General features: G+C 35.2%; 1 long non-coding RNA gene across 1 annotated transcript; it reads right to left on the bottom strand.

Annotated features, from left to right (window-relative positions):
- Nucleotides 1-61,219: 61,219 nt before the first annotated feature.
- LOC131495099 (uncharacterized) lies at nucleotides 61,220-124,623 on the bottom strand. Its single transcript, XR_009253761.1, has 3 exons — nucleotides 124,539-124,623; nucleotides 120,808-120,997; nucleotides 61,220-65,989 (listed from the first exon to the last, which is right to left on the bottom strand). It is a non-coding gene; the product is annotated as an uncharacterized LOC131495099 (long non-coding RNA).
- Nucleotides 124,624-144,179: the final 19,556 nt, after the last annotated feature.

The raw sequence follows: 144,179 nt of genomic DNA, 5'->3' as shown, positions 1-144,179 counted from the left end.
TTATAACTTGTTTATGATAATACATTGAGGCTTGGGGGAAATTTTTGAATCAATCTAGTTCTTAAACTACCGCTCACACTATTAAGCTTCATGTTATATCCATCAATATGTATCGGGTTTTGCTTCTTCTGTACGATTATGCTCTGAAATCCTGTGATTATATTGTCACAGATAAGTGCTACGATTTAAGATTTAAATCATCCTGCCTCTCATATATAGGTTTTAATAATAAATTTTAATAATAAAATAAAACATTTTAATAGTAAAATAAAACAGCAAAGGAGGCCTTCCAACCACCAGTGATGCATTTCTTCCTCGCCCGTGTCCTCCACCCATGCTCTTCTGGCTTAACGCCGAATTCACTGGTGGCTTTTCGGCTTTGAATACTATTTCATCTGACTTTTCTTGCTTTATATGGCATGTAAGTGTTGGGCTTCCTGAGAACTGCATCTAGACCAGTAGCATATCTGCAGTTAAAGTCCTCCTAACCTTCCCTCCTCTTCCTTCAGACTCTCGCTCATGGTCTCTCTGCTCCAGTCAGGACAAAGGATTTTTCTTTAAATATAAATGGAGTTACGTTAGTGTTCTGCTTATCCTTTTCACGGATTTCTGTTGCAGAAACAGTAAAATTCAAAACTCATTGCAAGTCTCTTCATTAAGTGTTCCTGATAATTGCCTGCATTTCTTCTCTTCAGTACACTGCAGTGCAGTGATGTTTTTTTCTCAATTCCTCAAAAATGCTAAATTTGCATCTTAAAAAAAAAAGTTTCTTTGAGAGAGAGAAGAGAGAGTGAGCCTGAGCAGTAGGGGAGGGTCAGAGAGAGAGAGAGAAAGAGAATCCCAAGCCGGCTCCTCACCAGCAGAACCTGAGGGCAGGGAGCAAGGGGGTCTGCCTGAGGCTCATTAGTACAGAGCCCAAGAGGGAGGGGGAGAGGGGGATCTCAACTTGAGGCTCCATCTCACAACCTTGAGATCAGGTGAGATCAAGTGAGATCAAGGAATCACGAGTCCAGCGCTCTTAACTGAGCCACCCGGAGGCCCCTTAAATGCATCTTAAAGCATTCTTTCCACAACTCTTCAGGTGACTGGCTCTCTTTCCCTTTCTTGGTTCTCAATGTATATGCAATTGAGTCAACGATGTTTTTCCTGATAATCTATTCAAAATGTCCCCAAATATTATTCTCAGTATTAATCTTTATTATGCCTCCTTCAAAACTATACTGGAATAGGGCGCCTGGGTGGCTCAGTGGGTTAAGCATCCGACTTCCGCTCAGGTCATGATCTCACGGTTTGTGGGTTCGAGCTCTCATCAGGCTCTGTGCTGACAGCTTAGAGCCTGGAGCTTGCTTCAGATTCTGTGTCTGCCTCTTTCTCTGCATCTCCCCTGCTCACGCTGTGTGTATCTCTCTCTCTCTCAAAAATAAATAAACATTTTTAAAAAAAGCATACTAGAATATGTTCTAATTTTCTAGATTGGCCTATTTGGTTGTATATATATTTTTTCTTCTCCACTAGAGCATAAGCTTCATGAAGCCTTGGTTCTTTTGAGTAATTCCACACAAAATCACCAATATGAACACCGCACTGGATGAATGTTCACTGGATTATGATTCAGCACAATGGTATTTTTGCAAATTTTTTTTTTTCTAAATTTTGGTACTAACACAGGAGCTCCACCAGATCTTAGATATCAAATGGACTTGTTCCCTCATACTCTCATGTCTTTGCTTAATCAGTAGCTTCTCACTGAGACAGCCCCCTCTCAGCATTCCAAATCCGTGGCTCCGTTCTATTATCCTCCAAAGCATGTTTCCTATTCTAATGTAGAATATGTTTAAATTAATTAATTTTGTGTAAAACCCATGAATCACTTTATGACTTTGTTTTATTCTTGTTGCTGTTGCTATCTGTTTTTCTACTGAGATACCTTAGGGCTTGATACATTTTGGTGGAATATATGATTGATGTTCCAGGTTGAGTGTAGAGAAGGGTTTCTTGGGAAACAAACATTGTCTTAAACATCCCATTGGCTTGGGCATTCACAATGTTCACAGGAATAAAGTTCTTGGGAAGTGTGTCAGTAATAAAATATTGTAACTTTTTTAAGACTTAGTCTTATCTTTTATTAATATCTAGTAGTACCAATGACCTACAGATCATAATTTGGTGAAAGAAAAAGCTTTGAACATAGAGTCTTAATACTGGTTGTGGCTTTAGGGGTCCCCTGGTCCAACACTCTTTACAAGTGGGGAAGCTGAAACCAGGGATCCATTAGTGTGACTTATCCACAGACACAGAAATCATTAGTGGCAGAACCATGATTAGATCCCAGGTCTCAATGCCCAAGAAGATGCTCCTGGGAGATCATTCTAAGCTGTTACTTATAGCTAACATTGTTCATCATTAAAAACAAATGTTTGTGGATGCAAAGCACTCTTACCACTGCATATATACTCAGCGCCTAGAACATAACAGAAGTTCAATAAATATTATTGTATTAACAAATGCCCAAATACCTTTTTAATCACCATGATGTGTTCTGTTAGGTTAGAAAAAGTGACATGAAGTTCAAGAGTTGGGAGTGAATGGAGCAATAAGTTACTGTAAAATACAAACGTTGTCTGAAATGTCTCTAACGGTTCTGTGTTGTTGAGTCATCTCGGAAGGAGACCCACACTACGAAACCATCTGTACCCTGGGCATCACATGATCTACTCTGTGATAACAATTACATTGGAGAAAACTCTCACTGGTCTAGTTTAAGAATTTTGTTTAAAACAACTAATATTTGTGGTTTAAATAAGTGAAGAGATAAAAACACACTGAAGATCACATTGGCGTGTTCTTACGGCTGTAGCTCAGTCTGTGTTAGGATTATTAGGGTAACGTTTGGAAATAAGATAAACTCTTCCTCAGTGTAAAAGAATTTGTATCATAAGAGAAGTCTGACACATGCTGGTGGGCATCCACCTCTAAAAATCTGTTTTAGCACAGTTTAAAGTGCTCAAAAACATGTTCTTGCTTTTTTTATTGCCTTGAGAAAATATACTGGTGATTATTAATAGAGGAAAAGAAATTTAGACACTTTTGGGAATACGGAAAAAAGGAACTCTAGTCATTTCCATAAATATTGGCATCTGTTTAAATTCACAGCAAAAATAACCAACCAAAGTGTATACTAAGATAAAAATAGTTCACCTGGCACTTTTTTTTTTTTTCAACGTTTTTTATTTATTTTTGGGACAGAGAGAGACAGAGCATGAACGGGGGAGGGGCAGAGAGAGAGGGAGACACAGAATCGGAAACAGGCTCCAGGTTCCGAGCCATCAGCCCAGAGCCCGATGCGGGGCTCGAACTCACGGACTGCGAGATCGTGACGGACCGCGAGATCGTGACCTGGCTGAAGTCAGACGCTTAACCGACTGCGCCACCCAGGCGCCCCAACCTGGCACTGTTTTGAAAAGAGTCAGACACCATGAAAACAATTCTTTTTTTTTTTTAACCTGGAACATTCCTGCACAGCCACTCCTTCAACAAATAAATATTAAGCCTTTTCCACATACAATGTACTATGTTTGGTAGAAGCTCAACTAAGGCTAAGGTAATTTTCCAAGGCATGTAACTGTCCTATATATTTGGAATATTTTCTGCCTCAGAATAAAGCCCATGAGTCAATAAGAAAATTATACCCTGTGGGCATTTACCATTTAAGATTGTGTCTCACTTTGTGAAATGTCCCTTTGACACATACCAAAGTAGATATTTCAAATCTAGAATCTACAAGATGTACATCTGCTCTCACCCTACAATCCCTCTCATCCTCCTGGAGACACTTACATTGACTGGAGCCACTTACATTTTTGTCTTTTTCTCCTGTTCAACTCTGACTTGCATTCCCCTTCAACCTCTTGTTTTTTTCTTTAGGTCAAGGTGACAGCCATTCACTTAATCCTCCATTACCAGGCCACACAGATCAATTTCCAGCTCCATGCTAGCCTTCTATCTCCTCAGGTAGCTCATTAGTTTCCTGGCATTTTGCCTCATGATATAATTCCTTTATTCTCTCTTAAGAACACTCCCCCAAAACTTCTGTGGTTCTAGCTTCATATCTCCTGAATTCATTTTCTTCTTGGTACATGACAAGAAACAGTCATTTGTTCCTCAGACTCACTTGATGTTGTACATGAAGTAATTATTCTCTCACAGTTATATGATAGGTAACTGATGTAAAGTGGGTCAAAGTCAAGCCCTTGGAAAGATGTAGAATGAAAAGAACAAGACGTTGACTCACTTCAGAATCCAGAAGATGGTCCTGCTTGTTTAAAATTTTTTTTTAACGTTTTATTTATTTTTGAGACAGAGAGAGACAGAGCATGAACAGGGGAGGGTCAGAGAGAGGGAGACACAGAATCTGAAGCAGGCTCCGGGCTCTGAGCTGTCAGCACAGAGCCTGACGCGGGGCTCGAACTCACAGACCGCGAGATCATGACCTGAGCCGAAGTCGGCTGCTTAACCGACTGAGCCACCCAGGCGCCCCATGGTCCTGCTTGTTTAGAATATGCCTGTTGTCCACGCAGACTCAGCCATGGTCATTGGGGGTACTGGAAACACCCTCTACCTGTTGCAGTGACTCCATTCGTGTTCCAATAAAAACCATTGTTTATACTTGCAGCAGTGATCTTCCTAGGAAACAATTAAAATTATGTCATCTTTTTACTATGTGTCAATGGCCCTTTCTTCTTCTGTTCATTATTTTTGGAATCATTTTAAATTTGTATAATAATATACAAACCCATGTTACTTGCAGTTCACATCCTCAACCTCTCCTGATTGACTAAACAAAGGATGCTCTTTTAAAAATTAGAATTTTATGTTCCCTCCACCCCAAACACCTCTTGCTGCCAACCCGTGCATTCAAAACTACACATATACGCTGGCAATCCTAATTCTTTCTGATTGGCTCACACCTACTCCCAATTCAGGTTACAATTCAGCCATCCCTGCCAGCATCCTGTTGAGTTTTCTTACCCTGTAAGCATGGTTTGCTTCTCTTTGTCATAAGCAGCCATTCTCATCAACTATAAGCTCTTGGAAGCTGATGAAAATAATACCTTATAAAAAACATATTGTGCCTACAGTGTCTATTCCAATACCTGACACATAGTAGGCAGTCAAAAAATCACTGAAGGATAATGAAAGGTGGCCCATCTATCTTTGACTAGGTGACCCTGTTTAAATGCATATGCGAGCTTCGGGGCAACGTTCCGTTCAATCCTAGGACCTGTGAGAACCTGTATGTTGTCTTCTCCAGGACTTCGAGGTAATCCGGCTTGGTTTGAAGTTTGGCCCTTAACTGGAGGTGGCTCATTGGAGGAAGGGAAGATGGCGGCGTAGGAGGACGCTGGGCTCACCGCGCGTCCTGCTGATCACTTAGATTCCACCTACACCTGCCTAAAGAACCCAGAAAACCGCCAGAGGATTAGCAGAACGGAGTCTCCGGAGCTAAGCGCAGACCCACGGAAGAGGGTAGGAAGGGCGGTGAGGCGGTGCGCGCTCCACGGACTGGCGGGAGGGAGCCGGGGCGGAGGGGCGGCTCGCCGGCCAAGCGGAGCCCCTGAGTCGGGCTGGCAAAAGCGGAGGGGCCGGACGGACTGTGTTCTGACAGCAAGCGCGACTTAGCGTCTGGGAGGTCAGAAGTTAACAGCTCTGCTCAGAAAGCGGGAAGGCTGGAGGACAAAGGGAGGGAGAGCTGCTGAGCCCCCGGACGGCAGAGCTCAGTTTGGTGGGAAACAAAGGCGCTCGCCAGCGCCATCTCCCCCGCCCATCCCCCAGCCAAAATCCCAAAGAGAACCAGTTCCTGCCAGGGAACTTGCTCGCTCCGCGCAAACACCCAACTCTGTGCTTCTGCGGAGCCAAACCTCCGGCAGCGGATCTGACTCCCTCCCGCTGCCACAGGGCCCCTCCTGAAGTGGATCACCTAAGGAGAAGCGAGCTAAGCCTGCCCCTCCCGCCCCCGTGCACCTTGCCTACCCACCCCAGCTAATACGCCAGCTCCCCAGCACCACAAGCCTGGCAGTGTGCAAGTAGACCAGACGGGCCACACCACCCCACAGTGAATCCCGCCCCTAGGAGAGGGGAAGAGAAGGCACACACCAGTCTGACTGTGGCCCCAGCGGTGGGCTGGGGGCAGACATCAGGTCGGACTGCAGCCCCGCCCACCAACTCCAGTTATACACCACAGCACGGGGGAAGTGCCCTGCAGGTCCTCACCGCTCCAGGGACTATCCAAAATGACCAAACGGAAGAATTCCCCTCAGAAGAATCTCCAGGAAATAACAACAGCTAATGAACTGATCAAAAAGGATTTAAATAATATAACAGAAAGTGAATTTAGAATAATAGTCATAAAATTAATCGCTGGGCTTGAAAACAGTATACAGGACAGCAGAGAATCTCTTGCTACAGAGATCAAGGGACTAAGGAACAGTCACGAGGAGCTGAAAAACGCTTTAAACGAAATGCAAAACAAAATGGAAACCACGACGGCTCGGATTGAAGAGGCAGAGGAGAGAATAGGTGAACTAGAAGATAAAGTTATGGAGAAAGAGGAAGCTGAAAGAAAGAGAGATAAAAAAATCCAGGAGTATGAGGGGAAAATTAGAGAACTAAGTGATACACTAAAAAGAAATAATATACGCATAATTGGTATCCCAGAGGAGGAAGAGAGAGGGAAAGGTGCTGAAGGGGTACTTGAAGAAATTATAGCTGAGAACTTCCCTGAACTGGGGAAGGAAAAAGGCATTGAAATCCAAGAGGCACAGAGAACTCCCTTCAGACGTAACTTGAATCGATCTTCTGCACGACATATCATAGTGAAACTGGCAAAATACAAGGATAAAGAGAAAATTCTGAAAGCAGCAAGGGATAAACGTGCCCTCACATATAAAGGGAGACCTATAAGACTCGTGACTGATCTCTCCTTTGAAACTTGGCAGGCCAGAAAGGCTTGGCACGATATCTTCAGTGTGCTAAACAGAAAAAATATGCAGCCGAGAATCCTTTATCCAGCAAGTCTGTCATTTAGAATAGAAGGAGAGATAAAGGTCTTCCCAAACAAACAAAAACTGAAGGAATTTGTCACCACGAAACCAGCCCTACAAGAGATCCTAAGGGGGATCCTGTGAGACAAAGTACCAGAGACATCACTACAAGCATAAAACATACAGACATCACAATGACTCTAAACCCGTATCTTTCTATAATAACACTGAATGTAAATGGATTAAATGTGCCAACCAAAAGACATAGGGTATCAGAATGGATAAAAAAACAAGACCCATCTATTTGCTGTCTATAAGAGACTCATTTGAGATCTGAGGACACCTTTAGATTGAGAGTGAGGGGATGGAGAACTATTTATCATGCTACTGGAAGCCAAAAGAAAGCTGGAGTAGCCATACTTATATCAGACAAACTAGACTTTAAATTAAAGGCTGTAACAAGAGATGAAGAAGGGCATTAGATAATAATTACAGGGTCTATCCATCAGGAAGAGCTAACAATTATAAATGTCTATGCGCCAAATACCGGAGCCCCCAGATATATAAAACAGTTACTCATAAACATAAGCAACCTTATTGATAAGAATGTGGTCATTGCAGGGGACTTTAACACCCCACTTACAGAAATGGATAGATCATCTAGACACACAGTCAATAAAGAAACAAGGGCCCTGAATGATACATTGGATCAGATGGACTTGACAGATATATTTAGAACTCTGCATCCCAAAGCAACAGAATATACTTTCTTCTCGAGTGCACATGGAACATTCTCCAAGATAGATCATATACTGGGTCACAAAACAGCCCTTCATAAGTTTACAAGAATTGAAATTATACCATGCATACTTTCAGACCACAATGCTATGAAGCTTGAAATCAACCACAGGAAAAAGTCTGGAAAACCTCCAAAAGCATGGAGGTTAAAGAACACCCTACTAACGAATGAGTGGGTCAACCAGGCAATTAGAGAAGAAATTAAAAAATATATGGAAACAAACGAAAATGAAAATACAACCATCCAAATGCTTTGGGACGCAGCGAAGGCAGTCCTGAGAGGAAAATACATTGCAATCCAGGCCTATCTCAAGAAACAAGAAAAATCCCAAATACAAAATCTAACAGCACACCTAAAGGAAATAGAAGCAGAACAGCAAAGGCAGCCTAAACCCAGCAGAAGAAGAGAAATCATAAAGATCAGAGCAGAAATAAACAATATAGAATCTAAAAAAACTGTAGAGCAGATCAATGAAACCAAGAGTTGGTTTTTTGAAAAAATAAACAAAATTGACAAACCTCTAGCCAGGCTTCTCAAAAAGAAAAGGGAGATGACCCAAATAGATAAAATCATGAATGAAAATGGAATGATTACAACCAATCCCTCAGAGATACAAACAATTATCAGGGAATACTATGAAAAATTATATGCCAACAAATTGGACAACCTGGAAGAAATGGACAAATTCCTAAACACCCACACTCTTCCAAAACTCAATCAGGAGGAAATAGAAAGCTTGAACAGACCCATAACCAGCGAAGAAATTGAATCGGTTATCAAAAATCTCCCAACAAATAAGAGTCCAGGACCAGATGGCTTCCCAGGGGAGTTCTACCAGACGTTTAAAGCAGAGATAATACCTATCCTTCTCAAGCTATTCCAAGAAATAGAAAGGGAAGGAAAACTTCCAGACTCATTCTATGAAGCCAGTATTACTTTGATTCCTAAACCAGACAGAGACCCAGTAAAAAAAGAGAACTACAGGCCAATATCCCTGATGAATATGGATGCAAAAATTCTCAATAAGATACTAGCAAATCGAATTCAACAGCATATAAAAAGAATTATTCACCATGATCAAGTGGGATTCATTCCTGGGATGCAGGGCTGGTTCAACATTCGCAAATCGATCAACGTGATACATCACATTAACAAAAAAAAAGAGAAGAACCATATGATCCTGTCAATCGATGCAGAAAAGGCCTTTGACAAAATCCAGCACCCTTTGTTAATAAAAACCCTTGAGAAAGTCGGGATAGAAGGAACATACTTAAAGATCATAAAAGCCATTTATGAAAAGCCCACAGCTAACATCATCCTCAATGGGGAAAAACTGAGAGCTTTTTCCCTGAGATCAGGAACACGACAGGGATGCCCACTCTCACCACTGTTGTTTAATATAGTGCTGGAAGTTCTAGCATCAGCAATCAGACAACAAAAGGAAATCAAAGGCATCCAAATTGGCAAAGATGAAGTCAAGCTTTCGCTTTTTGCAGATGACATGATATTATACATGGAAAATCCGATAGACTCCACCAAAAGTCTGCTAGAACTGATACATGAATTCAGCAAAGTTGCAGGATACAAAATCAATGTACAGAAATCCGTTGCATTCTTATACACTAACAATGAAGCAACAGAAAGACAAATAAAGAAACTGATCCCATTCACAATTGCACCAAGAAGCATAAAATACCTAGGAATAAATCTAACCAAAGATGTAAAAGATCTGTATGCTGAAAACTATAGAAAGCTTATGCAGGTAATTGAAGAAGATATAAAGAAATGGAAAGACATTCCCTGCTCATGGATTGGAAGAATAAATATTGTCAAAATGTCAATACTACCCAAAGCTATCTACACATTCAATGCAATCCCAATCAAAATTGCACCAGCATTCTTCTTGAAACTAGAACAAGCAATCCTAAAATTCATATGGAACCACAAAAGGCCCCGAATAGCCAAAGTAATTTTGAAGAAGAAGACCAAAGCAGGAGGCATCACAATCCCAGACTTTAGCCTCTACTACAAAGCTGTCATCATCAAGACAGCATGGTATTGGCATAAAAACAGACACATAGACCAATGGAATCGAATAGAAACCCCAGAACTAGACCCACAAACGTATGGCCAACTCATTTTTGACAAAGCAGGAAAGAACATCCAATGGAAAAAAGACAGTCTCTTTAACAAATGGTGCTGGGAGAACTGGACAGCAACATGCAGAAGGTTGAAACTAGACCACTTTCTCACACCATTCACAAAAATAAACTCAAAATGGATAAAGGACCTGAATGTGAGACAGGAAACCATCAAAACCTTAGAGGAGAAAGCAGGAAAAGACCTCTCTGACCTCAGCCGTAGCAATCTCTTACTCGGCACATCCCCAAAGGCAAGGGAATTAAAAGCAAAAGTGAATTACTGGGACCTTATGAAGATAAAAAGCTTCTGCACAGCAAAGGAAACAACCAACAAAACTAAAAGGCAACCAATGGAATGGGAAAAGATATTTGCAAATGACACATCGGACAAAGGGCTAGTATCCAAAATCTATAAAGAGCTCATCAAACTCCACACCCGAAAAACAAATAACCCAGTGAAGAAATGGGCAGAAAACATGAATAGACACTTCTCTAAAGAAGACATCCGGATGGCCAACAGGCACATGAAAAGATGTTCAACGTCGCTCCTCATCAGGGAAATACAAATCAAAACCACACTCAGATACCACCTCACGCCAGTCAGAGTGGCCAAAATGAAGAAATCAGGAGACCATAGATGCTGGAAAGGATGTGGAGAGACGGGAACCCTCTTGCACTGTTGGTGGGAATGCAAATTGGTGCAGCCGCTCTGGAAAGCAGTGTGGAGGTTCCTCAGAAAATTAAAAATAGACCTACCCTATGACCCAGCAATAGCACTGCTAGGAATTTATCCAAGGGATACAGGAGTACTGATGCATAGGGGCACTCGTACCCCAATGTTTATAGCAGCACTCTCAACAATAGCCAAATTATGGAAAGAGCCTAAATGTCCATCAACTGATGAATGGATAAAGAAATTGTGGTTTATATACACAATGGAATACTACGTGGCAATGAGAAAAAATGAAATATGGCCTTTTGTAGCAACGTGGATGGAACTGGAGAGTGTGATGCTAAGTGAAATAAGCCATACAGAGAAAGACAGATACCATATGGTTTCACTCTTATGTGGATCCTGAGAAACGTAACAGAAACCCATGGGGGAGGGGAAGGGAAAAAAAAAAAAAAAAAAGAGGTTAGAGTGGGAGAGAGCCAGAGCATAAGAGACTGTTAAAAACTGAGAACAAACTGAGGGTTGATGGGGGGTGGGAGGGAGGGCAGGGTGGGTGATGGGTATTGAGGAGGGCACCTTTTGGGATGAGCACTGGGTGTTGTATGGAAACCAATTTGACAGTAAATTTCATATATTAAAAAATAAAAAAAAAATAAAATTAAATTAAATTAAATTAAAAAAAATAAAAAAATAAAAAAATAAATGCATATGCACACTCACTGATACTTTTCTTAAGAGATTTAAGTATATACTTAGTCTTCTTTTTAACATTTTTTTAATTTTTGAGAGAAAGAGAGACAGAGACAGAGCACGAGTGGGAGAGTGTAGAGAGAGAGAGAGAGAGAGAGAGACAGAATCCGAAGCAGGCTCCAGGCTCTAGGCTCTAGGCTGTCAGCACAGAGCCTGATGTGGGACTCGAACTCACAAACCGCAAGATCATGACCTGAGCCGAAGTCGGACACTTCACAGACTGAGCCACCCAGGAGCCTCTCAATCTGATGCTCTTATTATTAATTCTCCTCTGAATGGAATCTCATCAAGTATCAGAAGATCAACTTGAAAGTGACCCTCAATTTTAATCTCTTTAACTTTCTAGGTTGAATCAGAAGGAATTGCCTATTTTGCAGGTCAAATGCAGTTGAATATCAGCAACCGTTTATACTTCATGCTTACAAATGAGAAAACCGAGACCTAAAGAACTTAAGTGACTTGTCCAAAAATCATATCTTGGGGTATAAGCCTGGAGTCAAGATCAGAAACCAGATTTTCCATATAGATTACCTTCTATGTACATTCATGTTACTTGCCTTACTCCCAAAGGTCAGTAAGGTGGGGGTCCAGGCAGGCAGCTACTTACTCCACCCACTCAAAACACTTGTCAAGTTCATGTTGTAGAGATGAAAAACAGACTTCTTAACCTTTTTGTACTGCAGAAGATACAGTTAAAGTACCTACGTGTCCCTTAGTCCCAGTGGGCAAGGCAGTGATGAGCTGTTACTTCCCAGTACCTCCTTCCCTCAAATATCATCCACAAGAGGTAAATTTCAAACATGGTGACTCTGACAGTCACCTTTGTATCTCCCACAGTATAGTGTTTCACAAAGGTTTGTTGAATTGAATATAATGGAATTGAGTGAAATGTGAAACCCCCAGTTCCTATGGATTTTTGTCAAACACATGCTCCCTGGTTGTATTTCTCTGTTCTCAAGGTCTCAAGTTTCTACCCTCACTGTTCTTGCATGTTATTTCACTGATGCCACACATTTAGTGCTAAAACTGTGTTTGGTTCATAAGGTCACAGCTTAAAATTAAATTTGTTTTAAGTTGGAAGTTACCTATTTTGTAAGGCTTCTTTCTTTCTGTAATAAAAAAAACATTAAACTAAATATGTATGTTAAGCAAATTAATTTTATTCCTGCCTAGACATTTGGAAATCTTATTCTCTGATTATAAGAAGGGTCATTAAATATCTATTGGCTTGCCTCATTCAAATCAATTGCTTCCAGTGAATTCAAATAAAGGAAGTCACTGAAATAAACCATCAACTCGAATATGTAAGACTAAAGTGCTATTTATTAGCTAATAACCTGGATTCCCCAAATCAATTTCTGTAATATGGTAAGAAGTAATCATTTTTGGTAAATTAATTAATATTGAATTGTTTCATAATGTCCTTGCTGAAAAACTCAGTGTTAGGCATTTTCCCCCTTTGTTTCTAAATGTTTCTCCTAACAGGTTTGTTTTGTACCTGGAAGGTGCTCCTGTGTCAAAATATAAAATATTTGCACCAAATCTTTCAAAATCTGTCAAATAAAATTCATCAAAAGATCAATATATTTAAGGATTGGTTTTAACTTTTTATTGCAATTGAAAGTGTGTGTTATACATACTAATGTCTATTATAACTGTGCACCTGAAATGTTAACCTATCCAATATGTTCTGTGTACTAGATAATTAGGACATTTCCCCCAAAGCAATGATATTAACTAAGGCTGACAGTAAGGGACTAATGAGATAGGAGAAATGAAAACGTAGCGAAAATTGTAGGAGAAAATCTTTTAATGTAAAGGTCAGCAATAGAAATATAGCGCATAGCTACTTGACCTAACCCAAAACAGGTCATAGGAATTACAAAACTCTTTCTAATTATATGCAATACTGATTGAAAGCAAATATGAATATAATCACCAACTGAAATCCTATGTGTTAAGTAACCAGTTGCAAGCATTCAAGTCTGCAAATTGAAAACTGCAAACATCTGTGTGGTTCCCCCGAGTTTTCTTTCCTTCAACACTTTCAGTAAATTTAATGACACAAGAGAAACCTTGTGGCAGTCACAAAACTACACAGCTTAAAGATGAACTTTGGATATTTTATGTGCCTTTCAGGATACGTCAAACATCTCACATGCACGCACACACACACACACACACACACACACACAAACAAATCCTCGGTCAATGCATCCATCAATCAGTAACAGTTCTCAGTTTGATGGCGGTATTTTTATTTATTCAACTTTTCTCTTTCTTTTCTTTTCTTTTCTTTTTTTTCCAGCCAGGGTCAAATGCTGTCCTTCTGATCTGCTACAATCAGGTGCTCTCTGTAGAGCTCTCTCTTTGTTCTTCAGGAGGGGATGCATTCACTACCCTGATGTGTGCCTTTTGATGATCTGAAAAATGTGGGTGTTCCTCAAGGGCTACTGATCTAGATGCCTTCGTTGCTAGAAATAGATCAAGGGAGGCTTTCTCCAAAAATCCAGAGTCATATCACAAAGAAAACCAAGAAGATTAAAAGTTTTGCTATCAAATTATACTCTCACCACTAAGCAAAACCTTTGTCTCCTTTTATTTTTGGGTAAAATTACCAGCGAAAGTAGCTATATTAACATGCTATACTCAAGAACCCATTCTTCTGAAAAATGAATAAGTGGCACAATTCTTTAAACAAAATAATAAAGCTATGCCTACCAGAATCAAGGACACATTTCAGAATTAACGTCTATCTTGCTAGGAGGTATTGTGACATTTGAGTCTGTTGAGGCATCGGGAATTTAGAAGAGAAAGCGAAAATACTTATCTGTTTGGATTGTGGTTGCATCAACTTACAAAAGGATAAAGAACTGAATTGACAAGTGATCATGAGGGAATTGTGCAAATATGCATCTTAAGGCTAAACACTGCAAATTTATGATAAATGCACTTTGGCCAAAAAATGGTGTATATAGAAAACAGTTTTATAAATGTAATAACTTGACACCCTTATTTATTGTGATAACGATGATGATGGCAAAACCCAAAATAATCCAATGCACCAACACCATAAATTAATGGCACTTTTGAAAAAAGGCGATTGGAAGTTTAACGTAGTAACTTAATTTTTACAAAATGTCTTCACCAATAGTCTAGCCTAAAGCAGAATGCATTCCACCAGAAAGCAGAAGTGAATGGCTTTTTGATTCTTAGAACCCATTCTCACATTCTCTGATATCCAGTTACTTATTTTTGCCATATGCACAACCAAGATAAAATTACTCAACATTCTACCTAGGGGTCAAAAGCCACCCCCTACCCTTATTCTTCTGAGATGGAGACAGATATTCAACTCTTATTTTGACATTGGATTATCAGTAAAATGAAGAGAATCAAATTTGTACAATAAAAAACAAAACCAGAGGATTGGGGAAAGGCTAACATTTAAAAAAATACTTGGTGACATTTGGACACAAGTCCAAAAGTAAACGCAAGTTATGATTATTAATAACAAAAAAAGCACACTGTATGGAGTTTGAAGAATTGGGAATTATTTGGTGGATCACGGATCAAGTCACCTGCCAGATGTAAAAGCTGTTGCAAATTAACTGAAGGGGAGAAAGGAATTGAAGAGGAGACAGGAACATCACAAAGAGCTTTTAGTCACAGCTTAATATTTATAGTTCTTTTAGGCAGGGTGAGATTAGTCAAACTTGTCTAAATTGGATTCAAAGTGATACCATGTGGCCTGGATTCTGGATCCACAAAGCCTTGACACAGTTTTACTGAAATAATTGTCTTTAAAGTAAGCAACATATTGCCTTTTTATGTGCTGTTGAAATTTATACAAGGTGAAGGTAATCTTTGAAAGGGGACAGATAAAGGTGAAATTAAAGACCAACCCTAAAAATCAATTAACTGATCAAATCACATATCCTTTTTTAATGTTTCATACTAATAATGATCTATTACTGACAAAGAAACCCACAGAAGCAAAGACTTTGAATTGAAAGTTTCATAAGCAAGTGTAGGGGTCTTTGATAATAATGCCTAAATTCCCTTATCCTTTGCAATTACTTCTGCTGAAAATTTGTTCTGTTTTCATTGTTTTTAACACTCAATTTAAGGACACATTCTTACGAAAACCCAACAATAGAACTGAAAACAGTGAAAATAACTTGAAGAGTATGTATTATTTATTTCAAAAGTACTTTTAAAAGTCTATCTCATTGAATGTATATATTGAATGTGGGTATATACATAGTATATTACCAGCACTTACAGCCACCAAATTTGGATGAGAACAGTTTTAGAAAATATAGTATTAAAATACTACTCTCTATACTACTCTCACAAAATTCCAATTTATGGCTCTTTTATAGTTTGGATCAGGCTATGTTACTCTAAGGAAACATTTTTTTTTAAGTTTATTTATTTATTTTGAGAGAAAGAGCAAGTGCAAGAGAGAGAAAGAGAGAGGATCCCAAGCAGACTCTGCACTGTCAGTGTGGAGCCCTATGTGAGGCTTGAACTCACAAACTGAGCTGAAATCAAGAGTCAGACGCTTAAATGACCGAGCCACCCAGGTTCCCCTAAGCCAACTTGGTAAACAAAAAGTAGCCACAGTAGCAAATAAAAGATGTTTAAACAAAAAGTACAGCAAACATCATGCATGTGATATGAAAGATTACAAGTTCTTAAGCAAATGAGTACACATGAATTGATTTCAAACTGAGGTGGTTTGATATCCTTGAAAATCAGATTAACTTCATGGAGGGTTATTAGGACATTTGGATGTTTCACCTGTGTGCATTGAATGTCCTTTTTAGTATCGGAACTGGATGATATCTGTTGTATTGAATATTTCATACCCACAAAAGGAAAAAATACAAACCGACATTCAGCAGGAAGTAGGCTTTATGTTAACTAGTCACTAAATGACTCTTGATCAGAATGGAGCTTTGCTAAGAGGCTCTCAAGAGAGAGGTCATTGCTTTCTCTCTAAGAGGGCCGGGCTGCATAGCTATTCTACAGTCTATTTTAGGAGAACTCTAAAGAAAGCCAAGCTATGAATATAATAAATGTCCAGTGTAGCTGGCCAGTTCACTGAGGTGTCAAATCGTAAAACTTTAAAGCCAGTTAAGATACTTCCAAGGTATATCTTGTGAAGGAATTATTTTTCCTTAAGAGTATTAGCATTCTATATTACAAGGATATTATGTTAATGAGTCACAATCAGTCATGGGACTGGATGCTATGGAGTTATGAAAAAGTGTATTAAATTTCATCATAGTGTTCAACACAAAAGCCTGAATGGAAATGTATTTCATTAGAATCCAACTTACTATGTAAAATACAAAATAGCGACCAAAACATTATGTATGATATGAAATGTGATTGGTTGGTTTTTATTTTCTCTTTCTCCTCCTTCTTCCTCTTCCCTATGTTGTCACCTTCCTTTAAAATCTGTTGTCTTTTGTGTAAATTTATTTTAGAACCCGACCACTTTGCCCCAAAATTAACTTCCTTTTCTTAGGGTATTCTGAATGATTCATTGGAAAGTTTCTGTTACACTATGAAATATTTATTTTCCTCTCTATTCTTTGCAAATACTGTTTCTCCCAGAAAATGTTTCCTTTTTGTTTACCCCAGTGGTTCTCAAAGGGGGTTGATTATCAGAGTTCATTGGTGACCTTACAAACTGCCTTTTTGTGAGCCCCAGACTTTACTTCATTATTTCATTGCTGTGGGGTGAGTCTTAGGGAATCTTTTATTAAGTTCGCTAATTGATTCTAATATTCAGCTAGAGTTACAAACCACTGAGCAATCAAATCCTACACACTTTTGGAGATCCAGAACAATAACACCTCCAAGTTATTTTGCCTTCCATGATTACATCCCCTGGCCTGGGGGAATCCTGCCTTTTTTCCCAAAGAATAGCGCATATGCACCATCCTACTTATATTCTTTTTAATAATCATTACTTTAGACTTTTGTTATTTGTAGGCATATTGTGTTGTCTTATTTTTCCTGCTTTCTTGTAAAGTTCTTGTGGTCAGAGATTAGTTTTTATACATCTTTGGTTGGTGTTATGCCTTGTATGTTTAAATGTAAATAAAGTTTTGTTATGTTAGTGTAATTAACCAATGCATTATCCACAAATAAATATTTCCTAGGTCCCATAAAAGTAAATATACTTGTTCTATTATCTCCAAAAGTAATTTGTCATGAATTATTGATCAAATAAGGAGTGTACTCCTAAATACATATGTAAAACAAATATTTAGAAATGTGTGAGTATAACATGAAATATGCATTAACAGTAATAAAAGATTTTTTTTAAAAATCTCCAAAGCGATGTATCTTTTCATTTTATGAAAGAAACAAAATAAAAAGTCTGTACCAGATTCATATTTTTACAGGTGTATATACTAATTTTGTTTTTCTTTGAATTCTCTATTCCTTGAATAGTACTTGGGACAAAGCAAACACTCAAGAACATTTTATAGATTTAAAGAATTAGAGAATGAATCTATTTTTATAAGTCTTAGAAAACAAGTATATTAAAGATACTGAATCATGAATTCAGACTAGAGGCAAATTGAATTTTCTATCGTAAGAATTAGGGAATGGTAAGATAAAACACAACCATATAGATTATGACAACTTCTTCCCTGAATAGCAGTACCAGCAACCTGTGGAATTATGTGTGTAGAGTGGTTTAGTTGTATTCTTTTCAGTTAGACTACTTGACCATTGGACTATATTTTCTTTTCAAGATCATAAATTTCAACAGACTAGCCATGATTTATGGAACAAAATTCTTGGAAAAGTAAAATAAAAATTCAACTTCAAACTATAATGTGCCACATACTTTGTTAAAGTGGCTTTCTTTGCTGGGGTGAAATAAATTTCATACCATGCTTATGTTGAGTTGTTGCTATGGTAACTATGGATGTCTTGTAAAATTGTAAACAATTGTGTAAAATGGTTAAATAGAGCACATGTTTAAGCTGAACTAGCTCAGTTCAATGTATACACACTTCATTTTTAATATTATCTTTACAAAGAAATATTTATTCATTTCAGATGGATGTTCGGAACCTTCTTCCAGAAGATTGTGGCTATTTGTGTGTGGGTACATGGTGTGTAATTGGGGGAAAGTGACTTTTCTTTCCATTTTCCAAAACATAAAATGAGGTGATTATAATACAGACAACTAGAATCCACGGTTCATCCATATAATTATTATGAGTAGTCTATGAAAACATGCCAAAAGCTTCTCTAAGAATTAGGCCCTCAGGTATAAAGATTAGCATGGTTAAATTGACTGCTGGCGATTTGAACAATCTCTAAAGGCTCTGCATAAAATCCATTGATAATGAAAATTTTCATTAAAAAAAATGTGCTGCCATGGGCAATCCATGCTAACCAATTTATAGTCTCTATTTTTATAAGAGTTTGGAATAAAATGCTTTTAAATCAGCCAAACAAAACTCCCTGAATTTGTTATAGATTAATACATGATGACTTTGCTACTAAAAAAAAAGGCAGAAATTATAGGATGTCAGAGGGCATACATCCACTACATGCTTGTAGCTCTGTTTACAATTTGAATTGGGGAGTGATGTTTTTGTGGTGTCGTATGTGCTAAATCCTGAATGAGATAGTGAAATGTGGGACTAAGGTTCTTGCTAAGAACATTTAGTCCCAAGGCAAATTTAATTTTAAAAAAGCCCTTGTAAGATTGATGTTAATTGTTCATAGAACATTATAGTCATCTTAGATAGTCACGTGTTCAAAATAACATACAGAAATAGTAACTACATATAGAGTCACTCATTCATCTAACAAGCATCGTTTCTGATCAGAAATATATAAGCATTGTCACATTGGGGGTCCCTTTGGAACCTGGAAAGTTCTGTTCACCAAGAAATGTCCTAAATTTGGTGATACAATTTTGTTTGAAAATTTACCTTTCACTTATCTTTTTTGTTGTTTTTTATTTTCCCATTTTCTGTGCACATTTTTCCATTTATCTTATTTGACAGAATGTATACACTAATTGAGAGTAATGGATAAAAATCAAAAGTTAAGGATGTACATGAAACAAAAGTCTAGACAGCAGATTTTTCTAAGGAGAGTGAGAAAAACGAGATTTCAAGAAACTATGTATTGTGCTGTTTCTTCAGGGAAAGGCGCTCTCCTGAATGTGACCATATGCTTTAAATATCTACGATATTTGCTCATTGCTATCATATGAAACAGGCCATTTTATTATTCTCAGAAAATATTTTCTTTGTTTCAGCTATCATTCAAATACCAGAACAGAACAAAATTTACAGAAATGAGTAAGTAAACTTAACATAAAACTGCTCTTGTAAAGTTATAACTGTATCATTTAGCTGCTTAAAATCTCAAAGAACGCCTTCAAAACTTTTCCAAATCAGAAACCAAGGGTTTGCAATTACCTTAAGCAGTATAATAATGTAAGAAATGGAGAAAGATGATATCTCTCTCTATATATACATTATTTTAACAAAACATTTAATATTACATTACATAAAATTTTACCTGTGGTATTAATTTTAAAAGTAGCTGTCAATATGAATGTGTTCAACACACAAAAAAAACTTCTTATAGACAATAATTTTTCTTCTGCTCGGGAGTTACCTGCCATTTAAGAAACAGAAAAATATAAAAATTAATTTCTGTCATATGACTTTATGCGAGTTAGCCATGTACTAAATGTAACCTCAAGGAAATTAAGAGAAAATAAAAAAGCATCAAGAAAGTATGACACCAAATATGAGGACATCCAGCTGTAGATCCCTTGTTTTCCCATAGCCTCTTTTACATACAAGATATCCTCTGCCTGCTAGAACTAGAAGGAGCATACACCCAGCAAATCAAAAGGAAATTAGTAACATACAGACTATCAGTGTTTCTCAATTCTATTGTTATAATAGGCTGGATATATTTAACCAATAACAACTGAGCTAAAATCATGCACCAGGTCTCGTTCTAGACACTGGAGATGAAGCCATATGTAAGACACACTATCCTTTCTGCTTGTGGAGCTTAGAGTCTAGAAAAGCAAGAACTAAAGGTAAACTCTAAATCGATGGGTTAATCGCCAGATACTGGATAGGTTGTGTGACATTACATTTCAAAAGGAAACTACGAACTATTCACTCAATAGCGTATGTACTAACACCGCATAATTCCTCAATCATTTCTTTACTTTACATTGAAACTCAGGCAAATTTGGCATCAATTGTCCACAATAAAATAAACATAGAGGAAGGATATGGGACTTTGAAAATGACAATAACAACAGGTATATTAAGTTTTGGTTCAACAAGCATGTTTATGTGTGTGTATTAGACATTGGACTAAGAACTAGCCTTGAAGACTATTTTACATAGTTTTTTTTTCTCTCAAGGACTATAGGCAATGGGTAAATTGATAATTTAAAATAATATGATGAGGTGCACCTGGATGGCTCAGTCGGTTAAGTGTCCGACTCTTGATTCTGGTTCAGGTCATGATCTCATGAGTTCATGAAATGAAGCCCTAGTAGGACTCCAAACTGATAGTGTGGGGCTTCCTTAGGATTTTCTCTCTTCCTCTGTCTCTACTCCTCCACTCCCTCTCTCTCAAAATAAATGACCATTAAAAAGTAGTAACAAAAAATAAAATAATATGATGAGTGTTAAGAAAGACAAGGAGTGATGGATTATAGAGTAGGGGAAATAGGCCCAATATAAGGATGAGGGGAAGGTTTCTGGAAGCAAAGGTACCTTTTACTGAGTGGAAACTAAGCCAAAGTTACTGAACAAGAATTCTATATATTGGAGGCAATATAAATTAAGGCGCAGAATAATAGTACCTGTGAAGAGGTCAAGAGCTTTGTGTTGTGAGGTCATTAAACATAGTGCAGGAAAATGAGGCAGATTTAAGTTATAGGTGAGTCATAGATTTTTGTATCCTATGGAGTTTGGTATTTATTGTAAGACTGATGGGAAATCATTGGAATGCTTTAATAACTACAATGTCATAGTCATATTTGCATTTTGGAAAGAACTAGCTAGATAGTGAGCTCAAGAGCCCGGGCAAAAGATGGTAAAATGTTGACATCAGGTGTGGGATTGCAGAAGAGAAGGAGAATACACTGGCTATATTTAGGAGGTAAAGTCAAAAGGAATTAGAGATGAATTACATCTGGGTCTAAGGCAAGAGAAAATTGAAGATTTCTAAAATTGTGCCTTGGGTAATTAAGGTGGGATTGCCCTAACAGTAGTAGGCTTGAGGAGTTGAAAGTAATGAATTTTGATTTAAGCTTGTTATATTTTTGATGCTTGTAGGATACCAGGAAGAATATTGTCCCCCTATCTAGTATGACCTTACTTATTTTCTGCTTCATTTCTTCAAACTAAACCTTGAGATTGGTCTGAATGTTTCCTGCACTACAGGAAAGTGTCCTGAGAGCATGGTCAGCCATTTAGTCTCTGTTGAGTAGGGAAGGACATGAGGCCAGGATCAAAGATGGATACCGTAAAGGGTGCATAGATACTTGTAATTTAGTTTTTAGTTACTCACTTCACTGAGATATATATTTATATTTATAGATTAATAATTTATATTTATAGATAAATAAATTATAGATTATTATCATTTTCAGAAACTTTACTGTAATCATTTAACTATGTTCAGTGCTATTGTCAGAACTAAATTACTCAAAATATGTAAATTTCAAAGATCACCCTTCTTACCCATTGAACTAAAATGATATGAATCATTCCTACACATTCAAAATTTCAAACGTCTAAAATGCATTTATTTCCATGTTGGTGAATTCCGCCCTTATTAATAGATAATTATTTGGTTAAAATGTTATTGAATTAAATTGAATTATAACAGCCCAGTTGTGTGCAAATTTTAAAAAGTAAAGTATATATGAGATTAAAATTTTGAAAATTATATTCCTTAAAAAATAGTCTTCCTAGTTAAAATTTTCAAATTTAAAAAAAAATTTTAAATATAGTTTCCTGATCTTCACAAAAAGAGAAATATGTCAAGGAAATAACTTTTTGAAGTCAGCAGTTCTTTCCGTTTCACTGATCTCTTTCAAAGGACTGTGTTTATAATTTTTCAAGGTCTTTAGCTCTTGCAGTTATAGAATGCACACAAAATGATGATTACCCCAACATGATGTAGAAAGCTAGCATATTTGCCCTGATGGTAAATTTCATGACAATTTTTTTCTAGGTTTGAGAAGCTATTTGAACAAAATGATATGCTAAGAATTGGTTAATAAATAGATCCAATAAAATTTAACATTGGAAAGCATTTTAAAAAATAAAATTTTTGTAAAAAAGAAAACCTGGGGTCAAGGGTGAAAGCCAAATAAATACTGACAATCAGAAACTGTAAATTTATAAAATTGTAAACCCAAACTCAGATTCATTACACAATGCAACCAATAAGACAGTAATGCTTTGTAAAAGTAGGAAATGAACTACAAGTGCCTGCCCTGAAAATTCTCAAGTGGAAGAAATGACCTGAGGCTGATTACTGTCACTGCTATGGCTCTGGTTGAATGAGCTCTAATTTGACCCTCAAGTGACAATTTCACCAAAGAACAACAATGAAGAATATATGAAGACAGCCATTTCAACACAATGCTTTCAGAGGTGGGCTGACCTAATGTCAATGTCAAAAGTGGGAAGAAATTGAATGCATTTTCTAAGGAGTGAAAATCCAGAAACATTTAGGATCTAGCTTATGGGTAGCCAGCCAAGAATCTTCCAAAGAGAAAGCGCGTGTAAACTCAATGGACTGTCGTACTCAAAGTAAACATAGTGGGCCCATGCTATTACCTAACATTATACAAATACAAAAATTGAGGAAACATGAGGTTTTGATTTATGTTAGATCATATAAATTTGTGTAGTGTGCACAGTCTTATGTATTATTACTTCTGGGTTCCATAATTATAGCTACACAATGCTGAAACCAAAGTCACTAATAAAATGATCTAAATTTAGCCCGAGCACATTTACTCCTGTCTCCAAATTTGCCCTTCTCTCCTGGGTTATATCCTCTCCTTTCTCTTCAGTAAGTCCAAGATGTCCTAGTCTTCATCCATATATAGCACATATCTAATTTATTTGTGATTTCTTTTCCTTTTTCTGAATTTTTATTTTATTTACTTGCATGGCAGTAATATAATTTTTTCTGTATTTAGATTTTATAGGTGGTTGGAGTTGAGACATGTTTTGGGGTGATGGAAGCTCTATGATTTTGTGGTGATTTCATTTAACAATGATATTGAATTAATATAAGCATATTCTGGACTACAACCATTTTAAACACTATTGCCATTTAATTTTAATCACTATATGTATTTGAGACCTAACTTTAAGTTTATGCATATTAAAAATGTTATAATAAAAGTAATTTGTGTCAATAGAGGAATATCTGAAAGGTTTTTTTCATCTCTTTAAGAAAAAGAGAAAGACTAGGGGCGTCTGGATGGCTCAGTCAGTTAAGCATCTGACTTTGGCTCTGGGGATGAGCTCATGGTTTGTCAGCCCTACGTTGGGCTCTGCACTGATAACTTAGAGCCTGCTTTGGCTCTCTCTTTGCCCCTCCCCCAATCATGCACACACAGGATTTCTGTCTCTCTCTCTCAAAAATAAATAAATAAACATTAAGAAAAAAAGAACCACTAGAAATGGAAACCTACTAAATTTTTATCAAATATTGATTTAATATCCAGTTTTTTGCTAAATTGGTAACTTAAAAAAAGTCTTTTCCTTATAAATGAGTTAGAAAATACTTAAAACACATCGCTGCATTACTTAAAATATTTAGTAGTTGGTGCTTATACAAAGTTCCTCAATGAATTCTTCTTGAGTGATTGATTTCATATACCTAAAAGGAAATTATACCTACCTTCAAAACTTTATCACCCTAAAGTTAGATTTTATAGATACCCTTTATGAAGTGTCATGACTAAAAATATTGCATGTGTCCATTTCTCCAGTGTATCTAAAAAGGGAACAAAAAGAATCAGAATGCGTAATCCTTGTAGTGAATGTGGTTGGTGCTCCATCCTTTAGTTGGAGAGCACCTATTCCCCAGTTGCTGTGAGTTTTGGGTAATAAAAGCTTAAAACTTCTTCTTTCTCTGAAAATTGCCCTCACCCAACTGGGAATTTCTTCTACATGGAGGCTATGCTCCCCTTACTTCAATAACTAACTATCAGCAGGATACAAAAGACTGAGTCACTCCATCAAGAGAGAAACTAACTCTCTGGTATAGTTGTGTTCCAGAAATTCCATGGGCTCAGGCTCCAGTTAATCTCCAACTGAGACAATGTCTTTCTTTAGCACATTCCCTGCCTTATCTTATTTCTCTCACTCTTCTTCTGAGAGCACTCCCTTGATAAAACACTTGTATAAGAATCCCAGTGTTAGCCTCTGTTTCTGGAGAACCTAATCTAATAAAATCAATGAGAAAAACAGTCATTGAATTTCAGAAGAAATATGAAATAATTGATACCTTACTGACAAACATGCTTCAAACTGAGTCTTAAAAGTGCTTTAAAAAAGAATATATATTTCCCTTAATAGGAAAAATGAAACCATTAATTCTTCATTATTTGAAAGTAACTAATGCTTAAATATCTGTGCCTTCTTATCCAAACACAATTATGGATCTCCAGTACCTTAATAATAATGTGTTAAACTACCTATTGTGTTTGTAAATCCTACAATACAGAAGGAGACTTTTTAAAAACCCACAATCCCTGATTAGGAGAGGAAACTGTATTTCATTGTGTATTCATTATTTACTTATGCAAAACAAATTATCAAGAAATTTAGCAACTTAAAATAACACATATTTCTTTCTTTTAATATTTATTTATTTTTAAGAGAGAGAGAGAGAGGGTGAGCAGAGGAAGGGCAGAGAGAGAGGGAGACACAGAATCCGAAGCAGGCTCCAGGCTCTGATCTGTCAGCCCAGAACCTGACGCAGGGCTCGGACCCATGAACTGTGAGATCATGACCTGAGCCAAAGTCAGAAGCCTAACCAACTGAGTCACCCAGGGGCCCCAAAACAACACATATTTCTTGCCTTACAATTATCTGGGTATGATTTTGCAAGGTGCTCTGAGAGTCTCTCACAAGATGGCAGTCAAGGCGTCAGACAGGAGTCTCATCTGAAGATTTGACTGGTGAAGGATTTAATTCCAAGCTCAGTGGTTGTTGGCAGAATTCAGTTCCCCACTGGTTATTGGCTAGAGGCATCCTTCGGTTCCTTGCCAGTTAGGCCTTTCCAAATTATGGCTTGCTTCATCAAAGTGTACAAGCCACAAAAGCAATAGAGGGAATCTGCTAGCAATATTAAAGTTACAATCCTTTGTAAGCTAATCACAGAACTGACATTTCATCAACTTACTATGTTTTATTGTTCACTAAGATCAGTCCATCATTGAGGGGAACAGGAAGTACAAGGGCATGAGTAGCAGGAGGTGAGGTTTATTGGAAACTATCTTAGAGCTTTGCCAACCACAATGGGAATAGATTTTTTTTCCTACTAGTCAGATCTCTAAGCAATCATTTTTTTCTATTTTTTTTAATGTTTGTTTACTTAATTTTGAGAGAGAGGGAGAGAGAGAGAGAGAGAGCAGGGGAGAGGCAGAGAGAGAATCCCAAGCAGGCTCTACGCCATCAATGCACAGCCAACATGGGACTCAAACTCACAAACTGTGAGATCATGACCTAAGCCAAAATCAAGAGTTAGATGCTTAACCAACTGAACCACCAAGGTGCCGCTAAACTATCACTTTTTGAAATCTCCACTTCACTTTCACTAAAATAAGGAAAACACCACCCAACTACCGACTTAAAACAAATGTGTTACAAGAAAGTTGGATATTTGTGGTCTGGCAAAACTTTGTTGGTAAAGTGGTTTCTTACTTCCTTAACAAAAATAGAGAAGGGATATCAAAGAAGAGGAAAAAAGCTATACCAGTGCCTGAATTTTGTTATTATTACTTTTTAAAAATCTGGATACAATGTAGGATGTTAGTGGAGTTACAGACTGATGCAAAAGGATGAAAAATGAAGCCAAAATAATTTTTTTTCAGAAGTTTTAATCAAATCATGACACTGGTTTTCCTTACCTTAGTAGCATGTGACAGCCTTGAAAATTAAACTCATCCGCTTCTCATGCTCTGCACAGACCCTGAGTGATTTGGCTCCTGACTCACTCTAAACTCATTGTTTGACTCACCCCCACTGCACACCTGCCTCCCCTATCCTGGGTCCAATTCACAGGAGCTATCCTTAAGTACCCATGTCCTGCAAATCTTTGCCACTTTGTATGTATTTGCTTTCCCTTTGTCTGAAGTTGTTTCCTTCATATTTCACATAGTAGATCCATCCCAAGTTGCTCTATATTTTCATTGATAACAAATCATGGTCACCTGCTTCTCTGAGAATTGCTGTCAGCCGAATAGCGGACCTCAAACAGGAGGCTTTTCTCCCTGACTTGCCCTCCTTCTCCCAGACTTGTACCAATGATATACTGACAGTAGGGTACAAAAGGCTTAATTATCTCTCCTTCAAAGACACATGTATAAGTACACATTCATTCCTTCATAGTAGATATCATTACTTTATTCATTAATTTTCTTACTTGTCTCTATTCTTTCCATTTGCCTGAAAGCTTTCCAAAGAAGATAGGAACCATTTATTTCTTAATAACTGTTAGAACTCCTGTGACTGGTGAAGTGTCTAGTTCATCGTAAACTCTCAGTAAATATTAAGAATGACAAATTAATTACTTAATTGATCAAGACTGAAGTGATTTCTTTTGACCTTGTCTAAATTCGAACCATAGCATGTCTTGTCTGTCTTGGCTCCCTTATGTCTAGAGTAAGAATATATCCTATTTCCCAAGTTTATACTGGTCCTCTATATAATTATTAATGGATCCCCCTTTCATTCTCAAAAGTATACTGATTTGAATGACAGATTAAACAGTCATCCAATTTATGTGTCCGGAAATCTCTCTTTCCTAGTCATTTATGTTTTTATTACTATATATTATGTGTGTGTGTGAGTGTGTGTGTGTGTGAATTTGTAACCATATTTGGGAAAGTAGAATTTCGCCATTTATAAAGTATAAAACCTTGAACAATCCGCTTAAATTTCTTTAAGTTTATTTTACTACCTTAAAAAAGTATTAATCATGTCATTAATCATTGTTACAATATGTAAATGAGATAAAGAACAGAATCTATTAGTAGGTATTTAAATGATAGTTCTCCACCCTTAAGATCACCATGCAAGCCAAGCCACCATTAGTTTATCAATATTATTTGATTTCCCCCATCTATTTCATTAGGACATGTATCTAAGTGGAGCTTGGGAAAAAATGCTCATAGGCTGTATGCTTCCAAAATTTAGTTTTCTCTATACCAGCTACCTACTTTGATGAGCAAACATTAAAGTGAATATAAATAGGATTTTCAAGAGTCAATAAAATACAATACAATTGTACATTTAAATTAGGATGGAATTATTTCTTTCGATGTATATTTCAAACTAAATTACATGTATTAATACAAATAATTAAAAAGTAAGGATTATCACCTTTACTTTTGATTTTTCTCCTTTCTTGAGGAACAAAAAGAAGGTATGTATGTCCGTATCATCTGAAAATGAATTTTTTAACTTTTTGTTACCCATACGTAATACTTTGGGTACATGCATTTAAAAGTACCAAGAATGATATTTGCTTATCCCAGTTAGTCATCAAAGCAATGGAAATCTTAAAATATCATGACAAGAAAGTTAGAAAACCAAGTAAGCCTAACTACAGATTAAAAAGTATTCAGGTTAGAAAGCGAGAACGCTTCTTTTTGAGGCCCAACTACCCAAATACCTGAAAGTTTTTGATTGAGGTTGCTAGAGCCTCAGTGGATGTCAGGTGAAGGGTGTCCTTCCCAGCATTCCCTCTCCCCAAAATTGGCAAGCAAATAAACAAAAATGCTTTAAGTCTTTAGTTGTATACACAGAGGTATAAGAGAAGTGAGGCAAATGCCAAGATAACTCATGTCTAGAAAATATTTTTGAAAGTATTTTATTACTGAAACCTTGGGTTCTGCCACCTTAAATACGGGCCATTTTACTAAAAATTGTTAAAAAGATCACGGGGAGAAAAAAGTCAACGGGTCAGAATGTGGACTTCTGGTGGCCTTGAAAGCTACAATGAAGCCTTTTCTTACTTCTACAATTACAAATACTAGGAAGGCTAGAAAATGAGGAACTAATTGACTAGGTAGAATGATAGAGAGGAAGATTATCTTGTATCTATCAGAAGTCCTAAAACATCTGGAATTGTTCAATTTATTTCACATGGGCAATAAAATGGAAAGGCTGGTGGATAGTAATTTAGTGGCCTCCCACTTCATTGTGTACTCTTCGTATTTTTGCAATCCATTTGATACATATTTTTATTTTTGAATGCTAAATGGTGTACATTATATAAATGAAACGAGCCACTTGGTGACTATGGAGACATTGTTTCTACAACCTGCCAAAAATTAGCTGAACAACTGCCATGAGTGATGATGGGGAACTAAGTCCTTGCATATGCTGAAAAAAATATAAAGAATAAATTCCATGTGTATTGCCTGTCCTTCAATTCACAGCTGGTTAAGCCATTAAAAGTACTACATTTTTTCCAATTTGCTTCACACTGAATGGAATTTATGATTCTATTTGCAAAATTAACATTCATTTTCCTCTATTATTCAGACACTGATGATCTCGTTTTCAATTTCCAAGACTATGACATCAACTCTTCTCCCTCTAGTCCTCTATTTTACACCAGCCTGTTCAATATTTGTTATTAAGTCAAACAGGGCTGAGGAAGTGGAGAAATGGTAATAAATAATTGTGTGACACAACAGGGTTGCAGTAGGCAAGTAATAATTGGATGGATGGACATACAGTTGATGATGATAGATAGATAGACACACATAGACACAGAGAGAGAATGAGAAAAAGAGAAAGAAAAAAAATTGATTCCCCCACATAGTTTCTATATTTTAAACATCAATCAAATCTTGAAGGGCCAGTGATGCTTTCTTCCTGGTTTCTCTCATATGTTGGCTTTATGGACAATTAAGTTTTATTTACTAGTTGTTTTCCTTTTATATTCATAAAAATGTTTTAATTCCTATTTAATGACTAATTTTACCCAATTTACCCTAAGTTTTTCTGACACAATCAGGGTTCAAGTCCATTTAATGGTTCCTCATTTAATAGCTGTAGAACCTCAGACTGAGTGTCAGTGTCTCCGGCTAACAAATAAAATTATGGTTACTCTTACTGACCTCCCAACGTGATGTAAGAATTGATAGTAATGTGAAATACTATCAATAGTGTTGTGATAGTGAATGCGAAAATTCTTGTCCAGTACGATGGATGTGTACTTAAAATTAAAAGAATTATGAAAATGAAGGAGCACCTGGGTGGCTTAGTCTGACTTCAGCTCAAGTCACAATCTCGTGGTTAATGAGTCTGAGCCCCATGTGGGGCTCTGGGCCAAGGGCTCACAGCCTGAAGCCTGCTTTAGATTCTCTCTCTCTCTCTCTCTCTCTCTCCCTCTCTCTATATCCCTCCCCCACTCAAGCTCTGTTTCTCTATCTCTCAAAACAAAATAATAAAATAAAATAAACGTTACAAATTTTTTTAAAAAGAATTACGAAAACTCAAACCATAGAGAAGATATTATGAAGTAGGTCATCTCAGTCAACTCAGTGAGCCATTTACACAGTTAAGCAAAGAATCAAATAATAATTTGGTTTGATTTCCTTTGTCAAACATAATTTTTCACGTGTATTAAAAGAAGGTGAGAATAAATTAAACCAAGTATACCTTAATGATTATGTGCTTGAAATGATCACTTTCCTACAAGTTTTGATAGAAAAATATTCTTCAAAGCATTCATATTAGAATCATAGTTTTGTTTCAACCCTAGGGATTATAAAGAAATGTGACTAGTTTTGTTTAATTAAAGACTGTGATCACAAGTACAAAACTCAAATATGGTATATAGAAGATTAATGTATAATATGCATAAATACAGCTGTTTTTACAAAGAATTCTTATGAATTTATGAACCACACAACTGGGTAAATGCAAGTTTTCATTCATTTAATCAAGCACTAGATTTTAAAATGTATTTTCCTAAAAAGATAAACCTTAAATGAATCATATATGATTCAGTTTGTATCCTTGAATATGAAGCCCTTAAATTTGAACATACCATAATAGGATTCTGAATATGAAACAAGGGGGAATTAACTCTGATCTTAATTTAATTTGATAACAAACCAAGGTTTAGAATATTACCCACACATGAAAGAAAATAAGCAGGCATTTGGGAAATAGGGGGAAAATGGACAACCTTAATATTTTGAGGCACAAAACATTTGCATATTTTTCAGAAGTGTTTTGAGAATAACAGACATTTGCACATGTTTTTTATATTAAAAACAATTTCAATTGCCAATAAGAATGCTTGTAATTCCCATACCCTCAAAGGTAATGTAAAGTTTCTTGGAAGAAACAGAAATAATCATTCTGTGTTTTTAATAATTACAAAAGCCCGAGGATGCAGCTTACTTTTCTCAAAATTTTACCAAACGTACCTTTGCCAAGATAAGTTTGCAAACGTTACTAAAACTAAAGAATTTGAAGCATTATAAAGCTGTGTATTTCTGCTAGCTCTTAGGAAAAGTAGAAGAGTTTTGTTATGCTAGCTACTTACATTATAAATATATTAAATAGAAACAATAGAAAGGATGCACAGAAACAAATGTGCTATGAAAGTCAAATATGCCATATCAATTTAGAAATCTACTCTTCAATTAAGAAGAATTCTTCCTTATACAGGGTTCAGTGATAAAGAAGGGGAAATACTATTTACATCAAATGTTTTCCTACAGTATGCTTGATGAATTAACTAATGCTGTTTCTCTCCTTTTAATCTTTTTAAATTATTCCATAATATTTTTCATACCATAACAAAATAAGGATTCCATGGGACAGATAGCATACTCTTTTGTTTCAAGATAATAGCCCAAAAGGGATGTGTGGCATCATGAAAGTCTTGATATTGATAAGTACTCTAACAGATGATCTGGCCTACACAACTGCTTGTCAGTATTCTCCATTACAAGAATGTCAAAAAGTTCTATAAACTCTCTAGTATATTGCTAAGGAATATATGTCCTAATAGATTCAGAACTCCTCAAAGAACATGCACAGAATCAACTCTGATTCCACATCTAGTTTGTCAGTGTAGTAGCCAGGGTTCAGAATGACCTAATTTCTGAGGTTTTTGTGACTCAGCAGACATATTGCAATAATATGGGCTGGTGCAATTTGGTGTAGCTGAATTAAAACAAATATTTCCACTTAATAAGTGCATATTGTTTGGCTTAAAATGTTGCAGAAGTTGTCTCTGTGCCAGAACTCAGCCAAAGGAAAAAAATTCAAGGAGCACATGACCTAAAATTGAATCTAGGGAATGTATGTATATTGTGACATATCAAGGTATATTTGTGTCTCCATATTTTAAAAGAAAGAAATGAAAAAGAGAGAAAAAGAGAGAGAAAGAGAGTGGAGAAGAGAAAAAGAAGAGAAGAGGAAAGGGAAAGAAAAGAAAGGAAAAAGGCTTGTGAAAGGATAAACAACAATTTTTGTTTATTGCTTTTGGAGTTGAGTTCATGCCCCCGGGATGAACACAATGCTTCTGGGTGACAAAGTTCAGGAAGTGCAAAAAGAGGTGTACATGGAATAGAGTGTGTCTTGAAAGTTTGGCTCAGTGTCGCAGCTGGCTCAGTCAAACAGGGTTCTCTCCATTTGACAAGGTTTTCACTCCCAGTTGGTTGAGTCGGCAATGCAATTCTTTTTACCCCAGACTGACTAATGCTTTCCCTAAAATGCTCCACAATAGAGCAAATATGAGAAGCTTAATAATAGGTATGGTTTTATCCAGACAATGCCGTTAATGATCGTCTTGATCACTGAGAACTCTGGAAATGCTGACAGAAAACACAATGAATACTGAAGTAACTTAGGAGTACAACTATCATATAAATAATGATGTTTTGTCTTTATTGCGTTAGTAGTAGTATTGTAGTTATCAATTAACAATAAGTACTAAGAAATATGAAATAAAGAACTACTTGAACATTAATAACATAAGTCAACCAATACAAAGACAGTGGTCTGTGTATCTTGGTTCACCAGTCTACTAGGAATCCTTAGTCCTTAGATTTATCATAAGGGTGGTACAGACTACAAAATATAGGCCAGACTCATGTACTATTTGGCCAACAAAATCAAGTCTCACAGGCATTGGAGGTTTAGAAATAATTTCTCAGGAAAATGGCTCATTCTTGTGAGGGAAGTAACCACTTCCAATTTATTGAACACTTACTTTGGAATTTTGCTAAAAATAATTTCATTTAATATTCCAGTGACCCTACAAAAAATGTATCATCAATTCTATTGTAACAATAGAGAAATTGAGGTTTTGAGACATTGACTAAATCGTCTGTGTTCGTAGAGCTTCAGAACTAACATTCAAACCAAGAATTTGGTGATTCCAAACCATGTGGTTCGTGAACTAAATACATGTAGTTATTAAATTAAATTAAATTAAATTAAATTAATTATCCAAATTAAATCTCAAGGACACTGGGATACTCAGTAGTGCCTTATCAGCCATAGGTGGTGAGAGAGGGTGCCAGGTTACTCTTGAGGAAGGAAATTTGAGTGAGGAAAGAGTTAAAGAGACAGAATGCAGAAGAGTTTATTTAGCAAGATGCCTTTGCAGCTTCTCTAAAATTTGGCTTTCTTGCATTTTGAAATCAATAATCAGAACAACAAAAGCAGTCTTCTTTTTTTTCTCCCAGTCTGCACACATTTGAAAAGACAGTAAAAGTGAATGTTCCTTATCCTCACAACTGTATAAAGATCTGTTTTCTAATGGCAGTAAGAATGGATTCAACTTGCTAATTCAGAAAAGTACCTATTCTGCTCTAAATTAAATTATATATAATATACATAGATATGGTCGTTTTAAAACTAATATATTACAATACATGAAAGAACATTATCTGTTTTGATAGACAACTATTTGAATCTGAATTAATATGCGATACTGAAATTCTAAGCACTTGTTTTTTTAGTTGCTATCCAAAAGTTTTGCATCATTTATCACCGAAATTCTTTCAACTACCTCAAAATCAAATAAATAAAAATGAACAAATATTCTAATTTATATATTTTAAAATTTATATTTTCTAAAAATGAATTTGAATTTTCAAAAAAGTGAATTTATTAACTCACTGCAATACTTTATATGTCAAAACTTATGACAAATGAAATGAAAAACAGTATGGTAATTATTGTTTTTCAATGTTTCTTTGAAATATCTTCTTCTAAACAAAATAAATGGAAAGATTTGAACTTTGTATAATCCAACATCTTCTTATTTTACAGGAGAAGCAGAAAAGCAGAGCAGCAAATGACTTGCTTAAGGTCACAGAACAGGATAAAGATTAGAACTCTAAATCTGGTTCAGTGTGGGATAGTTCACAAAAATGCCCATACATTTTTCCCCCTCCCATCATGAGGCCTACTTTTTCATCCCTTATATCTTTACTAGCCTTCTGAGTTGCTTTGGCCAATGTTACATTATCAAGTATGATGCAAACAGATGCTTGGCAAGTATTTCTGCTTTGGGGCTTGCTGTTTTATTGCTCTTGGAGCCACAAGAATGCTGGAATAACTTGTATAATAATAAGAGACATGCGTCCCGGTTGTCTTTATCTCCCTGGCCAACTACCTATCAAACACCTCACATATTAGTGAACATATTCTATGTCATCCAAACACGAGTCAGTTTTCCATCTACTCCCAGCTAATTACACACTCAAGTCACCTGGAAAATAATAAATACCTAACAGACCAACAGAAGCATGAGTTAAATGTTGTTTTAAGTCATACAGGTTACACAGCAAAAGCTAACTGACACAAACATATATTTAAAAATTAAGGTCTCACAAAGCATCTCTACAGAGTAACCCAAAGGACAGATCTTCCATGTACATTGTATTAATGAAATTAAAGGCAAATGGGAATCTGCTGCTTAAAAATTATTGGAGCTACTTTAAATCTTTTGGAAAGAGGTCTCATATAGCTCTGCTAAGGCAAATAACTCTCACAAAATCTGATAAAAGGCTATCCTTTATTAAGTGAATATATGCTTCAAGAATGAAAAAAGTTGCAAAAATAAGGTGACTCAAAAGTAAAGGAAAATTGACTAAGAAGGCAGATTGGTAACTGGAAGCTGACACAATTATATCTAATAGAAGAGGAAAAAAATAATAGGATAACAAAATAGTTAACAACAGCAACAACAAAAACAAAAATAATCAAACTTCCGAGGCATTCGAAGAAGCTTAAAGAGTTCGCATATTGAAATAAAAATTGTATCAGTCAGTCATGTACATTTTTAGAAGCAAAAAAACAGCCTTACTTAGCCTACTTAATTCTGCCTTGGGTAAATATTTAAACTATCTTTGAATCGTTGGCATTTAACTAGTAAAACTGAAGAGTCAATGTAACCAAGCAGTCACAATAAAATAAATTGCATGAATAAACAAAATGCACCTACAATTGATAGTTTCATGAGCGCTAGTAGAAAACTGTGAGGTACTCTGAGGACATATGTTTTGAGGCCAGAAATTTAACCAGTGTTTAGACATAGGGCTTCTAATCAGTTGAAGTTTAAATGCCTTGGAATGCTAGGATAGTTTGGTTAAATAGTAGCTAACGGATCATATGCTCACAGTCTGAGAGACAAGGCATAATTACATTCTCGACTTTCACCACTTTGGGAATTAGAAATGGTGAAAGTAATGTTAAAATACATTATTTTCAGTAATGCATATTTAAATTTAAAATTTTAATTTTAAAATTTAAGTAGGTTGACACTAACATTAGAATGAACCCTGGCGGGTAATTACAGTTTTCATTATATAAGGTACCGTAATAAAGCACAGCTAAAAAATAGTATCTGCTTTCTATGTGCTTGATAAGAAGGGCAAACATGACACATTTCAAACTCTATAGGTTAAAGAGATCAATGGTTCTATTATTGGTAAGGGTAATGGTTCAAGAAATAAAACATTTACCAAATTTGAAGCAATACATGTAAAAACTCTTGGGAAATACAAAATGCTACATGGTGAAGGGGCACCTGAGTAGCTCAGTCGATTAAGCAACCGACTTCGGCTCAGGTCATGATCTCACGGCTCATGAGTTCAAGCCCTGCATCAGTCTATGCTGAAAGCTCAGTGCCTGGACCCCGCTTTGGATTCTGTGTCTCCCTCTCTCTCTGCCCCTCCCCAGCTCATGCTCTGTCTCTCTCTCCTTCAAAAATAAATAAACATAAACAAATTTTAAATCATTTCCAACAGCAGTGGGAATGGGCATGTGTGCATGTGTGAACACTTGCCATGTATATGTAGGGTATGTATGTTAAAATTATATTGTGTATACTTTAAATAACTTTTTAGTGCTCTGATCACTTGAAACACAGGTTATTCTTTAAGCTAAAATATACAGACATTTCAGAAAGAAAAAGAGGAAAAGAGACAAAGGAAAAAGTAAAGGGGAGAAAAGGAGGGAGGGAGGAAGAGAGAAGAGGAAGAAGAGAAGAGAAAAAGAAGAGGAGAGGAGAGGAGAGGAGAGAAAGAAAAGAAAGAAAGAAAGAAAGAAAGAAAGAAAGAAAGAAAGAAAGAAAGAAAGAAAGAGGAAGGAAGGTAGAGAGAAAGAAAGAGAGGGAAAGAGGAAGGAAGGAAGGAAGGAAGGAAGGAAGGAAGGAAAGAAAGAAAAAAAGAAAAGAAAAAAAACCCCAAAACCAGGGAGTTCTAGATAAGAAGTACAAGATAAGCTGAGAAATAATTATAAATGTTTAATTGTTTTGGTCCATAGGAAATGAAATCAGCTTTTATGAAGAACCCAATTGCGCTCACTTTTGTGCTTTGATCCACTGATTAACATTTGCAACCATTAACTCACTTTCCTGATGGAGACGACTGTCAGATCGTGCTGCTTCCAGAGCCGGGCTCAGAGTTTCCAGCTGTGGATGCAGACAGATCAAAGCATATGATGGACTCTCTACAACACAGTCTATCTGGAATACTAATAATAGTCTGTACTACTTGTAAAGAATCAAGTCATTTTTCTCCACTCCTTCAAATAATCAGGGTTTCCTTGTACATGCTATTAATTGATTCAATATGCGGAAGGAATGTCTGAACTTTTCCCACGCCTTACACTTACTCGTTTTTTATTATATACATTAGTCTACCTCCAGAGGTTGTTTTAATTCAAGTCAGGTTTTTTTTTTTTCATAAAGATGGAATGGGTACTTGTTATGTTTAGCTTTATATGCTATGGGTTTTCATATGTTTTATAATTGTGTGTATATGTGTCATCGCCTACTCTGTTCAATTTTGCTGCTTCTTAACTAGCTTACAGTAGAATTTCATTATCTACTTTGATAAATATTGAGATTTTTACTATGGGTCCCTTATAAAGACTGTTTGGTTCTATAAGACCCTTCTTAAGATTTTGAACTCAGTAGTTCAAAGCCCTCACCAATGGCTGATAATGATTTGCAGGCTGTCACTCTATGGGAGACTGAGGGGTTTTGTTTGTTTGGTTTTCTTTTCTTTGTTTGTTTGTTTGTTTGTTTGTTTGTTTGTTTTAGATGTGACAGTAGCTGTTTGATTTATTTTGTTCCTAATTCACCTTTTATATCTTTATAGTTTCTTCTCTTTTGGGGTCATTCTGGAGATTTTTCACCTAAGAAATAACTTCTGTTGTGTGGCTCTTTTAGGGTTTTGGAGTGTGTAAGATGTGCCAACAATTGTGGTGTATTCCTCATATCTTTAGAAGATAAAAAAGCTTAATGGGGATAACTCTTGTAATTTCTAGTCGAATTATTAAACTTATTAAACATATGCACAAAAGCTGTGTGATTGAGGATGAAAAGGCATAAGATAAAAAGATCTTTCAAAACAGAATCTCTTCCCTCACATAGCTTACAATCCATTTTTCTAAGAGGGTACGAAGGATTATTGAGAATTCCCTGTGTGATCATCGTTTGTATATGCACAGAGTGGGTATAATAGTGCTTTTTACACTTTCTATAAGCCATTCAATGAAGGGGAAGATTCTGCCTTGGGTGTTATGAGCAACTGAGGTGTAGAGGCCTGATGAATTTATATGCCATGAAAAATGCAGTAAGACAATCTTATTTTCTTATCTAAAAAAAGGCTTTAGTCTTCCCACTACAGATTTCGCATTGCTAGCTTTAATGTTCCTAGCTGACTGAAAGAGTTTAACTTATCTAGTTGATTGGTATTTCATGTATGACATAAATGTGTGGAGTTTTTTTCTTTTGTAACAAGTATGATTAAAAACAACAACAACGATGTAGGATTGACTCAACAATTTTCCCTGAACTAATGTCAATTCGTGGAAAACTTACTTTGTATCAAAATGCAGTAATACTATAAGTGTTTTAGAGTAAAGTAGTCAGACGATGTAATTCAAATTATTTTCTTTCATCACGCAACTCTTTCCAGGAGGATGCCTTACAAATTGCTGCTTGTACAACTCAATGGCAAGAAGGAAAACTTAATGGTCAGGAGAAAAACGGGGACCCAGTTTGTATGCTTCTCTGTTGGGCAACACAAGAACGAAGAGGAACAAAATTCAATGTTCCTCACTTTGTGGCTAGGGTGTGTGCTCCATAATTAAGCTTGCCCAAAGAAGTACAGAGGAAGAGAATTTCTAAAGCCCATGTTTTCTCAAACTATTCCAAAATTAAAAAAAAAAAATTCTATGTCAACGCTGGTCTAGCACATTTTTACTAGTTAAAAATCTAGAATGTTAAGGAAATGAACATACACATGCTAAATAAACATTTACCCTTTAATTTATAAGTAATGCCTGACAATGTATGATTGTTCTGAAGCTGACTGTATGGGAAATATATGAGAGTAATATTGGTATGTCCTCAGTGTTATCTTTCCATCTGCAGCCATTTAAGAACAATACACATATTCATATTTTTCAAATAGTGGTATAGACTTTAAAAACACTGCTGCTTTTTATAAAGAATACCATTTTTTTTCAGAGTTGAAAAATATCCTCCACCTAAAGTAGCATACTTTTTAATCATAATTCAATACATAACACCATTGATATTTTTTAAATGGGCAATGTGATAAATCTTTGATTATTATACACAAAAGCCTAGTATAGTATTAGCGTGGATAATACATAATGGAAGAGATAATAAAAATCTAATCAAAGTCAAATCAAAATTAATATTATAATACTCTCCTGAGACTCATCTGTTATATATGTTAATATTATGTAATAGGTAATAAAATGGGAGCAGGAACAATTTACATTTTGAAACATCGTGAATTATTAAATCAGACAGAATTTATGCTTATTTTGTCTCATAATAATGTAAAAATATTTAAAGACACTTAAATCTGTCAGGGGACAAATTTTCTGGTGAAAGCGGAGAGCATAAATAAAAATTCTGCACAAAATGTCATCTTCTCTAGCCAGATGTTGTCATAAACGGAGGAATTTGTAAAGTATCATATTCTAAGATGTAGTAACAGAAAAGATCACCAGAAAAACTTGAAATTTCAAGCCTTTTGAAACTAAACACTTCATATTTGTATTGTGTATTTTCTGAAGTAATTATCTCTGGTGATGTATTTAAGGAAGATCATGACAACGGGATAGTTGACAGTAAGGATATAGGTAGATCTGTAGACGTCTGGAGACTATCATACCCTTAATAGTCCTACTTATTGGACATGTAACATGCGTCTGTCACACTTCTGTATTTTACGATGTCTTAAGCCATTTAATTCTCACCTACAAGATAGAACCTAATTTCACTCCACGTTTTATAGCTGAGAAAAGATTACAAAGCTATTGCCAACAGTAGAGTTGGCATTCATTCGAATGCAGGCAGTCTGGATCCTGAGTGTCTGCTCTGAACTATGAAGTTCCAGTGAGTAGAATTAACAGCATTATTATCAATCTACAGGGAGATTTCTGGGGCTCGCATTTTTTGTCCGCTCCTTTATATACGTGGAAGAATGACTCATCAGGTTTGTGGATGATACACTGTTGACTAAACTGAGCTAATAAAATGTTCTTGAGTTGAACATTTGAGATGACCTTAAAACAAATTATAATAGACACAGTTACAAAGCTCTAACCGTGAGAGTCATCGAACTCTTTTTTAGAACGTTGTAGGGCAGAAGTCTGGAGCTTTTGTCCACTCACAAAGATCAGCAATTCTACAGCTATCCACACTCAAAACAGCCCTGGAGTTTCTTTAAGAAACTCCAGCAAAAGGGCCACCTGGGTGGCTCAGTCGTTGAAGGGTCTGACTTCGGCTCAGATCACGATCTCGTGGTTCGTGGGTTCAAGCCCTGCATTGAGCTCTGTGTTGACAGCTCCAAGCCTGAAACCTGCTTCGAATTCTGTGTGTCTCTCAATCGCTGCCTCTCCCCTGCTCACACTCTCTCTCTATGTATCAAAAATAAATAAGCATTAGGAAAAAGAAAGAGACTCCAGCAACACAGTGAAACAAGGACATAAGGGAATAACCACACGGAAAGAGAAGAAAGGCAGCTTTGTTTTGCCTGCACCATCCCAAGCCCTATCATCCAAGCCACCTTGTTCAGTGCTGAATGGGAACTTCCCAGTTAAGGAGCTCCCTTCACCAAGAAAGGAAGAACGGGGTGAGCAACCAGCTTCCTCAGCCTTTCGGGCCACTACACAAAGGTCCAGCGTCAATTTTCTTCCACTCAGACTAGCAAGGCCAAGACATATAAAGACCCTGATAAGAACAAGAAAGAAAAGCAGGGACACCGATAGCTGACATGCAGCAGAAGCAATCACAGATCACGGCGACCTGCTCAATAGACAAATCCACTGAAGCCACTGAAGAAAGAACCATAGAGTGTAACTAACCTTCGGATTTCACCAGCTTTCGCCTCATAGGTATTTATTCATGGGCACTGACACCAGACACCCGAGTTCTCCCTTCTTCTTTCTTTCCCTCTGTCCCCACCTGCCCCTGCTGGAGCCCGGGAACTACACTGAAGCCAGTCCGGGCCTCTGCAGCTGCGTGAGTACAAGACACAAGCCTAGACAGCCACGGCTGCCCCTCACCACCTTGTGTGCACTTGGGGCTAGTCCTTCTATTGCTGCGTTTACACACCACTGGCCTGATGCCGGACACTGACCTCCACCATGCGTGTATGCCTAGAGGAAAACTGAGCATCCACGGGAGAGCACATCCGACAGCCAGGGCCCCACAGACGTTATAGGCACAGATGGGGCTCAGTCTTTTTTCACTAGCTCGCATCGCCGTGCTCATCGGCAGCTCGCACCTTCAGCCGTGCCCCTGCAACCCCCTGCACAGCTCTCCTCATTGGCTTCTACTGTCGTTCATGCGTGGCAAAACCCAGCAGCACACCATGACAGCCAGGACCTCCATGGCCAGCAGTGTGTGCAAAGCTGGCCCCGGTACTCGCTGCCCACCCTGACCGCCTCCGCTCCTTGTGTGTCCACAAGCAGCTGCTACCACCACATAGGTACCTGCAGCTGGACCCCCCAGCCAAGTGTGTGCACACAACCAGCAACTGCCTGGTCTGTAGCCACTTGACCTGGGAACTTCTGAGGACCCCAAGAGCCCTTGTGGTCACTGTGGACCTTCTGCAGTGCTCGTCAAGGACCACACAGTTGTCCTTACTGTGGACCCGGCTACCTAACCTGAAGAGAAATCATGACCCCCAAGGCATAAATGAAGTAAGTCAGACAAAGACAAGTACTAGATGATATCACTTTTGGGTAGCATCTTAAAATAAAAATCTGAAATCTGAAATGGGGCGCCTGGGTGGCGTGGCTGGTTAAGCGTCCAATTCTTGGTTTTGGCTCAGGTCATGATTGCACAGTTCGTGGGTTCAAGCCTTGCACCACGCTCTGCCCTGGCAGCACAGAGTCTGCTTGGACTGTTCTCTCTCCCTCTGTCCGCACCTCCCCTGCTTGCTTGCTCTCTCTCTCAAAACCAACAAACAAACTGAAATCATAGCAATAGAGTAGCATAGTGATTACCAGAGGCTGGAGGAAAGGAAATGTAGAGACCTTAGCCAAATGGTGTAAATTTCCAGTTATAAGATGGATAATGTCGGGAGACATTTTTGTTGTCATAGCTCGGGTGGTACTCCTGGCATCTGTTGGGTAAGGCCAGGGATGCCACCAAATATCCTATAGTACACCCTCCCTGTACTCCACATCCAGTAACAAAAAAATATGTGGTCCAATGTCAATAGTGCTAGGTTGAGAAACACTAATGTAATATGTAAGAATAATCACACACCTCCATTTAATCTTATTCTTCAGGTAAGCAAATTAGATATTCAGCTCTCAACAGTTTTCTGGATTTATTCAAATTTGACTCCTTAAAAGTAATAACTGTCCTAAGTAAAATTTTGCAAACATTATTTCCTTCAGAACCTTTACCACTTGGATTCTGATGAAATTAGGAATAAAGTATGCACCAAAGTCATTTTACAAGCAAAATTTAGAAGATTATTGTATTTTCTAGAGTACACCATAAAGCCACAGTCTCTAGCATATATTTTCTAAAATTATCACTAGAGAGAATTAAGGACAGAAAGAAAAAATCAAGTAGATAGAACGAAGGCTTTTGAGTTTTAAAACCTCTTTCATTTAGAGGCGTCTGGGTGGCAAAGTTGGTTAAGCATTTGACTATCGGTTTGAGCTCAGGTCATGATCTCACAGTTCATGAGTTCGAGCCTTGCATCTGCTCTGCGCTGCAGATGGACCCTACTTAAGATCTCTCCTTCCCTCAGTCTCTGCCCTTCCCCAGCTTGATCTCTCTCTGTATCTCCCCCTGCCCCTCTCAAAAAAGAAATAAACATTGAAAACAATTAAAAACTCATTCAGCAAATTTTATGAGAATACTTTCTAGCTCCATTTATATTTTAAAGTGGGTTGGATAGGGGTGCCTGGGTGGTTCAGTTGGTTTAGCGTCCCATTCTTGACTTCAGCTCAGGTCATGATCATGAGTTCGAGCCCTGCATTGGGCTTTGCACTGATAGTGCGGATCCTGCTTGGGATTCTCTCTTTCTGACCCTCCCCCACTTATTCTCTCTCTCTCTCTCAAAATAAATAAATAAACTTAAAAAAATGTGGGCTGGATAAATGAGAAAAATAGTTAAGGAAATGAAGTGGTATTTTTTGAAAATGTTTGTACATTAAAAATATAAATATTCTGGATTAAGAAAACTGTAGAGTTGCTTCAGTTTGATCCCAATGGCAGCATTGGTGTGGGGGGCAAATTGTGAAATGAAAAGAAAGTTTGGAGATGGCTTCAAGATGGAGAAGGCCATTTATGTTTTCGAAAAACTGGCAAAATAAGCGTTGCCTCCATTGCCATGCTGCGAACCGTCCACACCAGCTCTGTGTACGTGTGCTGCTTAGAACCGAGGTTTCTTCGTGTGCTCTCTCTCACTTCTCCTCCACTAGCAATGCCTCGCCTCCACTAGTCTCTCGGTTGTTCAGCTCTCCACGTTGCAATACGAGTTATCTCCTTACAAAGCAGACCTCATCATGGGTGCCTCTTTTCCAAAGTCCCCTTTCCTTCTTTTATGTTTGCTCGTAAGGTAATTAGCCGAAGTCTCATCTGGCTTTCAAAGATTCAAGCTTTTCCCACTCAAATTTCAATCACTAATTTCCCACAAACTTCCCGGCCTTCTTTCGTTCATTTTCTCTCTTACCATACAATTCTGTGTGTATTTTCCATGTGTTTAAATGCCACGGCAATTCTTTGGCCTTTGCCTGGCTACCTACTTACCTATTGTTCTTGGGAATGGTCTCTCTCAAGCATTTGCAGAGAACTCTGTACAATCTATATACTCTCGACAGAGAGAGAGAGCCTTGAATCCCAGAAGGCTACCTAATGTGGGGAAAACCTAAGTTAGAGATGTGTCACACTTGCCACAACTACAACGGTACCATGGAGACACTAAATCACCACATTCATAATTATTTGATAAAATCTGTACCTCTAACAAGTCTGTTGGCCTTGTAAGTCCAACAGAACAGGGATGGTTTTATTGTCTTGTGTTTAGTGTGAACCCAAAATACATATTCATATTGTTTAGGTTGCAAATGATTAAAAACAGAACTGTCTGAAGCACAAAGCAAACGTACGGAAGGGCTGGTTGTGCAAGCAGCATGTAATCGTAGCTTCTACATGAATCAGCAGAGCCTCCAGCCATGTGGTTGTGCTAAGCTTTCTTGGTGGCAAGGAGAGACCAGCTTCTGCAGCGCTGGGTCACAGCGAGATCTCTGTGGAGGCAGCAGCAGCAGCTCTGGCTGTCCCAACTATTCGTGTTCCAGATGTTGTAGGAAGAAGGAGGAGTCTTGGTACATTTCACCGGCTCCATCACATGCTGTGTCCCTGCCTGAGCTGTCACTGAGGTCTGAAGAAGGAAATGCACTGAATGATGTAGGCCTGGATGAAGCGGAGCTGGGAGGGAAGGGTGAGGAATCAGCTTTCCCTAATAAAGGTGGGATGAGTGGGCAAAAGGTGGTCACCAGAGCCCAAACCATGATCTTGTTATCATAGGAGAGAATGTGAAGATCGGGTAGCAAAAACCGTAAGTATCCTCATCACCTGGTGCCTTACACAGAGCATAGAACTGTCATACAGCTTTGCTGTATGCTCCTAGCCATCACTGAGGGTAGGAAAGGCTTTATGTTTCAGGGTATGTTAGGTCCTACCAGAACTCAGCAACTATCTCTGCAATAAAGGAATAAATGGTGTGTAATAGAAAACTGTGCACTTAAAATGTCATTGAGGGGTGGCTGGGTGGCTCAGTTGGTTCAGCATCCAACTTCAGCTCAGGTCATGATCTCGCGGTTCATGGGTTCGAGCCCCGCATCCAGCTCTGTGCTGACAGCTTAGACCCTGAAGCCTGCTTCAGATTCTATGTCTCTCCCTCTCTCTCTTTCCTCCCCCATTTGCGCTCTAGCTCTCTCACTCTCTCAAAAATAAATATTTAAAAAATAAATAAAATAAAATGCCATTGAAACTTGATTCATTCAATAATAGAAGTTGAATATATAACTAAATGTGCAATGAAAACACAGAAGGCTTAACTTTAAAAAAGTTTTCATATACACAGATTGTATAAAAATATTGTTCTTTAAAGTTTCAAAAAGAATGAACAAATATTTGGCTTTTAAACTTTATGTATAGAAAATAACATTGTACAATTTCCAGAGAATACTAGGTGATATGTAAAAGGAGAGAGCATACCTGTGATGCAGTAATCCCACTTTGGTTAAATATCCAAAAATAATAATTCCAAATGAAAAAGTGATCAAACTTTGGAAAAAAGATAATAAAAACAAGGGAAAAAAAAGTGTCAGTGCTCTTAGCTTAGAAAATTAGGAGATAAATTATTGAAATGAAATTTTGCTTTTAAATAATGCATAAATTAGTGAAGATTCTCATGTGAAATAAAACTATGTCACAAATACAAACAAATGTATGCAGTCAATTTAATTACATTTTCATAAGAATTCTGCTTGAAATAATTAAAATTAAAAGGGGATTTGTGTGTTGGTAAATGTATGAAGGTTTGTAACAAAAGTGATCCTTTTTTTATTTTCCTTTTTCGATTTTTATTAATATTTCTGATAAGGCCAATGAAGTGTCTATCATAAAGTATATGATATAGAATATGGTTTAAAGTGATGTGGTGGCCAAAAGCATAAGAGACTCTTAAAAAACTGAGAACAAACTGAGGGTTGATGGGGGGTGGAAGGGAGGGGAGGGTGGGTGATGCGTATTGAGGAGGGCACCTTTTGGGATGAGCATTGGGGGTTGTATGGAAACCAATTTGACAATAAATTTCATATATTGAAAAAAAAAATAAAGTGATGTGGTGGCCAAACGCATTAAAGCTACGATACCAACAAGCTTCTGTTGCATCATCTCTTGTAGATCCTCATACATTTGCATAATAATGAAATTGTGTCCATAATACGTTTCCCCTATTTATCATATAATATGGTGATAATAGGCTTTTCATCTTTACTGAGATATAATTGAAAAAATTATGTATGTGTAAGACGTACAACACGATGTTTTGATATATACACACATTGTGAAATGATTACCACAATGATGTTAATAAACAAATGTATCATTTCATATAGTTACTATTTTGTGTATGTGATAAGAACACTTAAGAGCCACTCGGCAAATTTCAAGTGTACAATACAGTATTATTAACTAGGTCACCTTGCTGGACATTATATTTCCATAATTGATGCATCCTGCATATCTGACACTTTGTATCCTTTGACAAATATGTGCCTTCTCCCTCACCACCTAACCCCTACCAAGCAGCATCCTATTGCAGTTCTATCATTAGATTTTTTTGGATTCCATATACGTGACGTAGTTTTCATCTTTCTGTGTCTAACATTTTACTTAGCGTAAGATCCTCCAGATTCATCCATGTTGTTGCAAATGACCGAATTTTCTTCTTCTTTTTAATTTTTTTAAAATGTTAATTCATTATTTGAGAGAGAGAGAGAGAGAGAGAGAGACAGACAGACAGACAAAGACAGATCTTGAGTGGGGGAGGGGCAGAGAGAGAAGGAGACACAGAATCCAAAGCAGCCTCCAGGCTCTGAGCTGTCATCACTGAGTCGGATGTGGGGCTCAAACCTCAGGAAACACAAGATCACGACCTGAGCCCGAAGTCAGATTCTTAGCCGACTGAGACACCTAGGCACTCCTAATTTTCTTCTTTTTTAAGGCTGAAAAATTGTTATTACTATTCTTCTTTTTAGACTTAAACCAGTAAAAACAAAAACAGTCTTATTAGAGAAAATATATGAAATACACAATTATATTTATTTTGATAGTATGTCAGGAATATCAATAGATAAACCTGTATCATGGCCCAGACTCTGTACTTAGGACATTATACAACTAATTGCAAGGCAGTTACTGTGATAAGGACTTTTATATGTCAACTTGACTGGACCGAGGTGTGCCCAGATAGCTGGTAAAGAGACTCTGAGTGTGTCTGTGAGTGTGTTTCTAGAAAAGATTAACATTTGAATTGGTAGACTGAGTAAAGATCACCCTCACCAACGTGGGTAGACATCACCTAATCCTTTGAGGGTCTGATTAGAACAAAAATTCTGAGGAGGGTGAATCTGCCCTCCGTTTAAGCTCGGACCTTCATCTTCACATTGGCGCTCCCGGTTCTTCTGCAGACTTGGACCAGGACTCACCCCATTGGCTCCCCGGATTCTCAGGCCTTCTGGTGGGATTGGAACTACACCACTGGCTTTCTTGATCCTCCGCCTTGCAGATGACAGATCATGATACTTCTCAATCTCCTGTTGGTTCTGATTCTCTGATGAAATCTGATACACTTAAGTGAAAAGAGAATTAGAATTCGATATAGAATTAGAGGTTGCAGTTCTAATTCTACAAAATAAATTACTATTATAAGTGATGTGCTACTTTTATGGATTCCTATGGAATATAGTAATCACAGTTGTCTTGTATTTGAAATATTAATAAACATATTTTAGAAATTCATGTAGAAACATTGAATGCTGGTCCAAGAACTTTTTATAATAATTTTTATAATACGTTACCTTATTGAAATAGAAATTATAGAGATCCCATTCTTATGTGAATTGCTTTCAGATCTGTAGAGAAGAAACAACACCAATAATGGAGCAAAAATAGGTGTGGCTGGGTGGCTTAGTTGCTTGAGCTTTGGACTCTTGATTTTGGCTCAGGTCATGATCCCAGGATCATGGCAGAGAGCTGTGTTGGGCTCCATGCTGAGTGAAGCCTGCTTGAGATGCTCTCTCCCTCTGCCCCTCTCCCTTATGTGTGCCAAATAAATAAGTAACAAATTTTAATGGAGCAAAAATGTTCTTGTAAATTTGGATATAGGTTTCAGCACTATGATTTCTATAATTACTACTTCAATACCCGAATAAACTTAAATCTAAAAGAAGATAAATTTATATTTATTTGTCTGCGTATTTACACATACATATGTGTTTATCTATATATTAATATATATATATATATTATATATATATATATAATATATATATATATATATTTCCACACATTCTTACATGGGCATACTATCCAGCCTTAGTAATTAATCTATATCTCTAAAGCTAAGCTAGTTCATTATTATACTTTATCTTGCAACTAATAGTATGAACTGGATTGACTGATCCATTTCCTTTAATTTTAGATTTATGTGTGTGTCACTGAGCAAAATTATCTGGAATCTACTACTTACCACACGTTTGAACATTAATATAATTTCTTAATTTATATTACTTGGTATGAAAATACTATTTGTTTGATAGCTAGGATTTGATAGAACAGAGAAGTGTATCACAGATCTGATATCTCTCACATACACATGTTTCTAATGTATAGAGAACCTCCAAGTAAACTACTACAAGATTGAATGGAATATAAAGTGTTTTAAAAATACACAATTTAAAAATTGGAGTATGAGGCCACATACATAGCTGCTAACTTCGTTTTTATAGTTTCTGACTTTAAAATCTGAAGACCTACAGATGTTTCCCAAGGTGGCTAGAAAAAGAAAACTAATCTTCATTTAAAATATTACTTTTACTGGGGAGCCTGGTTGGCTCAGTCGGGTGAGTGTCCAACTTCAGCTCAGGTCATGATCTCACAGTTTGTGGGTTCGAGCCCAGCACTGACAGCTCAGAGCCTGGAGTCTGCTTCAGATTCTGTCTGTCTGTGTGTGTCTCTCTCTCTTTCAAATACATAAATAAATAAATAAGTAAACAGACAAACATTAAAAAAAATTTAAATATTACTTTTAATCACACAGCTTAGAATTTTTCTCCTTCCTATCAGCTTAAAGGAGATGATAACTACAAGAAAGAATATATACAATGTATGTAGGAAGTTTCTTTGAGAAAATAAATTAAAAGACATTTTATTTAACTTTAAAATAGCATTAGAAAACAAAACTGTAATCAAACAAAGGTAGTAGAAAAGATTGTCCTCAAAAAATAAAATAAGATAAAAACAGGGAAGGAGGCAAACCATAAGAGACTCTTAAATACAGAGAACAAGCAGAGGATTGATGGAGGGGATGTGGGTGGGGGATGGGATAAATGGGCGGAGAGCATTGGGATGTTAGGATGAGCCTTGGGACTTATCTATAAGTGATGAATCACTAAATTCTACCCCTGGAACCAATACTACACTATATGATAACTAACTTGAATCTAAATTAAAAAAACAGAATTCAATTCAATTAAAATTAAAACGTGCATTTTTTTTCTCAAAAAGAAAAAAAAGAAAAAAAGAATGCCCTCAGAGTACATCACTAAATGCTGATTTGATAAAATGAGGACATCAAAGCCACTCAAATAGAAATATGGTAAATTGCAAAACCACATCAACTAGGTAAAATGAATGGATAGCAATAGTTAACTTTAGTAGCTAAAAAAAAAAAAAAGAAAAGAAAGAAAAAGAAATTACACATTCAGTGCCTGGGAGATAGCGTTTTGCAACTTCTTGAGTTGATAATATTGCTTTTATGATACCATGATACCCACTTGTATTGAATCCATATATATAAAATTCTTAAATCTATCAATCAAATTTAAAAGTCTGGCCAAAAATCCCACAGGCTCAATGTTAAATTTCCCCACATTTGTCAAACCCGCTTATATTGAATTTCCACTTACACCAACCTATTAGTTTCCCCAGCAATGTTGTGTTTTTATAGGGCTTTAAACCACTTCCTGGTGCCACAGAGAGGAGGCACAACAGCAGAGTAGGTTCTAGCGATGGGCTTTCCTACCAATATTGAATTACTTTGCTTTATCAACATTTCTGTCTGATCTCTGGAAATTAGATATATAGTAAGCTTGTTTCACTTTCCACAGAGTTAGAGCAAAGTTGGTTGAAATTGGGAAGATACCAAAGCTTGATGAAATATTTAACTGCTGCTACCTGTCGTACCCTAATTTTGAAGATTGTTATTTAAGAAAAAAAAATCCTGCAAATACTTCAGGATAAATGTCCTACTTGAGAAAAAAAAAAAACAAAACAGTGAATCAATTTATTTTCCTTTTCGATTGTAAAATGTGGTTTGTTTTTAATATACGGAACATAAATTGCAGAGAGTGTATCTTGGGATTATATTTGGCACTAGAGTCCATAGAGTGGCTGTAAAAGACAGGATCTTGTAAAAAGTGTGGATATTGATATCACAGTATTTTTGTTGTTGTCCAACCATTCTAGGAAGGTATACTTAAATTTATTTTTATTACAGAGAAAGAAGGAAAGTTCTTGCCTTTATATTTTGCCTGATTGGAAGGACACCTTTTTAAAAATTTTCCTAAGTGATACCATCAGTTTTCACATTCAGGATGGACATTTGCAATTAGAGTGGGTTTATTAGATATCAATTTGAATTTTTCTTGATTTTCATAAAAAATACCATTGAAAATCTGTTTAAGGATAAGTCACATTGAAAAACAATACATTATATAAAGAATTACCTATTTCCGTTAAGTGAATCAGCTAGGAGTTGAACAATCTAGTTCATTGTGAAATAGTCATATTCCAGATGGTGAATGTTTGATGAAAGATAAAGAGTAAAACAATTCGAAGGTGAAAAAAGTTCCTGTTTTTAGCCAACGAGGTGCTAGTGTTCTGTAATAAAGAGGCTTCTGAATTGTTTACATAGTAAAATGGAAATTTGTAATGTGCATTAGAAATATAAAAGTTTCAGAAATATTCTATAATTATCAAAATTAATGGTTCCACTGAACATAGTTCAATATTAATGTGTTACGGAGAGAGAAGGTTTCTGGAGATCACTTTGTCCAACTCCCTAAAACCTAATTAATTGAGATTGGTCTGAGAAAGGATTAGCTAGAGTTATAAAAAGTAAAAGGATATCTATATATCATTGTATGCCAAGAAACCAATGATTCAGAATTTTATGATTTGAAGTCGGCCTCTATCTCTTGGGTAAGGTTCTTAATAGTAATCTACAAAAGTTGTCTTTGTGTTGTTATTTTTAATGTACATAATGAAGATAAAAATTGCCTATGTCATATAATTGTTCTGAAGAATAATGATTTATATAAATGATGTAGAATATTGCTTGCTTGTAAATAGTAAGAAACATACATGTATTTGTATTTAATATGTAATAAATGTATATAATATATATTTAATTTACATGCATTTAATATTTATATTTATTTAATCATTAATATATATTTAAATTCAATATGTATATTTAAGAACATATATATATATATATATATATATACATACATATGTATATATTCTCACTTATGTATTTTATTCCACAGATTACTCATCTGAGTATTTACTAAATGAGTATTTATTACTATTATATAATTACTATCCAGAGTTCTGAGGTTATGAAAGGGAGCAAAAATCTGGTTATTATAAAAGCATTTTGACTGACATACCTCTTATAAGACCGATCATTCAAAATTTGCTGCCTGTTTAAAATTATTTCCTCCATCATTTTATTTAAGTCTCCATAATTGCTGCACAGTGTCTCAAGAAACTAGGAGTACACTACAAATTCTTTGTAAATATAAATTTTAAATCTTGAAAAGGTTGTAAGATTTCTTGCATTGAGTGAAAGTGATATGGTAAGAAATGTTCAAATTATTATCGAAATTATTCACAAATGAAGATCTGACTTATTTCCGCTGGTTAACATAAAAGTAGCATGTTGGACCAAAGCAGATGACAATAGATGGTTATCAAAGGACCACAAAGGAAATTGATGACATGGATGAAACACTTTACTGTTCTTTAATGACTTTATTTATGACTATATTCAAAGTCATGCTCAAATCAAAGACAAAATGAGAGAGTTCATATAGCAACTACCAGATAATTTACTTAGAAAATATATATCCCTTTATTAATACTTTATTCATTCTTTATTCTAAGCACTGAAAACTTAAATTTTTTAAAATACAATGTCAAATAATCTTATTTTCATAATTTTCCTCTTGTTTTTCAAGATAGGTTCCCAGTAAACCTTTATTTTTCATTATTTATTAGCAAACTTTGTTACCCATGAGGGACTTTTCAAATTTTCTGATGCAAATTGTGCTCTGGTAGTAAAGATATTCAAAAAAATTTAACTCAGATTAGAAAATGATGACTAGCCTGATGGCAAATCTCACGAATGGATAAATAATGACAGCTTCTTATGGTCATTGTTTAAATGACTGCTTCTAAATTCACTGATTCATAATCATATAAAAAACATCTTTTAAGTGCCAATTACTGTCTAATGCCACTAAGTGCAGTAATGGGATAATAAGAATAAATAAAGTACAGTGCTGCAAAATTGTGAAACTTGTGAAATTTTACAACATGTAGGGGAGATTGACATGCAAATTTTACTTTGATTCAAGCCTTCAGAAGAAATGTACAAATTATCACATGGGCAATAAAGAAGAATAACGTTTTTCTTTTTCTTTTATTTTTTTTTAATGTTTATCTGTTTTTGAGAGAGACTGAGTATGAGTGTGGGAGGGGCAGAGACAGAAAGGGAGACAGAATCTGAAACAGGCTCCAGGCTCTGAGCTGTCAGCACAGAGCCCTATGTGGGGCTGGAACTCACAAACCATGAGATCATGAGGTCATGACCTGAACCAAAGCCAAATGCTTAACCAACTGAGCTACCCAGGTGCTCCAACTTAAGTCATTTGACTTATAATATAAGTCAAAGAGCCAACCTCACTGTTACCCCATGGTTAAGTCTACATATAACTTATTCCATTAATTTATTCATTCAACAAACACTTTGGGCATCTTTTAAGTACAGGAGACACACAGATGAAAATACATTACAATATAGTATAAGTTCAAGAACACAGAAAAGTAATTAAGTCTGCTTGAGACAGTAGAAAGAGACTTCAGAAGGACAGATAAGTGACAATTGAAAAGCCTCTGAAGGAACAGGTGATTTTTCATACTAGAAGTAAGGGTCTGAAGAATACGAAAAAGTGCCCGGGGCAAATGGGGAGCAACTTGTGCAAATAATGGATGTGAAAGATCAAGTATTTAGGAAAGTTTTAACGCACTTTTTGTTTTTAATGGCATTATTTCCAAGAAAGAGCTACCTAAGCAAAATTGATAACTTCCTGGTTCCTGCCCAAATTATAAATTCCAAATTAAAGAAGATGTACCAGAGATTTGATATAAACACAGTGACCTATTTCTCGTGAAATGTACATTTTAAAAAATAACATGAAATGGATATTATTTTTCACTTTGTAATTGAGGTATAACTTGCATAAACCATAATGGTCTTAAATATTCAGCTCCATGATTTTTCTTATTTATATAATCATTCAGGTAACCACCATTCAGATCATGTGCACAAAATTTTCAGCAGATCTGTCTCTTAAACTCTCTCTCCCATTCACTAACACTTACCCAGTGTTATCATGAGTCTGATGTCTCTAATCATAAATTAGTTTTGTCTGTTTATGAAGTTCATTTAAATAAAATCACACAGCATGTATTCTGTTGTGTCTGGCTTCTTTCAGTCAAAATTATATACTTAGATTCATCTACATTGTTTCCCATATCAGTATTTTTTAAAAGTCTGTGTGGTATTCCATTTTGTGAATATACCAAAATCTATTTATCCTATTTCATGTCAATGCACATTTAAGTTTTTTCCAGTTTGGGGTTATGAGGAATAAACTGCTGTGAAAAACTTTCTAGTGGATGTCAGCAGACATTTCTGTTGGGCATATACTCCAAAACGATATCCTTAGTCATGTTTAGCTCAAGGAGACATTAAATATCATTATCTTGGAAATTAAAATTTGCTTTTACATTTTGATACTCTAGAATATTACAGACAAACAAATAATGTTGATGGTAACTCTGTCAGTTTGCTAACAGGGCCATGACAAACTACCACAGACTGGAGTGGCTTAAACAACAGAAATTTATTTCCTCACAATTCTGGAGATTGGAGTGCAAGACTCAAGGTATTGGGAGATTTGGTTTCTTTCTGAGACCTCTCTTTGTGGCTTGCAGATGGCTGACTGCTCATCGTGTCCTCACATAGCCTTTTACCTGTGTACGTGTATGCTGATGTCCCCCTGTGGGTCCTAATCTACTCTCACTATAAGGACGCCAGTCAGATTGAATTAGGACTCATCCTAAAGGCCTCTTTGCAACTTGATTACCTTTTTAAATGCTCTATTTACAACTACAGTTACCTTCTGAGGTTCTTGGGGGTTAAGGCTTCAACCTATGAATTTTGGAGAAGGAATACAATTTGGCCCATAATAGTTGCTCAGTCTGATTTGCTGATTTTCAGACATTTATTTGTAATCTCTAAAAAATCTCTTGACTCCTAGAAGAACAATTCCATGAGTATTAATCCATAAACCTAAATGCATGTGATACTTTTCTAAGTACTTTTAGAGAATAACTTAATTGAAGTATTTGGTAAAGCATTGAACTCCTTATGTACCAATAAGGAAATTAGAATTTCCTCAGAGATCTACATCTATATGGAAGAACTGTTTCCAATTGGAAAGAATTTTTATTTGAAGTCATATGATTATATATTCCACTGTATAAAAGTATAATCATTGTTTTATTTCCTACAAAATATAATTAAAAATAATGTTTTTTGATTTCACACTAGGTTAGAAAGGAAAAAATATAATAGTTTAGATTTAGATAAATGAACCTCATATATGGTGTATATACATCATATTTGCCTTACTTCTTTTTTTAATGTTTATTTCTGAGAGAGAAAGAGAGAGAGAGAGAGAGAGTGAGCAGGGTAGGGGCAGAGAAAGAGGAAGACACAGAATCCGAAGCAAGCTCCAGTCTCTGAGCTGTCAGCACAGAGCCCGACCCAGGGCTCGAACTCACGAACCGTGATATCATCACCTGAGCTGAAGTTGGATGCTCAACTAACGGAGCCACCCAGGTGCCCGATTGCCTTACTTCTTTTAACACTCAGCTGATAGAGGCTATTATTATGTCTATTTTACAGATACAAGAGTTGAAGACCATATTGGCCAAGTTTTCCAAGTTCCAGTGGTAACCTCTTTGCGTGTAAGCCAAGGAATCTTTTTATAATATCTGTTTTAATTCAAATACATATTTCCATAAGATAATGCCTCTGGTCTCTAGCCAGAAGGCTGTATACTCATCATTTGCTCACTGTTACTATTCTCTCAAACCGAAAATATATATTCACTTATGCCAGAGACAGTACTGCATGGTGAAGATAGAGAATAAGATACAAAGCGTCCCTTTCTTTGTATAGCTTAAAATCTAGCAGTGAGTTACATAATTTTAGAGACCCAATACATATAGCCAGTAAAACTATATTGCAACAAAGTAACTATATTATCTTCTTATAATTGAATTTAAATTATATTCTGGCTTCTAGTTTATTACTGGAAATATTTTCTCTGGGGATTCATCTAAATTCTTGAGATGGCTTGATGGGTCCATCCAGACTTGGTGGTCAACGTAATCGATGTGATGGTGGTGGTGAGGCATTCATGCCTGCCATTTCCCGGAACATCCTCACTACTTTCCTCCCCAGTTCCATTCTTTGTGTATTTCTGCTATATTCTGCTCCTACCCACTTTTGCTGCAACAGTTCTCTAAGGAGTATCTATGCTGCTCTGAGTCATAAGAAACCTGTCTTCAGCAATCTAAGGCTGCAGGGACATCTGAAGTTGTTTCAGGGTTGAATACCTAGAAATATCAGTAGGGCTGCTTCCATGCTCCTACAATATGATGTGCAGTGAGATACTTTAGGATTTGGTCAATTTCCTGACTTTATCTAGAGACCTCGCCAGTTCCCTGAGCTCCTAAATTTTCTAAGCTCTTAAATTTCCCAAACTTATGTGCTCTTCCAATTGCCTGCTCTCCCTACCTAGCCTCGCTCTGGGACCCAACAAGATCTGAGCTCTCTTGTTACTGCTCTGATTCTCTCCTTCCTTTCTCTAGTCTGGATGAACTTTACATAGTCATGGGCAATTGCATGGGACGTAGTGACGCTTGCTCTAACTCATTATATCCTTTCCAGGTGGGAAACTGTCTTTGTTAATATGTTAAAATATCACCCCGTAATAAAACTAACCATGGAACTTTAAGAAATGTGTCTTGTACAGCACAGCTGACCTGGATGAGAGGTTTCGGAGAGTTTCCAAGAAGATTCAGAGAAATTGAATTTAGGACATAGCTCTAAAAGATAAATAGGAATTAACTGGGTGGAAGTCTTGCCTGTGTGTGAGGTTGTTCTAAAAGCCAAGAGGTGATTGGTGACTTTGAGAAGGCAAAGTATGACTGGAGGGCAAAAGGCAGTGGGAAATTGTTTGTTTACGGAAGGCAAGGGCCATATTATGTAGGACACTAACGGGTATATTATGGATATTTGGTCTTGTCCTTGACGGTATTGAAAAGTGTTAATGGTTTTAATTAGGGAAAGGAGTAACCAGATGGGATTTTCTAAATGATTCTTAAAGAAGAATGAATTACAGGGGGTCCAAGGCAGGTGCTGAGAAGCCAGAGAGCATTTATAAAAACTAGCTCCTTTCTAACAACAGCAGTAATAATAATGCTGTGGATAGATGAGATCTGAGTATTTGCAGCTGCCAAACATTTTTTATGTACTTCATGTATTTATGTACCTGTATGTATCGTCCCACTGATTCTTCACAAAATGATGAGCCTCTTTTTAAAGGTGAGGAAAATAAAAGAGCATTTAAATAATTCAAACTCAAATCTGCAGCCCGAGATCAGAGGCATAGCAAACACACTTTTTTTGTGTCAGGTAAAAAAAAATGCATTGCAAAAATATCTTTATTTTCTCACACTCTAATTAATAGCAGACGTGCAGGAGAGCTATAAATAATTAAAAAGAGAAGTATAGAGAACATAATTTTTCTTCATGTAACTAATACCACATCTAGAATGTAAACCTAATTAGACCTAATGGAAGGTTAACTTGTAACTTGGCAAGTTTTACCTTTTGCTAACTTATATACTTGAAAACATCACAATTTTATATCCAGATTAGTAATATGGAATATTTTCTCATTACTATTTCACTTAAATTACTAAATTTTAGGACTCTGCATATTTACTTATTAATTCCATTAATTTCTTATGTTTTGAGTATCCTACTGTATACAATATTAAAAAATAATTGTATTTCACATGTTATGTTGCACATTAATCTCTCTGAAAATGAATCATTTACTTAGAACAAAATCACTTTATAGCACTATATTATTCATTATTTCCAGCCTCATTCAGTACAGGTTAAAGGTGTAGCTTTCTTCCAAGTTCAAATAAATAGAATACAGGAGGAAGTCTAACATTTTGTGAGTAAAATGATTCTTCACCATAAATGCCTCATATCATAAAATATTTAAAAGTACCAGAATATACCATTTTACCACTTTAACTACAATCCATAAACACAGGATGTGGAATCTCAGAGGTGTTCTTGTTTAATATCAACAATTGAAAAGTGAACCACAACATCTGTTGTTTGTGAATTTTCTCCCCATGATGTCTATTTCAGTTTCAAATCCAGTTGTGTGGGAGCTGAAAATTTCCCTTTAAGATGTAGCCTGTTTCCTCCCTTTTCATTTTGGGCTGGGTGATGCTATGAATTTGTATTTGGCTATAAGAAACTAGTGGAAGGATGCTAACATCTTCACTGAGAGAAGTTAAAGATAGAGTTTAGTAAAACCCTATCCTAAGAGCCAAGAGTTTTACAATTGATTTAATAGTTCTATGAGCAATCCAACTCTATAGCATAGTAACTCAATTTCTGGAAATGTTCCTAATTCAATTTTTACACACACACGCACACCCTATCAGATTTTTTTTTGTCTTTAAAAATATATAAAAAAGAACATAAAATAGCATACACACAACTAAGGAATGGAAACATTCTGACATTGTTGCATCAGATCATTTTATATTTTGTGATAAATAAATCAGTACAAATAGTATTGTAATCCTCCGTGTTTCCCCTCTATTCTTATGCCCAGGTAACAATAATTATAATTAAGTTTGAGGCTAATCATATTTTCATAGTTTATTTCATATACATATCATAAATATCTACATATATGTATAATATTTTTAATTGAGACAAAATTATTTCAAAACTATACAAAATTCTCTGCACTTTGCTTTGTTGACTTAATGTTATATCTGAGACCAATCAAAATATGATATATAGACTTCTGTTTTATACATTTTGACAGCTGCATAATATTCTACTGCTCGAATATGCTACCAGGCATTATTCCATTTCTCTTCCAATAGATGTTGAGTTACGATGTTTCAATAAAGCGCTTTCCAGATGTCTTTTTGCATCTATATGATAAATAACATTTATAACATGTCCTTATGACATACCCAGAAGTATACATTTTAAGTCATAACCTATACACATTTTCAAAAACAATACATAACAGTAAATTGTTCCCCAGAGTAATTGTGGCAATTCTGCCAGGTTTCCTTTTCTTTATTTGTCAATATCTTGCTATTTTTTCTTGATATTGCATTGCCCAGTTTTGTCAATTGAGCTTTCTTTACATATATGAATCTGAAAATATCCAAAAAGGAGGTAATGGAGAGTGCGTTTAATTTTGTAGTAAACAATTATATATTCATCTCTGTCTACACTCACTCACTGGGTATACTCATCCAGTTGAACCATTTTAATAGAATCAATATGCTATGTGACCCCCAAATTTATACCTCAACTCTAGGTTTCCACATTAATTCCAGATTTGTAAAAACAGGTGCTACCAGAACACTCAACGTGAATGTCTAGTCTCCATTTCAATCTTGTCCAAGTCAGTTTCAGACATTTTCTCCCCAAACTCACTTATATTTTTTAATGTTTATTTATTTTTGAGAGAGAGACAGACAGAGCATGAACTGGGGAGGGGCAGAGAGAGAGGGAGACACAGCATCTGAAGCAGGCTTCCGGCTCTGAGCTGTCAGCACAGAGCCTGGCATCATGACGTGAGCTGAAGCGGGACACTTAACCCATGGAGCCACCCAGGCGCCCCTTCCCCAAACCCACTTCTTTAACCATCTTCTCCATTACAGTCCATGAGAACTCCAAACTTCTAAACTTATCTCCTGACATCCCTGAATCTTTTATATTCCACATGAAATTAATCATCACGCCTTGTCAGCTCTACTTTCAAAATACCGTGGATATCATATTCAGCCACTTTTTAATATCTCCACCATTAACACTGTTCTCCTCCACTGTTGAAGAAACCATCATCTCTTCCCTGACGGTTGCAGTGGAGTCCTAACTTGTCTTGCTGCCTCCGTCCTTGCCTGGTTAGTGTCCATTCTCAGAATAATAGTGGTCTGCCAAAACAGAATTCACATTTGGTCATTCATCTTGTCAAAATCCTCTCGGTCATCCTGATTAAAATCCAAAGTCTTTTGGTGGTGTTCATGGTCTTACTTGATCTGGTCTCTGTTTCCTCTTAGACCTCTTCTGCTACAAATTCCTCCACCTTTGTTCATGCGGCTACAGCTACGGTACTCTCTTCACCAGAAGAATCCCATGCATGTGCCTTAGGCTGGAACACTCAACTGAGCTCCTTACTCAAAAACCACTTCAGAGATGCTTTTTAGCCCCTATATCTAAAATTTCAACAACCTCCCACACAACCAAAATATTGTATTCCCCTTCTCTGCACTATTTTCTTTTTCTCCTTAACACTTATCAATAGCTAGCATGCAATATATCTTACTGGCTTCTCAGCCCTTAGCACAATGCCTGCCACATGATAGGCACACTCAATAAATACTCCTTTATTTCATGTAACATATGTTCCAGTGAATGTTACTGTCTTACTATAAGTTATAAACTTACCAAATTGCACTTAAAATATATAAATGAAGAATAATGTACCTATTAAAAATGTTGACTTACTTTGGAAATGAGTTTCTGTAGTGATTTCCTTACAATCTCTCTCCAGCATGATTTTTTAACACAATTGCCATTTACTTTACTAAGTGTCAGATGTTTTGTTACTTTTTTATCATCTTGTATTGTTACTAAAAGAAGATGGACGCATTCTCCTATTTGGATAGAGTGAAATGTTTTGTGTACTAAAGTAAATATTTAACTATGTAACTATTCATGTCTTTTTACAATGCTATTAGACAGTATCCAGCTATATCAAGTGTGTCTGCGATAGATTAGGCAAAGGATATCTTTCATGATGTAAACAAGACATATTAGTATAGTTCCTTTGCATTCTGAAAAAGAATGCTTATTCACATACATCTTCCTTCATATTTACATGATGCAAATTTGGCCAAACAGTACTTTTCCCTTGCTAAAAACGTTACTTGAATGTTTTGAAGTAGTATTGGATGCATCAAGTAAATTCAGAACACATTACCAAGAAATAGATGCAAGTTGAATTTATTTGGAAATGAAATCACTTAAAATACCTGCTGTGAGACAGTCATTAGAGCATAGTAAGCTGTAGTCTTTGGTTCAGTTTTGCGCACAGTACCCAACTCATTATAAATGTACCGATATTTTCTTTAAGTCAATAGCACTTACTCGTCCCCATCATCCCTTGCCTTTAAAAAGAAGTGAACCGCAAACTTTTGATTATGATCTTGTAGCCATAGAAAACTTGGAAAATATAATCACAATTTAAAATTAACTCTTTGTCTTTAGGTTTAAAAAAATGCTTTGAATTGCATACCTTCTCTTAACCACAGGTGATATTTCATAAGTTTAAAGTACACTTTCAAAAAAAGGGTACTTTCAAATAATTTTCCATGCCTTCATTCAGCAGGTAACCCAAACCTTCATAATCCCCAAATGCTGCACTTCAAAGTTATGCTCAGGAAAAAAATATTGAAAAGAACAGCCTCTCTTTCCAGTTGATTTAAAACATCACTAGCTTATTTTCAGTACACATATGGAGTTACTTTTAAAAAGAAATCTTGGAATATTGCCAGGCTACATACAGGAAAGGCTTTTCTCCAGAGAGAGCTAAAATTCATTATCTGAGCTTTGGGACACCCATGTTCCTTCAAAATTTGGACACATCTTTGTTCCTCCATGATTAGTGATAGAAGTTTGACTTAAAACAAGAGACTGCTTACTCAGTGTGTAACTAGACTCTAAAGAATCCAAAAGATTATGTTATTTTGAATTGAAACTGATTTATAATTATACACTTAAATAAAATATTATTTACACGGTAACAGTTTTAAAATAAACTACAGAATATTTTTTAACTAAAATTATTGACAAAAATATAATACCAATTATGTGCTTGTCAGTAACATGAAGTTAAATTTTGGACCCTTTATCTTATTTCTCGCCTCAGTAAATGGCTGGTTTCTCTCATTTAAATGCATGTGAAGAGTAGGAGAAAAATCACTAAATCCAAGGAAGCTAAGGGCAATATAATTATTTCATAGTGTTGTTTGTGACCAATTCATGGTAATAAATATTTCAAACAATTCCATCTATTTTTGATGCATAAAGTAAATTTATAAAAGTGGAACATAGTGTTACAAATTAAAAAGAAAAAAGTAAAATCAACACTTTAATTTCAGTAACAATCTGAAACATTCCATTGTAAAACATTATACAGTGATAATTATTCTCTCGCTCCCTTATGTATGGTTCCAATGCATGCAACACATTTTAGTCCTTTTTTATTTTTTATTTTAGGTGAAAGAGTAAAATCGAAATCCTCATAATGGATGATGAAGAGCCTCTAAATACAAAACAAAATAATATATACTAATATTAAGCCAATTAGGTAGACACAGGGCATGATTTCTATAAGGTTTACAGTACCTTAGATGTGCAGGGCATCCATAAAATTGAACAGGTGCTAAGCAGAGCATTAGCTTTAAAATATCAATCCTACACATAAGAAAGAATAAGTGTATTTTGTTGTATGCAGAATAAGGAAGCAAATGGTTTTGTTTATCCCCATATTTATTTAGTCAGAAAGACAGGTGTAGAATTCCAGAAACTGCTTAAATGAAGGAAGAGACAATTTTGGCAAGTTGGGAGTGTATTTTACGTGACACGTGAGCATTACATATCATAGGTGTTTTTAACCATTTTAATTTTGCTCACAAAGAAGGCCTGGCACTTTCTGTATCTGCATAATTTGATAACATCGGGTATTATGAACTTAATGAAGAATTATTTCAAATGAAACCAAAGCACACGTTCTATTGAAAAGAGTCATGGTGGAGCTGGAATAGGATTACTTCTGTAAAATGAATTAGAACACTATGAACTGCGATGTATCAGTGATAAGTCTCGCTTATTTCAGTCCTACCGCTATTGGAGAAATGGATCAGAGTCACTTGAGCATCACAAATCCTAGGCCATATTTTTATTTCCAGCCTTACCCTTTGTGCTGCTTCCAAGTATGCGGCTCCAGTTGATTTCAAAGGCAGTAGATGAGAGATAAAGAGGAGTAAGGATTGTTCTACCTCAGCAATTCATGATCCCTCTAAGGCCACTGATTTGGAAAGAACAGGGAGACCCTGGCATCTCAGCAGAATAGAACCAGCTACTCTTCTGTATGCTCCTCCCATGAGGCAACCCAAGCATTTATCCAGTTTACCATAGCAAATGATTCTCTACGTCCAGAAAATTACAGCTCTCTTCCTCTCTTCACTCCAAGGAGCCATAAAACCTAAATTAAACATAACTGTCCAAAGAGTTATTTTCGGCTACGTGAACATTTCAACAAGGGAAATAAATGGAGCTATGTGATTTGAATAATTTTAAAATATTAAATAGAACGATATTTTGTAACAATTTACCATCACTTATTAATTTTTACATTGTGACTTAAATGTTTTACGGGTCTAGGGTAAAGCTATATAGTATATTGCTAAAACATGTGTGTTTCTGATTCTAAAATGGTTAAAGCTTTCTAAGTAATATTTCTTTCATGTTCTTTATACAGAAATCCCCCTTTTCCCTTTGAAGATATTCTTCATTTCCATTTAAACAGAGTATGTGTGTATATACATTTAAAGGACTCATCTAGCTCCAATAGTCTAACGATATGTTTTACTGTCCAAAATATTTTTATAGTTGTGGTGAGACTTTCCTAAATGAATACTTACAGTTTTTAAAAACAAATTAATTAAGGTGTCACTTTCTTCAAAAGCAGTGACTAAAGGCTATTGAAAGGAGTCAACTAGAATAGGACACTTCAGATATATGTACAAAAATAACTAACATTTATTGAAAACTTAGCATGTTCAGTCACTATACTGTTATTATATGCATCATCCACTTAATTGTTGCAAACCTGTGAGGTCAGCATTATTTTCCCTATTTTACAGATACTGAATGAAAGGATTACAGAAGGTAAATAAATTACTCCAGATTATAGATGGGGCAAAACTGGAGCTTGGACTCAGATCTGAATTGAGAATTCTGCTTTTGACTGCTTTATCATTTCTCTGTTCTGGTGGTATCATATTTTGAACTGGAAAAATTTTAAGGTATGATTTATAGGTAGAGAGGATGTGTTTTAGGACTGTAGTTGTTCAACAAATGTTCATTTCATTGGATTTATAAAATATATTTTATTCTGAAATTATTAAGTCTCTTTTGTGTGTCAGCCCTGTGTTGAGTGCAAACAAAGACAACTAGCATGTGATCGTGGTCCTAGCAGAGTGAACCCTCTAAAGCAGAAGTCAGCAAACTTTTTCTGTAAAGGTCCAGATGGTAAATATTTTAAGCTTTTGGGGTCATACAGCCACTCAAAAGTAATTGACTCTGTCATTTTTAGCATGAAATTTGCCACAGAAAATCTATAAGTAAATGAGCATGGCTATGCTCTAATAAATCTTTATTAAGGAGTCTGAAATTTGAATTTCATATCATTTTCAGGTGTCAATAAATATTCTTTTTCTCATCTTTTTCAACAATTTAAAAATGTGAGAATCTATCTTTGCTTCCAAGTCACACAGATATTGGACTGGATTTGACCGGTGAACCAAGGTTGACCAATTACTGTTGCTGCTTTGTGGATATAAAAGCCACTAGCCACATGTTATTGAGTACTTAATTAAGGCTATTGAGTACTTAAATTTAGCTAGAACAAATCGAGATGTGCTGTAAATGTAAAATACACACCAGATTTTAAAGACCATATTAAAATTTTTAAAGGTCCCATTTATAATTTTATATTGATTATATTTTGAAATAAGATTTAAAATTAATAAAAAATGTCATTAAAATTAGGTTCACCTCCTCCTTTTTTTGCCTTTTATTAACATAAGTCCTAGAAAATTTAAGATTACACATGTACATCATATTTTATTTCTACAATGATGCTTCAGAGGTAGCATTATTTGAAGGTCAACAGATACTTACTATATATTTGTGACAATGTAATGATTTATTAGGTTTTGAACTGGGATAAAAAGGTCATTAGAGCAAAATGTTTAAGATTTGATCAAGTGTTGAAAGTAGAATAAATATTTTCTGTATAGAAAAAGAACCGAGGCCTTTAAGACACAGATATGTTTGTTCTCAGTGTGTGTGTCTGTGGAACTGAAAGTCCTTTTTGCTAGAAAATAGCATGTAATAGGAAAAGTGGTGAAAGATGATGCTCTACCAATTAACCAGGATCAGGTTACAAACAGCTTTTTTTCCATGCTGAGGATCTTAAATTTTATCTGAAAAAGGAAGTCAATCACAAGCAATAGGTAGGGGTGGACACTGGAAGATCTTCAGGAAATGTGGTAGGTCCGATGGTTGGAGTGAAATAGAGATAAGTCTCGTGTTTGTAGCTTAGGCCACTGGGTGAACTGCAATGTCACCTGAAGACAAATAAAATGCAGCACTAGAAAATTACATCTCCTTTGTAGGCTATTTACTTGCATACTTGTCCTGTGGTGGGTGGTGCATGGGTAAGCTGAGACAGTGGGGAAAAGTTCAAGTTGAGACCACAGAAAGTTAGCAACCGGATAGTTACCGTTTTTCTGATCTATCGACATTTCAGCTTAAAAGTCAAGGGGGGTCATAGACTGACAGATATGGAAAACCGCAAAATAACTTACAAATTGGGGGTCAACCACTTCACAGATACTTGAATGCCTTGACAAGCATGCATGCCAAATAGGCATCCTTATTAAGACTGAACATTTTCAGTAACAGGAAGTCTATCACCTCTTTGAAAGAAAGGCATTTATGACTATTAGAAAGTCATTCTTTGGGATTAAAATTAAAATCATGAACCATTTAGTCTCCTTTCACAAGTAATACCACCACCACGTTTAATTTCAAGAATCCCAATTAGCCATTGTATTTTCCAGTGATTGTTCTATCGTGTGAATGAGGTAATTCTTTGATTATTAGATGCCTCCAAGGACACAATTCCTTATTGGAACAGTGATCAAAAAGCATAAAGTTATGTAAGTAAATTTTTCATTATAGAAAGCAAGTCAGAGTGCTCATGTTTTCAAACGCCAATGGCGCATCTCTGCCGGAGACACTCTGCAAGCGTCTCCAGCCAACACATTTTTTTCTTCTTCATCTCAAAACATGATGTTTCTTTCCCTTTTGTTGCATTGTTTAATGACATAACCACGTCCATTCGGCACATCAAGTTGAAAGAAGCCTGTGTCATGTGTGTAATTTTGCTTGGCTAACAAACTAACAGAAACGAAATACCGTGCTTTCAAATCTTTTTCAATTTCTTTCCTTATGACTTTTTTTTTTGCAAACATTTTCTTATTTTTTTCATAGTCTTCATTGTCTCCCCACACAGATCTGATTTTCCAGTCTTCCGTAGTGTAAACCTTCTGGTTGTTCATCATGTGGTCTTCAGGGGAGGTTTTCCAATACATACTCTTCAGATCCAATGGTTTCTGGAGAGAGCAGTGCTTTCCAAAGCAGGGAATTGCGGAGAGAGGGAGGGAGATCCACCTTCCAAGCTTATCAACTCTACTTCAAAGAGTACAATTCGTGTTATTTTCTTTTTTGGCCACATAAGTAAGATTTTCTTTGATTAAAATAGTTCCACTGTTATAGAAACTTGGCCAAATATTTCAGTCTGGCTTCAAAATATTTACCAATTTAATTTCCCTCTTCTTTCACACCTTTTGCAATGAAGTTGTAACAGATGGTAAAATGGAAGATCTGTGGAGAAAAAAATATAAAAGATTTGAAAAGCAGAATTTACTATGGGGACAATTATGAGTTTTGCAACTCCACACCCATTGGCCAGATGAGGAAAATAAAGAAAGGTTATGGTTGACAGAGAGAGTTGTAAAGCCGCACCTTGGAAGTGTAATGAACAATGCTATTCCCCTTTCCAAAAGAGAGAGGGCTGAGGGGTACTACAACCTTACCTTATGCCTTATGAGGCGGTATAACAGGTCTTTGCCCTGCCCTTGTATCCTACCGTGGAAAAAGCTTGGTCCACAAAGAGATTGCACGGTAAACCAGCAGTAAGACTGGGTTAGAGGAAAGAGTGTTGCATTTCCCTGAAGATGGACTCTGAATTTCCCCAAAGTCCCTCATAAAGAAAAAAAAAAAATGTCACCTCAACCAACCCCAGGCTCAGGGAGTGAGAAGCCACCCAAAAATAAAAACTTCTGTTCCATCCCAAACCTCCTCTGCCTCCTCCCATTTCAACTCTACAGTGAGAACCAGAGGAAGTGAATGAGGAGAGTAGCCGGTGAATATCTCACTTCTTCCAGAAAAACACTTCCAATTATAGAGCTTATTGTGGTTTAGAGAGGAGAATAAGCATTAAGTTTGATTTAGTAAAATGTTGAATAATATACTGGGCTAGATGCATTCCAATTACTGAATTGAGACTTTAAGTTGGAGCTTAAAACCATTTTAGGACTTTTACTAAAGAGTTAACAGCAATACCATAGGAACTCTTTATTTGAACACAGCCTATAAGCTATGGGTTTAACCAGCATTTATTTAGTTTGTTTCAGTCACACACATGCACACTCACATGCACACACATTCATACATCATTCACCTTTTAGAGAATATAGTATGCATTTCTATATTTTCTATAACTACTCTTTGTATATACTGTTTACTGACTTCAAATAAGGAATCAAAGTGCTCCAAAAACCAGCTGTACCCCCACTTTCTACATAAAGGACCCCAGATTCCCAGAGAGGCTGTCTGTGTATCAGGATTCATCTGAAAGTCGGGATGTGTCTCTATCAAAGCCAATACCATAGTTAGAATTCTGAAAGGAATAGTGTATGTCGCCTCTTCTCCAGAAGCTCACAATTGAGTGGGATTTGTTTGTGAAATATAAAGAGGCTCAGGAGAGGAAAAAATCCACTGTTCTAATTTTTTTATTTCCTTATTTCCCAAACAGTGAATAGCAAAACCTGCCTACAAAAATAAAATGTGTACTAGATTTAACTTCAGTTCATTGCAGTTTTTCTGATTGGAATAAACTTTTTCCTCCTCTCTCCTCTGGATGGGCCAAAAGCAAAAATGATGAGCTCAATTTCCCACAAAAGATGAGAGAAGGAAAAAAAATTAAGGCATTTCAAATAAAGCTAATAAATCCCTATTAATATTCCACTTCTTGAACAATCAGATATTCTTTAGCTATAAATAATATAGAGCATGATTACAATAGCAATCATATAATAACAATAGTAACAATTTAAACTTTTATAAAAACCCTTTTTCAAAGAGTTAAACTACTTTCGTATGCAATGATAAGCAAAATTTAAATCTGAAAGCACTGTGACATGATCCTTAATTTTGATTACTTATACTTCTTAAATCTTCATTTCCTTTTCAAATTTTTCCTACTCGTGATATTTTTGGGTTTTTTTCATGCATTTATACAATTTTAATCTCGTTGTTTTAGAAACTCCTATGAAGGCCTGCTTTCAAAGTTGAGAATAATAGTTCTCTGTCCAATATAATTACACATGTTTATTAGGTCATTTTTTTTCCCTAAACCAATGTTAGCAAAAACAAAAATTTGTTCACACTGGAATATCATGAAGTTAAAGAAGAGATTCCTGTATCAGTTTATTTTAGGATTTGTAGTTTAAAATATGCCAGACTCTCTTGCCTTTACTGGGGCTGTTGAGGATTTGTGTGCTTTATGGTTTTTATTTTGTTTTGTTTTAATTCACAGTGATGTTGTTAAGCAGATTAGTGTAAAGTCCAGGCTTGCTCCTATTACAAGGAGGAATCCTTTCAGGTGCCACAATAGGTTGTAACACTCTGAGCAATCCAATAATCTGAGATGCTTAACAAATCACCCATCAGCAGGCAAATACAAATCAAAACTATGATGAGATACCACTCACACCTGTCAGAATGACTAAAACAAACAACACAAGAAACAACAGATCTTGGCGAAGATGTGGAGAAAGAGGAACCCTCTTCCACTGTTGGTGGGAACGCAAACAGGTGCAGCCACTCTGACAACAGTGTGGAAGTTCCTCAGAAAACTAAAACTAAAACTACTCTACAATCCAGCGATTGCACTACTGGGTATTTACTCAAAGGCCACAAGAATACAGATTTGAATGTTTATAGCAGCATTAGCGGCAATAGCCAAACTACAGAGAGAACCCAAATATCCATTGACTGATGAATGGATAAAGAAGACGTGGTATAGATATACAATGGAATATTGCTCAGTCAGCAAAAAGAATGAAATCTTGCCAAGTGCAACAATGTAGGTGGAGCTAGAATGTATTATGCTAAGTGAAATAAGTTATTCAGAGAAAGACAAATACCATATGGTTTCACTCATGTGAGGAATTTAAGAAACAACACAGATGAACATATGGGAAGTTGGAGAAAGAGGAGAGAGGGAAACAAACCACAGGAGATTCTTAACAATAGAGAACAAACTGATGGTTGATGGAGGGAAGGCATGGGGAATGGGCTACATGGATGATGGGTATTAAGGTTGTGATAAGCACTGGGTGTTGTATGTAAGTGATGAATCACTAAATTCTACTCCCGAAACCAATATTGCACTGCATGTTAGCTAACTAACATTTAAATTTAAAAACAAATATTTTTTTCTAATTAATAAGAAACATTAAATAAAAAATTTAATAGCAGTATAATTAAAATTATAAGAAAATAATGTTTAGTTTTGTCTTTGCAGAATATTTCATATATTTTTATTCACAAATATGAGCACTGAAACTTCAAATACTCTGGAAATGTATTCGAAGACTTTTTGAATATGACTAATATAAAATTATTAGAACTAATATAAAATGTGCTTCCCCAGAAAAATGAGATTTTCCTACTTAATTCATTTGAGCAGTTTTTGTTTAAATAATTATCCTAAACAGTGCTGGTCTTTTTTTTTTTTATCATACATACACAAAAGCCTACATACTAGAAATCTATTGCTAAAAAGATGTTATGTCTCATTGTCAGGGATTTTTTAAAAAATTGATTAATATAGTAGTATAAAGGAGATCTTTGGAAATATTGATATATTATTAATATATTACCTATTTCTTAATTCATTCGTCAAATATTTATTGAGAACCCAGTATGTGTCATGCATAATTCTAGGTACAAGGAATTTGGTAAACAATCTCAAGAGAAAATAACCTGCCCTCGTGCATCTTATAGTCAAGTGAAGGTTTACAGTAACCTCCTTTATTTTTTAAAATTTGTTTAATGTTTATTTATTTTTGAGAGAGAGAGATAGTGTGAGCAGGGGAGGGGCAGAGAGAGACGGAGACACAGAATCTGAAACAGGCTCCAGGCTCCCAACTGTCAGCACAGAGCCCAACGTGAGGCTTGAACCCATGGACCGTAAGATCATGACTTGAGCTGAAGTCAGATGCTTAACCGACTGAGCCACCCAGGCGCCCCTACAGTAACCTCCTTTAAAGGAACATATCAGGAAGACTACCCTAGAGGCATTCCGTGTGCATTTTATGATCAAATCTTCTATTAGTATTTTCAGTATTCCCAAAGTGATCTTAGAATGTCAAAAGCAACTAACTACTTTCAAGCATTAATTAACTTTTCATCAAGAACATGAAAGAACTTGGAAACAAATATCTATGCCTATGTATACATAGCCTACTCAACCTGAAACTAGGGAAAGTTTTAACAATAATTTTAAAGTACTCGAGAAGTCAGTTTTTCATAGGCCCAAAAATATAAGCTGAAATACCGCTGTACTGGCTGGCATTCCTGTAATACAATTTCTTTGACTTCTCTTTGAGAAAAAGAAACCTTTTTTTTTTTTTCTGAGGCACTTCATGTAGCACGTTAATTCAGCATTAATTATAGAACATGTCAAACTGTATTTCAGTCAAAGCTCCCTGTAAGTCTCCAGAGCTTTCTTAATGACAGTAATTATAGGTCATAAAAAGAGTCGTCTAAAATTAACATTTCTCTCATGTCTTGATAGGAAAATGTAAATGGCTGCACAGTACAGATGTTTTGATTAGTAAAATTTACACTTCCTTTTTTGTTTCAATGCTTGTCAAACTTCACAGTGTTAAACGTAAGGTGCTGCATTTCTTATCTCGCTGAATAGATAAAGGTGCATCAAAAGTGGTTGTAGAAGTTCTTAAAAGGCTATACCTCATTGTTTCGTGCTGCAATTAAACAAAAATAAACAACAGCATCTTCTTGAAAAAGTGCAAGAATTCTTTTAAAAGGTAAGCAAAATAAATTCTTTGCTTTTAGAGATTCCACCAAAAAGAAAAAAAAGGTTTAAAGAACTGTATTTGACGCAAGCTTATAAAAATGATTTATTCGAATGTAGGAAAGAATCATGCCAACTTACATATTGATCTAAGTCTCCTGGTAAACCAGATTTTATCATACACTATCGGAAAGAACACACAAACCCTGCTCTGTTCTGAACTGTCAAAATTTACTTACTACGAAATGAGAATGGAAACATTCTGGTTTAAACAATGTTAATATCATCAAACATCCAGGGAAATATAACAAATTAAAAGAGAATCACTTCAAAGAATAAAAGGCCGACACCTTAAGTAATAATAAATCTAATACTTGACATTCATCTCCCTGGAAAATAAAATTAGATAAACTTTTGCAAGGGCATTCAGAACAGCCAATCCAGTTTATTAATAATTTCCTGTTTTCATATTGGAAGCTCATATTATCTGGTTGCAGCCACAGTAGACCTCCACAGATATTTAATAAAGCTGCCGTCGGTAATCCTCTCTGATTACCTATAACCTTCCAGCTATAACACACTGTGCTGTAACTCTACAGAAGGACAGCACACTGTCACCTGCTATGATGTTTGACAGCTTATTCTGCTACATCAAGCCAGCACAAAATTACTTTTTTCCAAATCCATCCCTAGTTAATAACCAAAAGTAATAATGGTATTCAGCATGCATAATACTCTGAGAAGGCAAAATGAGGCAATAGAGGAAAAAAAGATTAAAGAATGACTATTATGGAAGGGAGATCAAAAACGGAATCTTGTAACACACAACAATGTTTCAATTACAACGCCATGTCGAGAATTCCACACATCATGTTACAAAATCCACACCACAGGGCCAAGAAACATGGACGAGACTTCCTATTGTATTTACACTAGGTGCATGATTATTCTAGTCATACGGGGCAACATTTGAGAATTTTCTTTCTAAATTATTCTTAGACTTTCTCTTAGGAACAAGAAATGACTTACTTTTAGTGGAAAATGTCTAGTTAACGGAAATATATTGCTTTGATCTCACCTTATGTTTTGCAAGAGTAATAGGGTATTTTGCTTATAGAATAGATCAGACTAACCTTAATCCAGATTTACAAGCATACTAAATCCAATTCAATCTATTTTTTTTAAAGATGAAACTCCAAATTAAAAGTATGAACCCTCAGTTGAAAAAAAAATAGATTTTTTAAGTCACATATGCAGGATCCAGTATATTACATTCGTTTTCATTAAAAAACAGGTCACTGACCTTGCTATGTGGTGGAATCTATGACAATAAATGGAGAAAAACATAAACACATTCCTTCCTTCCTCTCTCGCATCATCCCTCCCTCCCTTCCTTTCTGCCCTCCCTCCCTCCCTTCCTTTCCTTCTCTCCATTAATTCGCTTCACTTTATTTTTCTCTTCTTTCTCTTTCCATGTCTTCCTCCCTTCCTTTTCTTGCTTTTTCCTTTGTACAACATTTTTCAGATGGCCTTCATGCATTTTACATGTTTCCAGGTGACTAACAATAACTATAAAATAGTTCTATGTTTTGAATGGTCACAGATTTAAGAAAGTCATAATCAAGTTAAACATTTTATCAAAAACAAAAAACTCCTACTCATCTGTTTGTATTTGACATATCTACACAGATTAAGGGTGTGTCTCATTTATAATATTTGTTTTATATGCTGGACACAATTGGAACATGTAATTGATACCCTGAGTGTCTATTAGGACCTGCAAATCGGCTTTCTTTCCTGTGGTTGACATCTCTATGACAACATGAGCTTATGCCCAGGTGCTCATGACAAAAATAGAACTGTGATCTTTGACACCTCTCCCTTCCCTTGACCCATCTAATTCTTCACTTAATGTGACTTTTTGAATGTCTTTTGGATCCAACCACTTACTTGTCTCTGCTTCCTCTGCCACACATCAACCAAAGCAGCCATCACTACTCACTGTACCAAGACCTCCTAAAAAGACTCCCTGCTCTTGTTTCCCTCTAGATCAAGCTAGAACAGCTAGAGCAATCTTTTGAAATGCAAATATGTTTCTTCTCTTCCTGAAACTCTTCAGAGCCTCCAGTTGCTTTTAAGATGAAGGAGAAACCCTTAATATGACTATGAGGCGATGTGTTACTTGGCTCCTGCCCACCTCTCTAGCCTTACCATAGGTCAACCACCACTGTTTACTATACCCAGGTCATGTGGGCCTCCTGCCTTGCTTCCAAGAGTTTTTCACTGGCTGTCTCCCCTTTTGCAGAAGTTCCCTCACTCTATTTACTTGGTTCCGTATTATTCATCTTCAGGATCTGGTTGAAATATTACTTCTCTGGGGATACTTTCTCAGACAGTCCTGACCCTACTTCTAGCCCATAGCTGCTTTCATGTACCCCTGCACTTTTCCTTCCCAGAAATAATTATATCTCCAGTTAGGTATATTGTGCGTTTAATGCTTGTATCTGTCGGTAGAATAAGGGCAGGGAGAGGCTTGTTCTCTTCTAGGTCCAGAGGCTGGTATCCAGTAGTTTCTCAATACATATGTCTTTAATAAATCCATTGAATAAATTCATTTTCTCTCACAAGGGATTATTCATTGGATATCTCTAGTATGAACTAACTATTGTACAGGAGGATTTTGGCATAATATCTCCCTGCCTTGTATTTCCCAGAAATGGACCTGAGACAGGGATTTGCGTCGAGTGGTTCATTAAGAAATGTTTCCAGGAGAGGCCAGTAAGAGAGCAGGAGAAACAGAATAAAGAAGGGGAAGGGGAAGGGGGGCAAACAAGGAAGTAATTTCAGGCCAAGTCCCTCCCTCAGAGACCAGTTTAGCCTGAACTTGCAAGGGATCTGTGAAGTGCACATTGTGTCTCAACATTGTCTCCTCTGAGGCATATCAGCTATGCTGGAGTGGTGTAAACTCAGGCAATTCAGTTCTCTGCAACTGAATATCAAATGACTCCAGTAAGAGGAGGGAAATTCCCCCAAAGAAGAGTAATGAGTCTGGGCTGTCCGTAGCAAAGACACCCAGGGCCAGTGAAAGTGGCAGAGAAATGGCAAAAGGCCTCTGAGGCATGGCATCCCCCGTAGGTGCCATTGTATATAAATGCTTAGAGTATTCTTGGACACATTTTTTTAAGAAAGATATGAACTGAGCTTCCATTGCTTTGGTGAAGTTAATCACACAAACTCTGATAAACTTTCTTTAAATCTTGTTTCATCATCTTATCCTTTATTTTTTTTTTTTTTTTTTTTTTTTTTAGAATTTTTTTTCAACGCTTTTTATTTATTTTTGGGACAGAGAGAGACAGAGCATGAACGGGGGAGGGTCAGAGAGAGAGGGAGACACAGAATCAGAAACAGGCTCCAGGCTCCGAGCCATCAGCCCAGAGCCTGACGCGGGGCTCGAACTCACGGGCCGCGAGATCGTGACCTGGCTGAAGTCGGACGCTTAACCGACTGCGCCACCCAGGCGCCCCCATCTTATCCTTTAAAGTGTCTCTCCCCTTGGGCACCTGGGTGGCTTAGTCAAGTCTCCAACTCTTGACTTAGACTCAGGTCATGATCTCACAGTGAGTTCAAGCCTTGCATCAGGCTCTGCGCTGACAGTGCAGAGCCTGCTTAGGATTCTCTCTCTCCCTTCCTCTCTCTGCTCATGCTCTCCCTCTCTCAAAATAAATAAAAAAAATAAATAAATCAAATAAAATATCTTTCCCCTCTTTTGGTGGTGGTGGGGGATCTTTCTGATTTTGCAAGCTTCTTTATGAACATTTAAGCAATATTTAAGTTTCTTTTTTAAATATTTACTTATTTTTGAGAGAGACAGAGTGCAAGCAGGGGAGGGGCAGAGAGAGAGGGAGACCCAAATCTGAAGCAGACTCCAGGCTCTGAGCTGTCAGCACAGAACCCAATACAAAGCTCGAACTCACAAACTGTGAGATCATGACCTGAGCCAAAGTCTGATGTTTAACCCACTGAGCCACCCAGGTGGCCCTTAAGCAATATTTTAACACAATATTTCTGAAGCCTGTTATCCACAACCTAAGTCCCATTTGTAAGTTTAGGAGCAATGCCAGGCGCAGATTCAAAGTAATACTAAATTATATTTGGTTTTGGTCAACATTTAGCACTTTGACTAAGTCTGATGAACCCTGGAACCTGTGTTCCATCTCTGTCTTAGTTTGGGTAATCCACCAAGGTCCTCTAGATTTGATTCACTATACTAGGGATGCAATGGATTTCAGTTGGTTGCATGGGATATTTCTTAAGGATAAACTATCTGGGCCTTGCCATTCTGTACCATATAACACAGGGAGACTTTCTGAGCAAGGCTCAAACATTAAGTTAGGTGAAGGAGAATTTAAAGGTTTCATATACCCAAAGCTTAATTTCTACTTAATATAAGCTGGGATATACCGTACTATCCAAAACCTGTTTCAAACTTGGTAACTTGCTATACTTTATCATATTGGAGCTGCTCTATAGAAGGACACTGTTTCAGAGTTCTTAATCTCATTCTTCATATAACAAGTAAACACCATTTTGAGATTTTAGAATATTCCTAAGAACCACTACCCCTAGTTTTTATTCATTAGATGTGGAAAGCAGGTTGGTAGACTGATGAGAGAAACTGCCTAATGGTCATCTTCCTGTAGATATCTTTATCCAAAGTAGATGCTAACAATAGAAAGCCAAAAGTATCATATACCTGCCGGGTTTAGTAACTACTCAGCTTTGTTCTTTCATTGATAGGAAGAGAAGAGGAAGGACACGGCAGATAAATGTTTTGAATGGCATCCACTTTTTTGTCATTCACTTTTACTTATCTGTTTCTTCTGGACCTTGGTTGGGAAAGAAGGCACTAACACTTAGGTTCATAGAATTTAAATTGTATACCAAACTTTAGATTGGGGAACACAAACCAGCACTTAATTATACTCTGGCTACTATACTCATGATCTCTAAATCTGGATCATTTTAGTGTAATGTGCTCCTCATGAGGTGCTTGCTACTGTGCATAGAAGAGGTACTTATTTCAGGGATTTGGGAAAGATTTGTCCAGAGCCACACACAAGTCCATCCTTACCCACAATGTCTATAAAGAAGACAAATGTATCCCATGTTGAAATAATGTTCTAGACCTCAGATAAGAGTCCCTCCTGCCTGAGTGCCACAGGAGCAAACAGAAATTTAAATAACATTTAAGGCCCTGTTAATGCTCCACTCGGCCCAGAAACACAGTACATACATTCAGTCAGTCCCCAAATACCAAGCCAACTCTGGGTCTTCTGATCCCAAACAAGACTGAATATGTGGCCCTAGCCAATCAGATATTTCTATTTTCCTTCTCCTTGTTTTTATTCTTTATCCTATAAAGACTTCCTGACCCGTCATGCATTTCTCTGGAAGAAGTCTGTCAGCTTCAGGAAGTGTTAAGTGGTTTTTTTTTTTTTTTTGTATCGCATAAATAGTCTTATTTAATAACTTTTAACACACAGTAATTGAACAAATGAGAAAAGTGAAGGTCAGAAAGGCTGTGACTCGTTATCGTCTCCTCAACAACCATTATACCTGATAGACCTGTATACCCATCCTTCCTTATCTCCTCTTCATCTCTCAGCACAACAAGACATGAATGCCATGCCCAGAATGCCACCAGTTTCCCTCACTAAGAATGCACATCCTCTCTTGGTTATAAATCAGTGCTCATGTTCCAGTTCTTGTCTGTCTTGTGCTCTGCAATATTTCACAATGTGACTGTTTTCACTTCCCCAGGTTTTGTAGTTTAACACTCTCTTGGGTTTCCTCTTACTTTTGGTCCCATTTCCCCATAGTAATTCATTTGTATGCATGTATGTGTGTCTGTATGTATGTATACCTAATTTATTTATTTTTCTTGTTCTCTTTCAGTCTTTAAGATGAAATTTACAAGAGGCTTCCCCTGGCCACTGTCTTCTCATTATATATCCATTGCTTGCTTGATTTAATCTCATGGCTGTAATAATTATTTAATTGATGAGTTGAATACCTATGACTTCTACCTACGTATTTCTCCTGGAATTGAAGTTGAGGTCTTAACCATTCACATACAAATAAGAGAGAGACAGAGACAGAGAAAGGATCCTAGCACTTCCCTAAGTTTTCATATGCACAGCTGGATAAAAGTTAATAGAATTCATCTTATTTAGAGACTACAGGATGAGAAGTACATGTGCAGACTGAGATTATATATTGAGTTTAATTTACTAAAGTGTGATGGACTAGTAGGTCATCTTAATGTTGATGAATAGACTCCATAGGAAATATATGAGAGGGACATAACAGATTTGAGAGTAATCAGTAAATAGTTGGTAAAGGAAAAAGAGCATGAAGAATGGAGAGGATATTTCAGGGAACACACAGTCTGAACACAGAAGAGACAATATGTAGGGAAACAGATCTGAAACATGATTATGAGTTCAACTTGGGACATACCTATAACATCAAAATGTAGAGTTCCAGGAGACTAATTGTTTTTCTATTGGCTCCTCAGATCCCAAGAGTTTCTCAGGGATCAATGTGAGGTACCAGAAAGGCAACATGGAAGGGTCTTGGAGTTTGGGAGCTTTGGAGCTTTGAACCAAAGCTCTTTGGACTCTGACTCAGTTAAAGAAGCTCTTGCATTGAAGAACATCTCATCATCCATCCATTCATTCATTGCTGACATTAAAGTTTGCAAACCACCAAAGGAAACATATATTTATTTGGCTGAGAAAATTGAGGCTTAAAACACGTTAAACCATTTGACCAAAGTCACACAGCTTCTCAGTGACCAAGAATAAACGTGAGTGTTTTCCCATTATACTGTCTTCTTATACTGTTTTCAACATTCATTTTATGTTCAAAGCATCTTTCAGTTCTATGCCTTTCTTTGAATCCTCGTTCATACTTCTTTAATTAACACTATCTCAGGTGTCTCAGAGATTATACAAACAACTTCCTCTAGATGTGCCCAGCACCATTTCACCCTATCTCATCCTCAATTCACTTTCCAAATTAAGCAATCTTTCTGAAACAAACCTGATTACATAAGTCAATGGCTTAAATTCCTCAGCAGCTCTTAATTGTCAAGACAAAATACAAACGCATAACTTACAAAGATTCGTCATTATGTAATTTTCTTTTTCGTCTCATAGAAGACTCTCAGTTTGCTAATAACTGTGTACTTTTGTGTTCCAAGTACTTTTCAGTGACTTGTGTTTAGGTTAATATATGGGAAGACATGTCTTAAAATTTAGTATCCAGGGGCACCTGGGTGGCTCAGTCGGTTGAGCAGCTGACTTCCGCTCAGGTCATGATCTTGCAGTTCATGGGTTCGAGTCCTTCATCGGGCTCTGTGCTGACAGCTCAGAGCCTGGAGCCTGCTTCCATTCTGTGTCTCCCTCTCTCTCTCTGCTCCTCCCCTGTTTGTGCTCTGTCTCTCTCTAAATAAATAAATATTAAAAATTTTTTAATACATTAAATAAAATAAAATTTAGTATCCAATGATTACTTGATTAGATATTGTGATAACCATTTGATTTTATTTTTTAATTTTAAAAAATATTTTATTATCTTTTTTTTATTTTGAGAGAGGGAGAGAGAGAGAGAGAGAGAGAGAGAGAGAGAGAAGGAGAATCCCAAGCAGGCTCCACACAGTCATCGCAGAGCCCAAAACGGAGCTTGATCCCAAGAACCGGGAGATGATGACCTTAGCTGACATCAAGAGTTGGATGCTTAACCAGCTGAGTCCTATGTTGTGATAACTGTTTTAAAGGAAAATTTTTAAAAAGGTGCTATGAAAGAGATTAATAATAATAATTTAATAATTTAAACTAGATTTTCAGGAAATGCTTTTTCTTGAAAGAATCATTTAATTTGAGATACACAAGATAAATAGGAGTAAGCCAAGGAAAGATTCCAGAGAAGACATACCTGGCAGGAGAAACAGCACTGGTGAAGGTCCTGTAGTAGAAAAGAGACTAGTGTCTCTAGGAAACAGAAATAAGGCTAATGTGGTTGAAGCCTAGTGAACAGGAAAAGAGTTGGAAGGGAGTTAAAAATGAGGTGTGCAGACACTACACTTTATAGTTATTAGAACGAGATAGTCTTTCTTTGTCTCTCTCTCACCATCCCTCTTTCTCTCCCCTTGTCCTTTGCACTTTCTATTTTAAGCTAAATCTTCCGCTACCACAGAAGTCATTTCTATGACATTTCTATAATTAACTTCATTCTTCAGGACACAGAGTGGATGTTACCTCATTTGGAAAGTGTATGAGTCACAACAGACTGAATGCTATAACAAACAGCTTCAAAATTTCAGTGCTTAACCTGTTAAAGTGTATTTATCTCCTATAAAAATCCAATGCATATGTTCCTAAATAGGCAGTTTTTTGAGGGCCTTTCTTCTTAGTGGTGACTCATGAACCTGACTCAGTCCAAATTGTGTCTCTAGCACTCCCTGGGGATTTAGGGCCATTTATTTTCAGTCACTCTATGGGAAAAGAGAGAGTAGAGTAACACAGGGGAGGTTTTTATGGGTCAGAGTTGGACGTGACTTGAATAATTCCAGCCCATATTCAATTGGCCAGAATTCTGTCCACGGCCACTCCTAACTGCAAAGGAGTCTACTAGAAAGGAACAATGGATATAGTGAACAACTAGCTACTCTCTGCCACATTTCTTTCTTTTGACCACCATATAAATACCCATTTCAACTTTTCTCCCATCTAAATAATACAATCGACCCGTCCCTAGGGAGACAGCCTCAATTTCTATCCAGTTATTTGTCCATACTAAAGTCTAGGATCGCAGAAGGGTGTTGTCCCAGCCATAAAATCTACATGTGTCCCTGCATGGTCTCTCAAAACATGAACTAGAAAGTCTGGTTGTTTTCAATGCAACTTTAAGCAGGCACAAAATAGCTGCCTGCTTAGAGATAGAATAAAAAACATGGGGAGTCACTGCAATACAGCAAATGTGAAATCCTGTTGAAATTAGGAAAGAAGGAAAGAAGAAAGGAAGAAAGGAAGGAAGGAAAGAAGGAAGGAAGGGGAAGGAAGGGGAAGGAAGGAAAGAAGGGAAGGGAAGAAGGAAGGAAAGAAGGAAGGAAAGAAGGATGGAAATAATTTAGAACACCATTTCAAGTATTAAGAATTCAACATTTTAAAAATAATGATGATAATTGTTCACATTAGACACTAGGTTAAGAACTGCAATTTTTTTTTCTCCTTTAAATTCTCACAGCAACCATGTGAGTTAGGTATTATCATTATTTCCATTTTACTGTTAAAGAAACCAAGTTCACAGAGTTTTAACAACTTGTCTCAGTTCTCACAGATATTAATTAATTGGGGCTTGATTTCGTGATTGCCTGACAAAAATTAAGACTTACCTGTTATTATATACAACTTTTGTATCATAATCCGAGTACCTAAATGGCCATTTGATTTATCATTACAAATTATTACAAATTACATATCAGTGAAAAATTCACTAAACATTCAGAATACTGTTAAGAACAGTAACCACTATAATATTTATTTTAAGGGTTTTGAAAGTATCTACAAATAAAACTATACTATTTAGACACAAAATCATTTAACTCTGAACCTAACAATTCATGAAATTTTAATACATTTGAACAACAATTTCAAATTTTCCGATTGTTACTAACTTAGTGCCTTAGGCATCAGTTTCCATTGCTATAGCATAGTTATGAAAAGATTACTAGTCGATACCTAATTTTAAGATTTATTTTCTTGATATATTGCTTATTAATAAATAGCTTTATCATAGTTCACCTCAAACCTATCTAATCCAAACAAAGACATTGTTCTTCTTCCATAATTTTTCCATAGAAATATGAACAGCATTTCTGATCCAGTGTAAGTATAAAGGTACATATTGCTTTCTGTGGAAAGAATTATAGAAGTTGCTTAGGCTTAAAATGACAATTAAAGCAATACATTGGAAAAGCTGATGAACTACTCTCATAAAACACTATCTTAACTAAGAGTAAAAATGGACTCCTCAAAAAGACTTTCAGCCATTTATCTTTCAGAAAGGACATTTACATAGGGAAAATATTGCTGATGGTAGTTGCATTTTTTTTTAAATTGAAAAAAGTATTGAAATAGAAAGGGATTCTTTAAATTTACCATTCTCAGAATGCACGATGCTCACTGTTTTGTAACATTTTTATTCAGTAGAATGCATTCTCTTTTTTTCAATAAGCAAATGCTTTTTTACTACGGAATTTCCAAGGATATCTGGAAAATGTAATTACAGTTTTGCTATCACATATTAATTTTCTTTGCTTCAAAATAAGGCACACAGTTCCAATAACGTTTCTGTTTTAATATATGCTTTCTCTGTAATTCATTAATGCAATTGGCTTGCAACTTTTGCCTGGACTTTGAATTTGTGATTTAAAAAAGGCAAATACAGCAATTAAGAGCCCGGAAGAAATCCCTTATCAAATTAGAATCAGCTGGCAAATTTGGATCTTAGCTAATTAACTGTGCTCTTAAGAATTTTTTTGAGAAATGAACTCAATTTAAACTAAAATTAATTAAATTAAAATACATTCAAACATCAGATGGATCAAAACCCATTAATTTCAGCTTAGCCAGTGCAATCCAGCCAACTCTTATATTCTGACCTGCTGTAACTCTCACCCCAAGCAGTTACACAGTTAACATTACCGAGTATGAGGATTACGCACTGAACAGTGTCAGATACCATCAACTTGGCCTAATAAAATTATATGTAGCACTTTTATAACTCAAACATAAATAAAAGTGAAAAAACAAAGTAATCCTTTTCTTTCTAAAGCAGTGTCATTAAGTTGACATAGAGAAAACTGTTTTTACTTTCTCAAAATGAGAATTTGTTTCCTTTGCAAGTATTCACTAAACTGGTCCCTATAGCCATTTTACTGCAGTGTGTATACAACAAAGGACATTTTGGGGCTGTGCTTTGTTTTCTTTATGTTACACCCTTCCTCTCTGCACACACACTTTTTGTCTGGCATTTTCTTCCCCAGATACACTTCAGTCTTGGCACTATCAAAAGAAGGAAAAAAAAAAAAACCTATTTTATTCGATTCTTTCAAAATAATAAATAATAAGAAAACACCTTCCTTATGTGAAATATTTTAAAAGTTCGGAAGGAAGAATATTTATAAAATGTTGACAAAATATTTTTAAAGAGAAACTTAGAGCTAAAAGGGCAATGCCAGCCTAACTTATAAGAACTTTAAACATTTACATACAGGTAACTTTCACTAAACAAATGGCTTCAGGTGAGATGAAATGGGAGAATGGTTAGTTTGCTTATACCTCATAATAACCATTATGGGGTGGGGAAAAGGGGGGCTGTTTTCCCTAGACAGCATTGTTTATGCGTCTTATCCCAGTAAGCTCGATAATTATTAGCAGTGCCTTGGTTTGAACATAAAGTATATAGTTACTTAAGTATAGGATACCTTTTGTGTGATACAGGTGCCAATATTTAGAGAAGTCTGTTGGATTGCATGAAAGTCACATACCATGAGTTTCAAAAAAATTGGAGCAGTCATAAGATGGCCAGAAATATAGAAATAAAATAAGAATAGGCTGGAGTAGACTTGACTAGACTAGAATGAGTATCTCTTGAAAAGCAAAGGAAATTGCACTTATTTACAGTTTTTTTTAAAAGTCTTTCATGGGCTAAGTGTCGGTTTGGATAACACTTCCACAGACAGAGCTGGCAGGCTTCAGTAATTTAGTTTATTGGTCTACAAAGCAAAGTAACAGAAACCTAGCTCAGTGGATGTTCAATTTTATCTCACTTTTCCATTCCTCTTTTTGTATGTTTCATAGTGTATATAATAGCTCAATAGTATTCAATGGGCTTTAAACAAATAACGAAACATATTGGAGGCATGATCACAAAATCTATACTGATGGGCGAGGCAAACAAATTGGTTTTGCCAATGCTCATCTAAAATATGCCGAACTTTATTAAGCATTGGATATATTATGAACACTAAGAACATAGTCTCCCCATCATTCACTATTTAAAGAGCCCTGAACAGTACCTAGAACATTTTCACCATATTATATTATCATCATTACATATTATATTATGTAAAAATGAGAATAGTGTCACACATATAATGTTTATCTTCATCGTTTGTGTTCGATGTCGCACCCAATATTCTTCGTTTAATGTCACCTAAATAAGATTTCCTACGTAACGAAAGTCAAATTTTGTTCCCATGATCTAGCAAAAGGCTAAAATGGAAACATTTAAAAGAGTAATCATTACTGAGGATATTAATTAAATGCTTAAAAAGTCATTAGGAGAATAACTAAATTTATTCAAAAGATCATTCACATGTAACATTATATCAGCACATGCAACAATGCTGTATATACATACCGTACCGTGTTAAGGCTTTAGCATACTGGATTTTTAAAAAATTAATGATGTGGCAAACATTATACCTTTAATATTAAAACAACCCCAATTCCTGGCCATCTTGAATTTAAAGCCACATTATATAAGACACATGGTGCATTTGTAACATATCTTTCGGATGATTGCTCTTCACTCTTTGAAATGGACATTGAGGCTATAGTGTTCATGTATGTTGAATTTCTGGCATTCTTTACGGAGAAACTACAAATTTGCAATGTTTGATGTATGACAATCTTTCAGTATGTAGAGTTTCTATTTTTACTTATGAAGAAATATAAATTATAATCTCAACACTTTAACTACAAATATGGTTTTTACTTTCAATGTATCAGACTACATTTCTTTTAACATCAGCAGAAAACTAGCACATAGAAGGGAAACCATAAGTGCATAATAACTCATTCTCTACTGCCAATTTCATACCAAATACTGAAAACAAAGCAAATAACATCACATGAAACCAAAATTCAGAACCCGTAATTTAGTGTCTACCACCACAGGATGGGGTCATATAGTTACAAAATTAAGCCTAAGTATAATTTTCATCATCCGTGCAAGAATTCTTTCTGTAAAAGTAGTAAAGCTCAGAAACAAGCCCATTTGTGTGGCCATGGAGGTTAAACAAGCCAAATTTCCATGGCATTTTTTTCAGATGCACTGATAATAAGAGTTTAAATCTCGGGGCACCTTGGGGGGCTCAGTCCGCTAAGCATCCGACTCTTGAATTCAGCTCAGGTCACGATCTCAGGGTTCATGGGTTCAAGCCCTGCATCCACCTGTGTGCTGACAATGTGGAGCCTGCTTGGGATTCTCTCTTTCCCTCTCTCTCCCTGCCCGTCCCTTGCTGGCTCTCTCTGTCTCTGTCTCTCTCCCTCAAAATAAATAAACAAAGAGCAACAACAACAAAAGAGTTCAAGTCTCTATTTTAAGTTGAAGAAAAATATCTTTGATATTTTTTTGTCTAATGGAAAATTGAATAAAAATATTATGAATAATTTATACTATTTTAAGCCTGTTTTTACCTTTCTTGCCATGGTCTGAACAGATAAAAAGATCATCAGCCCTTTGTCCCCCAAAATAGAAATACATACAAAATTGTTTGAATGATTGCAGTGAAATACATCATTTTTTACTCACAATTCAGTTATTACAATTAAAGTAGAAAAACTGTTAACAATTAATATTATGTGGTGCTACTGTACATAAGACATTTCAGAAATGAAGATATTTAGTTTGAGGGAAAAAAAAGAATGATTTTTATTTTTCAAAACTTATTCGTGTTTTGCTATACCAAAGCCTGTCAATATAAAATGTTTCAATCATGTACTAAGAGCATAGTGAGGAGACTGAGTCTGAAGTCTATGGTATCTATACTGAGGGAAATATCCAGAAACAAATCAATAAGCACAAATTTTCTGGATTCTAAGACACACTGTTAATTAACACTTTTTTTGTTTTCAGGAAAAAAAAAGCAGAAAAAGCTGTAATTGTACATACATTTACAATAGTAAGCTTCAAAAATGTTAAAATTCCAAACATGGTCATCTTTGAACTGCAGAAATATGGCATATCTGCATATGTTTACTTGGGTCTCTGTTTTTAGAAGGTCCTTATACAGAATGCTGTTGATTTGCATAAATAAATAGGAATAGCCTTATCTATAAGTAAGACCATCCTTCTGTTCTGGGCTTACAGTATATTTTATGATTTATTTTTATTCTATCCAAGTTGAACCAAGAGATATGGGCTCTGATTCTGGGACTGCCACTGTCTGAGTGACCACACCTGGTAGGTCACTTGCCTCTTCTGAATTACAGTGCCTAGCCTGCATTGAATGAGCTGTAAAATTCCAGCCTTATCTTCAAATCAAGGAAAAGGGTGGAGGTGGTAGAATTTAGGACTAAACTTACTCCCTTGGAGAAGGACTCAATATGATTTTTGGAGAAAGTCATGGTGGCAAAGCACTTATATTGCACAATGAAGGAGCTTATGGTCATGGTAAGCAGCGGCCAAGGAAAGTTTATGGCTAGGGCTCTCAGAGCAGGGAACTGGATGGAGTACAAAGAAGGAGCACAGCTGAGAAGAGGCTAAAAGGGAGGAAGGTGTACATTTTAAGCCAAGCAAACATTCAGCCAGCATAAGGGATGCCATCCAAGCCACAACTTATTTACTGCTCCTGGGAAGAGAATAGGAAGTGTAATATTATAGCAAGGGCCCAGGTTGGGCCTGGAGGCAACCTCTGACTCTAAAATACATTCTGCCCATAACTGCTAATAAAAATTAAAAAATTGTCTGAAACTTAAGTGTCTGATTTTCTAATGTCATTCCTAGGATACAAAAGATAAGTATGCGATATGATTTCAAATGAACAGGGCAAAAAGTAGGTATGTTGTCTTTTGGGGAGAAATTTTAACACACTCTCTGTGTGCACACTTGAATTTACCCTTCCTTTATAGTTACACCATAATGTTGTTGTGCAGAATAAATAAGATATTATAGTTAAATCATTTAGCACAATGATCAGCAATGATTAAGTGCTTTTAAGATATTTTTAGTATTATTCCCCAAATTATAACTTAAATTCAAAATGTTACTTTATTTTGAAAACAAAGTTCAAGACAGTGGCCTAGATACAGTGGGATTCAAGGATAACCAAATCTCTGCTATCCAGGAGTTGACAGAATTTTTTGGTAGAGATTTTTCAAATGAAGTCTTGTTGTGGAGTGAATTTATTGTTTAATCTCTATGGCATAGAGAACTAGAAGAGAACTCCAGCATCCCAGAAATCAAAGGGACAACTTTTATAAGACTTTTTAAACTTCTGATTCTGTTAAGAAGCTTTAACTGTCAGGTAACTTGTTTGCAGCTAGTTAATAACTTTCTTCTAAAAAATATCATTTTTATTTTCTGATCAAAATAAAAAAAGTGGTGAATCCTACTACCAGAAATGACAGCTTAACTTGTTTTCTGCCAACTATCTAGTGAGAAAATTTTAAACACTTAGATTAATACAAAAAATAAGAGTATTTTTGAAGGTATCAGAGATCTACAGAGGCAGTGAAGATTTGAGAACTAAAATTCAAAAAAGAAGAAAACTACAGAGCGGTGAGCCCAATTTTTAACACCAAAGAATACAAAAAAGCAGAAAAATAAAACTTATGATGAAGAGAAAAATCAATACATTGAACTGACACATATTAGCTTTTGTAGACAAGAACATTAAAAGTTATTACTATATCCCATATGTCAAAAGTTAGAGACAAGTATAGTATTAAAAAGTTAAAATATTAAATCAAGTCCACAGAAATGAAAAGTGGAAATTCTGAGATGAAAAAATACACTAAATACCTACATTAAATCAGTATTTTAAATAAATACATTAAGTATCTGTATTAGATTATTTACCTCAGCTTCTACCTTAAGAGATTAGAAAAAGGAAGAACAAATGTAACTATAAGTAATCAGAAGTTAGGCAATAATAAAATCAGAACAGATATCAATGAAATAGAAAGCAAAGAAATAAACAAAATCTGTAAAACTAGAGTTCTTTGTGATCAATAAAATTGATAAACATCCAACTAGACCAATAAGAACAAAAGGAGAGAAGACATAAATTACCAATTTCTTGAATGACAAAAGTGGCATTTATACAGATTCTTCAGATATTTAAAAGGAAAATTAAGCAATATTATTAGAAAACTTTAGTATATTGATACATTCAAAAACTTAAATGAAAAAGAAAATTTATTGAAAGACACAAACTACCAAATTTCATTCAAAAAGAAATAACCTGCATAACCTTATATCTATTACATTAAATTAATTCTTAACACCTTTGTCAAACAAACCAACAAAAACAACCATGGACCCAGGCGATTTCCCTAATGAAACACACTTAAAAATTAATAATGAAATAATACCAAATCTACAGAAACTCTTCCAGAAAAAAAATGAAGAGAAGAGGAGGAAATACTTCCTAACTCATTTTATGAAAATAGCATTACCCTGGGGAGCCTGGGTGGCTCAGTCGGTTAAGCATCTGAATTCAGCAGGTCATGATCTCACGGTTGGTGAGTTTGAGCCCTACATTGGGCTCTGTGCTGACAGGTCAGAGCCTGGAGCCTGCTTCGGATTCTGTGTCCCTCTCTCTCTCTCTACCTCTCCCCCACTTGTACTCTGTCTCTCTATGTCTCAAAGATAAATAAACATTAAAAAAAAGTAAAAAAAAAAAAAAAAAAAAAAGAAAATAGCATTACCCTGATAGTAAAACCAAAGACATTACAAGAAATGACAAATGACTATCCTCCACTAACATCGATGCAAAAATTCTTAACAACATTTTAGCAAATTAAATATGTAAAATGATTGTACTACAATACCAAGTAGGGCTTATTCCAGGAATTCAAGTTTAATATTTGAAAATAAACTGTTATGATTCACTGAGTTAGTCAATTCAAAAGAAAAAAGCTCACAGTCATTGAAGTAGGTACAGAAAAGCTATCATCTCTTCCTTTTAGAAATGTAGTGAAGTAAGAATGGGAATAAATTTCCTCAGACTGATTAAGGTCACCTAATAAACCTACAACTAACTTCATATTTAATTGTAAAGGACTACACTTTTCTCCATAAGATCAGGAACAAAGCAAGGATCCTGTTATCACCATTTCTATTGAACTTTGCACTAGAAGTCCTTGAGAATACAGGAACCAGAGGGAAAAAAAATCTATTCACATTTATAAAGGAAGAAGCAAAATTGTCTTTATTCAAAGATAACATGATCATCTGTGTAGAGAAAACTATGGAATCCACACACACAAAAAAACCAAATAACTTCTAGAACATACAAGCAAATTTACTAAGTAGACAAGACCAATATATAAAACCAAGAATATTTCTCTATATTGGCAACAAACAATCACAAATTAAGATTAAAAAAATATTATTGACAATACCATAAACATGTTAAATACTTAGATACTTAGAGATAAATATTTAAAAGATTTAACGCAATATAATGAAAATTCCTGAAGACGTTTTTGATTGATATTGACAGGTATTTCTAAAATTCATATAGAACTAGAAAGAACTTAAGATAGCTGAAACAACTTTTTAAAAGGTGAATGAAGGGTCACCTGGGTGGTTCAGATGGTTAAGCGTCCGACCCTTAATTTCATCTCAAGTCATTATCTCAGAGTTGGTGGGTTTGAGCCCCACGTGGTGCTATATGCTGGTAGTGGAGAGACTGCTTGGGATTCTTGCTCATGCTCCCTCTCTCTCTGACCCTCTCCAACTCTCTTGCACATGTGCTCTCTCACAAAATAAATAAATAAAAGTTAAAAAATGTAAAAAAATACAATTATATACCACTACACATGTATTAGAATAGGTAAAATTAAGAGGATATCCTATGCCAGGGTTACTGCAGTTGTGAAAAAAAAAAAGGAACACTCAGACACCGATGATGTGACTATAAAAATGGTGCAACCACTTCGTGAAAGACATTGACAGGTTTTATTTTTAAGCAAACACACACCTGTCATATGAGCCTGCCTTTCTGTGCCTAAGTATTTACCCAAGATAAATGAAAGTATCAACCATACAAAGACTTTTACACAGATGTTCAGAGTACCTTAATTTATAATAGCCCAAAATTATACTAAATAAGAGAAACCATTCAAAAAGTATATACTACTTGATTTTTTTGTATACAATTCCAGAGAATTCAATTAAACTATAGTGACACAAAGCAGATAGGTGGTTGTCTGAGCACAGCGGAAGGCCTAGGAAAGAACAACAGGTAAGGATTACATAGAGGCACAAGGGAAGTCTTTGGGGGACACGATGGTTTCACAGGTTTCATAGGTGAAAACTTACCAAATTGTACAATTGAAACATGCACTCTTTATTTTGTGTAATTCATACTTTAATAAAACTTTCTGAAAAAAAAAAGAAATACTTGAATAAGCTGAGCCAACCAAGGGGAAAATGAGAGAGGAAACTGAATACTAGGAGCTCAGAGAATGAAGATTTCAAAGACGAGGTTTTTAAATTTTTGAGTGCTACACAAAAAAAATAAAGCAAGAAGAATCTCTGCGAAATTCATAAAGCTACAGTGGATGCCGTCTATTTTCAAAATTACAAGAAAACTTATTTTTCATAAAAATGAGCCAAATCCATCAGGTTCTAATCCCATACAAACTGATTATAAGATAAAGGAGAACAGGACAAAAAAGACATCTCTACAGATGACAACAGCACACCAGAAGAACATGTCTTAAAAACCAATTAAAAAACTATAAATTTTTTTCCTGAAAAAAGCTAAATGGCATAAAGGACTGCTATGAGAATGAAATAATAACATAAGTTAGAATTAAAGAAACTGAGAAATGAAATGACAGAATTTAGAAAATAATTATAAAGTCAAGGGCAAAAAATCAGCAATGAAGATTAAACTACAAAAAAAAGAACAAATAAACATATTGATAACACCTTAATAACAATTAAAAATAAAATGGAAAAATTTAAATTTATAAGAAATGAAGAAAAATATGAACTATTTGAGGAAAATTGGCAAATATGGATGATGGACAAAGAAGATACAATAACAGACAACAGAATTACCTGAACAGGAAAATTAAATCAAAAGAGCAGAGCAAGTAATAAAATTACATTTTATTAAAAATCTTCTAAAATAAAAAAAACTAACACATACTGAAATAACATATAACAAAGAAAACTTATTCTACAAAAACCAATACTAAAATCTTCTAGTAAAATTACCACATTTTAGAGAAAAAAGAAATTTACTTTTGACATTAATAACAAATAGCAAAATTTTACAAGAGAAAAAATAGATTAATATCAGTCTTCTGTCAACATCTTATGGCAGAAGAAAATGGAGTAAAATATTTAAAACACACAAAGAATTAAAATGTGAGCTAAGGATTTTATTTCTAGCTAAACAGACTTTCAGATATGAATAGATTGACCTTATCAACAGAAAAGAATATATGGGATACTCTTGCTATATACCTTTCCTGATGATTCATCTACTAGAGAGTAAGTGTCAGACATTCAAAAGTACTAAAGAAACATGAAACTGAATACTAATTGTGAGGTATAAATATATCATTACTTGTATAATTAAGACTGAGTCAAGATTAAAGACGAAACTATAATATATGATAGTTATATTCTCTGACAACATAGCTATTGTGCATCAATAAAAGGTAGGAAGAGAATTGGAGAGCATATGAAAATAATATATGCAGTAGCCTTATTGGCTAGGTACAGTACTGTTAATCTTAGACTATTGCTGTGTAAAACAAATAATTGATAACAGGATATCCTAATTCTATTCATTCTGCCTGTAAAACCAAGATCACACTGTGGAAGGAAAGAAATACTGATACAATGTAGAAGTTGTTCTGTAAATTTTTTAGTCCTGAATTGGATTGGAAATAACTCTGAGTCTCTCTCTCTCTCTCTCTCTTTCTCTCTCTCCCCCATCTCTCTCTCTTTTAAAAAAAAAATATTTATTTATTTTGGAGAGCAGGAGGGGGAGAGAGAGAGAGAGAGACAGGGAGAGAGAGAGAGAGAGAGAGAGAGAGAGAGAGAGAGAGAACAAGTGGGGGAGGGGCAGAGAGAAGGGGACAGAGGATCCCAAGCAGGCTCTGCACTGTCAGTGCAGAGCACAGTGTTGGGCTTGAATGCACGAACCCTGAGATTATGACCTGAACCAAAGTCGAAACTTGACTGAGCCACCCAGGCACCCCCATCTCTTTCTCTCATTCACACACACACACACACACACACAAATACAATTTTATATACATATATAAATGATTCTCGTAGTAATTTCTTCCTTGCTCTTTTTTTCTAGCTGGACCTAGAATTAACCATTTCCCTAAGGAATTCTGTTAGTTTGTTTTTTTAACGTATAAACAGTGATATTTTAAGGGAACATTCAAGGTACTGTGAGCATTGTCATTGCTACTCAGTTGCCTACAGTCTCTATCCTTTTAGTGGGTTGAACTATATATATAAAATATATATTATATGTAATATGTATGTATATCTATAAATATATAGAATATATAAGTATATACATATATAGAATATATATACACTCAATGTAGTACTCTGACTTATGAGAAAGCCACCTTCACAATTTAGTGGGGGAAATGGTTGTCTTTTCAATAAATGTTGATCAGTCAATTGAATAACTATATGGAAAAAAAAATGGACCCTGAGCCTACACAAATCATACACAAAAATTAATTCCAGATGAATCATACAAATAAATATAACATCTAAATCAATGAAACTTAAATAATAAAACAGAATAATGTTTTAATGAATTTAGAATTAATATTAAAACAGTATAACATCACTAACACTAAAATATTTTTAAATGTACTTTATGAAAATTTAGAAAGTGTTTGCATCAAATGTACATTAAGAGAGGAACACTGAGCCACAGAGTTAGTAAAGATATTTAAATACATATATTCGGGGCGCCTGGGTGGCGCAGTCGGTTAAGCGTCCGACTTCAGCCAGGTCACGATCTCGCGGTCTGTGAGTTCGAGCCCCGCGTCACGCTCTGGGCTGATGGCTCGGAGCCTGGAGCTTGCTTCCGATTCTGTGTCTCCCTCTCTCTCTGCCCCTCCCCCGTTCATGCTCTGTCTCTCTCTGTCCCAAAAATAAATAAAAAACGTTGAAAAAAAATTTAAAAAAAATAATAAAATAAAAAAATAAATAAATACATATATTCAACAAATGATCCATTCCATCCTATGCAAAAATGTCTTACAAATCAAAACTAAAAAGACAAAAAATAGTGAAATGATGGGTAAAAGCCTTAAAAAATCACTTTCCAAAAGAACATATCCAAACCTTGTTAATAATATGAAAAGAATCTTTAAAACATTGGCTGTCAGTAAAATAGAAGCACAGCCATAAAGTCATATACTGCAAACCTAGGATAATGGCAACCAAAGCGGAAAGTATTGAGGATATAGAGCAACTGAAACTGTCAGAAATTTCTGCTAAAGAGTAGATGCTGGTAATCCATTTTGAAAAATGGTATGGAGAGTATTTACTATGGCTAAAAATGTATTTACCATATGATCCATCAATTTCATTCTTTGGAATAACCTAAACAAAAATGAGTGCATTTGTCCATTGCCTGGAAGTTTTACTCTTAATGGCAAGAAACTGGAAATAATTCAAATACATATCAGGAGTAGAATTGGATAAATAAATTGCGGTATGTTTATATAATGGATACTCAAGAACAATGGCAACAGGGAGGTGACAACTACAGCTGTACATGCAAAAAAATAGATGAATCATATAGATATAATGGGAAAAGAGAGTAGACGTGAAAGAGTGCATTAATATATACGGAATTCCAGAACATGAATATAGAGTAATATAACTCAGAATTGTGCTCCTGGGGATGGGAGGTAATAGTGAACCTCTGGGATTTTGAAAATATTCTATTCCTTGATTTGGGTGGTGGTTACAAAGGTATTTACATGTGTAAAATTCAATGAGCTGCACTCTTAATATTCATTCACCTTATTTCATGTAATGGATATATATCCTAGGAAAATTTTTGCATGTGTTCTTAAGAAAAAATATACTAGAATGTTCAAGGCAACTTAAATGTTTATCAACAGAAAAAATAAATTGCCGCTTATTTTTTAAATGTGATATAACAATAAAAGTAAATAAATGAGAGGTATGTGTACCTAAAAATATTACTGTGGACCCCCAAAATGCAAGTTTGAAAGTGTCAGAGGAATACTTGTACTATGATACGCTTCTGACATCACTTATTTTAGAAAAGTTATAACCAATGGGGAATTACATACTTGTTTAGCAAAATTATAAAGCAATAAATAGTGAGTGACAGGATCAGGCCTAAGTTTTAGAAAATTATTTTGTAGAAATTCAGAGGATAGATTGGATAAGAGAGAATAGTAACAGAGAACTCGGAAGAGGTATTGATTATGAGACTATTCTACTAGAAAAATCTGATGAGAAGGAAATTAATAAGAACATATCCAATGGGAATGGAAAAAGAGGAAAGACTCATAAAATATTTCAGCAGGAGATCAATAAGATCTGTTAATCCTTTTGAAATGGGAGGCGAGACAAAAAGTAATGTATATTTATGAAATATATACACTTTCTATGCCCAGACACTCTGCCAGGTGTTTTACATATGTTATGCCATTTAATCTTTATAATAGCCTTGTATGATACACATATTTATTTCTATTTTACAAATGAAAAAAAAATGAGACTCTTGCAGGTTATTTAATTTGCCCAAGGTCAAATGGCAAGGAAATAGAGATGCCCTATTCGAAGCCAGGTGTGTTTGATTCAAAGGTCATGCTCTTTTCATTTCAGAATGGATCCTAATACATCACATAGCATTTAAACATTTTAGCTTTAGTGAATGGGATGCCATTTATTGAAATAGGAAATTCAGAAAAGTAGCATTTTCCAAAATATATAGGAGAGGAAGGGAATGGTTAGACATTTTAACTTTGAAAACTAGTATCTTATAAAAAGTTAAAAATAAAGGTTTAGAATTGTGCTGTTCAATATAGTTGTCCCTGGTCATGTGTAGCTCTTTAAATTTGTATTAATTAAAATTTAAAATTCAGCTTCCCCTTCACAGTAGCCACATGTCAAATACTTCAAAAGTCACATGTGGATAATGGCTGCCATATTGGAAAAGTATACTGAATAGTGCTGGTCTAGAGCTTGGATTCAACCAGTCACCAGTATGTTAAACTAGTATATATTATTATGAACAAAAGTCATTATAATAATATCTCCCACTTATTAAAGTTCTTGGTACTCTGTCAATATTTTTTTAGATTTATCTTATTTGACAGTCTTTTGACAGTTTTTCATTAAAACTCTATGAAGTTAACACAATTATTATATGTATTTAACATTTGAGTCTTAAAGGCTCAGAAAACAATTTTCCCAAAGAGATACAACAGTAAATGATAGCCTCAGAATCCAAGCACAAAGTGTCAGGTACTAAGACATAACTACTTTAAGGTGGCGAGTATAATGAAGAAATGTGAAGAATGTAAAAGAAACATAAAGTCACAAAAATTTCCAGAAATGAACTTAAGGAGAAGAGACTCTCTGATAAATTTAAGTCAGTGACTGAAAGTCTATAATACAGATGAGGCTAAAAGAAAAATTCTTTTTTCAACATTCTCAAAGTCAAATGTCATTATACAGATATTATGAATTCAAGTAGGTGGCTCCTGGGGGGCTCAGTCAGTTAAATGTCTGACTTCAGCTCAGGGCATGATCTTGGGGTTTGCAGTTTGGAGCTTGCTTCGGATTCTGTGTCTCCCTCTCTCTCTGCCCCTACCCTGTTCGTGCTCTGTCTCTGTCTCTCTCTCAAAAATAAATAAATGTTAAAAATTAAAAAAAAAAAAAGAATTCAAGTAGGTTCTGAATAGAGGAAGAGCTGTTGAGCTTAACATTGAGATCTCTACTGACTTTAGAGAGGGTCTTTGAGTAGAGGCCTGAGCAGTAGAGGCCTTCTGGGAGAAGGTTTGTCCTTTAAGAAGTTTGTCATGAATAAGAAAGAGGTAGTAGCTAAAGTTAAGTAAAAGTTTGAAAGATAGGCTTTTTTTAATGGATGGAAATCATTGAAAATTGTTGTAATTGAGAGGACAAAAGTTAGTGGAAATGAGAAAATTATTCAAAAAAGCAGTGATCATGGTACAGGTTTTGGAGGAGTAAAGGCCAAAAGAGAACAGGTGGGTTTAGGAGAGAATAGACCCGTGTCACTGTGTGATAGGGAGGGAAATGATAGATGAAAATATGGGTACTTGGACAAGGAGAATGTTTTGCTTTTTATAAATGCTATTTTCACACATCTCTGTCTTTGGAAGTTTAGCAACTGTGTCTACATTATGTAATCCTCATTAAGAAATCTTCCCTATTGTCTCCCAAAATGATATTCACACACCTTCTGGTTGCTTCTATGACCCTCACTTCCCTCCAGTAGCATTATTAGGACCCGATTACTCTCACAATGCACAACAATAAATGTTATTTTAATGAAGGAATAAATGAGTTCTCCTGGGTACAGACCAAATTTTATCATTGTCACTGCCATGAGGCACAGCAGATAATGAAGAACTCCTTCATCTCCCAAACACCCCAAGAAGTAAAATGGATTAAGGAAGGGCACAATGTAAGTAGGATAATATTTTAATGGCCAAAGAAAAATTGTCTTAAGTTTTCATCTGGGGTTGTGTTAATATCACCCAAGTTCAGACCAAATAACACTTTTATAAAAATAGGAAAAAAGGGATGACTAATATTTGGGTGGCTTTTTTTTCAACTTTTTATTCAGTAAATGTATTATTTTTGTTTCTTGTCCTTTTCTCTCTCTTGCAAAGAAATATGAAAAACTCTGCATAAAACATAATTCTTCCTTTATAGACTCCAAATAAAACAGTCTCTGAATGTCTAAATCTTGACTTTTCAGATGAAAAAAATCTTCTTTTTCAGATTTTAAAGCCCCAGTTCTCTAACATTAATGTTTTAAAAGTAAATGTACTTGTTCTCTAAAAAGCCAAATAAGTCTTTATTATTCTGTATATTTCATGCCCTCCCCCCAAAATACATTAAGATAATCCCTTTTGTTGAATGTTTTGCACACATATTTGGTTGTCAACTTAGAACTTTGATTGAAATTTGTGTTTTAACCATTGCATTTCTATCCACCTACATACTGAACCATTTTAATAAATATATATTTACATTATCATTTTTGTTCCACTTTAAAAAAATATTAGCACTAATATGTCTTAATTTACTAATAAATATATTTATGATTATTAGCTATATTAATGAATGGAATTATATTTCTAGAGTTCTGGGTAAATCACTATTTAAAACTCACTGATGTAAAACCCATTCAGCACCTCAGTCTTTTAAGTCAACTTATACAATACCACATACATGCATCATCTGCCATTTAATAAAGCAAATAAGAAACTACTGTGACATTTTCACTTTAAAGTTATAAATCAACTTTTTCACCACCTAGGGTAAAGGCAAGATTTCTCATCTTCCTCTGTTTCCTTCCTGCCTGCCATAACCTCCCCACACCCAAGTCTGGGAATTGATCAGAATCAAGTGGCAGAAATATCACCTTCCAAAGATAAAAGGCATTACTGAAGTTGGAGGAAACAGACTGATCATATTTTGTAGGAGATGAGTTTTCAAAGTGAGTGAAAACTTAATGCAAGGAAGCATGAGGCATCTTTTCCATCTTTTCGGTCAGAATGGTGAGAAGACCCCTGGTTTTTATTTGCCAAGCACAGAGCTTTGTCTTCTTGGAACTTTTTTCTCCTACACATTAGTGGATTGCACAGCAGTGGTCCTAGCCTGAAAATTCTTGTGGCAGGCAGCTGAGGCAGTATACGAACTGGGAGCAAACCCTATTTCTGTTCTCTTCCTATTCTATTTTCTGTAATACCAGCAGTGGTTTATTTTATTTTTTCTCATTAGAGTGATCAATTCTGGATTCAGATTTGGTTTAGGATTAATCTTCTGGCCTTGAAAAAAGGGTGCTCTCCTGACCCCATTTCAACTGAAATATACACAAGAGGGCCAGTCTTCTAGACAACAGTAAAGGTTTATTTTACCTTTTTTGTATATAGGAAGGGAGGAACAAATAGACCAAGCATAGGATTAGGTATTCTGGGGTACCTTGGTAAAGATAAAATCATACTCTTTAATATAACTCCATGATTGTATGAGTGGGCCAACTAGGAAAATCACACCAGACTCAGTTGTGCCACAATTCATATCATATTCACCTAATGTGAGCAGGATGCTCTTGACTAAAACCATTTCATACCATGTTGGAGTGCTGTGCTTTTCAAGGAAAGTTCAAAGTAAAAATTGAGTAAGTATGTATGTATTACTGTTACAGGGAAAATAAAATGGGTGTAAATTTGGAGTTAAACAGTTTCCCCATTATATGACCAAGGACCTAATTTTGGCACACTATGGAGACTGTAACGATATGGAGAGTCAAGTTAAAAATCACTAGAAACTTATGGTTCTTTAATAGATATTGTTAAAGACAGTAGGTTTTAGGAAACATTATGCGAAAGCTAAAAGGTATTTGGATGAAGTTTGAGATGTGAATTTGGGATTAATAATTAATAAATTTGGCCTATTCAGCATTCGTGGATATTGCTATTCAAAGTACAAGTGTAAGAGTGAAGGAATATTGGATCCTGTACTGGAAATTTGCAGTAGATGTAATTCATCTCTATATCACTTGATCTTTCAGGATGGACATTTACATGGTTTTGTGTTTTGGCTTATGCACACACTAGCATTGCACACACACACACACACATACACACTCACACATGTACATTATCATTTCAAATGAAATTTGGGGTTTGGATTGAATGACATCAAATTACTTTGTGGATAAACAATAACAAGGGAGTGTAAATCTATGCAATTAGCACAGGAAAAACATTCCCAAATGGACATAGAACCAAATAATGAATCCATGGTAAAATGTTGAGAAATGATCTAGTTGTACCCTGGTATTCCATAGATGATGCATAAGATTTAGAGAGGTATGTATGTATTATTATTAAAGAAGAAGTATGTATTATTAAAAAAAATAAGGGGCGCCTGGGTGGCGCAGTCGGTTAAGCGTCCGACTTCAGCCAGGTCACGATCTCGCGGTCCGTGAGTTCGAGCCCCGCGTCAGGCTCTGGGCTGATGGCTCGGAGCCTGGAGCCTGTTTCCGATTCTGTGTCTCCCTCTCTCTCTGCCCCTCCCCCGTTCATGCTCTGTCTCTCTCTGTCCCAAAAATAAATAAAAAACGTTGAAAAAAAAATTAAAAAAAAAATAATAAAAAAAATAATATGGACAGTGGTTGCTCTTTAAGCCTGGGTCTCTGTGTGATACATATAAGCAGAGTTCCATGCCATCATTATATATATATATATATATATATATATATATATATAGAGAGAGAGAGAGAGAGAGAGAGAGAGAGAGTGATGATAGTTGTGTTCCAGAAAAGGAACTGGCTGAACTATTTAGTATGTGGTTGTTGCTAATAAATACTATTTTTTATTCTTCTAATACAGTAAAAATGATGCACTAACAAGGTGCCATGATTTTCCCCCAAAACATTTCTTAATTGAAATTCACTTTTTCCTTTAAAAATATGAGATTTTTAGTGTAATTCCCATACTTCCTCCCAAACATTATTGATTGTACTAATCATTGTACCTATATTTTAAAGTAAGAAGAAGTCATTACTTTCACATAGAAATACTTTAAATGTATTTTTGTATACTTTACATTTACTTAGGAATTACAAATGAAAGAAAAATAAATAAAAACCAAAGTAAAAAAAAAAATCACTTTCATAGCCACCTGTGTTGGAAGAAGATATTGGGATAACTTTTTTGTTTGCATAATTCTCAGACACTCTCTAATCACAGAAAATAATGTATAATTCCCTAAATTATGTCTATATCACACTTAGAAATATTTTAGAGGATTTCCAGTAATTTCAAAGATGTACAAAAAAGATAACACAGGGGCGCCTGGGTGGCGCAGTCGGTTAAGCGTCCGACTTCAGCCAGGTCACGATCTCGCGGTCCGTGAGTTCGAGCCCCGCATCAGGCTCTGGGCTGATGGCTCGGAGCCTGGAGCCTGCTTCCGATTCTGTGTCTCCCTCTCTCTCTGCCCCTCCCCCGTTCATGCTCTGTCTCTCTCTGTCCCAAAAATAAAAATTAATAAAAAAAAAAAAAAAAAAAAAGAAGATAGTTAAAAAAAAAAAAAAAAAAAGATAACACAAAAATTGCTTTGTTGATAGCAATTTAGGTTTTTTTTTATTTCTACATTAAAGTTGTGCCTGATTAAAAATAAATTTGTATGATGCATCATTACTGCATAAAGCTTTTGGCTCTTCCTTAAGTATTGATAAACTGATGTTGCAGATTATATAAGACACAGCATCACAAGTCTGATAACATGCCTTATTCAAAACAATTCCAATTTTTTTGTATTTCATGAATGTTGGAGGGTTTGTCACCACCCTCTCATCTTTCCAATGATAATAAAACCCAATAAATAAATCAATAGAGTTTCTTATTTTATACATTGAGATTACACATTTTAACCATAACTAGATTTTCCCCATCAATATTTCATCTTTCATTAATGAATATTTGTAGGAGACACTGATCTACTTTATAATATGCTGAAACATATTCATCTTTACCATTACAAATCTTGACATTTCAAAGTCATGGTAATCAACTCATAAACTCCCCAAATGGAATCATTTTTATCCTCCTTTTTGGACTGAATTGTGAAAAAATTAGTGGATCAGAGGTTGAAAAAGCAGCAGTTTTCCGTGTAAGCAAGAAAACAAGAATCCAAGTTAAGGATACCTGCTGGTGGGAATAGAGGAAAAAACAAAGCTTTTTGAAGTTTCAGAATGGAAAAAGCAAAAAAAAAAAAAAACTAAAAAAAGAAAAAGAAAACAATTTCAAGACAGTTGCTCGAATTCTGAAGTTGTATGGGATGGAAGGTTAAAAATCTAAGCCAAAACTTCTGAAAAGCAAAGAGGGTTATCTGACATCCTCAGTGTTGAGAAATACGTATTACATTTCAAGTCATGCTGTCAGAAGGGCTATGGTGAAAAGAAAAAGGCTTTCATCTGAACTCTGGAGAGCTATCCCTGAAGAGTGGGGCAAACCCAAGGTGTGCAGAGCCATACCAAAACTGCAGTCTGGGTTTCAACCTGGCTTTCAATTTGATTAAGCTGATGGCTCCCACATCCACCTACCCACTACAGAAAAAGATGACCCCTCTCTGGAGGAAGTCAACATTATTTGGAGCCTATCCATTTTTAACACAAAATTTATGCCGTTTGATTATACTACAGGTCATTTAACAGTCTAATTATTCATTGGAATGACAAGAAAAGAGACCAAATAACCAATGACCAAGAGAAATAATAAGAGAGTAAGATATTGGGGTTATTTAAAAGGATTTTGAAATAACAATTCATGGGGTGCCTGGGTGGCTCAGTTGGTTGAGAGACCAACTTCGGCTTAGGTCACGATCTCACCGGTTTGTGAGTTTGAGCCCTGTGTCGGGGTCTGTGCTGACAGCTCAGACCCTGGAGCCTGCTTTGGATTCTGTGTCTCCCTCTCTCTCTGCCCCTCCCCCACTCATGCTCTGTCTCTCTCTGTCTCAGAAATAAACATTAAAAAAAAATAAAACAAAATAAAATAACAATTCACGTTTTCAAAAAATAAAGGCAAAGAGACAGAAAAAAAAAAGATGGAGAATTTTACCAAATAACTAGAGTTTACAAAAATAATTAAAAGGAATTCTAGAACTAAAAATCAAATAAGTGAAATTGAGACCTCAACATATGTGTTTGACAACAATTTAGATAAGTTAGAAGATAGGGTTTTTAGAGTTGAAGGTGAGTCGACAAAAAATCTGTAAAATCAAAACAGAGGGGAAAAAAGAAAAATATAGAAAACAGCAGAAGACCTATAAATGACCCAGTCAACTTGTCTAACATGCATGCAAAAGATGTCTTGAAAGAAGAGAGAGAATGAGGCAGAATAAGTATTTGAAAAGTTAACCAAAGATTTTTCAGACACCCACAGATAAGCAAGATAAATACGAAGAACATCAAACCTATCCCTTCCCTATCCAGCCCACCTGTATCTTTTAACAGTATCCCCTTTAGACCTTTTACCCAGAACTCTCCACCTCAGAATCTGTTTCCAGGGAATCCAATTTAAGACAGCTGTTTTTGTAAAGATAGCATTATGAGTAATTGCCTTAAATCGGTGGCAAACAATTGCACTTGTATCATTTAGAAAAGAAGAATGAAGACAATGTTTTTCTACATACTTATCACATGTAAATTTCAGTAGTGTCTCTTTCGTGTAATAATTATATGTTAAGGCTATATATATAGCCTTTCTTGTTAGAGTGTCGTTTACTTGTGTTGCTAAATATTAGTTTATTTTTTCTTATGCTCCATTTGTTCAAAACATGAACTAACCCATATGATCAAGCTTCTAAATGAACATTCATAAGCTTTTCGTGATATTTCATGTTTAGAAATACTCATTGGTCTACACTTGAGAATCTGTGCAGAATCAATTTGTTGAGGCTCTATTTTCTATTAAAGAAAGAAGGGATTAGAAAATCAGTTTTATAATTTCTAAGCTGTGATATTATGTATTTTATTTTTTAAAACAAATATCCAAAAATTTGACAGGGATGTGAGACAATAACTCCCCAGGAATCCTCCATTAAAAAGGAAATGTGTGTCTAAGCAGGGTACAAAATAACCACCTGAAGTCATATAACACTTCTTGGCTTGCAAACCAAACCATTATTGAATTTGTTTTTAATTAAAGGAGACACTTTGGTTGGGGTTTAAGTTATTTTTATATACACTCTTACTGCACAATGTGTTTTTCCTTGCAAAATTCATCACAAGTAGAAATAGAATTTTATTTTGTGTCTGTCTCTTCAGTTTGATGTAAGCTCCATTAGGAAAAGGAATTTTGTCTGTTTTTCTGATAATATCTTTCTATAGTATTAAAAGCTACCTACAACATAGCAAGTGACAATACATATTTTCTGGGTAAATAAAATAAATGAATAAATTAATATTGCTCAGATAAACTTTTTATTTGGATATATCATATAAATATGAATATGTATTTATTAAAGTTATGGGGCAATGCCATTATAAGAACGAAGAGAGACACATGAGGAAAGCAACAGATGTAGAAATACTGCAAGTCCTAAGTGAATGTTAAGCACTCCACCTGATTTCTTCAAAATAGAGTACAAAGTCCATATAAGATAGAATATGAACAAAAGACCATTGCATGACCATGAAGATACTATCTAGGGAGCCTCACTGCTGTCAACGTACATATTTCTTTTCTGCATCTGAATAGGATGTACTGTTTCTCTGATGATTTCATCAACTTCGCATATATGTGTCTGAATATGCAGATAAACAGATACAGCTGTATTTATAAAGATATCATCTAAGAGGAGAAAATACTGTGAATGAACTACTTAAGAATCTATCTAATTCATCTGGATTTATAGAAAACTTTTAATCTCCACACATGCAAACAAAGTGGACTGCATGTCCGTTTATCAGTTCATGCAGGAACTGAATTCCTTTTTTTTTTTTTTTTAATAATTATCAGGAGCTATATCTTCAGGTAAATGTTAGAATGGCCTGTGTTAAAAGCTTCTTAGTGATTTATTAGTATTAAGCTAAAGTAATACTATGGAAGATTTGTATGAATATTTTCTGTAAAAGTAAAGATCACCTTGTCAGTTGTTTACCTCAGATTTTTCTCTGTAAAAGTTATTGTGAGCTTTAATTTTCTGATTTTCCACTTTGTAGACTCTATTGCAAAGAATGCTATATCATATAGAATATAGTGCAAATAATAAGCATTCTTCATTATTTGTCATACTGTTATGAGACTTGGTGTAGCTTTATTAATATTTTCTTAATTCAATCCCCAAATGTGAAGGGAAAATATGAAATTATAACTTTGAACATGAACATATGAATTGTAATATGAAAATTCCATGGCTAGTGGGAGTCCAGTGTATTTTGCCCAAGAATTTCCTGGTGTGATAATTTCCTGACATAATAAAATGAAACAGAAATAGGAAACCTTGCAACAGAATGAATGAACATTTCTGTTTCTGAGACAATTAGACATGCCAGATGGGGACAATCATTTGAGGTTTGGCATATATTTGGTTTAAAGAATGAATTCTGCCCATCTGAGTCAACAGTGATTGAACACCTACTCATGCAGAACGCTGTTCTAGATGCTGAGGATAGACAAAGAAGCAAAGACATGGTCCCTGTTCATGAAAGGCTTATTAAAAAAATGGATCATTGGTTTTAACCACTAGTGGAGGAAGACCAAGATTAATGAAGAAAACACATTTTTCCCCAAATTCTATTAAATCTTAATAGTCTTGTAAGAATTGAATGTAACATAATTGAATAAATACTGGCCTTGAAGTTAGAAATCCTGGACTTAAAATTCTAATCTGCAGCTTATCAGCCATGACCTCAGCAGAATTAAGTCATCTCTGATGACTTTTTTTGCTTTTGTTCAGTCGTAAAATGATGACGTTGGCATTGTATTTATGATGTATATAAGCTTCCAACAGCATTTTTTTAGGACATGTTAAGTACCTATTTTTACTTCTTTTAACAAATGTTCAATGCTGCATGTTCAGTGTTTATATTTTTAACAGTTTATTAGCATATATAATATATTATCAGTGTTTAATATATTCAGTATAATAGTTTGTGATTTTGTATATATTGTAGTATATAAACAAATAATGTATCATATATAGTATATATATTCAGTATATTTAGTGTTGCATGTTTGGTATATTACTAGAAATTAATAGATTAAATCAGTATTCAGAAGAGACCATTTGACAAGATAAGTGAATAATTTTACCTTCTGTAATCCTTAGGTTGATGACTTCATTGTGAGGTAGAATTCATTTCTTGCACTACCCTTTGCAGTATGGTTTTGCTACGCTAAACAGAAGTGATTGGGTAAGTTTCTAATTTAAGATTTGACATGTAAAGAGAAAAAACAGAAACTCAAGACTTCAGTCATACACACCAAGCTTAAACATAAAGGTGCTTCCAAGAGTTCAGTACCCCCAAACCTAACCACAGTTTATGATGGAATATATGTATTGCCAAATTTGGGATAAGCACCACCATGATGGTTTTCTAGAGAATAGGGTGACGTTGCAACAAAACTTAAATTCACCAAGTGAACATTGCAAAAGGGGATCTTAATTTGAATTCAGCTTTTACATATGTAATATTTCCTTTAAATTTATTTCACTTATTATAGTGCTTCATGGATACTAATTTAATTACTATTCACGGTGGTATTTAAAGAGTTAAACAATAAAACCTGATGATTTTTTTCTTCAAAGTCTCCATTTATACATCTGGACAAAACATTCTAACTACAGCCCAAGACCCAGTGAAAGAAGCGAAGTAACTATGAAGCCCAAGTAAGTGCTTAAATCATTCAACCATTTATCATTAGATGACAAATATCACACCTCATATGGAGACAATAATTCTGACCTATCTCAGGAAATCGTGAGGACAAGCCTAAAGCATAGAGCTGCATGCTCACACAATATGAAGCAGCTATACTGATATATGGAACCAGACTAGTATGTATATGTGTAGCCTTCAATTTCCAAGTCTTCTCTTCCTGTCCTCTTCGATGATTGGCCTAAAATGTAGGCTCAGACTCAGAAAATAATAGGGCAGTGTAGGGTAGCGCAATTAGGTTGTAAGTAGAACCATGTTCAGAATAGGAAGCAGATGCATCCTCTGAGAAAAACAAAAAGAATGTGAACTCTTGTCAGCAGCAAATTAATCAATCTCTTTCTTCTTACAAAGGTTATGTTAAAACTGTATCTAACATAGTTTGCAAAATGCTGAATTTGAAGAGACTGCCAGTTTAAAGAGAATACTCCTAGACAATTCTAAAAGAGCCAGATTTTTCCTTTTCTTTAAAGAGACTAATACTATTTCAGATATGATGCTGCTGGGCTTTGGAGGAAAATCCTTTTTTTTTTTTTTTTTTTTTTTTTTTTGAGGCCGATGCCACGCAATAACCCCCGTGCAGTTGAAACTCACCAAAAAAATCTTCATTTGGGGTTGCCAGGGACTCCTTTATATCTACTTAGTGGGATACAAAAAAGGACAATATCCTCCAAATACATTAATCTGCTTAATCTTGTATCCATTATGTCCCAGTGGTGGAGTTTTCGTTATTAGAAAAATTATAGCATCTTTTATCTGATGAAACAAACCTTTATTTCTAATTTGACAATGCCTACCAATTATTGAGAACCACAACTGTGTCAGGCCAGTGCATGACCTCTACAAAATTGTCTGCCTTCTCATAACATCCCAATGAGAAAGATATTATTATCTACAAATTAGAGATGAAAATACTGAGGCTTAGAAGTAAAGTAATTTGCTCAAAGTGGCAATAGATTATAAGGATTCAAACTCAAGTGTATCTGACTCTATAGTCCATTATGAGATGCTCTATTATTTGAGCTCTCTGTTGTTTTTAAAGAAAAACAAGTAATTCATCCAACATATTAACTTTAAATCATTTTTTACAAGCCAAATGGAACTTTATGTGGAGTTAACCACACATATTGTTTACAATTATATCCAGTAAAAATCCTTTAAGAATAGTTCCTGTATTACTATTGAAAAAAAAAAAAACAAAAACATCTGTTCATCTTTTGTCTATTCCTGTAGGAGCAGTTGAGTGCTCTGTCCCTTTATCTGCTGCAGCCAAATCCAACTAAGAACATTTGAGCCTCCACATCTAAAACCTTCTCTTGTGCAAAGCAACATTTCTCCTGAGCCCAGTCAAGCTCAGCTTTGACTGTTACTGCGTAATTCACATGGTCTGATATTTAAAATGTGAGGATAGAGAACTGACTACATGAGACAGTTTAAACTGAAGAGATTTTCATTTTGGCGGTGGGGGGTTGGGGGACAAATATTTCTTCGGATAAATGTATCTCCATTAACAAGTGCTTTATCATACTACTCAGCGATTTTGCTTCCTCAAGGCCACTTATTAATTATGAGAAGGAAAATAATACACTACATTTTACCTAAGCAGAATTTATTTCTTGCATGAGCAAAAATTTCATTTAACCTCAAGCACAGAATAACATATTTGAAATATTCACCTAAGGGTAAGAATTGTTTTTGCACTTTACATTTTTGTTGCTTATCTACTGAACCTCAACCCTTAGATTCATACTAAACCATGTGCAGCAGAAATACAAAATCCTTCAGTAAACACATTTTTGTAAAATTTAGACTTCATGTAATAGAACTCTTAATTAGAAGATTATCAAGGTTCATCAGAAAATCAGTTTCTAGTCCTCGATCCACCACCAGACATGAGGTGGCTCACAGAATTTCTCTATTTTGATTTCTTCATAATTTTAAAAACAAACGTATGGAATCTCCTGCAAATTTAAATCACTGATGAATAATAATTTCCTTTAAGGACAATAGAAATTAAAATTCCTATGTATATGTGAGGCTAAAATGAAAAAAAAAGCAAGTTGGCATCTTCATTTCATTTTTTCAGCCTTATTCCCTTTGTCTTCCTTTTGTGCCTATTTGTTTCTTAAATGGTAGCCTGCTTTCCCTTTTAACTATGGGCATTGCACTGTAGCACCTTTTTTCTTGTCTACATGTATACAGTTGAATTTAACAGTAGAGTTATACTTCTAGATCCATTAGGGAAAGAAGTAAAAGCTGTTCCACAGAAAGTACTCTTCTCCCCAAATATCTTGTCTTTGCCACAGAGGGCTAACATGCATGTCTCTCTCAGCATAAAGTGTCCTGAAGGTCGGAGAGCAGTGAAGGTGTCACGAATAACAACTAATCCATTCATTCCTACAGGGGGATTCACAACTGCTTGTTTTTCAATAAAACGCTATTCTTTTTGCTTCTCAATAAAATAAAAAGACATCAGACCAGAAATCCTGGCTAATTTGTTAAGAGGAAAATATATCTGGGCAAAACAATGTATATTTATTCAAGTGCATACCTTGAGAATTAAAGCAAGTTTCCCTGAAAATGCTTTTAGACAAGTTAACTAACCCAGCCTTCTAAGGTCATACAGGTAGTACAGTTCTTTATGGGGCATAAGGAAAATAAAGCTCTGCATGCTTGTTTTCTCCAAAATAATGAGGGTTGATGATTTGGTGCAATTATTCCAGTTGTTTACATTTTGTTTCTATTCCCCTTTTAGCCAGTGGAGCTATGTCCTTTTCCCAGAATAGAGTGTGTCTTCACTGAAACCTCACAAGTGACAGCTTTTGACAGTATGGTGGAATGTAATGAATCTCCCTTCTTTCTTAGACTGTCTCATCTTGATATTCCAGCTTTGTCTTGTGTGCCTTCTCACACATAATATTTAGTCATCAAGCACACTGCATTTTGGCCCAGATGTTAATTTGCTGATGTCAGGTGCACAAATGCAATCATTTCCACAGCTAGACTTACTCCTGTGACCACTTGCTTCCCACTTTTGCCTTTTTTTTTTTTTTGGTCATTTATTTCTATTGCAAAAAGTGTGTTGTAATTTAAATCTTCTCAAATTTAGCAAACAAATGCATTAATGTATATTTTATATTTTGAAAATATATTTGTGAATGCCTTAGGAAAACTAGAGAAAATGTGCCAGGGCAAATATTCAGACTTTTTCTTCAAAGTATCATAAGTCTTAGGTCTGTTAAATGCCAAGTAAATACATATAGAGCCATTTCCATTGTCAAGGTGAAATTCATATTCCTCAGTTTCTATAGTTGCATTACTTCCTTGACTAAAATTGCATTATTGTGTTACATGTAGTGCATATGTGTGTATGTAGTAATAGTTATTGTTTGGAAATATCCTGAGCAAGTGAGACTACTTCAGCATTATGGTTTAAGACATTTTAAATTGAATTTTATTCTGGTCCATTGGCCAGGATTAGTTGATCCATTGTTAATGCTTTTTTTCCAGAATATCTTATGATAGACATACTAGAATTTTCTGTTTGTGTTTAAAGTTTACTTTCATAGTACTTTCATTGTTTTTCTCCACACTTAGAAATTAGAATCGCAGCAATATTAGATGCTTACTGAAATAATCCACAACTACTGAAATGAATTCTCTGACTCTGGAAGCTACTATTTAAATAAATATTCTACCTCTTCTCCACCTACCAAGTTATTCTTCACTGCATATTTGTAGTTTCAAATTGATATAGTTTATTTAATGGTTGAAAATATGTTTTGGGGCACCTGAGTGGCTCAGTTGGTTGACCGTCCAACTTCAGCTCAGGTCATGATCTCATGGTTCATGGGTTCAAGCCCCACATCAGGCTCTGTGCTGACAGTTCAGAGCCTGGAGCCTGCCTTAGATTCTGTGTCTCCCTCTCTCTCTCTGCCCCTCCCCTGCTAGCTCTCTCTCTCTCTCTCTCTCTCTCTCTCTCTCTCAAAATTAAACATTAAAAAAATTTAATAAAATAAAATAGAGAAAATGTGTTTCAAGGTATAATTACATAGGAGGCTAAATCTCAGGTATGGATATACCAGAAAATTCTTTAATCTCTATAGTCTTGAGCTTCCTTACCTGAAAGTGATAGCAATAATATTAACTTTAATCAATTGAGATGAAGACTAAATGAAACAATGCATGTAAGACAACCAATATAGACTTTAGCACATACTGAGTGCTCAGTAAGTGGTAAGTATTCTCATTAATTATAATGGTATTTTGAATGCTCATCAAATAATTTTGAATAATTTAACTTTAGATCAGGCTTAAATTACATTCAACTTCAAGTTAAGAAATGTGGTTATTTGATTATCCAAGAATTGTCAATATTTCTTGTTTCTACATTGGATGCCCTGTAGGGCACTGCAAAATTTTCTCTTAATTAAATTTCACATTTTCAAGTTTACATGGTGGACATTTTGTTCAGTCATTCTTGAGGGTTTGGGCCTCTATTTTAAAGGAGCAAGGCATTTGTGATGCTCTCAGCGAAGGTCTTCAGTTATGTATGAGTTTGACTTTCACTTCCAGTTGAAGCATTTGAATAGTTACAGAGAGTTATTGAATAAAATTGGGGAAGTTTCTAAGATAATTTAAAAAAAAGACCTTATCAGATTTTAGAGGTGAATGAAGCAAACACAAAACAAACAAACGATACCAAATTTTGCCCCATCAGCAATAGGAATATTAGCAACTAAAAACATGGCTTCAATTAGATATGTCAGGCACCATGCCATAAAAAAATGTACTGTTAACAAGTGAGTCCAAGCTTTTTTAAGACTTATATTTGTCATTTTATTCTTTGAAAATAATTAGTTGAAATCTTAAATTAATTGGTGTGTGGATGAATTCTTCTGGGCTGTTTTGAGATATCTCATTAATTATGGTAAACCAGCCTTCGCATATCTTTTGCCTTATTTCAAATCAAGAATAATCCAGATACAGGGCACTCATGGCTACTTTGAATCCAGTCTACTTAAGTGTTATATAAGTGGAGTATAAAGAAGATAGAAAAGTAGAGAGAGGAAAGTAGAGAGAGAGTCAGTGGCAAGAATGATAAAAGATGGAATAATTCTAATGGGAAAATTAGATTAACTTTACCAGGAGCAAAAGAAACCTGAGGAAAAGGAGATACGTGGCATCTATGTGAGATAGCTCACAGGCTCTAACATTTTGGATCTGTCTTTGTAAGTGAAGCCAAGAGATCAAGGGCAAAGAGGAAAACCAAAAGAAGAAAGCACTGGATCTGAATTTAAAGTTGTACCAAACTTAAAAGAATAGAAAGAATAAAGATGTCTTCGAATACAACTAAAAATGTGATTTGGGCATATATTCTAATAATTTGTCAGCAATTGCCATGAAGTTTTCAGGGCCTTTATTATAAGCAAGCATCAAAATGTCACCTTTTCTAGCCTTCAGAAGGCAGGTAAGTAAATAAAAAACACAACGGGGTGGATTCCTGAGCAGAGGGTATTTTCAGAACTGGAGGAAGCTGTGCCATACAAGTATTTCCACATCCCTAATACTCAAGTCTCCTTTAATGTGATGTAGAAAATTATAAAATCCATGAATGATACAACCCATCCTGTATGATCTTATCCAATATGTTTTTTGCCATTTTGTTATCTAACTTCCCACTTGACTATAACCTTTTCGAGGGCAGGCACTTTGCTATTTTCTTCACTGTTCATACCTAGGACTTCGATCAGTGTCAGGCACATGGTAGGACATAAGGAAGTAGTTATTAAATGAATGGACTTGTCACTTTTGGATTCACTTAAACCCAGCAATCCTTGCCTCATAAAGTCTCTATATCTTGTGAGTCTAATTTTCCTGAAGCACACATTAGTATCTATTCCCTTATATTCTACTCAACTCTCAATGGTTTCCACAGTTTTTGATAATCCCGCTCACAGTCCTCTAAACCTCCGTCATACTGATTCCATCAGATCACTGTGTTTCAAAAGTCGTTCTCATTTTCTTTTTTTTTAAATTTTTTTTTTTTTTCAACGTTTTTTATTTTATTTTTGGGACAGAGAGAGACAGAGCATGAACGGGGGAGGGGCAGAGAGAGAGGGAGACACAGAATCGGAAACAGGCTCCAGGCTCCGAGCCATCAGCCCAGAGCCTGACGCGGGGCTCGAACTCACGGACCGCGAGATCGTGACCTGGCTGAAGTCGGACGCTTAACCGACTGCGCCACCCAGGCGCCCCAACGTTCTCATTTTCTAAACATTCCCTCACATTTTCCCTACATCTTTACCTGTCATTCACCCACACTCTCAGATGGAAAGGAAACCCTCATAAAGTCTCTATATCTTGTGAGTCTAATTTTCCGGAAGCACACTTTAGTATCTATTCCCTTATATTCTACTCAACTCTCAATGGTTTCCACAGTTTTTGATAATCCCGCTCACAGTCCTCTAAACCTCCGTCATACTGATTCCATCAGATCACTGTGTTTCAAAAGTCGTTCTCATTTTCTAAACATTCCCTCACATTTTCCCTACATCTTTACCTGTCATTCACCCACACTCTCAGATGGAAAGGAAACCCTTCTAAGTATCTATATTTGAACTTCATAAACATCTGTGTATCTTCTGATTTCTTGCCCTACCAATTACCTACTTTCTTTCTTGTACCCTCCATGTCCACTAGCTCTTCATCTTCTGCCCGTTGTCAAATTCAAGTCTACATTGCATGAGGACTTGGTCCTTCCTCACTTCTTTTAATTTTACTACTCTCTTCCCCTTCTGTTTTCCCCATCTGCCTTAGTTCATCTGGGCTGCTATAACAAAATGCCATAAACTGGGTGGTTTATAAATGACAGAAATTGATTTTTCATGGTTCCATAGTCTGCAAAATCAAAGATCAAGGAACAGATTGTGTCTCTAGTGAAGACCCGCTTCCCGGCATATACATGGCTTTTAGCTATGTCCTCACATGGTGGAAGGGACAAGGAAGCTTTATCAGCTTATTGTATAAAGACACTGATCCCATTCATGGGAGTTCCATGCTCATGACCTAATCACCTTCCAAAGACCCCACTTACTAATACCATTACTTTGGGGGTTAATATTTCAACATGTGAATCTGAAGGGAACACAAATATCCTGACCATAGCGCAGGACATTGAAAACAAAACTGTGAGTACCCTTTCCTTACTACTCACATATTATTCTTAATCTTTTGTAATCTAGTACCCCTGCCTCATCTATTTCGGGACACCTTCCATTTTTCCACCCCATTTTTCTCAGTCTTGAATGGGTCGTCTGAAGCCATACATAAGCTGAGGGTTAAAGTTTGGTACTTTGATATTCTCACTAGATGCTAGAGGTCAGCCCAGCAATTCAGCATATTTTACAGGGTGATGGATAATATATTGGAGCAGGCACATAGCTAAATTCATTCTCTTCACCTCATCTTCACCTAATCGGAATTAGTTAAAAGATGGCGATGCCTACAACGGTCCTGGAAGATTATTGAACACAAAGCCATCCAGTGGGGCAAATGGGCCTTTATTTATGTACCAATGGTAAAATAAGGTTAAGAGGCACCCTATAATAGAGTATGCACTAGGCGCTATGGGGACACGGAATATACAACATAATTGAGTCCTAATTGAGTGGGGAGGCAACCACAAGGAGGCTAAGAGATCAATATTTAAGAATGGTTGCAAATAGTCACTTGAATTGTTGAGAGAAAAGAGAGATTCAGATATTGCTTCTCTAACATTAATGCGATCAAATGCACTAGTCTGTTCACAGCTCCTTCTGATCTCCCCATTTATTTCTAAGCAAATTATAAATTTCTAAATCTAGCATAGAGACCACCCAACCTGCTTTTCTAGACACCTAAACATTCTCCACAACATAAAGTACTCACCATTTTCTATACCAAAAATGTATTTTCTCATTGTTCTTGCTTCCTTGTCTTTTTTCCCCCAAATATCTTCTTAAATGTTTATACATTTTGAAAATATAATCACCAATTATTGCCTCTCTAATTCTCCCTTATGGGGTAATTGTTTCTATACTATGATAATTTTCCATTGTATTTAAAAGACATATCACACAGAACCAATGCTTCACAGTAAAGAACCACATCTTAGCCATTTTTTGTGTGTTCCTCACAATCTAAAGAAATAATGCCTTTAAAACATTACCTTTTCAATACATTGTGGACCAATATATAGCTTGATCAATAAGTTTTCCTAAGAAATACAGTTCTGCTCATTTTGTTTTAGTTAAGAAAGTCATTCAAAATTTTAGCCCTAGACTTCCATGAGTTTTTATAAGATTCTTAGTTAGTTACCTCATGATTAACCTAACACAACATTATTCTAAAAACAAACTGGACAAGCTAGATGCACTACAAAAGCCAAGGGCTTGCAATGAATCTCAGTATAATTACCTCATATAATTTTTACAACAGAATACAAAATGGGCCAAGGTGGAAAATATTGCTTATCACTTTGGAAAGGCAAAGTTCCATATTACTCAAGATAAAACTGCTTTCTCTTAAAGGGGCCCCAAACATTTGAAACAGAAAACAAAGGACAAAATATTTACCCAATTTATATGCTATTCAGTACATTAAGGAATAAATTCTTACAGTCATAGCTAACATAGAAGTTTTGGAGGGGGAAGTAATGTATTTTAATCCTAGTCATTGTTTTTTAGACATTATTTACTCTATAAAATGTACGGAAGCAGCCTGTATTCGCTGTTGACCTCTTATGAACTCCTTTCATAAAACCTAAAAACTTTCAATACTACAAATGGATTTTAATGCCTTAGTTTTATATTTTATAGGGACATCAAAAGACCTCTCTTTGATTTTGTTTTTCCCTAAATACTGATCCTACACCAAAGTGTCCACCATGGGCCAAGCAGTGGGTTTCTCTGAAAACACTACATATCTAAGAGACAATAGGGGGGTTAATAAAATTTTCAAGTTAGAAATGTTATAATAGGCATGTGTTTCCATTCATAAAGTATGTCTTGAACACACACAAACTATCCTTTGTCATCTGTTTCTGCCCCATTTCGAAATTATTCTCTGCTATTAATTAGAAGTGACTACAATTTGATTAATCTCAAACATGTGTCACATATAAACAATGTGGGGAACTGCACTGAATAGTTTTTCACTTAGAGTATGCATGGTGTTCATAGAAAGAAGCCAAACCTAGTTGTTAAAATAATTTGAAATCTAATATTATCACACAAAGAGAATATTGTCAATATCGTATTCTAGTTTATTTCAAGTATTAAATTCATAGAAGAGCCTGATTATATATAGTTTCTTAGGCTCAGAATCTAAAACTTCAGTGAACTTTTCTCTCTTGTATTACTACTAAAACTCTCATTTCTGGAATCTATTTCTCCACCTTGAGAAATTACTTGACTTTGGTCCCTGTTTGGTTTTTAATTTAACTCTTTCGGCAAAAGCTTCCGATATCTCCAAACTCACAGTGGACAAATACACATTGCCTTAGCTTAGAGAAAGGAAAGTTTCAATTAACAAGGGAAAAATGTCTTTTTTGCTTAATTTAAAGTATCATTATTAATATAGGATATGTACTAAAACACTCATTTTTCAAAGTGCTAATTAAATTTCCATAAATGCACTAAGCCTTTAACCAGATTATAAAAGAAAAATTAGATGATAAAGTAGTTGTGATTTAAGAAACAATGATTCCATTTAGGTTTTTCTGTTCAACTTTCTAACAAAAAAATGTTTTTCTTTCTTATTACACAGCCTGCAGTAATAAGTGAAATATAATCCTAATTAATTTTTCCTACAGCTGTATATAAATCAATAGCTGCAACATCCCAAAGGAAACACACACTGCACGGTCCTCCAGGTTCCTAATGAATGCAAATGGAATGACCTTTTTCTGACAACTATGAATATTATTTCACGATTTCACCATTGAAATAGCTGCCGTCAGCAATTCATACAGCAAACATGGAGACTACAATAGTTGTAAATAACTATTCATTATGGAAAGAAGGGAATGGAAAAAACTGAGCCAGAGTTAAGCAACTTTTAAGCCTCAAGCTTCATTTTTATGTTTCATCTTGCTATGAAAATTGTCTTAAATGTAACCAATCTTCATTTCAGTTCTTTCTCTTCTATTTTAGGGAAAAAATAGGTTAAAATGATTCAGTGCTTTATGTCATTGAATTGAGAAGTTCGGTATTGGAATACTTTTTTTTAAATGAAGTAAAATCAATCGGTAATATTGTAAAGCTCTTAAATACTACATTCAAGTTATTAGGAGACTATGGTTATCTTCCATCAGAAAAAGCTGCTGGAAAAATATGTGCAGAAACCCTTGTTGGTGTACTTATCATGACACAATACTGTTCATGCAGTGAGCATGCAGATGATTTTAGAAGCTGTGGAAACACAATGACATAAGGAGGACACATGTGAGAACCTGAGAAAAGGTGGGAGTAATTAAATCACATTACTGTCCACTTTGACTGAAGAACCGCTTTACTCCAAAATACAATAAAGCTGCATGTACTTACACTAAATCATATTCAGTTTGCCACAAAACTTCATTATAGCCATGATGATGTCTCATTAAGTAGAAGTTAAACTCCAATTTTATAAGAAAAGTAATTAAATATGTTAAACCTAATTCTGCGGGTCATACATCTATATACTGAAAACTCCCATTGGAGTTCACTAGAGCCAAGAATATAATTAGCCAGTGGAGTTCAAACACTCATTGAAAATAGGACTTCTCAAATTGCAACCGGTTTCAAAAAGGGACTCACAACAAGAATACTCCATTTCCATACAACTCCAAAAATATCTCTTCCACCCCCATTCTGTAATTAATTTTATATGCAGGGTTGCAGACTACTATCCTCTAATCATTTGATATCCCAAATATGCATTAGTGACATGAGGAGAATATAATGATAGATATTAACTTACTTTGGTAAGTAGTTGTACTATTTTAGTCTAGAATCAGCTTTCTATACTTTCAAATCTGAGAACTATTCAAACCCCAAGCAATTTCTTGGAAGAGTTGAGATAGCATTTCTGTGCTCGTTGTTTGGCAGTATCAGGCATAGATGGCATTTTTTTACCTGCATTAAACAATATCCACTTGATGACATCTCCTAAAGATGTCTATACTCCCACACCTGTAATGCTTTCATGTTCAAAATGAATCCCTGCTACATCTCACTCAATATTGATCTTTAAGGCATTTCTCCCAATCCTTTTCCCAGTGTGGTCACTGAACGGCATCAGAGTTCAATAGGAAGATCAGCTGCTCATCCACTTTTTGCTAAAGCAATTTGTATTATGGATTTATTTTAGCAGTCTACAGTGGCAGTTGCTGTTTTTACTATTTAAATGCTTTGATTATCTGACCTTGCTTACTTTATCTTTCTAAGTGCTATGCATGGGCTTTAACATGATCAATAAGTGGGGATTCCTCTACAGGATTATGCTGAAATCAATCTCAATTCAGACTTTTTGTATTTTATGTTTATTACTTGATCTGTCTTAATTGCATTTCTTGTTTTGGTAAATAAGTTTAAAACACATACATGATTATACAGGTAAGTCTTCCAAGAGCCACACGCATTATTAAAATAACCTGTACTCTTTGTACATTCTTTTCTTCATTCTTTCAATGTGAAGGAGGAAATACTTAATTCCTAGATATTTTATTCAAACATCTTTTCATTATAAATAAAGACCTGTTCCATTAGAAGAATAACATAGTTACATATATGCAAGTAACTGAAAAATCTTGAAGCGCATTAATATGCAATACTCACTGTGATAACTATGGAACTTCAAAGAGCTGTTTTTACGTACAGATTGCACATAAACATGTTTATAAAACTTGTCACAGAATAAATTAAATCATCGTAGAAGAAAAACTAAAGCAATAATTGTGTCTTTGAAAATCAATAGGAAAAAACTATGAACTTGCTGAATATCATTAAAAAATTAATATGCAATATAATATGAAAAACTTATCAGTTTCATACTTTCATTACCAGTTTTACACAATTTTTAATTTTGGATTAAAAACGGCAGTAAATTGGAAGCCTAAAATGCTTTGCATACTCTTAAAATCAAATCTATGAACTTTAAAACCAAAATTCCATAGTAATGATCAATAATATTAAATAAAAATAAACTCTTAAAATTAACTGTATAAGGCACAAATGCCATGGAATATGAATTATCACACACAATTCTTAGAACTTGCTAAATCTTTGGTTTAATTTAGTCATATTTTATATCTTCTGGGCTGGTGTAGTCACATGAAGTTCTTGAATTTTGTCTCTGGATCAACTTATTCTAACGTGATTTTTCAACATCATAATTAAAAGAAATGCAAATGTGAGTTAGAAAAAGGAACAGATGTAAACTTCTTTTAAAAAATCCCTTTCTTCAAATCCAATATAATGTCTAAATATCTCTGTCACCAGCTCTTACATAAAATTACAGTGCAATATTTTCCACATATGTAAAGTATAAAATCTGCAGTTTGCTCCAGTGACCAAAAATGTGATCAGTGAAGAACCTGAGGTAAATAAACATATGATTATACACAGAATATTTGCCATATGTTCACCTGTGCAAATACAACATTATTTTGCTTAAATAACTTTAAAAACTCTCACAGGCCTAGAGAAATATCACATATGTCCAATAGGCATATATTCACATTTCCATACTTTGAAATTATTGGCCAAATGATTTAGCATTTAATAATTTTCACTTCAGACCAAATTATAGACTAACAGTACAATAATTTTCCTTCTCCTGTTCACATTAAATAAGATAGAAAATGTTAATGAATGAAAACAAAGCCATCACAAGATAATTTATTTTAATAGTTACAAGCATGAAGTTAGGGCAGGAAAATTAAGATGCTTAAACATGAAAAGAATGAGGACAATATGAGTAAGTTTAATTACCAAATAGTTGCTGTAATGGTTTTTCCTAAAACTGTCATAACCAGCTAGTTCCTTTCTACTGTTTGCGATAGAATAGTACTTAAGAGAAGTCATTTTCCAGAAAGTTTTGCATCTCTGTAGATCATAACCCTGGCAAGACATGTCCATACTTTTTTCCTCAAGTGGGTAAATGTTAAGAGAGAAGAATCCAAGTTTCATGATGCAGCAACACAAAGCTGGGAAGCGAAAATTATGTTGCAGCAGAGTCCTGAAAATATGACTGTAAAAGTTAATCAATAAAATGTCTATTCCTGTCTATTCACTGGAGGCCCCAGCTGCATAGCTTCACTCAATCGATACTACAAATTATTACGATTTCCAGGTTCCCACTGGACATTCAGAACAAATCTTTCAAGTGTAACAGGCTTATACTGAGTATATGGTGTGTGTTCTCTACATTTAGTTCAAAAAGAGAGGAGAAAAATAAAATCTAAATCCTATATGCTCTTTTAACAATTCAACTTTATGGAACCAACAACTTACAAGTCACATTTTAGTGTTAAAAACAATCTTCCCTTTGATTGCCAAATGTTTTACTACTTTTTTAACTGTTTCATATTTAGTTAAGAAATGACTTAATCTGGTAATAGATATTGGTGGTATGGTGTTGGAACTTGGCTACTTCTGAATGACTATTCCAATTAAATGAATGGAGGAAATCATTTTGAGATAATTACTTATCAAAAAGTCACTTGGAGACATTATCACTGTTAGAAAGATGAATGTGGAAACTTGACATATATTGCAAATTGGAACAAGCCTCTTAAAATACACATTCTAGTTATTGTTTTTATGATTTATATTAGCACATTTCAAAAATTATGTTTCGAGTTTTCATTTTTTCCTATTTTTGTAAGATAAAATAAAATCATGATTTCTCAGGTGAGTTTCTTTTTTTTTGAAAAAAAAAAAAAAAAGCCCCAGAATGCTTCATTCTAGTGAGATTCTCTGCTCTCCATAGCAAAATTCAACCATGATTGCAAATTCTAGACACTACTCAGGTCTTTGACCTTAACTTTCTATACATTTTACCCTGCATCAGTTAGTCAAGATCCAAAGACTTTTCCAAATAAAGGAATGACTGGGTGAGAGAACTCACTATGATATTCTCATGCTATATGACATCTGATGTGGCTCTTCCTTTTTCTGACTGGTGAATACCCTGTGTCAGACAGTGCCCAATACCAAAACAATTAATAAATCTGACCAACTGAGGCCACCTGTGGATTGAGTGGAAAAAACAATAAAAATGAATAAACTAAGTTAGGACTTTTTACTTTGGTAAGGCTGGAAAGGCTTTGATTTTATTACACATTTAAACAGTAATATGTTTTTTCACGTTAAGACACATATCTAGCATGTAGGCATACCCTGTGACAATGTATATTGAGGTTACATTAAAAAAAAAAAAAAGATGAACTAGTTTCCCTTAAACAACCATTGGTTTGATTATGGTCATGTGTCAGTCTCTTTAAATTCAACAAGTTTTGTAACATGTCATAATAATATATATAATTGTTTTGACTTCTAACATTTAGTTGCTAAAACCCATTGTAAATAGCTAGGCAAAAAAATACTGTTATAATTTTAACTACTCTCGTAGGTGATATTTATACACCTTACCAGCAATTGCACATTGAGAGAGAATAGTACTTAATTTCATGATCAAGCTGTATTGGGAAATAAAACAGATACATATAGATCAAGTATATAGAACTTAAGTTTAGTCTTTCATTGTTATTTAACTGGATGAATTGCTTCCTGAATTATTTAATTCTAAAAAGCCAAGATTGGAAGCAGATCTTTGCATGCCAGTTTTCAGATGAAAATTATATATTTTTTGTGAGTGTACTGAATAATATGCCTTTATAGTGGCATTTAACTGTAGAAAAAATGTTGGCATTATTTTACTAACATTAAGTTAACATGTACCACTATCATTAGCTTTATATTAGTGTTCACAAACATTTTTATATATTTCTTGTTATCTAAATATATCTTAAGTATATTATTCCCCTAATATAATCCAGCTTTTTAAAAGACCATAATATTTACAGCAATAGTACATTACTATAGCCATTCCCAAAGAAACCTTGCCCAATATGCTTTTAATTCTTGGTACCAATTTCTACCTTTTTAATATTTGTGAAATGTGGTTTTTTGTTGTCTGAGTTCTGGCAGCTGACTGAAGGTACATTAATGGTAAACAGGGTTTATCTGAGTGTTTAATTTTATTTAGAAGCCTATAAAATGTCATCCTAGGTTGTAAAATTATTTTTAGTGCCTTCTAATATTAAACCATTGGATGAAAACACAGGAATAAATTCCTCATGAATAAATTTAAAATATTTTACTTTTACATTTTAGCATTATTAGTTAACATTATAAACCATAAATCAGAAAAAGAATTTCAGCATTCATCCTATGTAATATTTTGAAATCCTACTGATAGATATATTAAGATATGCAGTAAGTAATTAAAGTTTAGAATTTGGCTTCCAAAGATTAGTTAATATCAAATGCTTTTTTAGTTCTGGCCCCAGGATTGTGTTCAAAGGGTGAGTGACAGAAGAGGAAAAAAAAAAAAAAGTTCAGGTATGTGTGCTTTATCTAACTGTGATTACTCAATTTAACCAGTGTTCGGTGAGTAAAGTGTAATTCTTGACAAATAGAGAGAGAGAGAGAGGAAGGGAGATGGGAGAGAGGAAGAAAGAAGAGAGAGGTTCATCTGGGCTATGCTACTTTTAAAAAATTATTTCTAAAAAAACCGTAAGAAAGTCAAGCAAAAGGCAGAAAGGATAGAATATCTAATTATCAGACACTCAAAAAAAAAAAAAGACTAACGTTTATTTGAAAAGTAAATGATAAAATCTGAAAACAGTATTAAGCATAATAATCACATGAAGATTTAGATTATGAAAGCAGAAATTAACTACTGGAGATGTTTCACTAAGACAATTTTCATGAATGTTTGAAAACAGTATAGATCTTTATTACTTTTCTTCATAGTTCCTTACATGCCTCAGTGGTCTGACCAAAAAACTCTACTCTAAATGTCTCTCCATTTAATAGTGTCTTGCTTAGAGCTGCTACTTTAACAAAAAAGAAAGGCAACAAGAGCCATATGTAACCTTTGGACTCCAAAAGGAGAAAGATGAAAATACCATTGGCAGATAGGTGCTACAGAAACACAGTGTATTCTTTCTCTTGCATCTTACCTTGAACATTTCTTGATAGTTAACAAGAAAGTTGAGCGCCACATCATTATTTAGAATCAGAATAGGACAGTCACACTGTTCAGCATGTCCCACTTCAGTTAAGAAATGATGCAAATTTAAAGTCTATCTATTTTGGAACGAACAATTTATTGAACAGTCTAGCCCATTTACACATACCCTTTTGCAAGACAGAGAGAGTTAAATATTAAGCAACGAAAGTCAAAGGACTGACTTGATTTTAGAATGTAAAGTAAAACTTTCTGAAATACTAAAAAGCAACTCACTTGTAATCATTTTTTTCTTCTTCAGAAGCAATAATCCCTTCTGTCACTGTCTTCAGCTCTGCCTGGGGTTTTCTACTGTTCTGTTCTTGGCGAACTGTTTCTGCTATTTGCTCAGTTAGCTGCTCTTGAGTAGCTTTCAAGCTGGATTCCATTAGAAGAAGTTTTTCATCTTGACTGGCAAGTTCTTGGGCTGAAAGATAAAACAAGAACATTGCCTTTTAAAAAACTCAAGATAATGTGTTTTTTTTTTCTTTTGTTTTCGGTTTAAATTTTATGCGATGCAACTTTGAGGAAGATTTAAACAGATCCTTCTAGTCAAAATACAAGCTCATGCATTCCATTTTCTGATTCCTTTATTTAACGCACAAGTAAACAAAGGTATGTATGAAGGAATACAAGATGCATGTCAGTAATCTCAAGTTTATAAAACATTTGAATTCAAAAATTAGATGTCTTAATCAGACAACAATTTGTTGACTTTAATGGTGAGATTTCTGTTGCAACATAAGTGTATTAAACAGAATGACATTAACACATAGTATTTTTCTTTCTTTAGCACAGGCCTCAGATATATTTATATATATTCACACAAAGACTGATATGTTATAAATTATGCCAAAATGATGGCCTTCCACTGATTTATTTTCATGTATAATATTTATGAAATGTAAGCACTTTTTCAAGGTCATCCAATAGATGGCAGTCTTTCATTAGACCAAAGCAAACCAGGCAGTATGCTTCAGCTCTCAAAAAATAAGTGATTTAAGACAAAGACATTTTTCCTTTGTTCTTTGTTGACCGTATTCCTAGAGATATATATCTGTACATTTTGTTAGAATATTTCCCCATTAAAAAGTATTTATCTGCTTTTTATTTTCCTATTTGCCTCAAATGCGTACCATGAAAGGTGAATATTTATTTCTTTAATCATATATTTGCATATATATTTATACACGTTATGTCATATAGTACATTTTTGGAGGTATTTTTAAATATCACTGCATTTTAAATCTCATTGCATTAAAGATCATGATATTTTATGAAAATCAGTCATTTCAATCTTGTAATCTAAAATGAAGAAAAAGGAAAAAATTCTTTTAAGACCCCAAAATCAATATAAATAGAAATGGAGAAGGCCATATTTGTATAAAAACAGACCATCTTTGCTTTTAATGATTCTCATTTTATGTCCAAAAAATGATGTTTATACTAAGCTTCAATAAAGTTAGAAACCAAGGTATTACAGTCTGACATCAGAGGTATCTTTTACAGGCAACCTCGTAAAGAAGATACTCTATATAAATATTCTACATTTATCACTCATCTTTGAAGCTGAATGATGACTCCCTTATAAATTAGATCTAAGAATATCTGGTTCTCAGAATCTCTTTATAGATTTTGAGCAACTGACTGCTTATATTTTAATAAATATGTGCATACATGTTCACTTTGTTTTCCTGCAAGTGTTCAAACTGACCAGTTTTGCCCCAGAAGAAATTACAGCATCTACTATTTTTATAGCTTAAACCTGCTATATATTAACAGTTTAAATTTGTGCCTCAGGAAACCACAGAGCTAACGCAAACAGCTAAATATTTAACAAGGAAGAATGCATCACCCAGAGCTCATCTTTATTAAATTCCAAATACATCGAAATCTCTCAGAACAAATGAGTTAAATGTTTAATAATTTCAACACATGTTAAAGTGTGGGGGAAAAAAATCCAATAAAGAACTTACAATGAATGTGCTTTCAAATTAAAAAAAAAAAAAAAAAAACCGTTCAAGCTTAAAAAATATGTAAAAGAACTATGGCCCTCCCTGCCCTTGACCAAATAAAAATGTAATCAAATGAAAGCAATTGACATTTTTGCAGTGATATGTTTTTAGCATTGTTAATGTAGTTGCAAAACTGATTTGGGTGCAGCATTTTATTTTGTATGCTTTTTCACCTTTCACAATACATATTTCTTATGAAAAAAGAAAAACGCACCAAACTTTTTAAATGAGTTTTGAGGAGAATTTTTAGACATCGACATTGAGAGGTTAATGGTCTTTAAGTTAAAAGGATCTGAGCAATCAGGCTACATGTAAATGACTACGGATATAAGAATGCTGAAGGAAGTTTTTTTTTTTTTTTTTTTTTTTTTTTTTTTAAGAATCTACTTGTACCAATAGACTGTCTTCAAGACTACTTGAGTCACCTTGTGGCACATACACAAAAGAGACCTTTTGTCAACTATGCGTGATGTGGATTTTCTATGAAGTTTGCCGATTTTGAAATGACTAAGAGATTTATGCCTTACGGTTCTCCTAAGAGTCTACTCTAATTCATTATGTGCTGGTTAAAGGGGGTAAATTATTTTAAGTTTACCTATGCCTTGGACTTGAGCCCGAGTTGATCCCAAGCCAGAGGCGCTCGCAGCTGCTTGCTTTATTTACAATCCCTTTGTCAGACTTACAACTGCCCCAGGCTATAACATAGTGTACCTAATGTTCAAACTGGCAGGTAATCTTATGTCAAACATACTTCTTTGATTTAAAGTGATCAATAGATTCTTGTAAAGAGGTAATTTCTCTGATGTTTCCACCTTGCCTTTTTTACAGGTGATTCACACAAAAGCCTGCTTATATGATGTACGAACAATAAACAGAAAGCTATAATCATGTTTTTTCAGATGTTTCCGGTGCACAACGATTTTGGATCGATACTCTGTGTAATACAATTATCTGCAATGATCTGGTTGTATTGAAAAAGAATTTGCAGGAGACCTCTAGGGGGTTTTATCCAGAAACACGTATCTGGCAATGTTGTGAATAGTGGAAGGAAAAATTAAGGGGTTGACAAACGCTGTCTATTATGTACCCAGTAACTTCATTAATATTTTATTCATAAAAGTATTCTACCACAAAGTTGAGACAAACAAGCTCAAAAGTAATAATGATAATAATGTTCATAGCTTCACAGTACTTATATATATAGAACAACAACAAAAAAAAAAACCTTAACGAACATAAGACTTGAGAGAGATTCAATGTTGTGTGATTATTATGTACCATAGATTATGAGCAACATTGATTATTTATTTATGCTATGAAATGAATTCCTGTATTTCTATCTTATGTAAGTCATGTAAATACCAGTGGATGTGAAATACTTTGATGCCTCTTCAACTACTTTATTTTTTTACTAGACTGGTCAAATTCTAGACTGAGGATCAACTTGCATTGTTCACAAGCACTGTATATTAAGCCCTTTATTTCAGGCCTTTTTTTTTTCCCCCCTAAATGAAGATTTGCAACCTCAGGGAAAGGGCTAAGATACATAGTCTGTATCTGAAAGACATTATGCATTTTCTGCAAAGATCTCTGTGTGTAGAAACAACTCAGTTTTGTTTTTATGGTTCTCTTGAAGATGCGGACTCTTTGCATCATCTTCCTTAAAACCCAAAACGTTCCACGTTTCCTATTTGGAGCCCCTAATCACACATCTGTGATGTGCAATTCTCTTTCATCAGACTAGAACAGATTACATTCTGGTGAAGTTCACAAATTGGGGTACACTGGTCCCTCTCACAAAGCCCCGCTCTATGCAGATTCTGCAGATCCCCTTCTGGCTGCTGCAGACCTGATCTAATGACAAAGATTGCTCTTTCGGATGCTTTCCTCCCTGTGTATCCCGGATGCTTGCTTTCAGTCTCCTGACCACACTGTCGAGGCTCATCACCTTACCCACTTTGACTTTGATGGCTTCCTGTGCCTGCAGGAGACCAGCTTCTGACTTTCTTAGAAAGTCCTATCTTTTTGCGTATTGCCTGTGAAGACAAAAAGCATTCCAATAGTGCCTCTTATGATGTACTTTTTATACTGCATCCTGCTATTTTGAGCTATAGGGTACTGGAGATTATACAGCCCCTCATTAGCAACTGGGTCAAGTATCCACATCTCTTTTAGGATCAAAACCTTAAAGGGACTCTCTTAAAAAAAAAAAAGTCAGTTGGAAAGAAGAGTCACCATTAGCTTAAATGTAGTGTTAATCAATACGCAAAAGTTCAAAGGCTAAGGAAAGTATTTCCCATAATTCTTAGGGAATTAAAAAGGAGACTCGTTGGATCAAAATGAATTCTTTCTCTTTAAAATATGAAGAAAAATTTAATGAATACAAAAAGTGTATTTGATCTCTTTGAGTTAACACCTATATAGCTCTTTCATTTAGCTCTAAAGCAAACTGATGTGACACACAGGGAAATCCCTACACCATAAAGATAATTATGATACCCTCCTAATGACTTCTCCACACCACTTAAACTAATTAGCTTTATAAGAATACAATGTTTGTCACTTTCTTTTTCAATTTTATTATCTTTTTACCACGCGTGTCTCCACTTTAAATTTGAGTGAGAAAAGACATTAAATATAATCAAAGATTTTGTATCCATCAATATGGTATTCCTGGCTAGGTTTTTTTTTTTTATTGGCTTCCTGCCACACCTTGACTCTCTATCATGCCCCATCATGCTTCTTTTAATCTGAATATTTAGTGTTCTTTCATGTCTTAATTACAGCAAATTGCGGCACAGTTGGCACCATTTCTTGAAATTAATCCCAGAGTACTTTGTTTCTGTCAAGCAGTCAAAGCCTTGGAGAATAATAGTAAATGTTATTGCAGATCTAAATTTAAATGACTGTCTATGTATTTAACTTAAGCCTTTAATTATTCGTGCCGAACTGTTTTTGGTTCAAATGTTAAACATTATTCATTGAGAATGTGGAATTACTTTAGACAGCTTAAAACCTGCAGATATGTTTGGCTATAATTTGAACACAACAATTATTTATATTAACATATTTTCTCAGGTGTACAAAACTTAGGAAATGGCATGTGATATCTTCTTATGGATACATATTTCAACATTCCATCACTTCTGTCATTATTAATAAAAGGTATGGATTTAGGCCTATTCAATTCTAAATGGCTTTTCCCCAATGAATTGTTAAATTGTAGACCAGACCCCCCCCTTCCACCAAAAAAAAAAAAAAATATATATATATATATATATATATATTGACTTGGTATTATTATTGCTGATGTCTTTAAATAATTCTAGATAATGAAGCACTTCAAAACTTCTTCCAAATCTAAGAGTTATAGTATTTTGTTTGTTTGTTTTTCTACGGAAAACTTAAAGGTCTTAGAACTCTCAATGGCCAATTCTTTTATTCTTCAATTCTGAGCACATTCTACCAATAATCTGCATTCAAAAAGAAAGCACAATTTTATAAACTAACATGAGTTTAAAAAGTCTAAGATAGTAGAATTCACTACTCATGCTTTATGAATGTATGTTGAAATAATTTGAAACTGGAAAATTCTGGGATGTAGAGAATACATACTATTGATTTGATTTCAAGTGATTGGCTTTCATGTTAATTTTTTTTAACTTAATGAATAATACAAATTACATATTTTGTATACTTTTCAGTGAACCACACAGTAGAAGCCTGCGTATCACAGTGGGCCACTCTATGAACTGCCATCAAGATATGAGCTCCAGGAAGATAAGGAATTTGCCTCATTTATCCATCTGTGTGTTGCCAACATATATACCTCTCTATATAATAAGCGCTTAGTAAATTGAATTGGATAGATGGTTTTAATTTCACCTGTCAGACATGTGTCATTTTCTTCACTAGGAAATACGTGTCCTTTGCTTTGCCTCTGAAATACAAAGTGAATGTGGAAGGATTTGCACTTAAAGTTTGGGCAGATTTATCTTCTAACCATCTACCGGCATAAATTCATAAATACTACAGTTTTATATATTTTTAGCCTCTATCCATTTCTATCACCAACACTTAAGGTACACACTGGATTTAGAGACAACAAGAAAAAGATGGAATCACCAAATTTAAGGTAAAATATATATTTCTCAATAATTCAGGAAAAAATGCATGAAGTGGTGTGTTTCCAGTTCCCTCTCCTTATCAATAGCAATGTGATTGTTGAACAGATATCTATTTCCCTGTTTCTCACAATCTCAAGGGTGCAGCTGATCTTTCTAACTACAAAGTTTCCTGGCAGCTGCAAAGTCGCTTTCAAGCTGTGTTATCTGCTGTTCTAGCTGAGCAAGTTCCACTGTGTGTTTCTGTTGGGCAGCTATTACATCGAAATGGAATGACTGCAAACTCTTTTCTAGCACTTCACTCGCAAGAACAGCTTTCTCCCCCACGTATTGGTCCAATGTGTTAGCTGTTCCAGCGTTCCTGTCATCTGTGATCCGCTCATATTCTTAAATGCCCATCATTGTTTGCATTGCATTTAAGATCATGGTCAAAATGAGAAATTAATGCTCATGGTACCAGATATATTCTGTTCATTATATTCTCTAAATATTATTATCGACCTACTTAGAAAAAAATAAACAAGCATGTCTCTCTGGTAGTACAGCTAATGTAAATGTAGAAACTGAGGAATAGCAAAGTGAAACCAATTATCTCAGCCCTGGGGTAGTTTCACAAACACTGTTTAGACGTCTTAGGGAATCAAGAAGCTGTAATATTTTTGCAACAAATCTAAAAGCATAACTTCTGTATAATTTTTATATATAATCACAGTATTTCTCTTCTCTTAAGAATGATCCCAACAAGATTAATCAATTCCCAGATACTTACTTACATTAAAAATTTTGTTGCATTTTACAGAAGAATTTAATATCAATTTTCTCATTTCCTCCCTATTGTAAATTTGTAAAGTTATTATCAACTCATTTTATAATGAAAATAAACTCCAAATTCTTTGCTCTTTCTACTATGCCATGCTATTAATCTCATTGAGACATTTGAATTTTATGGTACACGTTGATAAGTTAATAAACCGATTTTTAAATAAAGAATGTGTTTATATTACAATAATCATATACACTATGATAATGATAATACTATACTCAATGTAAATCACAAATCAGTACAAACCATGCATCTAAATGAAGTCATCTCTAAAGTTTTGGCATTGTAATTTGAACTCTTTATCATCAACTTATTTTGAGTGATAAATAATCCTTGCTTTGCAATGAAAATAAATCTCTCTCTCATTTTTTAATGGGGTTGGATTTTCCCATTTGCATCGAGAGAAGGCAGTTATACATAGTGGAGGATTTCCCAGGAACCAGAGATGCAATCATGATTTAAAACCAGGTAACACTGTTAGCTCTTAACATTTAGTTTGCCTATATTGTGATTGGGTTGTTGGTTAGCCGATAAGTAGAGATGAAAGTATGAATAATAACAGAGAATAATTGGGATTGAAGATTTAGGATTACTACACTGTAAACAGTCAGCCCTGTGGATCACAAAGTAGAATCACGAAAACGAAACTACAGGCAGTTAGAAAAAAGATTATAAGGTGGAATCTTAGTATATTAGACCATAGGCAGAAAACAACAAAATTTATAAGTTAAAATCAAGAGATACTAGACGGTAGGCATTGAATATCAAGAGTAATAAGTACAACGTGGTGTTTCCTCTAAATCTCATTTCACAAAGCGTCCTGGAAACTGCTTCTACCTCATATTGTAATAAAATTAGAAAATTAGAATTTTAAGCAGCTCTATTATCAGGAGTTTAGCTGATCATTATCAATTGTTAAGATTCAAAAGAATCCCCTTCCATAACTGTTGGTCTACACAATGTACTAGAATCAGGCCATTACTTTATTGAGGCCAGGAACTATATCATTTGTTTTTATTCAGTGGTGTTCGCTCTGCTGTAGCATAAAATAGTTGGTCACAAATGAATGTGGGATTGGTCTTCAGCAGCAATAATAATAACAATAACAGCCCTTTAAATACATACCAAATTCCTATACTCGGGGAACAACATCCATAAAGAGACTGTATTATAAAATTTGGAATTCATATAATAAAAATCAAGTAATAAATTACTCATAGTGTTCAAAATCTGGAAAATGAGGAGGTTAATAACTGTAGTTATACCTATAATCTATTGTATCTCTTAAACATATAATGAATTTAATGGGAATAAAGGACTACTTAATTCTGAGGAACAAACATGATGATTGATCATATTTACCCCAAAGAACATACAAGCCTTTTAAAATGCAAAATGGAAAAATTCATAGCCAGGCTTGTTTAGAAGTTCAAAAGTGTTATTCTTTGTGTGCTTTCGAATAACGTTCAGGGTGTGTGACTACAATCTTGAGCACTGCTTATTCTCGCTGGAATTTCTGTGTCAGTGTTATTTTATTGTAACATAAAGTGGTCAAAATATTATATATGTCGAAACCTAATATCTCACTGTAGTGAACTAGAATCCAGAACAGAGTTTCCAAACCAACTTCAGTTTCCATCAAAGCTGCACCACTTACTAGCTATGTAATCTTAAACACCTCTCATTTTCAACTGAGCATAGGGGCACCTGGGTGGCTCAGTTGGTTAAGCATACAACTCTTGATTTCGGCTTAGGTCACGATCTCAGTGTCTTGAGATCAAGCCCTGCATGGGCCTCTGCACAGAGCATGGAGCCTGTTTGGGATCCGCGCCACCCCACCCCCCGCCTCCCCGCCCCAGCCCGTCCCTTGCTCACACTTTCTTTCTATCTCAAAACAAATGAATAAATATTTGAAAATAAAATAAAATAAGCATATAATAGCTATCAGATAGAGATGCTTCTAAGATAAAAAGAAATAACACATTTGGTATACTTCTGACATGGTAGACATTTTTTTAAAAATTATTAATATTATTATATTGGGCTATAATTTTTGTAACTTGAAAGTATATTTAAATTTAGGAATTATGAGAATTATTATACAGCCACCATGTTTAAAAATTATTATATTTAGAAATCTCATTATTTTTCTGAAAAATGACCTTCTCCTTATGCTTTTATACTGATATCTTTTGAAAGATTTCTTCTGCAACCATGTTTAAATGTCTCCTTAATATGTTTTTTGTAATGATAAAACAAGTCTACCAAGGGAAGTCTGGAATTTTTTAAAGTTTATTTATTTATTTTGAGAAAAAGAGAGACAGAGCATAAGCAGGGAGGGGCAGAGAAAGAGGGTGAGCAAGAGGATCATAAGCAGACCCTGCACTATCACCATGGAACCTGAGGCAGGGCTCAAACTCATCAACTGTGAGATCATGTCCTGACCCAAAATCAAGAGTCAGATGCTTAACAACTGAGCCCCTTGTTCATAGAATGTTTTTAAAAAAGAAAACTGTCAGATTATCAAGAAATCATCATAGTCTAATAGAAAATTACTTTACACAGATTGCAAGTGCCATCATTATTTTGCACTTATTTTCAAATGGAAGGATCTGGATCTTACTCTCCAGTTACTTGGAGGCTTAACTCTGGTAAGTAGATGTTAACCCCACACTGATCTAAACTACAGTTCAGATGTTAAGGAATAGATATAGGCCAATAAAACTATCAGGTCAGAATTTGGTTTTCAAGTCAGATGTAGTAATATAGAGGACAGTATGGTGTCCAAAAGGGAGAGAGAGATTGATTCATGTGAGTACAGTTATGATGGAGTCCTGAGAGGAAAACAATTTAGGTCAATGAGAATTACGTTAAGGGCAAAAAGGGCAGACCACCCACTAAAGAAGTAGGTGTCCACGCCTAGCTTCTCCTTAATTGTGGCTCATAAGTATACTTGAGTAATCTGCCTGGCCTACTTTCTCTAAGAGAGGCTCTGAGAGAACACTATCGACAAACAAACAAAATAAGCATTTTGTTGTTTTATAGGTTGATTCATGGACTATATCAACTGGTTTCTATTATAGTTGTGTTTGCCCATCTGGCATGTGGAACTATGTGATATGGTCAGAGCTCTTCATAAGAACTAATTTAGGGGCGCCTGGGTGGCTCAGTCAGTTAAGCATCTGACCTCAGCCCAGGACATGATCTTGCGGTCTGTGAGTTCAAGCCCCGTGCCGGGCTCTGTGCTGACAGCACAGAGCCTGGAGCCTGCTTCAGATTCTGTGTCTCCCTCTCTTTCTCTGCCCCTCTCCATTCAGGCTCTGTCTCTCTCTCTCAAAAATAAATAAAACATTAAAAAAATTTTTTTTTTAAAAGAACTAGTTTACATAGGTGTTCATGAGCCTTTTACAGAAAGGAGAGGAAGAGATGGGGTCAGACAATGTACATAAAAATGAAGTTCAGACACATTCATTAACTAAATCCACATACTACTAGAAGAATGTTCATTAAAAGCTCTTGAGGAGGCTAGGATGCATAGCCATCAGCTTGAGCTAGAAAAGCACATACATTTCTGCTCTTCTCTCAGCACAGGTGTGTCTGTGGGCACATGGCTGGCGAAAACACTGAAATTTAACCGGTAACTAGTATTATCTAGTCTTGCCTCCCTAGGACAGCTTCAGCGGGCTTTGAAGAAGTTCTGTGTAAGCTACAGATGCTAACTCAAATTAATTCTCTGTCTTGGATTTCTGTGCCATGCACTATTCTAAGTGTAATTCCATCAGTTTCATTTAACTTAAAAAAAAATTAGAGTCCTGGAAGAAGTTCTACAGATAAGGTGTTGAAAAAGTAATGTTCAATTGAATTGTTCTCCAGAAAATGGGCAATACACTGATAAAGAGGGTATAAGTCACTAAAAAGTCACTAGAAACAAGTGTTGCCAGCAGTTGCTACTATCACAAAAAGAAGAACCTTGTGGTACCTGCTCTCCAGGAGAATCACTATGAACAAGAATCAATGTTACCAGACTGTGTTTACTGACAGAAGGGGCTTTGGGCAGCACTTACAGGAGCCAGCATTTTGATCATAATACTCTCCCATTTAAAACACTGCTGCAGCTTCATGATAAAGTTTGGTATTTAAAATGGGCTCCATGGCTTTCAGGCCCTGTCGACCTCAAAAGTTTCCTTTTGCCCATTATACACTAAATTCCAGTGGTGCTGGTGTTTAGTTCTTAGAAAGCACTAAACTCCTTCCTTCCCATGTCAGGGTCATTTACATGCCGTCTCTTTACCTTGAATGCTCTTCCTCCACCTTTACTTGGTCTCTCCTTCTCTAACCCTGTTATCTCCTTCCTTTTTCAACATCATCTTAAATCATGTGTTCTCAGAAATTTCTCCCACCTGATCCAGTAGAGGAGGTGTATCCTCATGAATCCTGTACATTTTCACAGGATTCAAAATAATTGTAAACACACACACATTTGTCTCCTTATGTGCCCAATGTGAACTTTTCTCACCAAATTTTATGTTCTCTGTACACACGGACATTTCTATCACATTTAGCATTGTATTCCATGTACTTATCCTAATGCCTCTGAAGGCCTTATAATCATGTGTCTGGTATATAGTAGGTAAGTGAACTAATGAATCCATACATAATGAACTCTAACATTAGGAATGTTAGACTGATAAACTAACAGCTAAAATGTACAAATGGAAGTGAAAATTATTATTTTACTTTCTTTTTGGAGAATTTCCTTTAACCATTGTTTAAGGGTAGGTAGGCTGGGGGCAAATTCTTAGTTTTCCCTCATGTGATAATGAATATATTCCTGAAGATATTTTTGCTGAATACAGAATTCAGGATTGATAGTTTCTTTCTTTTAGCATTTGAAAAATGATGGGTATTTCCATCTGGCTCTGTAGTTTCAGATCAGAAATCTGCTGTTACTCAAACCTTTGTTTTTTTCTGGGTAATGGTCATTTTTCTTTAGCTGCATTCATGACTTTTTCTTTGCTAAAAGCAAAGTTTCCAGAAATTTGATTATCACGTGTCTTAGTATGGAGTCCTCTGGGTTTATTCTGCTTGTGTTTTACACAGCATCTTGAATCTAATAATTTATGCACTTAACCAAATTTTGAAAATTTTTAGCCTTTGTTTCATGAATAATTTTTCAGCCCATTCTGTTTTTTCCTCTCTTCTGGATTCTCACACCATGAATATTAGACATTTTAAAATTGATTCACAGGTTATCAAAGGTCTTTTTGTCTTTACTGTTCCAATTAGGTAATTTCTATTGTTTCATCATCAAATTCATGATTCTTTCTCCTGTCATCTCCAATCTACTACTGAGTTGGTCCAGTGAGAGTTTCTTTCATTTTTTTCATATTTACCTTTTTGTCAAGTTCCACAGTTTTGATTTGTTTTTTAAAAAACTTACATTCCATTTTTGCTGAGATTTGCTATTTTTTTCACTTACTATATACAAAAGTTCATAATTGCTCACTGAAGCAAATTTATGATTGCTACTTTCTTTTTCATTTTTGTTTAATTTTTAAAAAGTTATTTATTTGTTTTGAGAAAGGGGGAGAGCAGGAGCTCGGGACAGGCAGAGAGAGAGAAAGGGAGAGAGAGAATCCCAAGCACGCTCCACACTGTCAGTGCAGAGCCCAATGTGGGGCTCGATCCCATGAACTGTGAGATCATGACCCGAGTCAAAATCAAGAGTCAATCACTTAACTGACCCAAGCGCCCCATGATTGCTACTTCTAAAACCTGCCAAATAATTCCAGTATCTGAGTTTGATATCAATGTAGGCATCTACTGATTGTTCTTTCTCATTCAAGCTGTGATTGTTTCGGTTCATGGAGTGATTTTTGATTTTTGATTGCTTTCTGGAGGTCTAAGAGATGTCGTGAGATCCTGGACCTATTTCAACTTTTTCAGCTAGCAGTCACCCGATTTTAGCTGTAGCACACAGGTCTGGGTCTGATGAACCCATACATGGATGTTCATCTTCCTACTGGGCTCCACTGACCCATTCCCCGAAAAAACAGAGCATAGTATTGCATTACCTTGTTGCCGTTGAATGGGCACAGAAACTCGGCTCCCTTGTGATCCCCACAAATACTACCCTATCGGGGAAAACAGAGTGCCACTAGCACTACATCATACCCCCTCATACTGGCTCGTTGCTGATAGGGTGGAGGACAGTGCAGGTGGAGTGTTGTGCCTCTGGACCTCACTGACACTGGGAGAGATAAAGAATCAGGATGCTGATTGGCACCAACTTGCACTGTCTGATTCTTCCTTGTTGCTGCCTTCTGGGTGAAAGTTCAGCTCTTTGCTTGGACTGACCAAGAACAATCTGGTGGGGTAATCACAGAAGTATCTGTTTATGCCAAAGGGCAGGGGTAGAAATTTGGGTCTGTGTTCAATCCCCCTGATGCCAGGGGACCAGAGGGGAGAGTTTTTCCATTGGTACTTAGATGGAGCAAAGCAGATATTGTCAATAAGTTGACCAATCTACCTGGCTACTCATTTCCTTCTCCTTTGGCTAGATGGAGCAGGCTTTTGTTAGGCCCTTTTTTGCTTGGATGTTTTGGTGGTTCCAGGTTGAATGCTCTGGTGCCTCGTCCTGGCTATTTGGCAAGACAAAAAGAACCACCAGGGAGCTCACTGTCTTTTCATTCCTCAATCCCATGGTCCTTAGTCAGTCCATCTTTTTCTTTCCATATACAGGCTTCCTGTTTTTACTTGTTACATTATGTTCAAGGTTTTAGGTTCTTGGGGCAGCGGGGGGGGGGGGGGGGTGGACTAGAGAAGATGTTATTTTATTTCAGCCCAAACTGGAAGTTTCTTAAAATTATTATTTTAATACATTCCTTTGTTATTTTATTATTCTATTTTCCCATTAGGAAACTTAGTGAAATTGTAGAATTGAGAACCAAGGAAAGTGGTTTTATTGTGACCTAGCCCCAGATTTCTGATTCTAGATAAGGCCTACAATAACACAATGATTTCTAAAAAGGAAATGAGTTAAAAAAAAAACTTGCTTCATTTCTAACTTGCTTAATTTCACATTCATTATGTAATGTACTTTAGTAATTATATATTTTTTTACTCAATACATATGTGTCTTACTTTATACATTATATGGCAAGCACTGTGTTGTTCCAAAGCCTATGGAGGAAAAAGAATTAATAAAACAAAAAAACTGAAATATAAAAATAAATAATATAATTAAACAATGAATTAATAGATCAAAAGAAAATTGTGCTAAGATCTTAAGTGCTCTCAAAATAAAATAAAAATGAAAAGAATGTCATGCCAATAAGTAGGAAAAATAGGTTGCTAAGTAGTTGAGAAAAACTTTCAAATTGGTCAACTTCTCATTGATATGTATAAGGAAACAATTTAATTTACCAGTCTTACATTTTCCAAGTTGCTTCTATTATAATAATTAAAGTAGGCTGTGTCAGAAAAGCAGTGTGGAAAGTAGAGTTGCCATTTTCTCAACTACTATGCTGAGTGAGGGGATATGACCCCACATCATGTCTTTGTCAATTGTAGGATTGCAAATTTTGTATGCTCTGTGACAATTCTCACCTCCTATGAAGAATCAAATGGCATTCCCTTTTTCATGTTCCTAGAAAAGGATTTCACTCCCTATCTATTTATCTATACATATATTTCTTATAAAAGTTGATTTATTTAATAATATGTGACACATAAGCAGGCAAGGATCAAGATTTTCATTGTAGACATTAAAGATACCCTGAGACTTTTAGATCCAAAGCTTTACACCAAGCAGTGTTTGATGTCACTTCCAGTGACATCTTTCTGAATGGGTTTGGAACTGCTGAACTAGTAAGTAGAGGTAGCTATAGCTAAGGAGCAACAGGGAAATAAGGGCTAACTATATATCCATGAATTATATCCTCAAGGAATAGTTATTTGCTAACTCTCTCTATATACATGTATGTTCACATATGAAGTTACATATATAGATATCTATCTGCATATCTTTCTATCCATTTAGGTAGATATAGATAGATAGATCACCAATACATATATGGTGGCATTGTATATATTTTATATAATCATATAGGAGTTGTCAGTATCTATGGACAGCTAGAGTATCCATAAGCAGCTTTTTATTTTTTAAAGAATGTGTGTTTTGGCCAGTTTAAATTGACAAACCATTAGTTGTTAATGTATTTACAAAGGGAAATAAACTAGAAATTTTATTTAGCAAATTAACTCTTTAGTAGCAGAAGGATTTTATACTGCATAATAATGAGACTAAGTTTGTGCTAGGAATCAGCAATGTGAGTATTAATTCTTTCATTACCTCTCATGACTGTAGGCAAGTAAGAAAATCTCCCAGAGTGTCACATTTCTCATTTAGAAATGGTTTTTATGGATATGTGATGGAATATGTTATTTCTACAATCCTTTCTAACACTCAAGTTTTTCAAAATACAAACTTTAAAATTTGCATGTTAATTCTTTAGAGATACTAGAAATGAAATATTACTCAAATAGGTCAAAAAACAGGTAAATTGCATATTTAGGATTAGGAAGAATGAGTGTTTAACACCTTCTCACCTAGTATATATTTTTTTTTCTTGGAGTCACTAAGATTTATAATAATTTTCTTCCTTGGTCCTAGCCTTCTATGACTGCCACAGCTGTGCCTTCTGAGCCCTCTCCACTGTGGTGGGGGGCCTGCTGTTTTGCTTTAGGAGGCCTCAGATAGGCTCTGGCTAATACTTAAGACCTATCTCTCAAACTTGAACCTTATCTCTCTAATGAATGCCTGTTCGCCCTCAGAGCCAAATGCCCAGGGAGAACCAAAGCTCTTGATCCTTGCTTTATGAACATCTACTTATTGGATCTCAGGGTCAGAAGCTCTGTGATGTAGTCACTCTGGTATTGTACTCTCTCCAGGAATCTAGGGTTCAAACAGCTCCTGTAGCCACTAGCTGCTATGGTGATAGATGGCCTCAAGCTGGTTTGACTGTTCCAGACTTGAGGTATGTGATTTCCTGTAAGTCTGGACTTGCTTCTTCTCTGCTCTAAAGCCACAGTGTTCCTTCCTCTCTCTAGGAAGCCCATCTTTAATGAAGTGCTTTCCCAACACCTTGGCTACCATGATCTCTAGGCCTCTTTATGCTAGTCACAGGCAAGGCCAGAGAGAACCCCCGTATTTTTAGTGCCCTTCAGCAGCACCTATTCTAGTCTTTTTTTAATAAGAACTAGATTCTAGTCTTTTTTTTAATAAGAACAGAAAATGCATATAAAAGCCATGCATTATCCTCTTATTACACCATCATCTATTGGTACTGATGCTGTGGTATTTTTCTCCCAATCAGGACAGGCATTGACCTCCATTCATATGATAATCAGATGCTATTGATTGCCCTGTGAAAGGAATCTGAATGGATAGCTTCTCCTGAAAGGCTTTTCAACTCTTATGTAAAAGTAGAATTTTAAGGAAATTCAAGGAAATAGTTAGGTAATAGCCCTATAGAAAGAGAGATACATGAACATTAGCTATAGGTTAAGGTAAGAGAGATGAAGATTGGTAGTTTTCTACTCTAGTGGTACTAGTTTTAATATATCCTAGTCAGGATATGACCACTAACTGAATCAAATTTTTTTGTCTGTTTATTCTTAAAATTTGGAAAATGTTACATTTAAATATTATATTGGTGTTTTGAGTTCATTTTTAATGCAAAGCTACCACTTTATATCTAATTGGTTAAATAAATTATATGCAAAAATAAATATATATTGTGGAAATGAAGGACCTAACAATTGTTTCTGGTCCAGGAAAATGTCTGTTATCACTCACAAATACAAAACAAAGCTGAGATGAACTGTAATACAGAGCACAATGGAGAATATAGCACTGGACAGTCCTGAGACTTCTCAAAAGAATAAGCCATTCACCATGAAGTCTAATAGTGAAGACTAATAGTGATTCAAGGCACCTAAGAGTCACCTGGTGTTTTGAACAGTTCATGACGACCAGTGAATGAACATCAAATATCAATAAAGAGTATTTAAATGCCAAAATGCTGTAGATGTTGGTACTTGAACAGTCAGGTTCAGAGAGATAGCAGGACAGGTGAATATATGGAATTAAACTCAGTCTTGATTAATATGCTTCTGAATTATGCTTGCTAAATTTTATTTAATGTGTTTCTAAGTTCATATTCATGGGTGAAATTGGTCTAGAGTTATTTTATTTACTATTTATTTATTTATTTATTTATTTATTTGGGGCTGTGGGGGACTATGTAACAAATGGAGTGCACTTTTTATCACTGTTTGGTGTTAGTATTTGGTCACCTTCATAAAAAATTTGGAAATTCTCTTCTTTTTTCTATGCTCCAGAGAATTTTAAATAGCTTTGAAATCAACTGTTCTTAATGAATTACTCTAGAAAACAGTCCAGTTTTTGCATAGCTGTTTGACAAATCTATTCCTCTGATGACTCATTATCTATCTGTTCTGTGATTGGTGGTGGTGTTACAAGATTTTTTACTTCAGTACCCCGGGTTCATTGTCTAGCTGCTTTGAAGACTGAAGAGGTGGACACAAATTGAGCAGCAGGCAAAGTCTATTAAAGTATAAGATCAGAAAGGAAGAATAGTATGAAAGTTCTCTTTATAGAGGGGAGACATTTGAAAGTGAATGCCTGTGACTATAGGCAAAGAACCTTGTTTTATAAAGTTTGGTCATCCCTCCCTTCCCTTCCCCCCTTGTTTTTTCTCAGGTCCTACCCTTATTAGCTGGATAGCTCTAGCTGGGTTGTCCATTCTTGATTGGCTCAATTCCATTATATGAGGGGTGGTCTATGGCCATATCATTGCTTGTGGGTCATACATTTTATGGTCTACTACTTATTTTCAGTTAGGTCTTTTGTCCAATTCCTGAGGGAAACCTGAGACAGAGTAGGTGGTGTCTGTTACATTCTTAAGAAGAACCTTATGCTTCAAGGGGTTTGCTATGGTCAGACACTCCCAGGATTGTTCCAAAATGTCTGTTTTTCCCCACCTTGGGACTTCAAGTCCTAATCTTTCCCCTCTGCCTATTTTATCCTATTTTTTCCCTATCATAAAGGCAGTTTATATTTTCCTAGAAAAAAAAAATACCTGTCACTCAGGCATAGAATGGAGAAAATTAGCCTCACATGACTTACTGTGAGAAATAAGTCCATTGACCCAAAGGAGGGACACGGAGACTCGGAGAACAGTGAAGCGAGGCTTTAATCAATGTTGTTGCAATAACAGGTGTCTGATGGACAGGCACACTTGGGGCAGCCACAGCAAACAGTTGATCTCCTTGCATGTAAGTCCTTCCCCTGGTTCATCATTGGCTGAGTACTACAGAGGTGTAAGGCAAAAAGTAGTCTGATCGGAACAAATATACATTCCCTGAGGTGACTCAGACACTTTCAGTCCCTCTTCCCTGCTCTTTGGAGCATGCTCATTGCAAAGCCCACAAAAATAAGCCCACAAAATGGAGAAGAGAAGAAGAACCAGAAAGTAAAATGGCTAAGGGTTTGGGAATCCATTGTGTGTGTGTGTGTTGGGGGGGGGGGGGTGTTAGTACATATTTCCAATGGGTTGTAAACCTGTTGTTAATTAGCACAGCTTTTATTCGGTATTTCTGAAGATTAATCATCTCCCTTACTCCTCACATCTGTATCTGTGATTATTTCTGTTATCAGTGTGTATACACATATTTGTGTGATACTGATTTTCACTTGTTTAGCTTAAAAAATAATTTATAAATATTATTGTCTAGTTGTTTTCCCCCAAAATAGATCTCAATTTATAAGGTCTACTAATTTATTTATCATTTATTTATTTCAGTACACATATATTGTTTATTTTCAGTTTTTCCTATGTTAATTTTGTAATTTCAAATTTATTGAGTTGGATAATTACCTCACCTATTTTCACTCTTCTTTCAATTAATATGAATATCTTAGACTATGAATTTTCTTCCTAAAAAGATTTGTAAGTTTAGAGAGGGAGATTTTAATTGTTTCCCATGTGCTATTTACACATACACATGCACTCATGATTGTTACACATACTATTTGTATATATGATATATAGTAAATATGACATATTTTATAACATATCATATAAATATATATATATATATATATATATATATATATATAATATCAAAATAAGCAAAAATATTCACAAACACTTCTCCAAAGAAGATACATTATTAGGTAATGTAATATTGTGATTTATAATAAGAAATATATGTTTGTTTTTACTCCCAGTTTCTGGCACAGAGCTCCTGAAATCCTTGGTATTTCCTAAGTGAGGAGAGCAATAAAAGTGTCTTTTGTTATGTTAATAAGGTGACTTTTGGAAAGCCAGTAGGTAACCTGAGAATGGAGATTCGTTGCCTGGGGAACCAACCATGTGATTAGTGGGTTGGACTTTCAGGCCCATCCCCCACACCCAACTTCCAGGAGAAGAGAGGGGTTGGAAATTGCGTTCAATAAATTTAATCAGCCTTGAGTATGTAATGAAGCTGCTATAAAAACCCAAAAGAATGAGGTGTGAGAGCTTCCAGGTTGGTTAATATGTAGGGATGTGGACAGAGCGGGGCACCCAGAGAACATAGAAGCTCCTCACCCCGTAGCCAGAGTACAGGAGCACCTGGTTGCAGGGGTCCCTAACAGACCATATTTAACCACTCAGCACTGATGAAATCCAAAGGCAGAGAAATGACTGGTTGTAAAACAAGAATGCAATTTATTTCAGTGAGGCCAACACTAGGAAGACAGCAGACTACCATCTTCAAAGACTGTCTCCAAAATGCTGAATATACTACCAAGTTTATATAAGGAAAATGTGGGGCACAGGTGGGTGGGGATGTACAGATAGTAAAGGTGAAATCAATCAATCACAGTGGTGGTCAGTCAAGGGCAGATCTTGCTGGCTCAGGGAAGTCCTTATTGCTTGAAGGGGTAGTTTTGGTTCCCATCAGGGGATGCTTTGTCCTCAGGGTCTTCCACCTGAGCCAAAAGACAAGCTGGAAAGAAGAACCCACCTAGAAAGTTTGAGGTAAGAATGGAGGCAGCCGAAGTTATCTTTCAACCTTTTTTCTGTAACTTGCCCTATGTGTCTCTTCCATCTCTTCCATGTTCCTAAGTTATATCCTTTCATAAACCAGTAATATAGTGGGTAAAATGTTTCTGTGAGTTCTCTGAGCGGCTCTAGAAAATTAACAGAACCTGAGGAAAGGATCGTGGGAATGTTCTATCTATAGCTGCTTGGTCAGAAGCAAAGGTGACAACCTGGAGTTGCATTTTATCTCTGAAGTGGGGGCAGGGGGCTGTCTTGAAGGACTGAACCATTAACCTATGGCATCTGATGCTATCTCCAGGTAGATAATGTCAGGATTAATTGCTTGGTGGTGTTGAACAAAAACACACATCAGAACTAGTAAGTACATGACAAGATGATAAGTAGAGAAATGCAAATTAAAACTCCAATGTGATACTATTTCATACTAACTAGATATACTTTAGGAAATAGAACTTATAATAACAAACATGGGTGACAATGTAGAGGGAGAAACATTTTATACATTTCTGGGAGAACGTAAGATAGTACGGTCACTTTGGAAACAGTGTAGCAGTTTCTCAAAAAGTTAAACATAAATTACTATAGGACCCAGCATTCCTAGGATATATGAAATCATAAGTCCACACAAAGACTTGCTTGTGAATATTCACAGCACCATTATTCATAGTAGTCAGAAAGTGAAAACAACCTAAATGTCCATCAATTGATAAATAAATAGATGCAATGTAGCATATCTATATAATAGAATACCACTCAGCAATAAAAAGGAAGCAACTACTAGTCATACCACATCATGGATTAACTTCAGAAAACATTGTAAGTATAAGAAACTAGACATAAGAGGTTATGTGTTGTATGGTCCCATTTATATAAAACGTCTAACAAAGATATTTTTAGAGAGATAAAAAGTAGATTCATGGATACCTGGGCATGGAGATAGAAATAGGATGGGAATGAGTTTGGATTATTAATGGATATTAGGAATCTTTTCTGGGGGTTATAAAAATGTTCTAAAACTAATTTATGGTGGTTCTTACTAAAAAGCATTGAATTGTATACTTGAAATGGGTTAATTTTATGGTATTTAATATACATATATATGCAGATATATGTATATATACACACACACAGTTTTTTGGTTTGCACATTATTACTTTTCAAATTTGCTTACATAATTTGTGTTTTCTTAAATTGAATCAAAGGGTATAGGCCTCATTAATTTGCCTTTTCAAAGTTGATTTAAATGTTTTATAATATGCATGACCAAATTTTGGCATTTTTAAAAATAATACTTTTTATTATCAGTGTACAAAAACTTAAAAATTATACTACATATTGACCATATTAGATTGTTTACATGTTTATTTTTGTTTTATCAATTAATTTCATATAAAAGAAAAATAATAAGTTTTTCTGTTACACACGTGTTTCTGTCTTTTTTCCTTGGGTTTCTTGATGATTTAGCTCTATGACTATATTATTTAGTGGATAAACATTCTCCTTGATCTTCATTATAAATTATATTGTTATTCTTTTCATTTAATTATTTTTTCCTTAAATTTAAGTTTTTCTGATTTAAAATTACTACCCTACCTTTTGGTTTTTGTTCATTTGCCTGTTCCTGGAATGACTGTATCTTTTCTATATGTTGGCTTTTCTGGGTTATTTTATCATATATGTATTTTATATGTAATATATTATTAGGTTTTGTTCTTGCTACTAATAGAGACTCTTTTATTTTAAATGGTCGAGTAAGCCCATTTACATTTATTTAAATGATATATATGCTTGGTTAATTATGTCATTTATTTTTTCCCCCTGCTTCCTTTTAATCTTTCACAACATAAGCATTATTTATTTCTTTTATGGAAGTTTGTGTTGTTTTCCCGATAATTTGGAATGTTAATACATTTACTAGCAGTTTTCTTTATGGCTATTACTTCTGGCAGTATATTTAGTTATCTAAATCTTCAGACAGGCTCAGTAGATTTCCTCTCCTACTTATGCCCCAACCACTGCTTAATTTGTGTCAATCAGAAAAGACTAGGTTATGCTGCCTTATAAAAGAATACAACATGGCAGTGACTTGTCACAGAAAAGTTTATTTCTTGTTCAAAGTGCCCTACAATCTGGGCATTTCTCCAGCAGCTCTTCTGTGTAGCAGCTCAGAATCCCAGGCTGCTTCTGTGGCACTCACCTCTCAACACAAATGTTTCAGGGTCCACTCTGGAAAATGGGAGCATGTAAGAGCCTGCATTGGGAATTCAATATGTCAGCCTGGAAGTGACAGCAGTCCTTTCTGTTCACAGCCCTTTGACCATAAACTTAGTCTCAGGAAGGAGAGAACATTTCTTGTAAGTACCAAGAAGAAGTGAGCAAGATATTAGTAAATGCTTGAAATGCCTACTAGATGATTTCAACTATATTATTTTATTTATTTTCAACTATTTTATTTTATATCTTTACATGGTCATTCTCATATTGATACTTTTATCATTTTGCTACTTGATCATTAAATGATCAACGATTATAACCTGTGAGAAAACTAGATTATTTTATCTTCTGCTTTCTGTCCCCTCCAAGTTTTATCTTTGTGATTTATATGATTTCTACATATTCAGTTTATAAATTCCTCACTGTCTTTCAAAATGCAAGGTCTAAGTTTAAATCCCACAACTTCTTCACAGACATATTTAATACTTATAATACATGACTTGGTATTACTATTTTGCTCTTCCAATATAGAAGTACAATTACAACACAATGAAACTGATTAGATTCTAATCCTATTGGGATTAGTTTTTTGACTTTATTGTCACTCTCAGTCCTATTTCCATAATCATATTGTAATCTCTTCATGGTGGGAAGAGAAGTGACTTATTTTTCTATAGCATTTAAGAAATAGTGAGGCACAAAAAGTTATTTTCCAGAATTTTTCTTTTTTTAAATTAACAACATGTTCCATTCTGCATTTCCTTTCAGAAGGAATTCTTGAATTTCTGGAGCATTATAGAGTAAATGTGTCAGAATAATAAGTGGAACTGTTACACAGATATGGTAAATGAAGGAGAATATGATTTCAAATTTAATTAAAATTTATCTTACTATCACTATATAGAATTGAAATGAGAATTGGGATGCAAAATAATACATCTTAAATTAATTCTTACTAAATTTTACTTTCTTTTTACTTTGACTTTTCAAGCATACTATTCAAGTTGAAAACTTGTTGAAATAAATACATAGGCTTAAATGGTAGGAACATGTTAGGTTGGATCAGAACAATAGTGCATAAGTCACATGATAGGAAAATTTTCCTTACTAAGAGAATAGAAAGAAAAAAGTTATTCTAGGGATCCCATTAACTATTAACATTATATATCTTCATTATATAGGTATTGTGTCTGCATATATGCACATGTATATGTATAAGCACAAATATAAAGAAAGAGATTCTAAAAGTAAATGAGACATATCCATTCAAGTTAGTATTTTAAAAATATTAAATGTTGCT

The sequence above is a fragment of the Neofelis nebulosa genome, chromosome 14, assembly GCF_028018385.1.
Source record: "Neofelis nebulosa isolate mNeoNeb1 chromosome 14, mNeoNeb1.pri, whole genome shotgun sequence".
In the NCBI taxonomy this organism is placed as follows: Eukaryota; Metazoa; Chordata; class Mammalia; order Carnivora; family Felidae; genus Neofelis; species Neofelis nebulosa.
Note: the sequence above shows the minus strand (reverse complement) of the source record. Positions and strands in the feature narration are given on the sequence as shown.